The sequence below is a fragment of the Thamnophis sirtalis genome, unplaced genomic scaffold (genome assembly GCF_051295495.1).
Source record: "Thamnophis sirtalis isolate CommonGarterSnake01/CBP01778 unplaced genomic scaffold, rThaSir2_p1.2 scaffold_2, whole genome shotgun sequence".
NCBI lineage: Eukaryota > Metazoa > Chordata > Lepidosauria > Squamata > Natricidae > Thamnophis > Thamnophis sirtalis.
The window spans coordinates 22,350,400-22,480,286 of record NW_028261382.1 but is presented as its reverse complement, the minus strand read 5'-3'; the positions used below and the strand labels follow the sequence as shown (position 1 = coordinate 22,480,286).

Genomic DNA, 129,887 nt, shown 5'->3' with positions numbered 1-129,887 from the left:
TTGAGGTTTTCGGCTCAGCTGCCTCTCCAATCTTGGGATTCCTAAGGGGAGCACCCGAACTCGGAACCCTTCTTGGACCTGGCTGGCTTGATACCTCCTAAGGGCTTGCACCTTTTCCCACTTCACAAACAATAACAATTCAGCAAGAACATAACATGCACTCTCTTTTAATTCATTCAGCTGGTCTGCCTCTGCCTTATGTCTGTTTTGGCTTTCTGCTGGCTTGCATCAGTTGGCCTCTTTATTGTCAAAGGAGTTAGGAGGTCTGCTCTGGGCTGCTGGCTTCTTCCTTACTCAAATTTCGTTTGCATGGAGATTTTTCCATGAGGCATTTACTATACAAATAACTTCTTTTTTTTTGTTAGCTTTGGGAATGAAAAGGGGGGTTGCTTTACCATGCAAATCCTGATTTCCCTTTAACACACTCTCTCAATTGCAACAAAGTCCTTCACCTCAGGAGAGATAATCGGCCTTTGCTGAAATGGGTTGTTTCTCTTTGCTCCAAAAAGGGCGGGAAATCCTGGCAGCTTTTCTCAGTCAAATGCAAACGGAGGTTTGTTTGTTTGTTTTTTTTCTACTTGAGGGGAATAACTTCAAAGCCTTTTCACTCTGAGGAGGTTGAAGGATTTCTACTGTCTTTTACTTCGGAGCTCAGAGAGGACGACAAAGGAGGTTAAAGGAGTTTTAACTGTCTTTTTCCTCTGAGGAGGTTAAAGGAGTTTTAACTGTCTTTTTACTCTGAGGAGGTTGATGGAGGTTAATGTCTTTTTACTGTTCTGCTCCGGGCAATGAGGTTCTGCTCGGGCAGCCAGTTAACTCCACGCTTGGGAATATTTTTCAGATCAAGTTTATTGTCAGGAATCCTTAATAACAAAACTTACAGTTCAGTAATGAGGTTCTTCTGACTTTCCCTGATCTGTCCCTTCACGTAGTGTAAAAAGACATTAATTCCTCTAACCCATGCTGCTGGTGCAAAGCTGCTTCTGCTAGTGCTGACAGGGATTCAGTGAGTGTGAAGTAATAAACAATTTCCCGGGCAAAATACCCACTGCCCAATCAGGGAGCCCAGATATGGTCACATGTTATGGGACTACATTTCCCACAAGGTAGTTGCATTTCCCTTGAGATAGTTGTTTAAAGGAGACAGCTTCTAATCTTTAAATTAGCTGTATACTGTTGGGACAGCACACTGGCTATGATCCATTGTGCTGTAGCCACTTCTGAAGCTTACTTGCTCCTTTGGCTGTGCACCATGTTCTCAACATTCTTTTTGCTATTATCTTGTATTTTTTTTGTATTTGTATTTTATTATTTGTATGCCACCCTTCTCCGGGAGGACTCAGGGTGGCGAACAATTCAAGGGGGAAAAAGGGGAACATAAAAAGACAAAATACAAATAATAAAAGTAGACAACAGTCGCACAACCATACATGTTGAGAGGGGGGGGAACTCATCACCCCCAGGCCTGCCAGCAAAGCCAGGTTTTGACGGCTTTTCGGAAGGCCTGGAGAGAGGTGAGGGTCCGAATCCCTGCGGGGAGTTCATTCCAGAGGGCCGGAGCTGCCACAGAGAAGGCCCTCCCCCGGGTAATAGCCAGGTGGCATTGGCTGGTAGATGGCACTCGGAGGCGGCCAACCCTGTGAGATCTAATGGGTCTGTAGGAGGTAATTGGCAGCAGGCGGTCTCTCAAGTGAATCTTGGTGAAAACCATGTAGATAACTGAGATTTATTGGGCAATAGTTCTTTAAATCATCCCTACCCTTCTTTATCTGCTATATTCATAAGCCAGTATCACCCAGTTTGTTCCAAATTTCATTACTGACAGCAGCAGAATACCTTGAATATAAAGGTAGCCAGAGTGCCGTCAGATTATCCTCTTGGCCCATCATGTTTGTATCACTTAGGAATAAAGTTTGAATCAGAAGGGAGGTTTGACCACAAATTGCTGCTGCAAACTAGCATAAAAGTAAGAGCTGTGTAAGTAGCTGAAAACTCTTGATCAGGTTTTAGATGGTGCCAGTCTTATTTTATTATTTTGCGTTATTATTGACACATGAATATGTGGAAGGTGAAAGTTTTCCGTTACTTTTTTTTTCACCAAAAGACTCTTTCCTGCCTAACTGAATTCAAGGGGAAAACACAGTAAAAATACAGGCAAAAGGAGAGATTGCCTACAAAAAATGGTTGCTTTTTTCCTCCCTTGCCATTACAAAACGGAGATTGGAGAAAGATCTCAAAAAAGATCTGAAGAGATTAAGCTGTTTGCTCTTCTGTAGTACACAAAAAGCAGTGCTAGCAGCAGGAAAGGCTCAAGGAGATTGCCTACATTAATTGCATGTGTGTGTGTGTGTGTGTGTGTGTGTGTGTGTGTGTGTGTGTAGGGGGGAGAGAGAGAGAGAGAGAGAGAGAGAGAGAGAGAGAGAGAGAGAGAGAGAGAGAATACTGCAATTTGTGTATTGCACTCATGACTCCCAGCTCCAGGTTACCAGTGCAATTGTATTCTTTTTAATGTGTAGAAGAGCAAACAGCTGCCTCTCTGTGCAATCCCTTTCTCTCCAATATCTTTGCTTTGGGGGTGGGGGTCTTGCAATGGGGAGACAGCCTTCCGAATTTGCTTTTTTTCTCTTCCTTTTCACCCAACCCCCAGAGTAGTTTGGAGAGAGATTTCAAGAAAGTAAGCTGCTTGAATAGTATGCCTATAGGTCCCTGTCTGGGCTGTGGTGCAATTGCATTACTTTTTTATGTGTACAAGAGATTAAGCAGGCGCTTAAACCTTCCAAAGCAGGTGGAAGTGGTTAGGAGGCAAATTTGGTGTTGCTGAAATAATTTTGGTGTTTCTTATGCAAGCCTACATCTTTCTTTTTTATCTCTTAGTACTGGAATAGGCAAAAAAATCCTCTTTATGATTTTAGCTTTAAGTTCATAAGTTCCTGCTGTCATTTAATGTTGCTGACCTCTTTTATGCCGATATTAACTACTCCTTAGTATATTTCTCTAGTGATTTCACCCATATTTTATTTCATATAACATGCCCCTTTTGCTTTATAGCTTAGTCAAAACCATCAGCACTAATAATGGTTAACCAAGTTGACCTCCCCTTTTCTTCCCATTGAACAGTGTATAATTGTACTTATTTTTGAGAAGTTCCCCTCCCTCCCCATTCTTCCTTTATGGATTTCTGTCCATGACATCCCACTATTACTTTCCTCATCTTTTGGAAACTGTCTCCGAGAAATCTACATACTCCAATTTAGTTTTTTGACATATTTTAAACCAGGGCCCCTCAAACTTGGCAACTTTAAGACTTGTGGACTTCAACTCTCAGAATTCTCCAGCCAGCATAGCTGGCTGGGTAGCTGACTAGGATTAGGGTTAGGGAGTTGAAGTCCACAAGTCTTAAAGATGCAAAATTTGATCTAAATGGAGAGACTGCAGAAGAAGGGATTACAAGAGAGTAAATTATGCTGGCTGGGGAATTCTGGGAGTTGAAGTCCACAAGTCTTAAAAGTTGTCAAGTTTGAAGACCTCCGTTTTAAACGCGACCATGATATATTTTATCCCAGCTCTCTCTTGCTTTTGTTTCTTCAACCAGTTCTTCCTTATTGGCCAGGATCAGATCTAGAAGAGCCCATCTCTTGGCCCCTTTTCTCCTTTCTGGAAAACGACCCAATGGACAAGACCAGGGAGAAGTGGATGAGATCTCCAGGTGAAGTTTCCTATGATGACCATATACGCCCTGGCCTCTTGCAGGCAAATGGCTTTGCAGCCACCAACAAATGGCCACATTTTACTGCGCTTGTGACTGGTGCAAACAATTGATTTAATGCATGGCCTATCACTCATAGACATGCAATATGTAACAATATTTTGCCTAGATTAAGAAATACAATATAGACTTCCGGGGGCGGAGTCTGTCGCCGAAGGGGGCTCAACGGAGCTCCTCTCAGAGATCTGGTCTGTATATCTAAATAAGATCAAAGATATCACCCCTTTTTGGCAAGAAAGGGGCAGGGAGAAGCTCAGTGGCTAGGGTCTATTCGTAGTTCACAGCCTTCTTCTTTTTTTTTGGCTGTGGACGGAGATTAGATCCAGCGTTAGCTGAGCTCTTATCTCCAGCCAGTTCTTCTCAGCTGCCTTTTTTGCAGCTCCAGACAGGAGACTCCCCCCTCAGGACAAAGCAAAGTTGTTTGAAGTTATTTATGATTAATACGAGCGGGTCCCACCCCTGAGAGGTTTTACTTTTATTACTATCTTAAACACCAGCCTCGTTTGTCCTAGAGGCTTCTTTGTTCAAACGTGTTACAAAATGGCGATTTTTCTCCGTTGGTGACTGATAGGGGATGTACTTAGCCGGCTCTACCTTCCTGGAGACTATTCCTCATTAACTACCCAAAATCTATAAACAAATTTTTTGGGGGGAAATTGAGGGGAGCGAGAACGCTGTTTATTTGTTTATCTTTAGCTTTTACTTATAATGGCTCCCAGGTCAAAGCCGAAGTGTCTTTCTACGAATGTGTTTAAAGAATCTGCTACAAAATCGCTGCCCTTGTCTCCTACGCCCTCTACTGGAGATTTTTTAACACAGGAATTTCTTTCTCAAATGCTTAATGACTTTAAACAGGAAATTAAAGAATTTGTATTGGAGTTATATGATAATCTAGAGATTAAGATTGCTCAAATGAAGGCGGATACGTTTGAAGCCATGTCTGCTCTGACAGATTACACCGCTGAAATGGAGAATAAATTGGAAAGCTTGGAGGAGGATAACTCTAATTTGACTACTAACATTCAAACATTACAACAAAAAATTAGAGATACTCAAGAACAGCTCGTTATGATAAATTTTAACAGGAAGGCATTTGCAATAAGAGTCAGAGGATTGCGCGAAAAGGAGCGAGAGAATTTGAAACAGACTTTTTTTTTATATAAATTATTTTTATTTTTTATTACATAGACAACAATGGGAAAGGGAGAGGATGGAGAGAAAAAAAAGGGGGGGGAGGGAAAACCCATCTTCACATACAATATGTCGTTTAATCACAGGTGCATCCCTACTAAGTTTATACATCCCGTATCTCTCTATTGTATATTTAATAAGCACCACAATAAGCTAGGGTTTAAAAAACAAAAAACAACAAAATAAAACAAGGGAGAGAGGAAGAAAAAAAAAGGGTGGGGGAAGGGGGGGAGGCCAAAAAAGACAAAAAAAAAGTTCAAGAAGGAAAGGGGGGAAAAAAGGTGGGGGGAGGGGGGAAAGGCCAAAAAGGACAAAAAAGGTCCAAAAAGGAAGGGGGAAAAAAACAAAACAAAAACAAAAACAAAAAAGAAAAAAACCATCATCACATGCAGCATGTCGTTTGATTACGGTTGTTTTAACATCTACATCTTCAAATAATGTTTACCATCTCAGATATTTCCTCTAATGTAACTAAAGGTCTCATTTTCCTTCTACCATATATATTCAGTTAACATTAGCATTGTTTTCCCCCAGAGAATATACTTCTATTCGTTGTTAATCTTGCATTTCATACCTTCAAACAGAGATCTTATTCCTTCATTGTTCAACAAGGCATCGCTGCCTATATATACCAGTTTTCATTTGTTCCCCTACTAGAATTGCCTTATCAGCAGCGAAATATCATTATAATAAATTCTTAACTTTATACATTATATCACCAGACCTTATATTAGTACTTCCTAATATCATTGTTGAATTATTTCACAGCATAATTATATCATCATTTACTTTTTCCAATTAAGACATAAGTATATCATTTTTCATTTCCAAAATTTTGTTCTTTTTCCCTTAGCCATTGATAAAACAAGTCCCATATCTTATAAAATTGTTCATCCTCTTGCTCTCTAATTTCAAATGTCAATTTACTCATTTCGGCACAGTCCATTATTTTTCGAATGATTTCTTCCTCTTTTTTTATTGTTTCATTTTTCCAGTTTTTTGCAAATACAATTCTGGCTGCTGTTACAACATTTACAATCAAATATTTTAAGTCTTTGTTGTAGGTTTCTGGTAAAATTCCCAATAAAAAGACCTCTGGTTTAAAGTCTATTTGTTTATGTATCATTTTCTCCAACCACATGTGGATTTTAGTCCAGTATCTTTTGGCTTCAGTGCAAGTCCACCACATGTGGTAGTATGAGCCAGGTATCTGGTGACATTTCCAACACTTTTCTGATTTGTTCTTAAACATTCTTGCGATTCTGGAATTTGAAACAGACTTTTGTTGAGGCCTTCAGCCATGCGGTGGGAAGCCCGGGATTTAATTTTGATTGGCAGATTCGAAAAATCTATCGCCAGAATTCGTTGGTAGCAGAACAGCGACAGCTCCCGAGGGACATAATCATATATTTCTCCACAAAAGAATCCAGAAATGCGATCATACAAAAGTTTTACAATAATAGGTTGCGAGTTGATGGGCAGGATTTGATTGTTTTCAAAGAAATACCATCCCAGATGTTAAAAGCAAGAAGAGACTATACTTTCCTAACTGAAGAGCTTAGAAACCACCAGATACAGTATAAATGGGACGCGCCAGCTGGCATCACGGTCACATTCGAGAATCAAAGATTTCGTCTCAATTCTGTTTCGGAAGCTCGAGATTTCTACTATAAGACTTTGAAGGCGGGACTTCCTGACCCACTCGGAAAGGAGGAAAGACAAGGAGAAGGAGAAGGCAAGCAGCAGACCACATGGTTGCAAGACGGAGGGTGTAGCTCTCCCCCTTCCGGAGAAGCAGAAGAGCGGAGATCGAGGATTTAGCTATATCTTTAAAATATTTGTCTGGTTTAAGATATGGTAATCCTGTCTAGACCCAACAATTTGCAAGACATTCAGTCTCTAGACTACGATGTTTTCCTACTAGACATTCCAAAATATTTGTCAAAGTTGTGGATTGAATCGGGGTTTGCGGTCTCTCTCCGGTAGAAAAAGTGGAATTGGATATTGGTGGTGTGATATTGGGACTGAACTGCGTGGAGCGGATGCTGAACACATATTTCACGGGACTTATATGTTTGAACTTTAATTTAAATTGTCCAGGACTTTAAAATGAAGAGAGTGGAGATGGTAACTTCACTGAACTTTGGTTTGGGAGGAAGGGAGTTGGGTGACGCGGGGTAGGTGGAGAGGTAGCGAAAGCCTGATCAGATTATTTCGAGTTAAAAGGCAAACTGACTCTTGTGTAAATTATTATCCGAAAATAAGGTTAAGAAAGATTATTTGGAGTGACTACAGGAAGTAGTGGTAAATATCAGAGAAGCAAGGGACGAGGGTAAAATCCACGCGGAATGATCTACATTGTTTAAACTCTATTAGAAGGGAAAGCTTGGTGAGATTATTTTGAGACAGAATGCAAATTGATTCTTGTTTAAATTACTATTTGAATATGTGGAATGATCCACACTGCTTAAATCCTACTAGAAGGGAAAGTTTGGTGAGATTATTTTGAGCTAGATCGTAAACTGATCTCTGTATAAATCTGCATAAATTTTTATTTGAACATAAGGTTAAGGAAGATGAATTGGAGAGTCTACAGGAAGATGGGGTAAATAACAAAGAAGCAAGAGACGAGAATAAAATACATATAGAATGATTTATACTGTTTAAACATTAATAAAGATGGGGGGGCTGAGCTTAATACAAAGAGTTTTTTCTTTTTTCTTTTTTCTTTTTTTTTTCTTTTCTTTTCCTTTTTATAATTTGTAATTTCTTTTTATTTAGCTTTTTCTCATATTACTTTTATTTTTAATCCATAGGATCATAAGATACTTCAGAAGGGGTTTGACAGAGGGCCGTGCCAGGTGTGGGCCCTGGGAAGTCGGGGGGGGGGGGAATAGGGAGGGGGACCTATTGGGGGTGGGTGGGTGGGTGGTAATATAGTTTCAATAAGAAGAAGAATGCACTTGTATACAGTTGTCTCTTCTTTTTTTTCTTTCTTTATATTTTTTTCCTTGGGTTTTTTTTAATCATATTTTGTTTCCTATTTTCTATCATCATAGCTCAATATTAATAAATAAGAGTTGAATAAAGGAATACACCAAGGGGAGAGGTAGAGGGAAAGAAGAGGGAGGAGCAAGGAGGGAGCAAGAGGGGAATGTAAGGAGGGTGTAAGGGGAATGCTAGGGTGAGGAAGGGGAGAAAGGAAGGTTTGAGGGGAAAGGGAAGTAGGAAAGGGGAGTGTTAGAGGGAGGAAAGGAAAGTTGGAGGGGGAAGATGGGGTGTATGGAGGATGGAAGTGTCAGGTGGGGTTTTGTTTTATGCTGAATGATGATGAGTTGGGTTTTGTTTTTTATTTTATTTTATTTCTTTTCTTATAGCAAAGTATATAAGTGACTGTAAAAAATTGAATGTGAAAATGAATAAAAACATATTTGAATAGAAAAAGAAAAAAGAAAAGAAAAACAAGAAAAACAAGAAATACAATATAAATGTTCAAATGCCAATGTCTTTCTAGACCATTGAAGCGCAGCATTGTTTATATTTTAAATATTATAATATAATAAATATAATATCGGATTCTGGCCCCTCTTCGCCATTCCCCGAGGAGCGTCTTCTGCTCGGATGAGGCTCAGCAAGGGAGCCCGTTTTCCCCAGCCCCTGCCTTTCTCCCGGCCGAGGCCGGCCTGAGCTGATCCTCAGACGGGGAAGCTGCTGCTGCTGCCCCCGGGGCTTCGGGGCTGCTCAGGCCACCTGGGGCTCCGCTTTCCTGAAGCTGGGCTGGCCCCGTTCCGCTGCCTCCCCCTCCTCTGCGACGGGCACTGGGCCCTCAGCGGCCCAAGAAGCGCCTGTCCGGAGCGAGGCGGGTTTCCTCGGCCGACCAGCCCCCTCTTCCCCCCCCCCGCCCAGCCGAGGGCCGGAGCAGCTCTGGGGAGCAGCGGGGCCTTGGCGGCGTGGCTGTGCCGAGGTCGGGCGGCCAGAGGGGGCAGCAGACCTTCCGCCAGGCCGGGGCCGCCCAAACCCGTCCCGGCCGCCCCGCCGGAGCGTCTCTGCCCGCATGGCGGCTTTCACCCGGCGGCGGCCATGAACGGCGACCGCAGCCCCGCAGGAAGGGAGCCTCCCGCCGCCGCCCCTCGGCTCCCGACTTCCCTCCGGAGGCGCCACCAGGCCGGCCGCAGGTGCTCCGCTGCCCCCATCCCCACCCTCGGATCCCCTCCAGCCGCCGCCCTGGCAGCCCGCCTGCCCCCTGCGCCAGCCCCGGTGGGTCGGTGGGCGGATGGAGGGGGGGCGCCGCTTCCCGGACAGAAGCGCGGCGGTTGCAGCCCAGCTTGCGGGGCTGCCCGGGTCTGAATGCCGGCGAGCTGGGCCGTCCCCGCGGGCACGACGGCCTCCGAGCCCCCCGGGATCAGCTGCCTTCGCCGCGCCGCCTGGGCGACCCTGCGCCGCTCTCCCCGCGCCCCGATCGGTAGGCAGGAATCCTCCCTGGCGGCCTTCGCGACCCGCCTTCCCCGCGGGCTTTGCGGAGGGGTTTCTCCACGTTTTGCGCTGGGTTTTCTGCAGCTCCGCCACTTTCCAGGGCTGCGGACTGCAAGTCGCAGGATCCGGGATGCGTCGCCCGCTGGCTGGGAATCCCGGGAGTTGCTAAACTCCGAGGCGGCTTCCTTCCCACGAGCCCCGGACCCCGAATATCCCCGGCCTCCCCTCCCCTCCCCAGCCCTTCCCCCTTGACCCGTGCACGAGGGTCCGGGAGGATTCAAAGGTTTGAAAGTTTTGGCTCTCCGGTTGGTCGCCTCTTTGGTGGAGTTTCGCATTCCTTCCTTTCCTCGGATCATCCCTCCGTCTGCTCCGGTCCCTGTCATCGGTCCCATCCTCCTCCCTCCCGGCGTTTTAAGGCACGCAGGATGCCAGCGAAGCGAAGCAGGCGGAAGATTTAACAGATGAGTTGGAGGGGACCTTAGAGGTCATCTAGCCCAAGCAGGAGACCCTCCACCATTTCTGACAAATGACAGTTCAGCCTCTTCTTGAAAGTTTCCAGTGATTTATGATGTCTGAAAAGGCCCAGCCACGCTCCTTTTTTTTAAACCATCTTAGGTTAGACATCCTGGATTTAAAGTCCTGATAGTGGGCTAATTGGGGGAAGGAATCAGCCCCCCCCCCGTCCTTAGAAAAACCAGACAATATTAAAAGAAGCATGATTTTGAGCCACTTTTTGAGGCAAAGAGGGGTCTTGACTTAATGGATTCCCCCCTCCCCTCCCCAAGATCCTCGTGGCATCTTGGGTCAGTCAGGGGTGTCACAGACTATGGTTAAAATGAAATCAAGATAAGGCTATTTTGACGGGATGCGCATAAGAACAGCTGGAGCTTTGGTCACATCCCCATGGGTGCTGTCTGACCATTTTTTTAACCCTGCCGAAACTGCTGAGAACAGGTGAGTCTGTGGGGGCCAAAGGTTTGTGACCTGCATTCCGGGATGCACCAATACAGGACAAGTTGCAGTTCACACGGAACAACTGAATTATTGGCCAAGTGGTCTGGAGCCTCCTGCCACCTTCAACAGGGGGTGGGGGGGTAGAAAGATACCTTTTCCTCGGTTTGTGTCTGTGTGTGTTGGTTGGTCTAACTTTCAGTGCATCCACTGCTTTCCCGCTTTCACCCCCAGGCACGGAGCAATCCTCAAGGATGACGTTTGCAGGGATTCCTGCTTCCATTTTGACTTGTGGTTTTATTTCACTCTGCAAAACTGGGTCCTGGACTTTGGCCGGCCCATCGCCATGGTGAGTACCTGGGGATGAGGTTGATTGGCATGAAGGGTTCAGAGGAGGTAGAGGAGCTGCAGGCGAAGATGCACCGGGACAGAAAAATGAAGGTTCCTTCCCAAATACAGGCACTCCTGTACTTATAGCAGTTCATTTAGTCACCATTCAAAGGTTACAACAACATGTGGCTTATGTCTTTTGACTGTTGTGTGGTCAAAATTCAGATGCTTAGCAGCTGCTTCATATTTATGACGGTTGCCATGTCCGGTGTGTGTGTGTGTGTGTGTGTGTGTGATGTGATCAGTTTTCGCAACCTTCTGACAAGCAAAGTCATAATCCCAATGGGGAACTTGGATTCACATAATAACTGTGTTACTAATTTAACAACTGCAACAATTCACTTAACAACTGTGGTAAAACAGGTCGTAAAATGGGACAAAATTAACTTAATAAATGTCTCGCTGAGCAACATACATTTTGGGCTCAATTGTTGCTGTAGGCTGATGTCTGCCTGTATCCTGGCTTTAGCATTTGGGGTTCAGGTAGCCTTGTGCACTCTTGGCTGTCTAGGGTTCCATGGTGATTCCCCCATCGAGAATTTTGAATTCGGCTTGCAGGATAACTGGCCACTGAAGTGAACTGTAGCTGACCACAAACTCCTCAGCCCCTCCCCAAAGGGGCTGACTGCTCGCCGCCTGTGTGGCCCCCTTTTTTCCTCCCGTCGCCCAGAGGTGCCCTTCACCTCCCACTTGCTCGTGAAACCTGAGGTTTCATTGACTTTTGCTCCTGCTCCTTGAAATAGCGTTTCGCCCTCATTCTGCCATGCTCCAAATTGCATCAAATCCGTTCAGTTCTGTCATCTATTACCCGGGAGGGAAAACAAGGCGCTGCAGCAGATTGGCTGGCTGGCTGGGGAGCCCGGTTCATTCTGGGAGGGGTTTCTGCTGAGCCCAAGGTGGTTGGTGGGCACTTCAGTTGAGCAGAGGGAAAAGGCGAACGCTGTTGAATGCCCAGGCGGGCCGCTTGCTCTGTTCTCCTTTTAAAATGTTTAAAAATTGTTTTAATAAAAGGGATGGTAACATGCTCCAAAACTTCCAGAATCATCTTTGTTTTCAGGAAACCCTGGAAGTAGATCAAGAATTATTCACTTTCAGTCTGATCTCTTTATCCTCATCTGACATCCTAGTTCACAGGAATGTAAATCGTACAGCCCTTGAATACGCATTGAGTGTGAGATCAGAATTGTGTGTTATATACTGTTCTACAAACATGTCAACATGTCTCTTGGTTGATATGCATGTAAGGATGGTGGTGCTTTAATTTTTCAGTGTCAGCTGTTTGTCGCTGGCAAATCCTCCTCCCTATCCTGCATGCATTTGCAAAGAAGATTTGGGATTAGGATGTTTGCATTGCTCCGAGATTAATTTTCCTGGGCATTGGCTTTTGATATTGCCTCCCTCCTTCTGTCAGTCTCAGCCACACAAACACACAGAGGAAAATATCAGCAAGCAAAGGTGGCCTTTATAACCAAGCTCAACAAAAATCTGCATCAGAAAGCCCATCAATAATTAAAGGATGGCACAGTCTCCCCTATTTTGCTTTTGTGTGTGTCTCTCTCTGCAGATCGTGCTTCCACTGGAATGGTTTCCCCTGAACAGGCCGAGTGTTGGGGATTATTTTCACATGGCCTATAATGTCATCACACCCTTTATTCTGCTGAAGGTAAAATACTTCTTGGATCTTTGGTTTCTTCTTGCACAAAACCATCTAGATCAGTATTCTTCAATCTTGGGAACTTTAAGATGTCAACTTGCCTCACTATTTGTGGAACTGTGGGATTTGAAGTCCACACATCTTAAAATTGTCAAGGTTGAGGAACACTGATCTAGATAAGGGTCAGTGGGGCCGCCCTGGAAACAGTGAAGGACCAGCCCATGGTGCCTCTGCCAACAAAAATAGGCTCCCAAGCTCCGTTTTCACTGGCAGAAGATTGCAGGAGGCTGTGGCAGCCAAAAACGGGGCTTGGAAGCCCATTTTTGCTGGCAGAGCGCTCAGGTGACCATGACACGAATGATGTTAAGATGGCCACGCCCTACCTGGCCATGCCTACCTGGAGATCAAACACAACCCTGATGCATCCCTCAATGAAATCAAGTTTGACATTCCTGATCTAGATAAACACATCATGCCTCAACTTTTTGTTATCAGACTCTTAAATTCTGGTGCTGGGAGGAGAGAAGAAGCCAACTTGGGGGGAGGGGTCAGATCCAAATGTGAATTTGCACAGTATGATTCCTTGCCTGGAAATCATACATTGTGATGAGCTGGTTACAGTTTGCAAGATAGTTGTGCTTACTATGAGTTTTGCCACAAGCTTTTGAAAAAAATGGGTAAGATTGAAGTATCTGAAGCTGCTGATTGATGATAGATGTTCCACTAAAGATGGTCATCTCCCTGTGTTGGAATCAGGGATAGAAGTGCTCATAAGCAGAACCTTTGGGAGGTGCCTCCTTGCAGACCAGACTGTCCGTATGTCTGTGAATAGCTTAAGCTACAAACTCCTCCTCCTCCTCCTCCTCCTCCTCCTCCTCCTCCTCCTCCTCCTCCTCCCCCCAATGGCTGAGACTGATTGATGTTGTTGCTCGCTGGTCTTCCAAGGAGATCCAGCCAGGAGAGGCTGCAGGAGGAGAAAGACCTTTCCAAGTCTAGATTTCAGTGGTCAGGAAAGGAAAGGGTTAAGCAGCTTCAAATCCTTGATTGACTTAGGACTTTTATAAACCATCCCCTGCCCAAGTCCACAGGGCAGTGATGGCGAACCTTTTCAGCACTGAGTGCCCAACCAGAATGCCAGCGCATGTGCGCATGCCGGAGCACCTGAAACTGAAGACCAGCTGGCTGGTGCACATGCCAGTTTTTTTGGCCTGGAAAACAGCCTGAAAACAGCCTAGAGAAAATTGCCCCCAAATGGCCTTCTTTTTGGCAGTTTTTTGGGCCATTTTCCTGTGCTCTGGTGCCTGCAAAGAGCAACTGGTTTTGGCGCCCGTGCCCACAGAGAGGTCTCTGTGTGCCACCTCTGGCACGCGTGCCATTGGTTCGCCATCACAGCCATAGGGGAATTCACCACAACAGATAAGTTTTACTTTATATGTTCAAATTCAAGGTAATGAAGACCCAAACTTGGCATACACCTGTTGCAAACCGTGAAATAAAGTTGAGACAGGTGAGCCAACCCCCCCCCCCTTGAAGATGCCAAAGAGCTCAGAATGCTTTGTAGTTTAAAAACTTGGGGCGGGGGGGTTACTGCCATCAGGTCCTCCTCCAAGCTTGACTCAAAGTGGGGGGCTGGGAGGGGGCAACCTCATTTGATGAAACTGGCAGGCACCATGTCTTTGCCTTGGAGTGGATACTGGTCCCACCATCACGGGGCCCATCTTTTAGGGAGGGCTCTGCTGTTGCATCCCGGGGGCCTCAAAGGGTTCTCCAAGCCAGATTGCCTTTTTAAACACAGGCAGGCAGGCGCTGGTCCTCAGGAAGGGAACAGCTGCTGTCACATGTTTCTTCCAGGGGTGAAATGCTTCTGCTTCGGCCCAGTTCACCCAAACTGGTAGTAAAAAATACTTTAAAAGTTTTTTAAAAACCCATTCCGACAATTGCACAGCTGAGCTTCAGAACTTTTTTTTTTTTTTAACTTTTAAAACATCTTTTTTACAGGTTCTCTGGAAACAAGGGGGTGGGTCGGTTTTTGCTCCCAGCAGGCTTCCCTGAAGCTTGCTAGATCAAAAACAGAGGGTGGGGGGTTGCTAAGGAAGGAAGGAAGGAAGGAAGGAAGGAAGGAAGGAAGGAAGGAAGGAAGGAAGGAAGGAAGGAAGGAAGGAAGGAAGGAAGGAAGGAAGGAAGGAAGGAAAAAGGGAGGGAGGGAAAAAGGAGAGGAAGGAAGGACTACAAACCAGGCACTAGACGCAGCTTCGGAGGATAATCCAGGGCTGGAAGGGACCTGGAGGTCATCTAATCCAACCTTCTCCAGCAGGACATTATTAAAGTGAGTTTCTGTCTTTTGATCCCCCAGTCACATGACTACATAGCCACACCCACCCAGTCACATGACACCCACACACACACACACACACCAAGCCATGCCCACATAATAGGTAGTAAAACAATTTAGATTTCACCACTGGTTTCTTCCCAAATGTTTGGAAAATGAGGGATGTTGGATTAGGTTAGGAGACACATCTGTGGGTGGGATTGCTTTCCTTTTCCTTCCCCAGTGTGAACTCTAGGAACTGTTATGCTTTTACTTTGTACTTTGCCCTATAACTTGGGGGCCACACTTCCCTTTTCATAAAAATACCAGAGGGGTTGCAAGATTTGCTGCTGGGAGCAAGGGCCACGTAGCTCAGCCAGGCTCCTTCTTCCTCATGACTAATCCAAGATGGTTGAGTGAGTCATGGAATAAGACCTAGGGGAGAGGAGGTTGCCATTTAGACCTCTGTCCCTCACTCCTCATGATGGGACCTGTGGCCCTTCTGTTGACAAAAGCCAAAGAGAGCAGAGTGTCAACTCTCTGTTGACTTTCCATGCAGAGCATCGGCGGAGCCGGATCTCAGATTACAGTAGCTGGGTTGAGATGAATGAAGCTATTGGATAACGTGATTTATGACAGACTGAAGGGAGGACAGAAACACGGGCAAAGTTTAAAAACAGATAAAGAAAGCAAAAAAGATGGTTGTGAATAAGAAATGCCTAAGGAAGAATGCCTAAGGAAGCTGTTAATAAATCACTGCTTTTTGTATTACAAGATCAGGTTGCTTATTACGAAGCAGGCATCGTTAGGGTACTTTACACAGAGGGGCTGAATGGGGCTGGTGTGATCTCTAGGGCAGCCCTGGGTCAGCAGCTTCTCCATCGCATCCCCCTTAAACTGGGTTGTCACACCAGTCTAAGAGGAAAAGGGGCCACCGAGAGCTTCCTCCATTCTGCAGTGGGGGCGGGGAGGGGGGATACTGCTATTCCAAGGAGGGGATTTAGGGCGAGGCATTCACAGTTCTACAGAGGCTGTTTTTGTGGGAGTGGGATTCCTCTTGGGAAAAGCGGGGGGAGGTTTCCCGCTTTTACTTGATGGAGGGGCTGAAGGGGCCAACTTTGCTCCCCAGCCTCAGACTGGTTGTTTTGCTTGCAGCTGATGGAGCGCTCCCCCAAGGCTCTTCCCCGCTCCATGGTGTATCTCTGCATCATCATCTTCGTCATGGGGGCCAGTATCCACCTGGTGGGGGACTCTGTCAATCACCGGCTGATCTTCAGCGGCTACCAACTCCACCTGTCCGTCCGAGAGAATCCAATCATCAGAAATCTCAAGCCGGAGACCCTGGTGAGAAAGGCTGAATCACTCTGTTTGTGACTCCTGACACTCTTGTCTGTCTCTGTCTGTCTGTCTGTCTGTCCATATCTATCTATCTATCCATCCATCCATCCATCCATCCATCCTATATCTATCCTTCTTTCTTTCTTTCATCATCTATTTATTTATTACATCAAATAATTTAATATGGTACCTCATTTCTCCCAAGCGACAGCTCTGGGCAATTTATGGGAGTAAAAACAAATGGGACCCAATCAACACTTAACTGCAAATAGTCCTCAACGTATGACTGATCTCTTAACAACTCTTGGAAGTTAGAATTTTTTTAAAAAGCTACCGATGAACTGCAGCATCCGTGGTCGCATGACTGCAATTTGCGACTTGTTTGCTCTTTTGCAGGAGAAAATGGCAAAACAAAAACGGCCATTGGAGAGGCTGGATTCAGTTACGACCACCTGATTCGTTTAACAATGGCAGGGGCCCTGCTTTATGGCCATCATAACAATTATCGTAAAATTGGGTTGGGTCACGTGGTGCCTTGATTTATAACCCCAATAAATTACTACTGGGCTCTACTTCGGTCATAAGTTGAGGACTCTCTGTCACAAACGGCCATGCTAGCAGAGCTCTTTGCTGCCTGTCAGCTGGGCCCCTTCGCTCCCTGGACTCTTCCATTTCCTTCCTTTCCAGATCGATTCCTTTGAACTGCTGTACTATTACGATGAGCACCTGGGCCATTCAATGTGGTGAGTCTGGGCTGGGTGTGTAACGGGCTCCCTTTCCCTGTTGCTGCAGGAGACCTGTGGCCTCATCTGTGGTCTGAGAAGGCCCGGGAGACGGGCGGTTGGGCGTCATGAGGGAGGCCGGCATTTGCTGGGGGTGGGCAGGTCAGGTGCCTCCCTTGGAGTCCACGTGGGGCTTTGCCACTCATCGTGTTAGACCCCCTTTAGGGTTACTTTATCTCGTTTCCTTCTTAAAAGATTTCGCAGCCATCCTTCAGGGCAAAATATTCAGCCCCTTCCCAAGAACAAAAATGCACAATTAAATCTACTCTGAAACAAAGAGGAGAACTGGCCAAAAAAAGATCAACCATTCCTGAGCCTAAAGTCTTGGAATTTAATCTGGGATCCTTTTCTTCACAGCCTGAAATATTGGTCTGTTTGGCTGCCTTGTTTCCATGCATTTGGTTTGTTGTAATATTTGTTTGTTGTCTGAGGGTTTTGTGCCACCTGATGCTGCCCTGCTTTCCTTGGGTAGATTGGAGGTACAGTTAATAAATGCATTCATATAAATAAGTAAATAATGACCAAGAATTAGAATAATAATAGAGTTGGAAGGGATCTTGGAGGTCTTCTAGCCCTCTTCTCAAGCGTCAGGAGGAATCTGTTAGTACAATGTTTCTCAACCGTGGTAGCTTGAAGCCGTGTGTCAAGCTTAGCCCATTTAGGTCCCTAGGTTAGAGAGACCCTCAACTTCACTTGATTGAAGTGATAGGTTCTTTTACTAAGGATTAGTGGTTGGCAAATAAAGGAAGGCTAGAACTAAAGTTCCCACGTGAAATGTTACAGCATTTCCCCTTTCTCCCTGGCCCTCCCCCACACACACCTTGGACTGGTCTGTCTTCGTCCAATGGCATTCCGTATAGGTGTTTTGAGAACCGCTTGAATATGTGATGTCACTGGGTACAATTCACATTCCTTTCCCAAGCTCCGCAGCCTTGAAGGCTGGAATCAGCCAGTTCTCACCTCCCCCTTCCTCACTTCTACCTTCTATACACCCATTGCTTACTTCCCATCCCCCCTTTCCCTAACAACTTATGGCAGGATGCCAGCAAGGCATTAAGCTGAAGATGGCAGGTCTGACAATGTGTGGATTTCAACTTCAAGAATTCCCCATTCAGCTCTGCTGGCTAGAGGATTCTGAGAGTTGAAGTCAACATCTTCAAGCTGATAAGATTGACAAATATTGTGCTAGCGCCTTTTCTGACCAGCAAATTTCATCAAAGCCATCCATATGTCTTGGACTATAAACGAGGTTGCTCAGAAAAGGCTCCCCCTACCCTCCTCCAGGTTATTTTTTTCCCCCAAAGATGAAAGGGGGCTCTCTTCTTACAAGTGAGAAGAGGTTTATGGTTACTGTAGGCTGGCAGGATTCCTGTTCTGGCTCACATGTCCAGTCAAAGTGGCTGGGTACTTCTGAGGGGTAAAGATGGTGAAGGGGAAAAGATTGGGCTCTCTCACAGCTTGGTTACACTGTGAAGAACACGAGGTACTCAAGGATGTAGACACTGAGGAACCAAGTAGTATTTTTATTAGGTCAAAAGAGGGTGAGGGCTTCCAGGCTCTCTAAAATGTCTCTCCAGGCCATTAAGCAGCTACTTTGCCCACTTGCCAAGCCAGAAGAACTGAAAGGAGCTCTTAAAACAGCAGGAGGCCCTTTTCCACCTTGTCCCTCACAACCTCTTGCAATGTTGTTCTTTTCACAGGTACATCCCCTTCTTTCTCATTCTGTGCATATATTTTTCTGGCTGCTTCATACCTTGCAAAGAACAACAGCCGAGAATCCCTGTGGCTGCTTTACTCCTCATTGGGCCCAGCAGCCTCTATTACTGGTAAGTGAGCCCAGGTGGCACCAGAAGGCAACCAAACCTAGCCGGGTGGATCTGCTTGGGAGGCAGTTGGTACCTTAGGGGCCAGACAGTTGGGATCTGCAATATCCCAAGTGGAACATAGAATAACAGGGCTGGAAGGGGCCTTGGAGGTCTTCTAGTCCAATTGCCGGCTCAAGCAGGAGACCTTAGACCCGTGATGGTGAACCTATGGCATCCGTGCCACAGGTGGCAAGCGGAGCCATATCTGCTGGCACGCACTCAAGCCGTCAGCTTCAGCGCGCATGCGCTCACCGGCCAGCTGATTTTCGGCCTTCCGGCGGGCCGGGGGAGGCTGTTTTCGCCCTCCCCAAGCTTCAGGAAAGCCTCTGGAGTCGGGGGAGGGTGAAAAACTGGCCCAATGGGCCCACTGGAAGTTTGGAAATGATCTGTTTCTGGCTGCTGGAGGACCTCCCGGGGGCTGGGGGAAGCCTTTTCCACCCTCCCAGGCTCCTGGGGCTTTCCTGGAGCCTGGGGAGAGCGAAAACAGCCTCCCCCAGAGGAAAAATCAAGCTCAGTTTGGAGGCGCATAGTGCGGCGCGCATGGTGTGTGTGTGTACCAACCTCCCTCTCTCTTGCAGGTACCTGGTGACAGAGGGCCAGATCTTCACCCTCTTCATCTTCACCACCTTCGCCCTGGTAGCCCTCGTGATGCACCAGAAGCGGAAGGGGCTGGTCATGGACAGCAACGGGCGCTTCCTCTTCTACTCCTTCATCCTCACGCTGGGGCTGGTGGCCCTCTGGATTGGTTGGCTCTGGAACGACCAGATCCTCCGGAAGAAATATCCTGGCATCATCTATGTTCCTGAGCCCTGGGCCTTTTACACCTTGCACTTGAGGAATCTGCCCTCCACGGAGGCAGAGAGCTTTTGAGGCGGTGGCTTCCTTCATTTTGGGGGCACGGGGTCCTTTGGGCAAGCCAGCAGGGTTTGGGTAGTGCCCAAGGATGGGAGGCTTGGCCTTCCTCCCATTCGTGGCGCTTGTATCCAGGGGAGCCTGATTCTGTGTGGATTCATTTGGAAGCAGGTTCTCCCAAACTGGGGCCTCCTCCCAAATCAATCTTCACAGGGAGCCTGAGGCTAGAAAAGGGGATGTGGCTGCGGGGAGAATACACAGGACCCAAATGAGACTACCCAGTCTGCTGATCCGACATTCCTTATGCACCGGGGTTTGCATTTTTCCATGGTTTACGTCCTGTGTGATTGAAAAGATGTCTACGTAGAGTTTGTCAGAACGTTGAATGGAGAAGAGGGTCTAGGAGGCCCCATGTGACTTCTGATGTTCAGCCTGTCTCCTCCTTTTGCATTTTCCACCCTACGTTGGGTTGAAATCTATGCAGAGATGATGAACTGCTTCCTTTGTGCAGCTCAGTCTTGCTACGTCTCGGCATTCAGTTCTCAGCCAGGACTTTGGTAGCTAGTTTGATTGTTTACTCCTCAGATTCATGGTGCAAGTAGATAATATTAAATTTAGCGAATTTTGAAATGAGAAAAAAGCACTGAAAACTTTGACTTCCAGCCTCTACGAATTCCTGGTTTTTGCACTCACTAACATGGACAAGTGGCAGATACGACTGGAAAAGAGAGAGAGGTTCGGTCAGGGGTGCAAAAAGCATTGCATTAGGTATTGCAAACATGAGATTAGGAGTAGCAAACCCACAAGAGGGAAAACAAAGAGGCTGCAAAGGGAGGTCAAGGAGCAGCCGCCACGTGGAAAGAGGCCGTCCAGCCCTGTACAGGTAGTCCTCGATTTGCAACAGTTCAAAATTACAACAGCCCTAAAGAAGTTACTTATGACCATTTTTCACACTTAACAACCATTGCAGCATACCTGATCAAAATTCAGATGGCAACTGACTCATATTTATGACAATTGCCGTGTCCAGAAGTCATGTGATCCCCTTTTGCGACCTTCTGACAAGTGAAGCCGATGGGGAAGCCAGTTACAGTCAACAACTGTGTTGCTAACTTAACAATTGCAGTGATTCCCTTAACAACTGTGGCAAGAAAGGTCATAAAACGGGGGCAAAATTCACTTAACAGATGTCTCAAAAAACAAACAGAAATTTTGGATTCCATTGTGGCCATAAGTCAAGGACTACCTGTAGATAGTTTATTGTCCCCCATCGGGAATGGCTTTGATGATGATGACACCCTATTAGCAAATTATCTCTTCCCAGTAGGGAATAAGAATTGGAGTCCTAAAGAGGCCCAGCCAGCGCTAGCTATATACAGTAGATGGTTTTCCATTGATGAAGCCCACCAACCTCTTAAGCAGTTGGATTATCAATAACTCGCAGCATCTTTTAAAACCTTAAGCCAGGGATGTCCAAACCTGGGAACTTTTAAGACTTGTGGACTTCAACTCCCATAATTCCCCAGCCAGCATAGCTGGAGAAGTCCACAAGTCTTCAAGTTCCCAAGTTTGGTCCCCCCTGCCTTAAGCAAAAGGACTGATGGTTAGAAGGAGCTACTGAAGGACCATCTTCTGTGCCTTTTCTCTTGAAGAACGGGGTCCTGGCCAGGACTAAACTGGGGGCAACCCGCTTTGTCTGTTTAGCAGGAGTCTGGGTGTTTTCTGGAGTTTTTAGGGGTTGGCCGTATAACACGGAAACACTCCAAAACGAGGAATTTTTGGACTTCTTCTGGGATCTAGTGAGAGATCACTTGGCAAGAAGGTGAGGAAGTTGTGGGATGTGAACAAAGGATGAGGAGAGCTTGTGCAAACTACTAACAACATCTATTTCTTTGAAGACTTGCCAGGTTGTAGTAGCAGCTACTCTAGGTGCAGATGCTACCTCCAGGATGTAGTGGTGGCAGCTATAAAGATAAGAAGCAAATTTGATTATGGGAACAGTTGAATGAAATGCATTTCACAAGCGGAATGTCAACAGATTTATTGGCCTTCAATATGACGCAGGGCTGTAGTCTGGGGGAGACAAATGTATAATTGAAGGTGTGGCTGTTCCTTGTCTGCAACTTTAGAACAAGCCCCCCCTCCCCGCCCTGCTACTCTGGCTGCCCCAAACAATGAACTAAATCAAAAAGGAAGATTGTTTTAAGAAATGATCTTAAAAACAAGAGGTTTTCTCATATTACTGAAGATTGGGACAGAAAATTATTTTGGGGGGAGAGAGGGCTGATCAGATTCAAACTAGCAGGTCCCTGATCTTTCTGCAGCATTTGGAGGCCAATTAAATCTATGGCCACCACCTCTGGAAGACAACCACTTCAAAAGAAAAAGGATCAACCCGATCTTTCTAAAATTCCTTCCTGTTGGGATTATGGGCTGCCCTTTGGTCTGCTCCAGCCACCTCCTGCTTGGTGCCCTCCGGATGTTTTGGAGATCAATATTCATCCCCTACAGCCAACATGGGGAGATGTTAGCCTATCATCTGGAGTTGGGGGGGGGAAGCGATGGAAGCCCAAACTGTAGCCCATCCTGCCAGGAGGAAGAAGCAGGCTCTCAAACTGGACGGGGCTGTGTTGGTCACAGGAACTGTGGTTCAAAGGCATTTCAACACTTCAGATGCTGCTGTGACCAGAAACATCTGTGCTCTCCTGCTTTTTATTTTTCCAGCACACCTGCCTGTCTCCTGGCCTTTCTGGGGTTTCTCCTTCCCTCTCTTTGAATACTCAGGGTGGGAAACTCCACACCTAAGAAATGCGCAGACGCATCCTTTAAAGTTCAGAAGTTCTCCACTGGAGCACCTATGGGGGGATGTGCACAGGGAAGGACAAAAAAGGTACGGGGACTCTGAGCCCAGTCAAAGCCCTGGTCTACGAAGGCACTGAATTAAGTGAGGCCCCCAACCCTCGGTTTCAGTCCCACTCTCTTACTCCCTTTCAGATGCTGCTGCTGTTCTTGCATTTTGGAAGCCTAGAGAAGGTCCTTGGTAGTCCAGAAAGGCGTTCCTAATTCTAGCCATTGGGAAGTCAGTGGGAGACCAGGCCCCGATGGTTGCTAAGAAGAACATGGGCATTTCTGCAAAGTTGGCAAGAGCAGAGCTCGGCTAGGAAGAGTCTCTTCCTTTTAATAGTGAATTGTCTCTGTTTAGAAGCACAAAGTTTCCCAGCTTGCGAGGGACCAGTTTTGGCATTCTGGAGGGTGGTAGTCACTCATCCACATTTATCAGTGACAGGAAACCTCTTAGGAAATTTTTGTGCAGAAATTGAAAAGAGAAGCCTAATTTTTTTAATTTATGGTTTTGATGTTTAGCTATGATAGATGATAGAAAGAAGAGTATTGTGGTGTAAGTGTAGAGAGAGGTTAAAATGTAGTTGTATTGATAACCGGTGAAGAATATCAGAGGTCACTGCTGTGTTTTTCTTTTCTATTTAACTTTTTTCTTTTGTTGCATTTTTTTTGCTTTCTCTTTGCTTTCTTTCATTTTCTCTTCTTTATATATGTTGCATTAGTTTATATTTAAAAAAACTCTAATAAAATTATATGAGGGGAAAGGGGAATTCTGGAAGATGCTAAGTTTGAGGAGACTGTGCTAGCATAGGATGCTCTGAGGGAGATAATCTGAGTGGCCATAATGATGCCACTAGATTTGGGGGACGGGGTAGAGAGAGAGAGAGAGATGCTGCCTAGAGAACAATCTGACCAGCGATGGCAGAACTTACAGCTGCAGAAGGACAGGGAGAGAGACTCAGAAAGGGCCCCTCCCTCACTTCTGTAGTGTTAAAGAACCCGAGAGATTTGTATTATCAGACTTGCAAGAATCTGTTCATCTAGTTTTATAATAAAAGAATAGAATTAACTTTTCTGGTTGTGTTTTCTGCCTGGTTTATCTGGGAAGGCTGACAGCTGTTTGAACAATCCTATCCAATGAATGTACATCAGTAGCCCTACATCTGGCTGCAAGGTTGTGTCACAGGGATTACTAATAAAAGAGAATATTTATAGCTCAGGGTGGAGCTGTGAAGTCCTTAGTGCTCTCTGAGCTTGGCTATATTCTTGCAGATGTTTCATTACCCACCTAGGTATTCTCTTCAGTCCACAACCCAGCTCAAAAAGTACCAAGGACCATACATGGAGTACAATAGGGCTCCCTATTAGGTGCTATGCTGTTCAACATAAATGAGTTTGGATGATGATCAGAAAATAACACCGTTTACGTAAAACAAGCAGATAACAATCAGCTTAGCCAACAGTATCAAGATTCAGGAGAATCCCATGACGAGTAAAAATAATAAGCAAAACTCAGGAAGATGGATTTCAACATGGACAAATGCCAAGCATGGAAAATACATTTGGGTAGAGCAAATTAAAGGCATGACTCCAGAATGGAGGAGACCAGTGGACCACACATGAAAAGAATCTGGGTGTCTTGGTGGTCACAACAGAACATGAACCAAGAGTGTGATTGGTGTGAACCCCCCCCCCCCCGCCCAATGAATCTAAGGCTGCATCGACAGAAGTTTAGTATCACAATCAAGGGAAGCCCTCATTTCTCCTCTGTAGATGTTGGACTGGGAGTCAATATATTTTTTACTTCTGGGGACTGTAAAGATGCTGAAGAACTGGAAAGAGTCCTGTGCAAAAAAGAACAACAGACATCGTGAGGGGCTTGTAGACAAGACCCGGATATGTTTTGTCTAAAAAAGGGAGGCCTAATAGCCATCTTCTAATACTTGAAAGGTCCCAGAGAAGAAGAAATGAATTCATCACTATCCTTTGTATTATCTGAGAATAGGACAAGAACCAGTGAGATCCCATTGAAAACGAGGAATTTCATGAAAATGAGAGCTGCTCAGCCTCCTGGAGGGGTGGGCCCTCAGGGATCTCATTATTCAATGCCTTTAATAAAACATGTTGCACTGAAAAGGTGCTACTGGCCTCCTTTGATGTTTGGCTACTATAGGCTAACCTGGTTCTCCTACAAGGAAGATGTCAACTCATAAAGCATTTGTATGTCTGTTATCACATTGCCATGGTGAGGAAAGGGGAGAAGCCCATTCCACACAGACCTTCATCTAGAGTCGAATCTCAGATTACTACAGCAGGTCTGTAAGGGGTGCACCTCATTGGAGAATGTGATTTATGACACAGACTGAGGGGAGGGAAGAAACGGGCAAAGTTCAGCCATAATTTAAATGAGATCAGATCTAACTGCAAAGGGGTATTGCCGAAAAGGTGTTCCTAATAAATGACTGGTTTTCTTTTGAAACTTGGCTCGAGGCTCATGAATTAATTAGGGCATCTTTCGGAAATCTGACAGAAGGTTAATATAAATTCTTGAGCAATGACACCAACTGTCTCAGGAGGTGGTGGACTTTCCTTTGCTCCAAATGTTTCAACAGAAACTGGATGGTCATCACTCGGGATTGCTGTAGTCCAGAGGTCTTCAAACTTGGCAACTTTAAGACTTAGGTTTCTGGGAGTTGAAGTCCACAAATCTTAAGTTGCCAAGTTTGGGGATCCCTGCTGTAGTCGTTGGTTCCTGCAATGGGCAGGGAATTAGACTAGATGATCTCCAAAATCCCTTTCAACCCTCAAATTTATGAATCTAAGAGTTACTTACTGCTGAACTGATTATATTTATTGGTTGTCCTTGATACACAAGCTTGTAGGCAGCCCATGAACCAGCCCAGGCCACCATTGACCAGAAGCCCAATATTGTGGCAATTTCCTCTCATTAATAAGGGAGATACTTAGCCTCTGTGCTTAGCCTCTCTTCACCTGTGTGCCACAGAAGTCAATATAGATTCTTGTATTGCTGTTAGTAATTGTACTCAAAATGTCTCCTGCAAAAAAAGAAATGAAATTTTAGATAGATCATTCTAAATATTCAGCCATTTTGCCCTTTCAGCCTGTTCCAATGCCTAGAAAGCAAGCTTGTAATGGGGTGACTTCTTTTTGTGTTAAGCAACATGTTGGGCTTTGCAAATGAGCACACTGTCAGGCCTGCAGCCATATTTCTCTTGGATCTTTGGCCTGCCACACTTTATATTATTCTATTATGCCTTTTCTATAGTGGGGAAATGGGTCGGGGGGGGGGGATTGTACTGAGTTAGATGCTATGTAGCCAAAACAAAATTCTTTCTAGAAAGCCAAGGTCATCCTTTGTCTCTGCACCTCTGCAACTGACCAGAACTGGATGGGTGTAACTGCCAGCATGGCAGTGGGAGATTGGACCATGTGATGGACTGGTGGGTGCGGGGGGGGGAATCTTGACCATTCAACTGGGTGGGGAAAACTGAGCAGCTTTCAGATTCAGGTTTTCCCAGGTGTGCCATTATGGTTCTCTTAATAAATTGGAACTTTGAGCAATACTTTGCCTTGGACTCTGATTTAAATTTGGATGCTATTTGGAACACACTTGGGTTGAACCCTACAAGTCTTGAAGGAGGCTGGAGACTATGAAGCCAGGCATGCAAGTGAATACTTGAAGTCTTCGGGAAGATGGTGTTCTTATTTGCTCTACGCAGTAAAAAATTCAAGTCCTTGTCAAGAAGAGGGAGCTGAAAAATAATTCCCGCAAACACAGAACGGTCCCCGATCTGGTTGCTGTTGCTTAGCTAACAGCTATCACTTCAGCTGAAATTTGACCCGCAACCTGGATTGTGTCCATGACAACAACAGGTATTTATTACACCTGCTACCACTCTCTGGGATGAGCGGACTTCGCCCCTTCGTGAACGAGGAAGCTGGGGGTGGAAGGCAGGCAGGGCAGCCGAGGAAGAACCAGCATCCGCACCCCAAAACCTTCCAATGGTGACTGGGGACAATTTGGCCAGTACTGTGGGTGACTGAGTGGAGAAACTTTATTTGGTAGAGCAGAATGACGTCTTTTCATCGTTGTTTTTCCTTTCTGTCTTGCAGGCAAAGTTTCTAACTCAGGATCAGATCAATGGTACGTATCTTTCTCATTTCAAAGGGCAGCTTCCCACCCTTCTCTCTTATGACTTGTTGAGTCCTGGTCTTCCTTGAGAACACTTCACTCCAGCTTTCTGGGAGGGCAGGACTGGCCCCTTTCCACTTCCCTCTGAAAGACTCTGTAAGACCAGGAGGGGCACATCATGTGATCATTCAGCTGGTTTCCATTTGGGGTGGTTTTACATTTCTTGCCCATTGAAGTGTCAACTTCATTATCTCAAAAACATGTGATGGAAAATATTTTTAATGAAAGTTTTATTATTATTTTTAATACAAATGACATGAACAAAGTATTGTCCAGGTTTTTCTCTTTTGCATCCTCTTTTATACATAATCCATGTTACATCATAATTCTATTTCCAATTTCAGCTTATTCTCCTTCCATATTTTCCATCGTGAACTTATTTTTTTCTTATTGCATAAACAGTATCACTAATTGTCCCTTCAAAGTTATACCAAATTATCATTTTGTGATTCCTCTTTTCATCTTTTTTTAGTTTATTTTTCTTCTTTTCTTGTTCTTCAATTAAGCCCTCTTTTACTCTCTTCTCTTTCCTGGTCTGGGTGCTCCATCTACATTTCTAGCTTCTCCATGCCATCTAAAGTTTCACAGACATTTTTTAACATCTCAAATAGTTCATTGTACATCCATGATACCAATTTAACTAAGTTAACAGTGATGGAAAATATTTTTTGTACAACTTCATCTATGAAACTTGCAACTGATCCCTAGGTAAAAAGTTCCTGCCCATTGAAGATTGTCAGTCACACTCTTTGCATTCTTTAAAAATGCCACAATCCTTGGCTTGCTTTTCAGGGCTACATTAGCATGCCGATGACCTCTTGCTGTATTGTCCTTTCCAAGAGTTGCTAGATAGCAACTATATTGATTGTGGGCGGGGGAGTATAAATGCTGGGAGAGAAGAGATCTGGCTGGGTTTATGGAAGAAGAACAAGCTGTCCTTATGGGTGGGGGCACTTTCAAGGCCAAGGGGGCACCAGCCGTCAGCTAAGATAAGAGGGCCAGAAGTCACCTACATTTGGGGCTTTGTATACCTCACTGGCTAACCTAATAAGTGCAATGTCAGGGTTCCAGGTAATACATCCACAGCAAACATCTCTGAGGCAGGTAAATTCCTCAAAGAATAGGTTTATTGCATAATATCATATTGGCACAGTTCTGATGAAAACCGACTCTGAAGGTTCCCATGGTTTTCACCTAATTAAAAGTAAAAGTTTTCCCCTTTTCCAAAACAATCAGTCACATGGTCCAATCAAGGTGCCGTCCGATTGCCTGGTAATGCCACTCCTCTTCTCTCCAACCAGGTATGAGAATGTCCTTGGTTCTCAGGAGAAAGTCCTTTGTTTTGGTCACAAAACCCCAGCTATCTCTGTTCCCCCCTCCCTCTCCCTCAGCTCCAGTATGGCAGCACTGAAGCTCCCAGGTGGCTTCGGTCAGGTCAGCTTCAGGATTGACATGCAGGGGTGAAGGTATTGGGCAGGACCATAGAAACTCAGATTCAAGTCCATTATCAGCCATGGAAGCTCAGGACTTAGACTAACTACAGGTAAGTCCTTGACTTATGACCAGCTGCTTAGCAACTCTTCAGAGTTATGACAGACCCCCCGCCCCCCACAAAAAAGGTACTCCTAACCTGGTTCCATAGTTCTGATGATAGTTATGTGGCCACATTTTCGAGACACAGCAACCAGCCTGCATTTATGGCCATTTGCATTTTTTGCCAAAACCCAGAAAGAAGCTTTAGGCTTTATCCTCCCTCCTGTGGAGAGTTGAACCCAGAGCTCAGCTTCACGGAAGGAGAGGAGGACATTCCTTGCCTCCCAGCCTCAGTGATCACCCCGTGGCCCTTCTCCTTTTCTCCTGAACAGAATTCAAGGAATGTTTTTCCCTGTATGACAAAAGGCAGAAAGGCAGAATCCAGGCCAGCGATCTGATCATTGTCATGCGCAGTTTGGGCACCAGCCCAACTCTTGGAGAGGTGACCAGGCACCTTCAGGTCCACAAAATTGGTAAGTGTCAGGAAATTTCCCTCCCTCCCTGCCTTTCGTTTGCTGTCTCCCCCCACCCTGAGTAACATTTGGGGATCAGCCAAATGTGCATGTATTCCCAATGTTGTTGTCATGTATTGTTCTACTGTAGAAAAAGAGTGTGCCAGTGGCCCCGGTTGGAAAGATTTCAGGGAATGCAGCTACATATGCATGGTGCAAAACATGGCTGGCTGGGGAATTCTGGGAATTGTAGTCCAGAAATCTTAATCGAACCTGGAAAATGTATGATCATTCAAGCTGAGCACATTTTTCTAGTATGACGCTGATACCAGAGGCTGATTTCCTTTTACCTTTAAAATATATGTGTGAAATCAAGTAGGAACTGCCTTGGGCTCTCTACAAATAGATGCTATTCTATTCCAACGGTAAATGTATTAATTCGTCTTAAAAGCTAAGCAGATGAGAAAAGGGAAAGGTCTACATTAAAAGTAAAGATTCCCCTTGCACATATGTGCTAGTCGTTCCCAACTCTAGGGGGCGGTGCTCATCTCGATTTCAAAGCTGAAGAGCCAGCGCTTTCCTAAGACATCTCCGTGGTCATGTGGCCGACATGACTAAACACTGAAGGCGCACGGAATGCTGTTCCCTTCCCACCAAAGGTGGTCCCTATTTTTCTACTTGCATTTTTTATGTGGTTTCGAACTGCTAGGTTGGCAGAAGCTGGGACAAGTCACGGGAGCTCACTCCATTACGTGGCGCTACTGATTCGAACTGCTGAACTGCCGAACTGCCAAAAAGCTCAGCGTCGTAGCCGCTGAGCCACCACATCCCTCTGAGGTCTAAATTAAGGATCCTTAATAAAGGGACTGAAATAACATAGAATAACAGAGTTGGAAGCGACCTTGGAGGTCATCTAGTGCTTGAGCAGGAGAGTCTTTACATGTGATGGCGAATCTATGGCACGCGTGTCAGAAGTGGCACACAGAGCCGTCTCTGCAGGCACACAAGCCATCGCCCAGCTCAGTTCCGCCAGCCAGCTAGCTTTCAGGTCTCTGCCGTGAATGCTTGGGGGAGGGGAGTGCATGCAAGAGACACATGTGCGGGGGCAGGGGTGGGGCACATGCATGGGGGTCTCATGCATGCATGGGGGTTGCATGCACATGTGGGGGCGCGGGGGCATGCACATTGCATGATGTGTGTGTGCACACACGCTTTTGCGTGCGCACTTCTGGCACTCGGCACCAAAAAGGTTAGCCATCCCTGGTCTATACCATTTCAGACCAATGATTGTCCAGTCTCTTCTTAAAAGCCTCCAGTGATGGACTCCCCCACAACTTCTGAAGTTAAGTCGTTTCACTGATTAATTGTTCTCACTGTCAATACATTTCTGCTTAGTTCTAGGTTGCTGCTCTCCTTGATTAGTTTCCATCCACTGCATCTTGTTCTGCCTTCAGGTGCTTTGGAGAGTAGATTGTCCCCCTCTTCTTTGTGGCAGCCCCACAAATACCGCAACACTGCTATCATATCACCCCTAATCCTTCTTTTCACTAGACTAGAGATACGCAATTCCTGCAACCGTTCCTCATGTGTTTTAGCCTCCAGCCCCCTCTAATCTTCTTGGCTGGTCTTCTCTGCACTCTTTCCAGAGTCTCCACATCTTTTTTATATTGTGGTGACCAAAACTAGATGAAGTATTCCGAGAGTAACCTTCCTAAGGCATTATAAACCAGCACTGACACTTCACATGGTCTTGATTCTATCCCTCTATTATACTATGAATTTAAATTTGATCATAATCTAAACATAACAATATTTCACGGATAAATGAGCCATCAATCCTGGCCCATCAGTCCATTTTGCCATCATCATGCCACTTAAAGTTGGAAATAAATCCATTTTCTTAGCATGATTTTTCCATATCTTTCCAAATTAAAAGTAAAGTATGTTAAATTTCCACTGTGTTTAATAGTTATTTTGCCTTTATTTGTTTATTGAATGTACATCTTACATATGTGACTCACACAATTAAAATAGCAACAGCCAAAACTGTAAAATAGTTAAATAATACCAGAGAAGGAAAAACAAGCCAAAACCAGCATGGTTCCATAAAGAGTTCTGACAAATTGAGAGAAAAAAAGGTCAAGAGAGAAAAATTCAACTTCACATCTTTTTTTAAAAGAAGAATCTACCTTCATAAAACTTGCCCATGAAAGCTCAGAGATTAAAGATCCTGAGCTGATCAGATGGAAAATTGACAGCCCAGGTTCAAGACCCAAGTGCCATAAAGCAGAGTGAGCTCCCATTACTTGCCTCCTGCCAACCTATCCGTTTGAAAGGATTGAAAATGTGAATAGATAAATAGGTACCACTCCGGTGGGGAAAGAACAGTGTTCCGTGCACTTTTGGTGTACAGTCATGCTGGCCACATGACCACGGTAACATCTTCAGACAACGCTGGCTCCCTCAGCTAAGAAACAGAGATGAGCACAACCCCTAAGCCGGACACAACTAGACAGGGGAAACCTTTATTTTGATTTCAAGCTTGCCATCTCAGCTCTGTTCATAATATTCTGCATAGTTCACCAGTTTTGAAATAATAGTTCTGTGTCCAAATTTGTGGTACTATAACCCCATGCAGTCTTTACAACAGTGCAGCATTTGCTCTGTCAACATCCTGCTCTTCATATCCGTTTGTTCTCTGTTTGGTTCTTGGTGTTCTCTGAATTGGGTTGTTTTTCTGCAGTAAATTTCATTACTCGTCTAAGTAACATCAGCGCATACACTGGTAACAAAACATCTGCAAGAATGTTCAACGGCAGCTTTCTGGCTCCAGGGACCGGTTTCAGGAACAAAATCGTTTTGCATAGGAATGGTTTTGCACAAGCAACCTAGATCCTGTGCATCCACAGGTGAAGCTTCCCTCACTGGCCCATTGCTTGTGCAGTCTGGTTTGCAACAAGTCACAGATGGGGGTTTGAGGGCTGCTATTCTACAATCCAGCTCACAGAATACCAAGAATGCACAGTTCAGCCTGCAGCTGTATATATTCTCTATTGCCTGGTTTGTTATCTTTCTAAAGAAAATAAACCCTTTTGAAAATAATCTTACAGTCTTGCCTTATGACATTTTTACCCTCCTAAGGTTATTTTCTAAATGGGAACACGGTAAGCTTTTGAAATGCAAATTTCAGCAATTTTTGTTCCACAGATTTATTCAGTTTAAATGAATTGGGAGCTTTTTTCGGACTTCGGCTTGAATGTCGTCACTATTGGCAAATAAAGTCACTATTGGCAAAGGAACTCTTTAGAACTCTTGTCAGCATCTACAATTGTTGAATTTGAAGAGCTTGCTTCAAGTCATCATTGAACTGGTTCTGCAAATTTTTCTTTTTATTCTGGTATTCTAGAAATAAAATGAAAACAATTCTACACTTTAAGGAAAGATCAGCTGAAATATCAAATATCATTCATATTCAAGGATATGAACTATTCTTCTGTGATGATACAGGAGAAAAGATGATTGGGAGAGTTTGAGGAAATCTTCAGAGCTTCAAATTACTTATCTTTCAGACGTCCTTTAAAAAAATTAAGCATCTAGTCCAGTGTTTCTCAACCTTGGCAACTTGAAGATGTCTGGACTTCAACTCCCAGAATTTCCCAGCCAGCGCTTGCCAAGGTTGAGAAACACTGATCTAGTCATTATGGAAAACTAGGATGTTAGCCTGGAGCAGAAATGATTCACCTTTTGGTATCTGGGCCCATGCTTGACCGTTGGGAGTGGAGCAAGGTCTGTAAACCTACCCCAAAGGTGCTTTTTCAAAAGTCAACTGGACTGCCTCTGTTGTTTTTTTTCTTGAAGATGTTTAGCTTCTCACCCAAGAACCTTCTTCAACCTTCTGAAGAACCAAAGAAGCTTCTTGGATGAGAAGTGAAATGTTTTCAAGGAAAAACCAAGAAAATCCAATTACCTCTTGAAAAAGCATCATGGGACAACCTGGATGACTGAGAATCTCCAAAGACATCTGTAAAGCCAGAGCTATTTCACTCACGGGAAAGCAGGCAGGGCTAGGACATTTCACTCCTGGCAGAATTTGGGGATATCAGGAACTTTCTATCATACTCCTTATTTTAAAATGTATTTGTGCATTTCCTTACTCCAAAGTGGGAGAAAGCCATGATCCTGACATGGGGTTCTAGGTTCCATACCAGCTGAGGATGACAAACAGGCTACCCTGATTTACATGGAGAGACGTGCTAGGCTCCAATAGTATCTTCTTATACAGAGCTGACCTTGCACCTTCCTTCCCACTTACAGATGTCAATGAAGAGCTGGATTTTTCAACTTTCCTGACCATGATGCATAGACAAATACAGCAGGAAGATCCAAGGAATGAAATCTTTCTGGCCATGTCAATGGTAGACCAGCAAAAGACCGGATTCATCTCCGTGGCTGAATTGCAGGCAAAGCTCATGAACCTTGGAGAAAAGCTATCCAAGGAAGAGGGTGAGTCTCATGGAAAGACCCCTGTGCCTTGACCCCTGGAATGAGGCTTCTTTCAAATGCAGTGGGGCCTTTCAGGGCTTGGCGTTAATTCATTCTGGGAGCTGTGATGGGTACTAAAAAGGATGAGTCCCAAACAAAGCAGGTGAGTTACCACGTGACCCTTTGTTTCGGCTGGGAAGAACTTTCTGCCTGTCTCTTTTTTCTGTGTGGGTGACCTTCCCAGGAAGGCCTTCCTGTCTGCCCTCTGTGGCTGACCCCCCTCCTTTTGAGCAACCTTCCCAGCATGGTTGACTTCCTGCTCATTCCCAGTAGTGGTTCCCCTCTTCCCATAGCAGCACGTGGAATACAAAGGCCAAGTACTGGGATGACGTTTTCATGTCAAAATGCATCCAGAACCAAATCCGATGAGTTTGAAGCAGTTGAGTACTGAGGTACCACTGCAAAGGAAGATGTAGGGGAAGAGGGAGTGATCAATGGTTGTTACATACCTGCGTTTCCCCTAAAATAAGACCGTGTCTTACATTATTTTTTGCTCCAAGACGCATTAGGGCTTATTTTCCTGGTAGGTCTTATTTTCAGGGAAATACGGTACTAAATGCACCTGCCTGGCTGACAGTCTTAACTGGGGCTTATTTTTGGGATAGGGCTTATATTATGAGCATCCTGAAAAATCGTGCTAGGGCTTATTTTCTGGTTGAGTCTTATTTTCAGGAAAACAGGGTATCCTTGTTAATTAACTATATTAATTTGTGTGCCTGAGTCTTCCCCACCTGATGTCCTCTTGATCAGGGCTAGGCGATTAATTTTCCCAAGAGTCACATGAGAAACGGGGAAAGTTGTGGAGGGCCAAACCAACAGGGCTGTGAAGCTGCAAAGGCATGAATGCAGACATATGTAAATTAAAAAGAAAATAGCAGTCACCTTCAAAATAAAAAGCAGTGCAGTTTTATTGTGTGCATGGCACTTACTTATTTACATTTGATTTCTGATTTCCGATTGTCCTCATGCAGACTGGACAGAGACAGCCAAAGGGCTGAATGTGCTCAGGGGCTGTAAAATGCCCAGGTCTGTTGTAGATGTACCAGACTCCCATGGCATCGTTTTCAATCCACTGGTCAAAAGCCAGCAGCCAGAAAGAGAACAGGTGTGTAACAATCTTCCCAGCTGCTGGGAATAAGTCATCCAATTGTGTTGGGATCTCCCAGAGTATCAGTATAAATATTGCAGTCCAGAAAACCATAATGATAAAGCTGGAGTTCACAGAACATCATTTTTCCTATAGATTTCCCTCCACTTCATAATGTTTCTATTCAGCATAGTAGATATGGTAATTTGGTCCAGGATCCTGTCAATTGGTAGAGTATGTTAAAAATCAAGCATCTAGTCTCTGCTAAGAAGAACCTAAAAATCTTCTGTAATGGCTCCTCTCCTAACTTGAGAAAGTAAAGACTCTTGAAACGGATTATTTCAAAAGGAACCTTTAATCAAACAGGATGAAAACCATTAGAAGCAAAGCAGCATCTGAAAACCTTTAGGCCATGCAAATGGGATTAAGCTGATAATGACCCCTCCCCTTTGTCCAAAATGCAGATTCTGACCAATACACAAGTGTGAAGATGCTTCCTTAACTCTTCTGCCCTGGGAGTCAATAAAGCACACGTTCCCATGGCTATCTCTAGTTATATATCCCACATGGCTACCATAAACATCCCTCCAGAGATGTTGGGACCTTCAGTCTCCCGGTGACAGGAAACCAGTTATAAAGTTGTAAAACTCAATTTTTTCAGGTGGAGGGCCAGTTTCCAAAAAAATAAGCACTCAGGATAAAAACTAATAGTGATTTTATTTAAATTCAAAATAAACCAATTAAGACACATTTCCTGATTATTTTTTCTATTTTTAAGAGCTTTGTAGTTTCAGATTCTGTACTAGGAGAAATCAACAAGAAGGCTAAGAGAGCTCCATCAAAACCATGGAAGGTGTATGAAATAACCAATGCTAGAGATGAAGAAAAATGTGTTTTGTGGCTGGGAGCAACCAAGAAGCTCTTGGTTAATCAATATTTCTCCTCCTCCGTGGATATCTTCTTTATAATAATCACTTTCCAGGTTCAGACATTTGACTCATCTAGGTGGCTCTCTAGTTTGTTCCTAGCTTTAAGAACACTGAGCCCTGGTGGCCTTGTGGTTAGAATGTAGTATTGCATGCAAACTCTGCACAGCCAGGAGTTTGATCCTGAATGGGCTCAAGGTTGACTCAGCCTTCCATCCTTCCAAGGTCGGTAAATTGAAAACTCAGGTTGTTGGGACAAAATGCTGACTTTGTAAACTGCTCAGAGTTCTGTAAAGCACTATAGAATGATATATAAGTGTTATGGCTATTGATCTATAATGTACTTGGAGGTATTTGAGTTAGTCTTATCCCAGACTTCAACCTGCTTCAAACCAAGTTCCTACATCATGCGCCTTTGTGATGTGGGAACCACCTATTCCAACAATTGTTTCCTTTAGCTGTTGCATTATCATCATTTCATCTCCCACCCATCCACAATTTGACATCCTAATTAAAGATCTGAAATAAATAGTCTAGATATCTGTAACCTGAAGTGGTTCAATTATTCTGCCATTGCTTACAGTGGACACCCTTTTGAAGAATGCCAGAGCTGGACACAACGGACTGGTGAAGTATGAAGACTTAATTCAATCAATCACGCTTCCAGTTGATGATTATTGAATTGCAAAAAGATACTTGGCTGAAGGCAACCATGCAGCCTTCATCGATTCTTCCTGGAACCTGGGCTCTGCTTGCCTTTTTGTCTTTAAAAATAACTGCTTTGTGGCAAACAAAAATAAATATGTTAAACAATTAATAAAAAGCAGAAATGTTGGCTCTTTCTTGTGTGAAATCTATTGGGCTTATTTTCCGTTTCAGCTAAGTTTCTTTGATTTTTTTTAAGTAGTCAAAAAGAAGGTGCTCATGAACTGGAAATACTTTTCAGTATCATGCAATCTATAAAGTTTGATTTTGTGAGGTGGCACATTGTAAAGAATCTGTATGATTCAGCTGTGTTGTGATCACTGAACTCGATGTGAGGAACGCATCAGAAGCAGCTACTGGAACCAGAGATTCTCACGGGGTTTTAAGAAGAATCTGGTAACAAGGGGCTGAGCAGTCATCCCACTCGCACGACGACGTACCCAGATACTCATAAAGTGTTGTACAGACTCTAGATTGGCAGCTCTTGGTTTCAAAGGCAGCCAGAAATAGCAAGCTACAACTAAGGTCCTTTCAATTTGCACTGGTTTTTTGAACAGTATTTTCATTACAAAATTACCAAGAATTTATCTCTTACAAAGTCAGTCTATATTGCGCCTACACAGCAAGATATTCCACAAGAGAGAACATAATAATGTTTTTATTACATCTAAAGATGTTTTACATAAACAAGTAACATTCAATAGGGTAAACCATTTCTCTTCCAATGCATGTAATAAATATTTTCACTTGGTACTTTTATACAAACTGACATTGGTCTACTATACATTTTTAAAAGCCACTTTTTAAAACTTGTTTGGCATGCTGTATGGAAACTTAGGAGAAAGTTTAAGGCAATGAATCACAGATCTGCGTTTATGGAATCACTTTTTCTGTTTTTCACTTTATATACACAGGTTCTTCCCTTTTGTTAATCAGAACAATTAACAGCAGCACACATGGGGCCTCTGGCAGTTTTAGTTCAATAGAAATCAAAGCTCTTACTGAAGAAAAATAAAATAAGAAACCATAATTTCAAATTATGAAAAAAGCTATGAAATGTTTAATATAATGGGAAAGCTTAGCCAAAGTACAGCAGAATCACTAGTAAGAATCAGCTTCAGGTTGATACGTTAGTTCTGTTTCAGTAGAAGAAGAAACGTGGGAATGCAGTTAAAAATACTGTGAATTTTGCTTGCAATTTTGGTTTTGCATTCAGGTTTTTAACCAGGAAAATGATGCATCTAGTTAATGCCCACAAAAGTGATTCAAAATCACTTTTATTATAGAAGACTCTTGCATCTGTGTGTATACACACAGAGCACAATGTACACAAAGTACACAATGTACAAACAAGACATACAAGTAATAAGCACACCCACACACTCTCCTCTCTGTGGGGAAAAATGATAAGCCGCCTCCCCCACAAAAGCAAATATACAAAATGAAATATGTAGATCTTGCCCTGTCAAATTAAGCAAAACAGACCCTTTTGCTTCCCAGAAAAATTCTACAATTGTCAAAAATTAGTTTGGCAAGGAATCTTCCTACAGAAGAAAATTCGGTAGTCAAAATATGTTGTAACTCCCAAAGTCTGATGCATGGTCTGACTTAATTAACTGCCCAGGTCTCATTTAGGTTGAAAAGACTTAGAGGAGAAGAACCGGCATTCACTCCCTCCGGCTTCTCTTTGGGATGTTACTGAATACCTCACATTCAAACGACCAGGTGCTGCTGGTGGCAATTACTGGAATACCAACAGGAGGCACCTTCCTTTCATAATTATCAAGTCAATTTAACATGGAGGAAGTCCTATGTTTCCAGCAATGTCTAATTCTTCATCAGACTGGGAGCCGGATCAAAATTCTTCTGACGGACCTCAAGCTTAGAATGCACCTCAGTCAAACACCCCACCCCCAAAAAGCTCAACACCCTCTCCACAAACCCACTCAAAGCAGTGCATGGATTCAGCTTCCTAAGGTAGATGCAGCAGGGGAGCCAGTACACATGCAGATCACAGTACGTACGATTCACAGTCAGTGCAAACAAACTTCACACGGCTACTTAGCCTGATGCATTTACTGTACATGCACTGATTCTCCATCACAAGTAAACAGAGCATGACTGCAGCTCGCTTTTACGCACGCTGTGCCCACACTCTCTAGCTTAACAACCTGGAAAGCGCACATCTTACAATGTGCTATGGTGTGTTGTTCAAACACATATTTTAAGTATTTAACAAAAACAATTATTTGGACTTATGCAAAAATGTCAGATCGAAGGCCACAGACTTTCAAGAGAATGGTGCCAATTCGAGTCTAAAGCCATCCATCTGGCTATTCCCAATCTTCACTTGGAACACAGAGAGGATTAATTTTAAACGTTAGGTATAATTCTTAAGCCACTATTAGTCTTAATGCCCCAAGCTATAGTGAATTTAGAAAATATTACTGTTTTCTACATGTTTCTTTAACTTTTACTGCCACTTAATAAATTAGAAACTAGCAAGGAAACATATTGGCCAAACATTAAGAGAATACATGCATGGAACAGAATACACACCCTCGCTCTCACACGCACATATCTATAAATACATATATACACACACATATACATATAAACAAACATTCCTAAAATGCAAATCAAAATGTAAATGGCAAATGGGATGTATTTCAGAAAATCCAATGTAACATTTCTGAGCTCTATATAAAAAAAATCACAAGATTAAAAATTGGTAGCTTGTTACTGATTTAAGTTTCACTAAAAGACAGCCTTGAAAATCGTCATCATTTGCAGACATGGTTAAAAGGACCAGCTAATGTGCTTCCTGATTAAGACAAAACAAAAAGGCCAGCCTTGTTTCAACACTTTGCTTCCTCCTGCTGAAATCTGCATCATTTTTAAACCTTGGTTTTAAAGGTGACATAAAATCTTTTAATCTCAACACAGATTTTGGCATGCAGCAAATTTCACTTGCATTCCCTGTCATTTTCTTTTTAAAAACCTCCTTCCAATTTCCATGTTTTGTTATTTAATTGGGGAGAAAAATGCTTCTTAAAAAATCAACCAACTTGGAAAAAAAATTCTAACTAAACAGTCATCCCTAGGTATGGAATTTACAAATGCTAAAAGGGTAGGAGGGCCCACATTTTCCTTCAGAAGGATTTAACAGATAAGAAAAGGTGAACTCATTTAACACATTGTGAAGGAGAGGGATGATAATCTTGTAGATTTTTATTTTCCAATAAGATGCAATACAAAATAAAGGACTTTTAGTCATAATTTAATGGGCCACTCTCTTTAGCCCAATCCTAGGGATTGTTTACTTAAATGTTAGTTTTGCTAAATCCTACTTAATTCAATAGGGCACATTTTCCCAAGTCCCCCAAAAAAACTTTTCTAGGATTGGACCTTGATGCATATGATGGCCAATGACATTGTCAGCTGCACAATAAACTCACTGAAATTACATTATTCCTCTTAAACGTTGATGGGTTGGCTCTATTTAGTAAACATGTTCTAAGAATTCCACCAATTTCTTTGTCTTTAGCACTCCAGACATAACCTTTTAATTGCCAGGGTAATGCCAAGGAACTATTTCAACCAAGTGTGCCCTCACTGGCACCCAGATTTTAAGAAGCCGTTTCGTCTCATCCAACGGAGCAGAATAACCCTTTATGGCAAAGAGTTAGCAAAGAGGAGAACTGTGAAATCTGAGTTATGAGCAAACCAAGGCAGAGTTAGCTAATCTAAACAATCCAAAGAAGAAATATGGGTCCACATCAGAACAAACAGCCAAAAGACTTTCCAAAAACCTACATCCAGCGGACACTCGAGAGAAAACGCTATGGGGCTTTGGTAACTCAAAACAGCCTCTGTCCTACTTCAGGATAAACAAAGAAGAGCAGAAAAGCAGGAAGTTCAATTGCAAACGTTGAATTAGTTTCAAAGCAAATGTGCAGGCAAACTTTCCCAATGGAGCCTGCCCTAAAGAAGGAGGCATTCTCTCCAATTCTTGTGGATGCTGTCTGTTTCCTCAAGAATCAGAAGTCCTCTATAATGTTCAGTGTTTCAAGCGCACCATTTTCCCCATTAGCACGGCTGTGAATAAACAAAAAGTTACGTGGTTCAGAATCAAAGCTTCAAAACAAGCCCACCAGCGCACAGATCAACCGGGAGGTGAAAAGCCTTCCATAGCCCAAGCAATTAGGTTGGGAGCCTTTGTAATATTTTTTTTGTTTGTTTTTCACCAGTTAAATTATCTTAGGTTTATATACAAAAGTACAACTGAAAATATAGTTTTGTTCTCTGTACACATCTTTTGTTTTTTCCCTACAAAAAAGGAAAAATCTTATCTGCATTTCTAAACAAAAATAAGGTGAAACAAAATCACAAATCTCTTCACCCACAAGTCCAGGGACACCTCAACCGAGCTCAGTCCAAAGAAATAATGTCTGGGATGACGCCGAAGAGAGACGCGGGGTCTGTGCTACCTCTGCTGGCCACGGGGTGGCTGTGGGCCTCCCGAATACTGGTGGAGGATACGAGGCTGCTGTTGCTGCCGCTGTTGCTGCCATTCGTGGCGGGGAGTGTGGTGCCCCCTCCGGTGTTCAGCTGGTCCAGGAACATCTGCGACGAAGTGTAGGGGAAAAACCGGGAGTGCAAGAGTTCTTGATCATCGGAAGTGGAGACAGCGGCGGCAGCAGCTGCCAAAATGGAACTGCTGTAATGCTGGGGAGAAGATAAAAGGCTGCTGAAACCAGGAAGGGTCAAGGACACCCCGGCACTTCCGACTGCCAGCCCAAACATGCCTACAATTTGGCACTTCGAATCTCACCCGGCTCAAGGCTGACTTCCAAGATGGGTAAAATGAGGAGCCAGATTGTTGGGAGTAAAAGGGTGACTCTGTAAACCCCTTAGAGTGGGCTGTGAAGCCCTGTGGAGCGATATATAAGTCTAAGTGCTATTGCTCTCATTGGAATGAGAGCTAGAGGCTTCCCAAGCACAGGCCACGAAGAGGCCCTGCGAAATCTCAGATCTGGAGTTGGGGCACCAGGGTGCGTTTCAATGTTCAGCTGCCACAGAGGAAGGCTGGAATATCCGTGACGGCCTCTGAATGAAGGCCGAGGCATCTTGGGAAGAGCCAAGGTGGCGCAGTGGTTAAATGCAGCACTGCAGGCTACTGCTAGATCAGCAGGTCAGCGGTTCAAATCTCACCGGCTCAGGGTTGACTCAGCCTTCCATCCTTCCGAGGTGGTAAAATGAGGACCCAGATTGTTGGGGGCAATATGCTGACTCTCTGTAAACCGCTTAGAGAGGCCTGAAAGGCCTATGAAGCGGTATATAAGTCTACTGCTATTGCTATTGGGAACCCATGAAATGACAAAAGGGAAGAGAACGGGAAGGTCTCCTTTCGGAGGCGCAATTTTACACCACTTGTCACGCACTGGATGGCTGCACCAAATTAGGGCATTTTAGTACACCAAGGTATTTATTGCCTTTCAAAAATGAATTTGGCAATCAATTTGTCAAATTCTCTCAGTAACTAGAGGAACATTTTAACCTGTACCTTTAACCATAAAGATGAGTGGATAATTAGGGATATTATATTATGTATTGTTTTAAGTGTACTTCTACGCTCCAAAATGCTGGGATCTTTTGGAGATTCTGGAAATATATGAATACGTGAATAAATTAACACACAACATACCTGATTGTCTCCTGGTAAGAAGGAAAAGAAGTCCAAACCTGTGGAGAACAAAACGAAGATATTCACTTAATCCTTCAGGGAAAGATTGAAGGCAAATGAGGTCCAGGGAGAAGAAGAACATCAGGGCTTCAAAATCTAAGGGACCAGTTTGGACAAAACTCAACAGCACTTTTTTTTTGCGGCTGTTGATAAAAATAGGATCAGCAACTGGATTGCCAACATCTGATGAAGAAGAAGATACGTATATAATGCTTGGAGAAGCCATCCAGATGCACAAGGTGAGGTGGCATCGGTGTGCTAACCATGCCATTTTAAACCTGGCACAGATAGAGAGAGAGATGCAGTGGAGGCTCTCCATGAAGACCACCTGAACGTTTGAGCTGATGCAAGATGTAGCCTTCTGGGTAGTAACTGATGCAGCACCTGAACAACATCCCCACTGCAATAGCACAATTACCTTCTGGCTCCAATTTAAAGGGTTGCTGGTCAGCTTTAAAGTTGGGGACCTCTGGGCACACCTACTGCAGGTTGGATCTACCTGTCCAGTGAGCTCTGGACCAGAAGGGCTGCTCAGGGTCCCCTCTGCTTCATGGACTGCAATGTCCCTCTCCGTGCACACAGTGTGCCCCCAAATATTTGACTACCAATACGGTAGAATATTAATTGTAGTAATATATAAACAAAATAAAATATTTCTCTTTTCTGACAACTCTCCTCTGTGTATATGACAACAGGACTCTGACCCATAAAACCCCTATCAATATATGTGTGATTGTCTTCACACAACTTTAACAGATTAACAGAGTTGGAAGGGAGTTTGTAGGTCATCCAGTCCAATCCCCCAGAGCCCAAGCAGGAGACTTTGCTCCATATCTGACAGACGGCACTCCAGTTTCTTCTTGAAAGCCTCCAGGGACGAAGCTTCTGAAGGCAACATCTGTTCCAGTGGCCGATTACTCTCACTGTCTTGGTTGTTTCTGTTCCAAAAAGACTGATCTGAAAATGATCCAGCGATCCTGGCCTCATCCATCCCTCAGACTGTAGGCCCAGGGCTTTTATTAAACATAAAAGCAAACTAACAGAATGCTTTGTTGGGGGGGACAGAGAGGATAGAATTCAGCCTAAGATGTAGTCGTTTCAACATCTTTTATTCCACAGAAAGGGCCCCAAAGTTAAGACCGGTCATTCCCCAGAGGAGTCTGGCCTCACTCCCCAGCCAACTTCTCAAGGGTCAGCAGCCTACCTTGGAGGTCGTAAGGCATGGGAGTCATATGAAACGGGTGCCTGTAGTCCTGCAGAAGTGATGTGTTGATGTAGCTTGTGTCAACAGCTGGAAGGCTGGGAGTTCTGGAAACAGGAGAGACTTGGTGGGGCAGACTTAAAAGGCTAGAAAAGAAAAGAAAAGAAAAGGTGGAAGTCAAAGGCAGCTGTGGGCTCCTCCCACAGCCCTCCTCCCACAGCCCCTGAGATTCAGAAGTAGGTGTTTGTATTGCTCACCCTGCCAAATGACAAGGGTTTCCTTTGTCATTAAACAAGCGATGATTCTTTACTTCCCTTCCATGGCCTTTTTTTAAAATTAAGTCTTGTGCATTGGGCTGTTACCTATCAGCATTTCCGCAGCACACAGAGAGGTTTCACCCATTGATTTCTCCTCTGTTATCTCCAAAGGCCACTAGCCGTGGGACTCTTTCCAGGGGTGAAATTCAGCAGTTTCTGACAGGTTCTGGAGAACCAGTAGCAGAAATTTTGAGTAGTTCAGAGAACGGGTAAATACCACCTCTGACTGGCCCCAGAATGGGAGGGAATGGAGATTTTGCAGTATCCCTCCCCCGTCACGCCCACTAAGCCCCCAGAGAACTGGTAGTAAAAAAAATTGGATTTCACCACTGACTCTTTCCTTCCCATGGGAAAGGGTAAGTGGAATTCCCTGTAGGATTTCTGCAGCACAGTCTTGTCAGGACATAAAGCCGATTGGATCATTCATTTTCCCCCTCAGAATACGGGGCTGGGAAAGGCTGCCAGAGTGATCTGCAGATATGCCACCTACTTGTGGAAGCTTCTGTTTATCGGTTGTTTTCACAGAATATGAAAGAAACCCCCAAACCAGGCTTCAGTGGATGTGATTTGGAGAAATAAAAGATCCCAAAATGAAACTCCGTCTGCACACCCTACATGGAACCACAAATTGCCAAACAGGTAATATCAACTGACAATGTTATGGAACCTGCCTGTTATGGTTGTAAGTCGTACTGGTTGCAAAGTGGGGCATTACACAACTGGACACAATGGAATGACTTTTTTTGTGGTAGTTTCATGCACCTGCTGTGATCATAACGCAACCTTCTTGGTCATTAAGTGAACCCACTGTTTGATATGGGTTGGTTTTGCTGAAAAATTGAGCTAAACATCAGGTTCTAGCAATCACATCGTAAATTGTGGTCATGTGGCTGGGGACACTGCCAATGACTGTAAATGTGGGGCTAGTTGCTGAATGCCCAAATTACGGTCATGTGACCGTGGGGGGAGGGGGGGGCTGGCTGCTGTAACTTCAGAACTGGGTCCCAAGTACCTTTTGGGGGGTGGGGTCTGTGGTGACTTTGAAGGTAAGTCGAGAACTACCTGTCTCCCTCAAACTTTGGTCCCCATCTCTCACCTCTTGCTGTTAATGGATGACACAGGAGACAGTGACGGACATCTCCTCTTGATAGGTGGTTCCTCTTCCTCTTCATCTGATGAACTGTCAAGGGTTAAGTCGATGACCTCAACCTTCTTGTTTTTGTTGGACTGATGAGAAGACACCTGATGATCCACAGAAGAACTTAAGCAGCCTAGGAACAGTCAAATGTCGAAGTCAGCGTAAGTTGAAGCCATGTGTCACGTAAGGAACAATTGTGAGTCACACACAAAGCAACAAAGAGGCAAAATGTTTAAAGAGGCAGACAAGTTATCGCGAAGCTCACCTTCGACGCCATTATAAGATGTTGTCACTTCTTGGGCCTCTTTTTTTGATCTCATAGGAGCCCATGACCCATCTTCCTTAAACTGAATTTCATCACAATCTGTGCAGTATTTCAGAATTTCCATAAACAACCTATAAAATAGAAGCTTTCTTTAAAATCATCCTGAATATACAGGAAGGCATATCTAATAAGCTATGTTCAACCTCTGAGACCTAATGTGGAAAGGCAGCATCAAAGCACAACTTAATACCTTAGACCAGGGTTTCTCAACCTTGGCAGCTTGAAGATGTGTGAACTTCAGTTCCAAGAATTCCCTCACCAGTTAGAATTCTGAGACTTGAAGTCCATCCATCTTCAAGCTGCCAAGGCTGAGAAATGCTGCCTTGGACATTTTGAGGTCTCTAGAACAGCTGATTCCCAACTCTTCCCAGCTTCTGAAAGGTACTCACCCATCGATTATTAGATGTTCATAGGGTGCTTTCTTGTCACAGACAGGACACACCCAAGTGGGTTTCTTTTCATTCATCTGAATGTACAAGGTGGCATCAAAACACTGAAGGTGCGAGCAAGTCAAAGACCTGCAAGGTATTGCTAGTCGCATTTTGCCAAGCTTTTGAGAGAGGAAAAAAAGTGAATTGAATAATTAAGTCTGACATACAAACAACAGTTGGCTTAACAAAAGAAGTCCTTTTTGGCCAAATAAAAGTCTCTACCAAGGTAAAGCAAAAAGGTGTACAGGAGTTTTGAAGGCAAACTCTGCATAAATAAATTCATTCACCTTCTCCCACAGAGAATGACTCACCTTCCCACTGCGGCATTCTGGCCAGAGACGGTGAATTAACTTTCAAAATGACATTGGGTAGTAGATACAGGGAGTCCCTGACTTACAACAATTCATTTAGCGACCGTTCAAAGTTACAACGGCACTGAAGAGACTTATGACCATTTTTCACAGTTACGACCTTTGCAGCATCCCCATGATCACGTGATCAAAATTCAGAGGCTTGGCAACTAGTTCATACATATGACCATTGCTGTGTCCCAAAGTCATGTGATTCCCCTTTTGTGACCTCCTGACAAGCAAAATCAATGGGGAAGCCAGATTCACTTAACAACCTTATCAACTTCAGTGATTCACTTAAGAACTGACCCCAAAAAACTCACAGATGTCTCACTTAACAGCAGAAATGTGGGCTTAATTGTATTCATAAATCAAGAGCTACCTGCACTCAGTGCAACAAGGAAAGAATTTTAGGGAAAAAATGCACTTACTGGGCATAGAAGAGAAACTCTTAAACTAGTTGTTGCTATCTCGCTGTCAGGATCTGCTGTTAGCTTCTCTTTGACTGTCAAGAACAGAAAACAAAACAAAACTGAAACTTTCATCAGAAGGCGTGTAACAACCAAATGAAATGGGGGAATGCATTTGATGAGTTAAAGTCAGAAACAGGTCTTCAGGTCTCCAGATGAGCTAACCAGTTGAAGAACCGACAGTAAAATCCTCCATGGGATGCTGAAAGCAAGACAGCGGAGGGAAAAAAGGGGGACAAACCGCGTGAATGGAACTCAGAGCCAGGCAGAATCAGTCCTCAACTCAGCTGTCTTGAGGATTAAAAAAAAGCAGGGATTGGAGAGAGCAAGCCAATCCAGCAGGCCCCTTGAGGCAGTCGCTACAGTTCAGAAAGGTCTATTTTGTAAGGTGTCCTTACTCACCTGAGGAAACAAACTTGACTGGCCCAGAAAATAGACTCTCTGACTGCAGGAAGGGCACAGCTCAGACACCTTGAGAATCATAAGAAGCTAGCCCAAGTTCCAGCATTTCCAATTCATTCATTCATTCATCCATTCATTTTCTTGGTCAATGACTCTGGGCAGCTTACAATTCAAAAACGAATTACAATTAAGACACTTAAAACAATTTAGAGCAATAAAACAACAATAAGGGGGAGCATTATTGCAGTGTCCTTCTTCTGAAATTATTCTATACTTGCAGTTTGCACGTAGTGGACGTACTTAGCGCTCTTGAATGGTCGGGGTTTCTTATGCCTTTTATTCGTAACCTCTGTAGCAACACGGACGAGGAGAGCTGCTTGACAAGGTAGACGGCCATTGAATAAGACTGCAGGGAAACACAAGGAAGAACCAGTCAGTCTAAATATCAGGAATGCATTTGATGATTTCCAAATCCCCATGAAGTTAGGAATTAGAAGCAACATTCAAGGGCTTTGGGGAGATGTAGTAAATAATAGAAGTTATTTTTATTGTTTGCACTTAGAAGAAATATAGAGGATTAGGCTGTAGGAGGTTGTCATTTAACACATCCTTGTGCAACATCCAGCAGCTTCCCAGGAAAAATATATGAAATTACCTTATCTAGGAAGGATAGGTTGATGTGGTTCAAATTTCATTTTATTGAAAGTACTAGAAGAATATTCATTACACATTTTCTTCTTTAACAAATGCCAACATCTAGCTGATAGATTTTATGTTTTGTATGTTTCATCAAAACAATACAATCAAATCACTTTAGAAGTTGCCACATTTGTTTTGAATGTATGATGCATTCATCAGGGATTGGTCAGAAGGAATATAAAACTATTTTTTGCATTTTCTGTTGTTTGTTTGGTATGTGGATTTAACTTGTGATTATGTACAATAAGTACATAAAAATTGATTTGACTTGATTTAATTTCAAAAAATTAGTGCGAAGACTAAAAGCCTAGTTTTCCTAATTCCAAATACCTCAAGATAAAAGTTTCTTTAAAAGTGCCTGGATTTGATTCTGACACCATTTTAGTCCAGTTTCATTATTCTACAATAAACACCATAACTTACATACAACTTAAGAGCTGAAAGAAGGAATTCATCAAACCTAAGATAGTTGAGAGATGCAGAACTCCTATTCAAAACTATATAAAGTCCTGATAGTCTCAAAATAGTCTCAGAAGGGGTAGCAATAATTACCTTTATACCAACTTCACCTATTTTATTATTTACAATTATCTCGATATTATCAACCCATATATTAAAAGCAAAATAACAGTTCTATGAACTATGGAACAAAATACAATGTTTACTTGCTTCTAGTTCAACTTATTTCAACTTATTTGTGATTCTTTGGGGGCAAAGTAGAGGGGTACCATAACTCACCCATGTCTGTATCTGCATGGATGCATGCATGTATGCACACATACAAATGCATACACACACACACCATTTCCCCCCTTTTCTTTTTCTAAATTGAACGTTGTTTATTAAGCTGCCACAATTTGTACAATATCTAACTTACACAAGAGCTCTATCACACATCCCTTTAATGGTTCAATTTGGCAAAGAGCCAAAATGATCAAATAACATACTGCCAGCATAACGCTTAAAGAAGCAACTTGCCTCAGCGGCTTTACAGAAATCCGATAAACAACAGAGAAAGCAGGACATCAAGTTTATCCCTTTGCTTGGGTTGAAAAGCCAATGTTTGGAAATCCAAGCCCTGCATGATGAACCTTTATAAAGGAATAAAGGAATCTGACAGATTCCAGAAACATTGCTAGGTTAGCAGCGAGGAGCAAACCCTGAAGTCATAGAATCACAGGGTTGGAAAGAAACACACACACACACACACACACAGACACACACACACATACGTGTCAACTGTGAAACTAGTCTGAGCGAGACCCTTTTGGAGGCTTCAGTGCTGCCATGCTGGAGTTGAGGGATAGGGAGGGGAGAATAGAGATACTGTATTTTTTGGAGTATAAGATGCACCAAGGTTTTGAAGAGGCAAATTAAAAAAAAAGTTTTTGCACCCTGCAAACCTCCCAAAAACAGTCCGTTTTTCACGAAAACGGGCCTGTTCCCCCCCCCCCCCAAGTAGGCATGGATAGCCTTTAGGAAGCTTATAGAGTGCTCCTGGGGCCTGGGGTAAAATTGAGCAAAAAATGGCCTGTTTTTTGCTCATTTCTGCCCTCCCCAGCCCCTAAGAGCTCTCTAAAAGCTTCCTAGAGGCTATCCATGCCCTGCACGGCCATTTTGGTGAAGGGGGTGGGGTGTCGAGAGGCATAAAATGCTGTATTCCGTGTATAAGACTCACCCAGATTTTCAGCCTCTTTTTTGAGGGAAAAGGGTGCCTCTTATACTCCGAAAAATATGGTAGCTGAGGTTTTGTAGCCAAAACAAAAGTTTCCCCTGAGAACCAAGAACATTCCCACAGATGGCTGAAGAGAGGAGGAGTGAAGTTTCCAAGAAACTGGACAGCACCTTGATTGGACCATGTGGCTGATTGTTTGGGAAAGGGGGGGCGGGACTTTTACTTTTAATTAAGTGAAAACCGTGAGAACCTTTAGAGTCGGTTTTCACCAGCCTGTGCCAATATGATATATCCAGTAAACGTGTTCTTGGAGGAAACTGCTTGCCTCGGAGTTCTGTTTGCTATGGGTGTATTACTTGGAACCCTGACACCCAGGTGTTGAAATCCAGACTTAAAACATCTCCAAAAGATACATGTCCAGCCTCTTTGACTACACAGAGTAAATTGTTCATCCTCTCCTCTCTTGATAATCAGTTCCACTCTTACACCAAAACATCTGAAAAAGGGTGTTCTTAAAATGACCAGATCTGCACCAGAAGGCTCAGGTGGTTTCCTTAGTCCTGCTATTTTCAATCTGAGTAGCAAGGAGTGGTTTTCATTTACTCTCAAGACCTCGCTGCTTCTGGCAACTAGGCAAATAATTAAATAGTACTTTTTAAGGGTTGTCTCTTCTTTTGCTTATACATGCAATTGGAATTGTTTGGCTGCTCAGTTTTCATTTAGCCCAATTATCTATGCCTCCCTCAGTAACATCCATCTCCTCCAACTGATGCCAAGATATACTAAGATGTAGCCAATCTACAAAAAGCCCCAGAAATATTTCTTGAAATCATTAAGTTCAGACAAAGCTACTCTGATTCACTGACTATATGTAACAATCCCTTCTGCCAATAATTTTGCTTTGTAGCGAAACATTACTTACTCTTCCTATTTCTGCAGTCCAAGACACGACGATTGTGTTTGGTACTGTTGTGGATAGTCGTACCAGTGAAGTAATGTTGATTGGTCTGCTTGGTCGCTTTGGTTCAACCCCATTTTTAGTTGGAGGAAGATAGCCCTGAAACACCAGAACTCAAATTACCATTATGAAAATTACCATGTAAAGCAGGGCCCGCGAACTAGATTTGGCCTGCAATGTGATTGGAAACGGCCTGTGGGGCCGTCCTGGAAAACGTAAGGCGGCGGCCCGCGTGGCTTCGGCCCGGTCTACCCAATGCGAAAAGAAACATGCCAGCAGTTTGGGGAGCAATGTCAAGCTAGTCATGCCCACACAGTTGACCACGGCCAGTGAATGGTGTCAAGGTGGCCATGCTCGCCCAGTCAGTCCCCCCCCCCCGAGGTCAATTGCAGCCCTGATGCAGCCCTCAATGAAATTGAGTTTGACCCCCCTGATGTAAAAGCAATGTCTTCCTTTTCATGACCTTGCTCAAACCCACGTCAATATTTGAAGTAGATCGTTATGTCCCTTTTGTTGGTAGGGAATTAAGATGAGACCCATATACCCCTCAGTTCCCTTTATGAGATAGGTTGATAGAGATTAGCAGATAACTATAACTAGTCAAAGGTCAGAAAGTTCATTTCATACTACAAAGAAACCAAAGAAGAAGAGAAGAAAGTCAATTCACAGGCCCCATTGAATAGAATATGTTTTTTGAGAAAAACCAAGTTTTTGTGTTTTTGGTTAATTTTTTAAAATCCCACAATATATGGAGAGGACTTGAAACAGAGGAGCTAAGCCACCTTGCCTAGTTCCAAAGCTAAACAAGATCAGGCTTCACAGGTACTTATTTGCAAAGAAAGATTCAATGAACATGTCCACAAAGTCACCAGGAGGTGAGCACTAACTCATGGGAGGCCAATTTGTGTGGAATGAGAGACCAATAGGTCACCCCAGGGCAATAGGCTAAGCTGGGAAGTAAAACTAAAGAATCCTAAAAAAAGGGAATAGTAACCATTTCCATCCTGTTGACTAAAAAGGTTGTCAACTAGTCATGTTTGTAATAATCCCCAGAAATTGAACTTGACTCCCACGAGATTTTGCCCCAAAAGAACTGTAAGCAGAAGAGACGGAATAACTCAAGTGGCTTCTGCACGTCAACAAATGCAAAGATCACTTTAAGGACGGTTATGCCACAAACCATCCACATAGCTGCCACATGAATTATTTTATGGAAAAGAAGACTATGGAATCAAATTTGGGGAGATACTCACAGGGAGGCTGCATGGTTTTCCATTAACTTTCACACAAAGATTCGGCGGGAAGTGGTCTTCTTGTGGGCAACTGGTTTCAGATAAGCAAAACCTAAAGATATGACCAAGTTCAGTTATATGTTATTTTATATTTTATTTATTTTCATCCACCAAAAATAACTAAACTAAAACAAACTAATATTCTTTCCTCCCCTATTTGCCCCCCAACAATCATCCTGTGATTATAGATATACATGTTTGTATAGGTATGCATATAATGAATGACATTTAGTAATAGAGCCGAGGTGGCGCAGTGGTTAAGGTGCAGTACTGCAGGCCACTTTAGCTGACTCTGATCTGCAGTTCAGCGGTTCAAATCTCACCGGCTCAAGGTCGACTCAGCCTTCCATCCTTCCGAGGTGGGTGAAATGAGGACCCGGATGGTGAAGGCAAGTTGCTGACTCAATTTGCTAAAAAAAATTGTAAACCGCTTAGAGAGGGCTGAAAGCCCTATGAAGCGGTATATAAGTCTAATAAATAAATAAATAAATAAATATTGTGTGCAAAGATTTCAGTATTTAAGAGAGAGAAATCTTTAGTATGCCTCATAATCTCCTGAGTCACGGTACAGGGAGTCCTTAACTTATGACAATGGAGCCCAAACTTTCTGTTGCTAAGTAAAACATTTGTTGTGAGTTTAGCCCCATTTTACAACCTTTCTTGCCACAGTTCTTAAGTGAATCACTGTAGTTGTTAAGTTAGTACCACAGTTGTTATGGGAATCTGACTTTCCCGTTGATTTTGCTCGTCAGAAGGTTGTAAAATGGGATCATGTGACCCTGGGAGGCTGCCACCATCATAAATATGAACCAGGAATCAGTTGCCAAGCATGTGTGTTTTGATCATGTGACCATGGGGATGCTGCAATTGTTGTAAGTGTCACTTTTCAGTCCCGTTGTAATTTCAAAAGGTCAGCAAATGAACCGTTATAAGTCGAGGACTACCTGTATTATCCTATCATATCAAGATTGGGGGGTAGCATATAACATTAGATTGGCAACCTTAAGCCAACCCCTTCCTCTTAATTAGATCTGAAGCCCACAACCCTCTAGGTTCCATGCTCCCTCCGTCTTTTGCTTTGTGACTGCACATAAAAAACAGGAAAGTTATTGAGGGTATGACCAGTACTGCCAAGAAACACATATGCCAGTGTTTCTCAATCTTGGCAAGTTGAAGACATCTGGACTTCAAATCCATATATCCTATGCTGCGTGGGGAATTCTGGGAGTTGAAGTCCAGACATCTCTAAAACTTGCCAAGGTTGAGAAACACTGACCTAGACCCCATACTCTCACAACTCCAAACATGCCTAGTGATCAAAATGCTGGAGAATCCTGGCTTGGGTCTCTTGTTAAGTTGTTGATGGATGCCATCTTGGTTTTCTTAGATAACAGTGAGGCACGTAAAAATGCCACAGAACCCAACAGAACCCTTGTGGGTAGATGGGTGAGATTACTCCAGGTGCACTCCTGCCATCAACCAATCACTGGGTCAAGGAGAAATGGTGCCTTCATCAGGCAGTTTGCAGAAAGCTGCTGTCCAAGTTCTGAGTCATACCAAGGACGCCTGCACACAATTCCAGCAACTACTGCTAAGGATAGAGCTAAACACTGTGTGCCTCTTCCCCCGAAGCCAAATTTTATAGATAAGGGAACGTCAAACGCCTTTCACATTTTTTGGGAATTTCTGCTGCTACATCAGTTCTTCTTTAAGTGAGATTCTGCAGCTTAGAGTGTAGCTCCACTCGACTTACAAGTGGTTTTTCTTGTCAAAGCTTATTCTGAAACACAGCCTGAGCTACGGTCTCCTTGAGGGTCTGAGGGGGTGCCAATCCAAGATGTTGGCAGAACAAGAGCCAGGTCTCAAGGGACATCATTCTGCCAGCAGAGTTCATGGGGCAGCAGGCTTCTCGCTTCTCACAAATATTACTTAAGAGAGAACAAGTCGTTGCAAATTAGGTACGGGTGCTTTCTCATTTAGTGGCCACAGTTGAGACCGGCAACTTGGTTGTTAAATGAAGTGGTCATTATGTGAGACTGCAACCGTTATGATCTTATTTGAATTTTCTTTTGTTTTACAGACCTGCAAAGGTTTTCATCATTGTTGTAACTGTGAACAGTCACTAAATAGTCAGTCGCTAAACAAAGGCTACCTGTACTTAATTATAACCCAATAAATAAGCAGGCTTATTTATTTATAATCAAGGGAAGAAAGGTGAGTTACGCTTAGATCTTCACGTAACAATCTTCTTTTGGGCAGAGCTTGAAACTTCAGCATGGATTTAAACATAAAAATTGCTATGCAAATTATTAAGAATAAAACCACTTACAGAAAAAAACCCATCGCTAACAACTGCAATTTAAAATTAGCCATTGAACTGCATCAAGCATTGTCCATGGCTCCTCCATCCTCTTCTTGGAGGTAGAGACGGCCTATGGAGGAACAAGACTATTGTATTGTATTGTAAGACCTCCAGCAGCAGATTAATGAGGGGAAAACCCAGTCTCTCTGCTGGATCTGTGGGAAAGCAACGGGTGAAGGAATGGGGCTTCTGTTTCTATTACGCACTTTGTTATCTGTTAGATCCACTGGATTAAATAACCCAACTAGAATAGGCAGAATATGTAGACTGAAGATGATTAGACAGTCCTGAATAACTAGATAGGATAAAGTGTGGGATGACTGGCTCAGACAATAGGACGTAGGGGAACATTTATATGCATACTCGCTATCAGTTTGCATAATTTAAGCTGGTTGTAGACACAATATATGGCACAGAATGTGAAGGAGAAGGGAAATACCATATTGCAATTGGAGTATAGGAAAAGCAATTACCTTAACTGGACCTGCACAGTGAAATCACATTTTGTTCCAGAAATATCCCTAACAAAGACATTAAACAGGGATTAAATACAGTTCGTTAAAATAATCCATTACATAATTTAAGCATATAAAGCTTTAAACAGAATATGCCAACACCAAACTATGTTGAAATGCCCTGCAAATGGCACATTTTATCAGGTCTAGGCTGCATCCTCCTTCTTCAAGCCCCTTCCCATTTTCTGAACAGAATACATTGACAAGTAGCATTTATTTGGTTCTGGCATCATTTTAAATTAGGCACATACTCTGAACATGGGAGTCAGGGCACTCATGTGCCTCCCACGTAGCAGCAGAGTGTGGGCAACAGTACATTGACTGGCAAACAGCCTGCATAGAACCGCCTGACCACCCTTGGGGTATAAAATAGAGCTTTGATTGTGGCATAAGTGGCCCAGACTTGTGAACTACTAGATAACTAAGAGGAAAGGTTACAAAAATTAAGGGCAGAGATCCCAGGAGTGGCAAAGCAAATGCAAAAATGCCACTCAGACAGCAAAGGCTTTTTTGTCTGGTATCAGACCTTGGCAAGCATCTACAAGGAAAAAAGATGAGGCAGCATGAGGCAATGTGCCCCCCTACATTGTATCTTCAAATGGCAGGTTGGGAAGGATGGGTCTACCCTATTTATGAAAACCACTGGATTATGGAAACACAGAGACTCTGTAGATATGCGGAACATGCAGAACCAGAAGACCGTGCGCGTATCTCTAGATATAGCTATAGTAGCTGTGTGCTTGTGCATAGCAAGACTTGGACAAAATTAAAGAGAATTTACCACGAAAAGAATATGGGTTCTACTGTGCATCTATGGAAAGAATGCGCTCTTTAAGAATGCAAGAGTCTCATATCACATGAGCCAAAAACTTGATCTGAGGAGGCTACTTAAAAATAATGACATGAATTGCCAGATGAAGTTACAGTTGCTTTCCTTTTGCTGTGTCTGCTCTAACATTTTAATGTACTAAAATCAGATCCAAAATCCACGAGCAGGAATCTCACATGGGAACAGAGACATGAACTGAGCAAACAGAAACCTTGATTTTGAAATCTTAAGAGAAACCTTGTTTACTCTGCAAAAGCAGATCAGAAACATTTTATCCACCAAGAATCAAAAACTGTACAGTGGCTTGGAGATGCAAACAGTGGCATAACTAACCATCTCTCTCTCCCACTCTCTCTCTCATGAGAAATGGGCAGTCCAGGAAAAGCCTTGAGAAGATGGTGGAGCCCACAGAGTGGGAAATGACTGCATCCTCAGAAAAAGAAGGGGAGAATTCTTACGGAGAGTCATCAAGGATGCTGGCAAGAATTCAGTTTACTTGGATAGAGAAGCAACTGCTCCAAAGTTTAAAAATAAAGATTTCTTTGTTGATCTTGACAGAAGCTACAAAGGGCAGGGTGGCGTGTCAAGGAAGTCTGTGATGAGTCTAATAAAAGAAGCAATGGCGTTGCATGTTAAGAATGTACTGTACTCACCAGATTTGGATTCTAATTTACTACATGTTCCTTGTGTAGCCCTCAAGGGACAACCGAGTGGGATTTGTTGATGGGGGCTGTCCAGTAATAAGTAAGATGGGGGATTCATTGTTGAAAGGATCAAAGTTTGAACCTAGATTTTTCAGACAGCATTCTCCAAGGATTGGGAAATTTTCTGAAAAACCAACTGAGCTTATAAAGTTCAATGCAAATAGAGGAGCTGCACTGAATTCTGGCACAGGTACTGGACCACTGAAATACACAGCAAACCAGACCAAAGCACAGAGAAGAGTGGGCCATACAATTCAAAACGGCCAATCAATGAAAATCGGCCAATCAATGCTGCTTTATGTGTTTATGTTGAAATAACCTCAAAAATGACATTCAAAATATGTAACCAGCATGGAAAATCTAGAAAATGAAGCATAGCAGCGAGATAAGTGGCTAAGAAAATCTATAATGCTCTCTGATACACTGATCACTGAGACAAATGGAGAAAACAAGTGTCTGTAATTTCTTGGTTGAAGAATGCTACAGTATTTTTGCCATTTCTATCTGATGAAGCACTGGGGGAAGAGAATTTCAGACAATTTGTTGCTTGTGTAAGAAAGAAAGAAATCTGAAAAAAGCCATTTTTTGATCATGGATGAAAATGTATAAAGACCAGATCTATGATTATTTGAAAGAACAATGAGGTTATTGATAAGAAACATATTCCCTTTATAACAAAAAATATATATAAATAAGAATTGTTGATTGTTAGACATGTGTTTGAACTATGCAGAATGATTCAAGCATCAAAGGGATGGAGAGAAACTATTTCAACAGCTAATGACATGCAAAACAGATTACCCACCATTTTAAACTGTGGTTCAAATGAAAACGCAATATAAATCACATTAATATGCTTTGATCGAAAACAGATCAAACATGCTGGTTGGGAAATTCTGGGAACAGAAGTCCATACATTTTCAAGTGACCAATAATGACCTAAAGAATAAGCTTACATCCTCAAAGCAAAATGTAAGAAGCTGCACTGTAGAACAGAAGAGGGCATCTTGACTGGAGATGCAACTAGCATAAAGGACTATAGAAGCCTGGACCATCCACAGGAAAGATGAAACTGTAGTTTACTCTGATGACAGTAAATTGTCCAACTAAGGCCAGCTGGAGTAAAGAGTCAGGATCTGAACGAGCAGTTGCCATCCCTTCCACAGTACAGTAGTCCTCGACCTACGACCACAATTGAGCCCACAATTTCTGTGGTTAAGTGAGACATTTGTTAAATGAGTCGTCATCCGCCCGTCCCCCGCCCCCGCCCCAGGCTTACTCCAATACTGGAAATTTTGAAGAAGATACTAGGCAGTCGCTGGTCTGAAATGGTATAGGGTTTCCTGCCTGAGCAGGAGGTTGGACTAGAAGACCTCCAATGGAACAATTTTTCAGTATTCTTCAGCTTATGTTCAGGAACACACTCTCAGAAAGGGCTCCTGTTAACTTCAAATTTCCAACAATTCAGAACCAGAGTCTTCAAATTAACTTATTCTCCAAATTCCCGTCATATCAGAATGATCCCTCTGCATATTCTATTTAAAATCCCCCCCCCACCTAGCTCCATCTCCAAATCTCTTAATTCCTTTGCTCATTCCACGAAGCCACATTAAACATTAAAGCTTTACTTTGCCCTTCTATCATACCCCAAGGCCAGCTCTCATCCTCTTTAGAAATGCTAAAAACTAAAAAAAAGTCCTGCCCCACAATTATAAACACACCTCTTAAAAAGTTCACCACATTTTGGAAATCAGAAGCATTGCACTAAAAGGGTGAGGTGACCACTTACATGGAGCTGCTGATCTGCTGCACTTGCTGTGGAGTCAGGGCAAATGCAAAGCAGGTTTCCCGAAATCTCTGGCTATTGTCTGATGCTAAAGAGAAGTCAAGAGGAGATTAAGTGAACATGAAAATGATGGTTTTTCTGTATACAGACAATTCTGCCATCATTTTAGGAAGCTTAGTACCAACCCAACCTTAGATTACCATATTTTTGGAGTATAAGACGCACTGGAGTATAAGACGCACCATAATTTTGAAGAGGTAATTTTTTTAAAAAAAGTTTTTGCACTCTGCAGGCCTTCCAAACCCTCTGTACGCCTCATTTTTTGCAATTTAAAAAAAGGGCGTGCAGAGCTTTGGGAGGCTTGTAGAGTGCTCCTGGGGGCTGGGGGAGCAAAAACAGCTCTGTTTTTTGCTCATTTTTGCCCTCTTCAGCCCTCAGGAGCACTTAGCAAGCCTCCCAAACCCTCTGCACATCCATTTTTGCAAAGGGGGTGGGGTTTCAGTAGGCCAAAAATGCTGTACTTAGTGTATAAGACGCACCCAGATTTTCACCCTCTTTTTTGATGAAAAAGGTGCGTCTTATACTCCGAAAAATACGGTATCTTCTAGGGTAGCGTTTCCAACCATGGCAGCTTTAAGACTGAGTTGGGAAACACTGTCTTCTCACAGGATATAGACTTACCTTGGAAAAGGACCAGAAGTTGATTTCAAAAATTACTGTAGAAATAGAAAATACAACGGGACTAAAACCTGACACACTGAGCCATTAAAAAAAAAAGACTGATGGAGGACTCAAAGTAAAATGTTCTGATTGACAATAGGGTTCGGAGTCATTGTGAGGGAGAATCCGTATTTTAAGCATTCAGCTTCAACTTGTGTGGCATATTATTGCACTCTCTGCATTCCCTGCATGACTGAGAGTGCAGAAACTCATTCACAAAGATCTGATTTACATCCTGAAGTCTCAAGTCATTTGATTAAAAGTGAGTCATTAAATACAAATTATCTCTTCTCATAACATAAAACAAATGCTTGTAGAACAAAACAAGGAAGAATTAGCAAAGCCAAAGGGGATTATGTTCTACCAACTAATAAGAGGATATTTTAATTGAAATGCAATAAAGCGGAGCTCAGCAAATACTTTCTCTTGCTCCGATAGCTTCAACGGAGGTGGATAGAAAGGGGCCTCTTCTAGGATTTGCAAAACTCATCATGTTTCTAAGCCCAGCGTACAACTTGTGAGGCAGCACAATTTCAGCCAAGCTAGGTTAACCAGCTGCGTTATTCAAAAGAAACAAAAAAAAAAGTATTCTGACTTTAATAGGAAAAGGAAAGTAAGACAAATGTATTACTAAAAATTATTATAGGTCAAATATGGAAGCTAGTCAGGACTCTGCTACTGAACTGTCTTTGAAAAATGCATGAGAAATCCTTTGGTGGGGAGGGGTGGAGACGACATTATTCTTTAACACTGCAGATTATTTGGGAAGTTTCTACCTTTAGAGGAAGTAAGCATGCTGAATTGTTGGGAGACAAGTTAAATCTAATAAAAGAGAAAGAATGTCTGTTCATAATTATCCTGTAAGGCAGGGGTCTCCAACCATGACATCTTTAAGCCTGGTGAACTTCAATTCCCAGAATTCCCCAGCCAGCTTTGCTGGGTTAAAGTTTTCTCCAGACTGAAGGTTGTCAAGGTTGGCGATCCCTGCTGTAAGATACATATGACTGAAAATCTGCACCTTTGCCTGAAGACCAGTCTGAAAACGTTAACCTCTCTCTGGTGGTGGCCCAACACCCGTTAGGCCAGGTCTGTCCAAACTTTTGACTTGCCTGGACCACCTTAAAAAATGAAGAAGAATGGTCTTGGGCCGCATATGAAACATATAATATAGTTAATGTATATAATTAAATTCCTTTATTTTGGGGGTTCTTATGGGGCTGCATTACTAGCTTCCAGGTCACAGATTGAGGATGCCTATTGTGGGCTCTGCTTTTGGAGGCATTAAAACAGGCTCTTGTGATAAAGACAAATATATATGTCTCCTGTATTTATGAGGCAAGTGGGTATTTTTATAAAACATGTAGAGTTACGATTAGAGCAGTTTATGATTAAGAAATGCAATTAAAACTATACAGAGCAATATTTGAAAACTGAATATAATATAAACTTTGAGAGCAAATAACCCAAGTATCCTCTTTCAGTAATTTACAGATATTATATTAACAATTCTGTTACCTTCAGTTAAAACAAGCATTTAACGACCCATCCTTCCACCACCACCCTCCTGCCCCTCAGCTGTAGCCAGAAGCTAAACATATCACCAAAATTCTCCCCCTCTGGTAACCCCTTCCTTTCTGAATTGGAAAAAGAAACCCAGTTAACCATTCAGAAATGTCCTCATGTCGTCCTGGGTGAACATGCAGTGTTCTACCCCAAGCAAGCTCCCCAACTCAGTTCTCCAGGGCTCTTGTTTATTCACTGGGAGAACTTTCCATCTTTCCTTGCAAATTGGCCATTGCTAAATAATTAAGAGCTTATTGCAATAACTCAAGATAAATTGTATCGCAAAATTGCTATTTGCTGGAGTATTTTGCGGTACAATAAAAAGAGGAAGCATTTTTGCTTTATACAGTTACATTATGGGACATTTATTAACGTAAGAGATATTGTATTAATCCAGGAAAGCACCACTGTATCTTACCATAATTTTCTAACACTGCTTGATCTCAATCTATGCTGCACTCTATTAACTAAATATTCACAGTTTGTGGAATACTACCAGTACTGCTAAATTATGACCACTAGTAAGAGCTAATAACACTTGCTAGCTTTATCAGACTTATAATACTCGGCAAGGAGAGCATTCTGTTAACTTTTACTTCTACAAAAGCAAGTGAAGTTTGTTAATTTCCATTTGTCCCTCATACCCACATCAATAGTCTAGGAAGACAAAGATTCTCTATTTAGATGTTGTCTGCCCTTGTGATTGCAATGAAGTTGAGCACCGTCATGGAAAAATGCAGGCATATGGAAGTTTCTTAATTTCCCCCAAACTATAGTATTTTTGCAAGTTTTTTGGCCACTCAATTCCTTCTCACCCAAGGACAGAGGACTTGCTCCTGCAGAATGGATGCGGGATTTAGGAACACTTGGAAAACACATGGTTACTGGCAAAATCTCACAGCCTTAAGGACAATTTCAAAAGTATTTTTTATGGCCAAGTAAATTTCTGTATTTTAAGTACCTATCATAAAGCCTTGGCCACTCCTTTCTGGCTGGTTCCCTTTTGACCTGTGATGGCGAGCCTGTGGCACGCGTGCCGGAAGTGGCACACAGAGCCATCTCTCCAGGCATGTGAGCCATCGCCCGTTGCACTTCCAGGTTCCAGTGCGCCAGTCAGCTGGTCTTTACATGCATGGGAGCAACAGAAACTGGAAGAGCAGCCGCCCGGTGCGCATGCCGGGAAGATGATCTTCCTGTTTCTAGTGGTCATGAGCACATGGATGCCACAAACTGGAAGACCAGGTGGCTGGTGCACTTGCGCACGCCAGAAACAGGAAGATCATCTTCTTGCCACGCATATGTGCACCAGGCGGCTGCTCTTTCAGTTTCCGGCATGCACGCATGCATGCACGCTCCTGTTTCGGCTCTCAGTGCTGAAAAGGTTCGCCAACACTGCTTTAGAATGTTCTTAGATGAATTAGGAGAGAAGTAGCAGAGAAACTGGGGGGAGGGGGGGGAGGAGGAATAGAAAAAAAATCTATCCAGTTCCCTACAAGAAAGGATAAATAATCTCAAGAACAAAAGAAAGTGAAAACCCTCTGCCAGAGTGTAAAATACAAGCTTAAGTCTAATTTATAGAATTTTAGAACTAAAATTCAAGTTATTGAACTCTAGACAGGCCCCATGCAAACAAGTGACTCTACCATTACTATATTTCTGGAGCTCCATATTTCAGAGAAGCAAGCAGCAAGTCCTTTCAATTAAATTTTTACATTCCTGAAAATTCCACCTTTGAAAATGTTTTTTTTTTAAATTCTCCTAATAAATTGCTACATTGGTTAAGGAAAGCTACAATTTGCTTACTAATACATTAAATTAAAGCAGATGTTTGCCAATTGTTTATAGTTAATAAAAGTAATCATTTTTTGCATTTCAAAGAACAGGTCACAGGTTTTAGGGGGTCTCAAAGCATGGATTCGCTAGAGAAAACAATATGTCTACTTAGAACAGGACTGAATCCTGTCAGAAGGATTCCATTCCTTTCACCCTGCAGCAGTGGCCCCCAACCTTTTGGGCAACAGGGACCAGTTCCGTGGAGAGAGGTTTACCATGGAATGGAAGGGGTGTGGTTTTGTGTGCTGCCTGCATCCTGTGGATGGAGCTTCACTAGTTTGTGTGGCCAGATTTCTGGCATGCCAGGGGTTGGGGGCTCCTGCCCTAAGTCCCACCCCAGCAGCGTTTGGAGCTGAAGGCCTCTTAAAGGTATTTCCAGCAGTTCTTCAGAACCTGTAGCCTTCAGCTTGAATCCTTCAGTTCCAAGTAATTCAGACTTCTGAGAAATGGGGATTTCTCATTCCCAGGAGGTGGCTGTGTGAAGAAAAACAGGGGTGGGGGAGACTGGGGGGGAGGTTATTGAATGAAATGCAGCTCGGCTCCCCCCCCCCAAAAAAAAACGGCTAGGAGATTTATATATCTGTAGTATCAACAATCCACTTCTGTCCTACAATTGTATTTCAGGCCATCCCTGGTAAGCTTTCTTATAACAATGTTTTTTTCTGATTTGAATCTGGATTTTTCATTCCAAAACATATTCAACTGCAAAGAACGGGACGCAAAAATTTTTCGATCTTGGGAGACAAGAGCTGAGCCACGGTAACCAAACTTGACTCAAGACCATGTGTCTCGTTAGTTTTCTAATCTTACATGAAATATTCTTTTGAGCTTCAAAAAATTATTTGTGTATTCATCAATCCAGCTGACCTGGTTTTGTGTGTGTGTGTGTGTGTGTGTGTGTGTGTGTTTGTACACACATATAATGAATGGCATTTTTATAGTTACTTTGGTCTCTCAAATCCAAACATTTGAATTTGGTGCATAAAGTTTCACAGAATCACAGAAGGTACATAAAAGAAAAAAGAAAGAAAGAATAGAATAGAAAAGAAATATACAGTAGTAAAGAAAAGAAATATATAAAGAAATGTCTTTCCCCCAATCACAAGAAGTATAAACTATTTTAATAACTTAATATCTTCTCTTAAAATGCTACGTCTTCTTCCTTTTTCCTGCCTCTTATCTATAAACAAATACTTCAAATCTCCTCATTTCAGTCCCTATGTCAGCCAAAGTCTATTGAGGGATTCCAGAGAAAACAACATACTGTATTTTTCAGACTTTAAGGCGCTCTGGACGATAAGATGCACCTAGCTTTGGAGAGGAAAGCAAGGAAAAAATCTGCCTCTGCCTCCCAGCAATTTGCCTCCTTGTAGAAAACAGCAAACAGCCTGCTTAGCTTCAGCACAGCCTGATTTAGCATGAGCAGCTGATTGACGGTTGAATCGGCTTCCTGGAATACCGATGATCAGCTGTTCCAGGCTGGAGCTGTTCCTCCACGTGTCCCGTTTTCAGACCATTCCAGGTGGCAGGGATTAGCAGCAGAGGCAATCCCTGCCGTCTGGAACAGGCCGAAAACAGGACGTGCAGAGGCTGAAAACAGGACATGTGGAGGCCAAAAATGGGGTGCCTGGCAGCAATAGGCGTCAGTGATCCCCGCGGGCTGGAACAGCTGATCATTGATATTCTGGGAGGCCAATCCAACTGCCAATCAGGTGCTCCTGCTAAATCAGGCTGTGCTGAAGTTGACCAGCTGTTTGCTGCAAGGAGGCAAATTGCTGGGAGGCAGAGGCTGGTGGGTGGGGGCCAGCGAGTGGGCGTGGCTTCAGCAACATTCAATCTATAAGACGCACAGACATTTCCATCTACTTTTTTTGAGGGGGGAGTGAATCTTATAGTCTAAAATATACAGTATTTGTTTTAACCTTGATAAAATATGTATATATTATATGCTGCCCATGTCACAAAATAAAGCATCTTTATATTCCTTCATTGTGATCCTCCCTTCAAATAATATCTTAGAATTTGATTTCTTTTCAGTTTTCATTTCTGGCTGGCCCAGTGGGGGCCAGAAGACAATTTGATGCTGGAAATTATTATAGATAAAATCTGAATCCAGGATTAGCAGGGAATTAACCTCATGTCATTTTATAATACTAAAAGATAAAATGGTCCATTTTTAAAATTCATAAATCATTCTTGTTTCAATATTGAGAGGCATCAAAAACTGCAGAAGAATTGGCTCGATATTTAAAATTAAAATAAAAGTGTTCCCACTGAACATTTCCTTTCTAAGCTAACAATTTATTCAAAATTATCAGCCAAAAACATAAACTAAACTTGTTCCTCGTGATTTTAAAAGACGCTGACAAAATTATTTTTGCTGATCTTAAAAAAACATTTAAAGTCCTCAAATCATTAACAATTGCAACCGTATAGTTTCAGAGAAAAATTCTTGTCCGTGAATTTATTTCCATCGACAGAAGAACGTCTGTATCTCAGGAGTAACAGCAAGAGGACATCTACTTCTCAAGGGGCAGAAAGCCACTTCTGGTTCTTTTCAACAAGCCCTCAAAATGATAGCAATACTGCAAATGTGGAAACCCAAATGTCTATTAGGGGCCCTGAAGAGAGGAAAGAAAAAAGCCAGAGACTCAGCAGGGCTGGCTGTAATCCAAACAGGAAGAGTCACAACTAACTGGAATTTGCATCAGCCCTTCAGAGTTTGAACAAACATTTAAAAAAAAATGTAAGCAAACTCCAAACACAAAAGAGACTTCAGCAGATGCTTTTGAGTTAATCTAATACATTAACAGGATTTAACAATTAGCCTTGAACAATTAACTATGGTACCACTGCATTTTAACATACCCCAAGGCATGTTAATTCTCAAAAACATTTTATCTGCACTTCTGTTTTTTCAGAAACATCATTTCAAGTGCTGGTAAGTAATCTCTTTCAAGAAAGCCATTAAAGGCTGTGTTAGGACTTTGGAAAGTTCTCTTGGACAGGAATTATTTGGGCTTTGCAATATTACATTACCACCTTACTCTGTGTTTCTGACCAGAATTCATTAGGGATTGAAAAGCTCAATTTATCCCCTCTTCCTAATTGAAAAGGAAATAGTGAGAGAGCTGAATATTACATAAATATACATGAAATCGGCTAATGATTTGCAACATTGGAGAGACCGATTCTTTTAGGATCTGAAAAGCTTCACATCAATATAATCCTCCTGAAACACCCAGAAAGCCACAGGACGATGGATAGGTCAGCTGGACTCCTTCATATAAGGCAGGTGGCTCTCAGACATTTCAAAACATGAATCATGTATAATAATAACAAATGTCCCACCCTAATTTCATCCCTCCCAAAGCTTATACTATATATCTTACTTCTTCTGTTAGACTCCTGAAATGTTGCCCGACAGCTACATTTGGTTCTGCAGCTAAGAGATTCTGCCCTCAGTTCACATTTGGCACATCGGACCAGCTATAAGATTTTTAGCATCTTCTAGATGGCCAATTGTCTCATTTTGCAACCTTTTTAATGATCAAACATCTCTTTTTTATGTTTACAGCTAAAATACGTATGCCTAAATTGCTCTCAACTGTAACTAACATTTCATTTTATTTTATGGCTGTACTTGATAAATAATTTTATTTGATTTTAGGCCCTAACCAGTAATATATTTTAGTTAGCTTCTGTATTCCTCACACTCTCTAGTTTGATTATTTGTAGTTTATTTTATTTGTTACATTGTCTACGTAGTGTTTTTGTACTGTTTGTCATATATCTGCTCACTGACTACCATAATCAACAAATAAAGTATTCATCATTTCTCAGTCTTGTGGTTCTGGACACACTGGACTACAATCCCTATAGTTTCCAACCAAATTTTAGTCTAATGCATTTAGGAAAAATTAATAGAAATCTTGTATTTTAGCATCTTTATATATTAGTTCAAAATTAAGAGAAAATACATTAAGGAAAATAGTCTTAAAAATTAGTAAAGTCTATTAACAGATTTTCCTTCCTTTCTGAGCCCAAAAGATTTTTGGAAACTATAAGTTAGCCCAAATTTTGTTTGTATGTAACAATATGGCTAATAAAACATTCTGGTGAACTGATAATTCCCATGGTGCAAAATAAATTAAACTTTAAGCTTTCAACTTTTTCAAAATTTTGTCATTTTGATTGCTTACGTTAGCAAAAAAAAAGTGCCACATTGTTAACCAAAAATTTCTGGAATTCCAAAGTACATGTTTAAAATTTGTAGGTTGGGTCTTAAACTTTTTTTATTAGTAAGAAGCATTCTGCAATGATGGTCCAATGACTTATTTAATAAAATAAACTCTAGTAAGATTGTTTTCTACTGAAGAATAATTCGACAGTTTACAATTACATATTCTGGCCATATTTATTTGTATCCATACCATGTTCACTCCACCTAAATTTCTTTCAATAACTGTAAATATAGCACCCACAACTCAGTCCATCTTTAAAAGTCAAGAAATCGCTTCCATTCAAACTGGAGGTAAGAAGCTTTCAATCTGTAAGTTGAGAGTTGTCAAGGAAGAAAAGTATGAAATCCTTAAATGTATTACTTACATCCTCATGCATATAACGAATGCATTCATAAAAGTGACAATATTGTTCCCTTACCTAGACTGGTTGGTTTTATCAGTTCATCCAACAAGTCATAAAATGGCAACTTCTGAAGCTTTATGTCTGGATGGACTGGGTGGAGTGCTGAGGTCAGATGGGGCAGGTCCAGTTCATGTTTAGGTCCCAGGAGAGAAACAGGAAGTAACGGCGAGGTTGCCGGGTGGCCATCGAAAGCAAGTTGTGGAATGGTAGAGGAGGACAAAGGACTTGACATGGACGTTGAGTGGACGCTTGGGATGGACAAGTCTGCAGAGGTTATTATTTTTTGCGGGAACCGCCTCCTGTAAAGTTCTTTGATTTTCATTTGGACAGCAGGACTGCAGCCAGCCTTGAGCAAATGAAGTGCTTTGGTAAGGAGTTCGTGTTTGCGGCCGTGCTTATTTCTTCCTGCGTAACCCAAAAGCACCTGCAGCTCAGAGACTCGGAGGCTCATCACCATTTGCTTGAAGACAAACAAAAAGGCAAGACAACAGTTATTCAATCAGAGCTGTCTGTGAACATGAGAGAGTAGTTAACCCTAGAGAGACAATCAAGCAAAGCATAACTTTGCTCCACCGAACATACATTCATCACCATCTTATCATCATCATTATTATTGATGTTGTTGTTCTGCATTGGGGGGGGGAAACCCTTCTCAATCATGAGTTCAGAACTTAATTAAGGAGCATGTTTTCTCTCATCTCATAATACATTTCAGAAATAATACATATTATGGGCAATGTCTGAGGAGGGTCCTTTTAACATCAAATGAGTGGTATGCCTGCAACTCTGCCAAAACCACTGACGATAATATTGTATGTGTGGGGAAAATTATAGAATAAAAATAAGTAAAAACCCCCGATGCTTCTCTTACACAAACAAGCAATATGTTATTCAGTCTGGAACAAAAACATATGAAGTAAGAGCCTAAGAATCTGGTAATAAATTACTTCATCCCAAATCATGTCATTTCTAGAGTATATAGGGCAGAATAAGAAAATATTTAATATCCTCTTGGGATATCCTCTGTGAAAGTTAACAAAATTATTTAAATTAAAGACCTACTAGAAAAAGCAAGAAAGTGGTAATCAGATACAAGTAATGATCTTACAACCGGTCGCTTAACAAGTGTCTGAAATTACAAGGAACCTGAAAATGAGACTTATGAGCCAAATGAGAAGTGCTGATGTCTACCCCGCTCCTGTGGTCACATGACCACATTCTGGGTGCTCAGCCACCACACTGAGTGTATGGCTGTTTGCAGAACCCTGCAGTCACGTGACCACAATTTATGATATTTCTGCTAGAAATTGATGTTTACTTCCAGGTTCCAGCAAAAATCACCCCAAAATGAACAATGAGTTAGCTTAATACCCATGGCGTTTGCTTTACAATTGCCACAAAAAAGTTGTAAAATTGTGTGCAGTCACATGATAACCCACTTTAGAACTGTTGCAATTTAAGACTAAAATTCTGTGCTCAATTACAGTCATAAATTGAGGATTACCTGTTGTTAAATGATACTAGAAGACAAAAATGTAGTCTCTGCAGTAAGATAGAAATGTGAAAGTGATTGATGTAGTGTTTAAGGCAGCAGGCTAGAAACTGTGAGACTGTGACTTGTAGTCCTGCCTTAGGCAGGAAACTAGTTGAGTGACCTTGGGCCAGTCCCTCTCTCTCAGCCCTATAAAGCAAGCAATGGCTAGCACTTCTGGAAGACCTTGCCAGGAGAACTTCAGGGATTCAACCAGGAGTCAAAAATTCACTTGAAAGTTACACACACGAAAAGGAGAAACTAAGTAAGGAAATGAAATGAAATTATCTACTGCAATTCCACTGTTTACCATATCATATGTCATTAAATAATTTATAATGTCGCTTTGTTTTCTCTTCAGATTGCCTGCTGTATCCTGTCTATACCGCCCATCCGAAAAAGAGGAAGCTGCAGCAGAGATGAGTGCTGAGCGATGCTCTTCCCTAAAGAGTCACTCACCAAATTGAGAGATTAGCAGCATTTCATCTGCTTGAACTCAGATCTTTGCTTACAATGCTGAGGAATCTGAACACCTGAATCAATTTTATGGACGGATAATTTATAGAAGTTTCTTTTTACTTTTTTCATACTATTTTATTTAAATTTTTCAAAAAACATAAGCCTACTTTTCCCCCCTAGAACTACAGAAAAATTAACCTGTTCCCAAGCCTGTTCTCTTTAAAATGGCTAAAAATCTGTTGCGTTTATTGAAATATGAATGCTGTAAAAATGAACCTTATTTGATTAACCTTATTTTGTGATTTAAAAGCTATTGAGGTAATGACACCTTGATTAACTTCAAAGTGTCATTACTTTTATAACTTTTGAATTGTTTTAAGCAGATTAATAAAATGTTAAGAAATTGTTCTGGAAATCTCTAGATTTCCCTCACCCAAATTACAGTCAGCATATTATGAAATATTTTTTTTAGTTTTATCACTAAGTGAAATCACTTTTGACTTCCAACTTCTTTGCAGAAAGAAAAAAATCAACACTAAGGACACAATTAGAAAGTGATTGTGCAACTCCCTGGATCTCACAATTGAGGTCTCTGGAAGATATTCATTCTGCTGTAATATCAGCACAGAAGGCTCCAAAACATAGATCAGTTCAACCCTTAAAAAACTGACCCCATGGGACAATCTCTGAAAATAGTAGGTAAACTTTGGGGGTAAGTAGGATTATTGTCCTTTTAATCATCTATTGACAATCATGTTTTTAAGCCATTTTACTTAATGTTAAACAATCTGGGTTACCTAAAATGGAGAAATGGTAGCATATTCCATTAAAATATCTTGTGTTTTCACATATTTAGTCTAGATGCTTTAGTGATCTCTAAAACTTTTGCATTGCAGACCATCTTCAACTTATGACCTGTCTTTTAATGACCATTACAATGGCCTCCGAAAGGGTACTTAATAGCCCATAAAGCATTCTGGCTGTCAAAAAATTTCCTGCCCTCCTAGTCACATGATCACAATCTGGATGCTTGGCAACGTGTTTCAACTTACAACTTCTTGCCAAACGCCCGGTGATTATGCAATCTTCTCCAGCAGCTTCTCCAAAAAGTAAATTGGAAAGCCAGCAGGAAAGCTGCAAGTGGCAACCCTCCCCTCCCTGAAAAAGGCTGCCTGTCTGGTGTATGTGTGTGTGAGAGGAGGGGGAGGGAGAGAGGGAGAGGGGAGAGAACGAGAGAGAGAGGGGGGGAGAGGGAGAGAGAGGGAGAGAGAGAGAACTCCTTTGGTGGGATAATAATCCTGATTATTTGAGCACCTGGCAAAGGAAGTCCCTTGTGCACAACAAAGGAGTGCTGACATCCTGCCATGGGGTGCAGAAACGGAACCCAGACCCTGATGCTCTCAGCTTTATTCCTGCATCCTGCCAAAGGAATTCCCTTCTGCGAACGGAGGGGAGTCCTCCAGGTAGCTTTTTTTATAAGCCCCTAAAGACCACAAATAATCAAACTGAGCACCATGCCACATCTTACCTAACAACTGTGATTCTGGACTCAATTATGGTTTTAAATTGAGAACTATTCCTACTGTCAGGAGTGAAATGTTTGTGGATGTCATCCACACTAAAATGCCCTGCTTAAGCAAATCTTAGCTATTTGCAAGAACACAATCATGGAAGAATCACATATTATGCATATCAAAGAGAGACATTTCCTTTCACATATACGGGACACCTCAGGAAATGTTTTTCAAAGAGCAGCCATAGTAGTCTAAAGGTGAAGATGCTTGCCTCCCACTCGAAAGGTGGAGAGTTCAATCCTAGGTAGGTATTTTTCTTCTAGGGCGCAAAGAGAGAACTCCCTGCAGCGTCAGGGAGGGCATCCGGCCAGTAAACGCTCAGCTCCATCTAGTTCCCCTCTCCTGACTACACCGAAATAAGGGATTACAGGGTCATCGAAAAAAAGAGAGACAATGCTTTTAAAAGGTTGACTGTCTATATTTCATTATCTAAAGAAGTTCTGTGAATCAGTTTAAACTGGCAGTGCATACATATAATAAATAAAAGGAAAAGGGGAGAAACCAATATGACTAATAATTTGGAGAAAATGAAACTCAAACTCTTCTACAACAAATTGGCAACAGAGTGCTGGAGCTAGACAAGCTTAAAGCCTCAATTTCCATCTGTCCAACGCAGCCTGCTGAAAGAACTACCCACAGTTCAAACACAACCCCAAAAACACAAATGCCAATCTATAGCAGTGATTTACTATGAACAGTCCACGTTAAAGATAGTTATTGTTCAAAATGCAACATTCACCTTAGGAAATTAAAAAGCCTCTATGCACTTTTTTCAGGCACTAAAGATAATGTACACTGCAAACTGAAAGGAAAAAAATCCCTTCATGTTAACTGCCCAAGACAGAAATTGCAAATTATATCAAATTGCTACCCTTAAATATCACCATTGGGAATTCTTTATATTTTGCATATATAGAATACAAAATAACAGATTCATATGATTTATAGCTTCTTCGACAGTTTCCCTGTAAATAAGACCTCCCTGGATAATAAGCCCAATCAGGCTTTTGAGCGCATGCACCAAAATAAGCCCTCCCCCAAAATAAGCCCTCTCTGGAAATATTGCAACACAGCAGTAGCCCTGAAGTGACCACACTCGCTGCTTCCTGCACCTCAAAAATAATAAGACCTCCCCGAAAATAAGGCCAAGTGCTTATTTCATGGGTCAAAAGAAAATAATACCCTGTCTTATTTTGGGGGAAATACGGTATTTTCCTCATTATTTATAGTGAAAACTGTGTTTGAATCATAAAATCATAGAACTGGAGCTTGGATCTTCCTCTGTAAAACTCCCTACCTAAGGATTCTCAGCCTGCTCTACTCAATAAAGGAAGTATAAGTAGCTTCCAAGACTTCACCCTCTTTCCTGCTCTCCTCTTGATTCTTTCTCGTTTCTCAGCATCCTTCTTGTATGGTGGCAATCAAAACTGGACACTGTATTCCGCATGAAATCTAACCAGTGCAGCACAGAGCAAAACTATCCTTTTTCGTAAGTTCAACATTAAACCTCTGTTGATACAGTCCACGACTTGACAACTGTAATACACTGCTGGCTTATGCTTAATCTTGGTATAGATACCCAAGTCTTCTCACAAGTACTCCTGCTGAGCCAGGCATCACCTACCTTGTACCTGTATATCTAATTTTTCCTACCTAAGAACATCAGTCTGGAATGCATGGTAGACATCAATCACTTTTTCAAAAAATATTATGTAAATGAACTTGGATAATAAATCCAGGATGATTGTACACATATAATACAAATATTTTCCTTAAACCAAAGATGTCTTTTTCTCATGAAAAGTCAGAAAAAAATGCCTGCTATAAGGAGCCACAGACTTCTGCCTAATTGTATGCTCCAAAGTTGAATTTGAAGCACTGCCCAATTCTAGGCTCCAGTTCTTAGCGAAAATGTCAACTTTCACTCCCATCTGAGATTTAACTCTAGGCATTTTATTTATTTACTTACTTACTTACTTACTTACTTACTTACTTACTTACTTACTTACTTACTTACTTACTTACTTACTTACTTACTTACTTACTTACTTACTTACTTACCTATCTATCTATCTATCTATCTATCTATCTATCTATCTATCTATCTATCTATCTATCTATCTATCTATCTATCTATCTATCTTGTATGCCGCCCACTCCTGGAGGACTCCGGGCGGCTCACAAAAGACAAGGGAAGGGGGGAACGAGACAAAGACAACATATTAAAAACAAAACCAACATTCACAATTTCCGTGAAGGTAGATGCTTCTCAGCTCCCCCCAGCCTGCTGGAACAGCCAGGACTTTGCGGAAGGCCGGGAGGGTAGTAAGGGTCTGGATCTCAACAGGGAGCTCATTCCAGAGGGCTGGAGCTGCAACAGAGAAGGCTCTCCCCCGGGGAGTCGCCAGCCGACATTGGCTGGCAGATGGAATCCGGAGGAGACCTAACCTGTGCGATCTAATTGGTCTGAGAGAGGTAATCGGCAGGAGGCGGTCTCTCAGGTACCCAGGTCCGATGCCATGTAAGGCTTTATAGGTAGTGACCAGCACCTTGAAGCGGATTCGGAGACTGATAGGTAGCCAGTGCAGCTCGCGGAGGATAGGTGTAACGTGGGTGTACCTTGGTGCACCCACAATCGCTCGCGTGGCTGCATTCTGGACTAATTGGAGTCTTCGAACACTCTTCAAGGGCAGCCCCATGTAGAGCGCATTACAGTAATCCAGTCTTGAGGTCACAAGGGCGTGAGTGACTGTCTGAAGGGCTTCCTGATCCAGGTAGGGTCGCAATTGGTGCACCAGGTGGACCTGGGCAAAGGTCCCCCTGGTCACAGCTGACAGATGGTGTTCTAGAGTCAGCTGTGGGTCCAGGAGGACTCCCAAATTGTGAACCCTCTCTGAGGGGCGTATAATTTCGCCCCCCAGCCTGAGAGATGGAACAGTTAGACAATCTTTGGGAGGGAACATCAGAAGCCACTCGGTCTTGTCTGGATTGAGTGCCAATTTGTTTACTCCCATCCAGACTCTAACAGCCTCCAGGCACTGGCACATCACTTCTACTGCTTCGCTGAGTTGGCACGGGGCAGACAGATACAGCTGCGTATCGTCTGCATATTGGTGATACTTAATCCCGTGCCGGCGTAGGATCTCACCCAGCGGCTTCATGTAAATGTTAAATAGGAGGGGGGACAGGACCGAACCCTGTGGCACCCCATACTTGAGGGGCCTTGGGGTCGATCTCTGCCCTCCGACCAACACTGACTGTGACCTGTCCGAGAGGTAGGAGGAGAACCACCGCAAAACGGTGCCTCCCACCGCCACCTCTCGCAACCGTCGCAGAAGGATACCATGGTCGATGGTATTGAAGGCCGCTGAGAGGTCAAGAAGCACAAGGATAGAGGGGTGACCCCTATCCCTGGCCCTCCAGAGATCATCGATCAGCACGACCAAAGCAGTTTCCGTGCTGTAACCAGGCCTGAAACCCGACTGAAGAGAGTCTAGATTTTTCCAATCATGTCCCACCTATCAGGACATCACTGATTATGAATGGGAATCTCCACGGTTAGCAAAGTTGTTGTTTTTAAGGAGACTCATTTTATTCAATGAGTCATAAGAAAATGTTTTGTATACTGAAGCAAACAAATTGGAGGGAAGCAAGAAAGAAGGCAGACTATTAAAACTGTCAGTTATATTAACTAACCCTTTCAGCTAGTTGCAATATTACTTGTTGCATGCTGTCAGCACCTTTTAAAGTAAAAATTATCCAGTAAGCATTTCCTGTTTAGCTGCAATATGCAATTCCGCGTTGGACTAATTGCATTATTCAGCTGCAGAGTCACCTCACGTCTTTATCTGTTCTGGACAAGTTTCACCTTCTTAGCAGATGAAGCCAAATGGAGATGGCGGCAAAGTATCTGATGATTTCCATCTGCTTCATTTTTTATTTTTCGGCCTTCAAGTCTCAACTCCCAATGACTGCCTAGATTCATTCCCACAGTTTTCTTGGCAAGTTTTCAGATATGCTTTGCCATGGCCTCCTTCCTCAGGCTGAAAATGACTGGCCCAAGGTCACCCAGCTGTCTTAGCGCCAAAGCAGAACTAGAACTCGGTCTCTGTTTCTAGCCTGGTGTCCTTAACCACTGCCTCAAACTGGTTCAATCTGCTTTGTTTAGTTCTCTCATTTATTTATTTAAAATATACTGTATTTTTCGAAGTATAAGACGCACCTTTTTTCCTCAAGAGGCTGAAAATCTGGGTGCGTCTTATACAGTGAATACAGCATTTTTTGCCTCCTGAAGCCCCAGCACTTCACCAAAATGGCCGTGCATAGCCTTTAGGAGGCTTCCAGAGTGTTCCTGGGGGCTGGAGAGGACAGAAACGGGCAACGGGCCAATTCCCCCCCCCCCCCGGCAGCACTCTAAAAGCCTTCATAAGGCTAGGCATGCAATTTTTTTGACAAAAAACAGGCCCGTTTTTGGGGTGTTTGCAGAGTGCAAAAACTTTTTTTTTCCTTTTGGAAAGCTTTTTAACTGGTTGATGATAATTATATTGATCAAGTGCTGTGCCAGAAGAAACACCTATCTACCTACTGTATTTTGCTCTCTATTTCTCTCTCTCTATCCCTCTACCTACCTACACACACACTCTCTCCCTACTTACTGTATTTTCTTCTCTCTCTATTTCTCCCTCTCTCTATCCCTTTATCTATCTACCTACCTACCTACTCTCTCTCTCTCCCTACCTAATTTCTCTCTCTCTTTCTTTCCCTACCTACCTACCTACTCTCTCTCCCTACCTATCTACTGTATTTCTCTCTATCACTCTCCCTACCTACCTACCTACACACACTCTCTCTCTCCCTACCTACTGTATTTATCTCTTTCTATTTCTCTCTCTCTATCCCTCTACCTATCTACCTGCCTACACATACACACTCTCTCTCTATTTCTCTCTCTCTATCCCTTTATCTACCTACCTATCTATTCTCTCTCTCCCTACCTACCTACTGTATTTCTCTCTTTCTCTCCCTCTCTATCCCTCTATCTACCTACCTACTTTTTTAAAAAAATTACCTCTTCAAAACCTTGGTGCGCCTTACACTCCGGTGCGTCTTATACTCCAAAAATACGGTATATACTGCTTACTTCTCTAATACAGATACAGATTAACAGAGTTGGAAGGGACCTGGTAGGTCATCTACTCCAACCCCCCCCCCTCCTGCCCAAGCAGGAGACCCTACACCACAGTCTCTTCTTAAAGCCTCCGGTGATGAAGTTCCCACAACCTCTGCAGGCCGGGTGCCTTGGAAAACAGCTTGATCCCCTTCTCTCTGTGGCAGCCCCTCAAATATTGGAAGACTACTATCCTGTCTTCCCTGTCCTTCTCTTCCCTACACTAGCCATGTCCATTTACTGCAACCGTTCATCGTATGTTTTAGCCTCCAGTCCCCAAATCATCCTGGTTGCTCTTCTCTGCACTCTAGAAAGAATCTCAACATCCTTTTTATAGCGTGGTGACCAAAATCTGTTTCTGCTCTTTTAGCACCAATCCCTAGTCTATCCAATACCTTCCACACTGAATTTCCACTTCCTGATAAGGTCTTTTACACAACATGTGCAGATTCTGTAAACCGCTTACAGCAGGGGTGTCAAACTCAAGGCCCAAAGGCAGGATCCGGCCCACAGGGTACTTAGAACTGGCCTACGGGACTGCCCTGGAAACAGCAAAGGACCGGCCCGCAGTGCTTCTGCCAATGCAACTCACGAGCTCCATTTTCACTGGCAGAGGGTTGCAGGACGCCGTAGCAGCCAAAAGCTGTTTTCACTGGCAGAGCACTCGGGCCACCACAGTCGCCCCTGACAGGAGTGACGTCAAGTTGGCCACGCCCCCCCCCCGGCTCCCCCAAGTTCAAACACAACCCTGATGTGGCCCTCAATGAAATTGAGTTTGACACCCCTGGCTTAGAATGTTCTGTAAAGCACTATGAAGCAATATATAAGTCTAAGTGCTATTACTATACAATGCTGTGAAATTCTGTTATTTAATATCAAGTAGCCAGCAAACTGCCCCTAAGACTGATTGCTACATATACTTATTTGTTGTTTATGTATTTGTCTTTTTTCCCCTGTCATCTGCTAGCTAAAGGCTGTAATAAAATTAAATTGAATTGAAAATTAAGTTAAAAATTTGGACCGTTTATGTGGCCATCCTACTCAGAAAAAGATTACATTGGGTAGCATATAAAATCTTTAAATAAAAATACAAAAGAAAAACAGCACGTATCATTAAAGCAAACTAAAACAATTAAACGTTGTTTGCAACTAAAATATAATTACCTTTCAGCAAATGGAAATTCTACTCAACCCAAACAACCCAGGAAGTGTTCCATAAAACAGTGAAGAACTAATCAGAATCAAGCAAATAAAAGTGGGGACCTTATAAGGTACATCAGATCAGAAATATCAAACCGCAGCAACTACCTGGGTCCTGTAACCATATTTTGAGGTTCTCGAACTAGTTTAGAATATAAAACACAACCCCCCACATGCTACTGTATGTGTCAAGTATGGACACATTACAGTAGCACTGGGGTTGGAGGGGCTGCAATAGGAAGAAAATACCTTTCCATCACAAGGACTCCATGGTCCATGTCCCACAGGACAATGGAATAGAACACAGAATACAGAACATAGAGTAAGAGAGTTGGAAGGGACCTTACAGGGCTTCTAGTCCAAGCCCCTGCTAGACCGTTTCAAACAAATGGCTATCCAATCTGTTCCTAAAAACCTCCAGTGTTGCAGCACCCACAACTTCTGGAGGCAACTTGTTCCACTGGTTAATTGTTCTCACTGTCAGGAAATTTCTCCTTAGTTTAGGAGGTGCTTTTCTCCTTGATTAGTTTCCATTCCCTGTTTCTTGTCTTGCCTCCTGGTGCTTTGGAAAACAGGTTGACCTCGTCTTTGTTGTAGCCCCTCAAATATTGGAACACTCCTATCATGTCTCCCCTAGTCCTTCTTTTCATTAAACTAGACATACCCAATTCCTGCAACTGTTCTTCATTAATGTTAGCCTCCAGCCCCCCTATCTTTTTTATATTGTATTGACCAAAATTGGAAGCAGTATTACAAGTGTAGAATGCTCAGGCTTTGTAAAGTACTAATACTTCACATGATTTTGATTCTATCCCTTCTTTAATGCAACTTAGGATTGCATTTGCTTTTCTGGCTGCTGCCGCACACAGCTGACTCATGTTTTAAGTGATCGTCCACTAGGACTCCAAAGTCCCACTCACAGTGACTGTTTAGGAGTCAGGTTTCACCTAATCTGTACTTGTACATTTGGTTTTTCCTGCCTAAGAATAAAAACCTTACTTTTCTCTACATTACATTTATTTTGTTGGGTAAGGCCCAGTGTTCAAGTCTGTCAAGATTTTTTTCAATCCTAAACTTATTTTCTGGGGTGTTGGCTCTTCTTGCCAGCTTAGTGTCATCTGCAAGTTTGATGAGTTCCCCTTCTATTCCTTCATCTAAGTCATTTATAAAGATACTGAAGAGAGCAGAGTCTAAAACGGAACCCCGGGATACCCCATTGCCCACCTCTCCCCATGTGGATTAGCTCCAGTAAGGATTACCAATTGAGTACAGTTTGTCAGCTAGTTACAAATTCATCTAGCTGTGCTCTCCAGCTAGGCTGGAGGGAGGGGCCAAGAGGGACTCAAATTTTGAATCTAAAGTACTGTGTGCAGGAAGCAACACATGCTGGATGTTGCCCAGAATCTTTGAAGCCTTATCTTTCTATTCCCAAAGGAATGCAGGAAGTCTGGTGTGGTTCTTGACAAGCAATAAAACTACAGTTCAGACTCTCCAGGAGTGGTTCTGGTTGCTTCTGCCTCACAGACAAGAAGCAAAACGGATTCCTAAAATCAGACAACCCCACAAAGTTTATGTTTTTAAAGATAATAATGTTCCTTTAGTTTTTACTCAAGTCCCCTTTTCAGGAAAATCTTATTAAGCTATTATAATTATTTATAATGTTAATGTTTTGTCATATTGCTTTTATTTTGTTTTCTATATGTGTCTATAGAGAGAGAATATATATTCCCATGCTCCCTTTACTGTTTTTTATTGCAAACCTCCTTCTAAAATTCCATTGTATTTTATTCTTGCTCATGCTTTATTTTTTAGGCAAATCTCCCAGAGAATGCTGTAAAGGTTAGATAGCCTCTCCATTCAAACAATGCAATTCCAGGGCCCTTGTGGACTCCTGACTCCTGCTTGAGAAGTAGGTAGCACTCGTGGCTCAGGGGGCCTTTGCACAACTTTGAGTTGTGTGCTGGCTACATCCATATGGATCAAGAGGCTGCTCAGGAGACTCATGTCCTGACCGCCTCCCAAATGAAGCCTTACAAGAGGACATCTCTTTCTGTTCACAACTCCCTCACCCATCAGGTCCAGTGGGAAGGGCCCATGCTAAGGAGCTCCATCTAATGAGTCCCAGGAGGTGAGCCTTTTGTGTCATGCCACCTTCCTTTGAAACATCACCCCCCCACCCCCACCCCAGATGAGATTACAGTAGATTTGACCATATTGGCTTTCAGAGAGATTGTAAAACATGCTTTTTCCAACAGGCCTGGGGATCTCCTGAGACCAGGAAGAACACAAGATGGCTCTACGTTGTTTCTCTCCTGGGTTATATGCATGTGTCTTCTTTTTTATTGTTATTTTGAAATCTATTTTTATTGTTTGGCTTTAACCATATACCACCCAGAGTCACATTCATGAGGTAGGTGATAAAAAGCTGATATAGAAATGCCAGCCTAATAATAATGTTTCGTGCAGAATGGGCTGAACTGCACTAAGATGCAAGCAGATGGTTGCTCTTATAAGCCTCTCCAGCATCCTTCTATTCAAACTGAATCAACCTTGTTGTTGCCCAGAAGAGGATAACAATTTAAACATAGAAAATACTATTACATAGTACGGCATGTGATAAAGCATGGTTAGTTGAAGCAAAATACCTACAGGAAAAACGCTGCCTAAAAGCACAGCACTGAAATCAATCAGAAACTGGAGGTCAGAACAAATAAATACAGATGCATTTTCCCAAAATGATGGAGTCACGGAAGAACGTTCCATGGGGCAAATGCAGGGAAGCCCTTGGCCTCCAATACTTGCCATCTAAGCAGTCTTACAGAATATGTAGGCAAAATCTTAAAGGGTCTGTTAAAACTGTAGTAAACTCATATGGTAAAAGTTTTTCACTTCTTCCCATGATCTGAAGAATCTCTTCCAGGATTTAGACTGCTCGTATGACACTTTTGAGGCTGCCACAGGAAATAAAGGAGAGCTGAAAACTGAAACAAGGAAGAGGCCTCTTTCTCTAACAGACACTTCGCTTCCACTTTCAGCTCAAATGGATCAAGAGGTCCATCTCTCCTTTAGCAGCTTTTCACACTTATCTATGGAATCCCAGGTCACTTAAATACAAGAGTTACCATAACAACCTTCATGTAAAATGTATTAGAAAGAACGTCATTGGCACAGTTAATCATGAAATATTGGTCATGCAGCAACTGGATTTCTCTGCCTTCTCCTAAAAACAAACTAAAACAAACTTAAAAAAAAGAGGAACTGAAACAAATAATAATTGAGCAATCCAGAACAGCATAAAAATAACCCAGTTGCCTGCATTGAAGCTTGTTTCAAAGAAACAGCTAGCACAAATATTAAAAATGCCAATGCTGTAGTATTAAATATAATACCAACTCACTGCAAGAAAGAAACCAACTGGTGAATAGCACGGCTGCACTTACAACTAAATATGCCTGATCCAAAATCAATGAACAAGAAAAAAAGTCAAACAATGCACTACCAAAATGAAAAAACAGGTTAGAAAATAAGATCAGCATCCTAAGACTAGATACAAACAAATCAGAAGACATGAAAAAAATGAGGAGGAGCCTACGTCGCTACGAAATGGTTGCCCAATCTCGATGCTCCGAGATCGCCAATACTTTTATCATTGGGTGGTCCAATCAGACCTAAACCGTCCCGTAGAGACGGTGAACAGGAAGACTACGTTCTGCTGATCACAGGGACATTGCAAAGTCCCTGATTGATGCAGGAGGAAGTCTCTCAGCTGGCGTTAAAAGCTCAGCCCTCAGGCTGATGAAGTAGGGACCGCTCCAAAATGGAAGGAAACAGAAGAGAAAGTGTTTACTTTCTGTGAGGAATTTTTATCCGTTTTAAAAGAGCCTGGCTATAAAAAACTTAAAGCTAATTTAAATATAAGAATAAAAGAAATGAAAGAAGGCGGGGCTTAGCAGTGAGAAGATGGACTTTCAGGCACTTCCTGAATGACCACCTATACCGGAGTCTTTTTTGGAGGATTCTCTTGAATCTAAGCTGTCCCGAAGAGACGGTGACGTGGCAGGAACTCCATGGTCCCAGAGGTATCCGCAAAATCTCTGGGAACCTAAGGAAAGCCTTCCTAATCCAGTGGCTTCCGGATCGGCTAAACAATGCCGACTATAACTGCGAAGACCCAGAGAGAGAGCAGAATATGAGCAGGTCGTTTGATGTGAGTCTTAAATCTTTTTTTTTGTTGGAAAGAGAGCACCCTAAATTTGGAAACTTAGTTTAAAATAAGGCTGAGAAGTGAGAAAAGCGGCGGAGATAAATGTTTGCCATTTGGAAGTTTATTTTTCTGTTCCTTTTTTCTAATTCCTAAGCCGGGCTGGACTTTCTTGTAATTTGAATCGGCTTTTTGCATTCCTTCTCTTTGTTGTCGACACCTTTAACTTTGAATTTATTGGGGCACTAAATCTTAAACTTAAAGTGCTTTGAAGATTGGTTTTTTTTTCTTTGGCTTGCTTTTCCTCGTTGCCTTTTAGCCCTTTTGAGGTTTGTCTTTTTTTTTTTACAATTAGTAATTAACAAACGGAATGGACTAAAACAAGCTGTAAATTACAAACTACAAGCCAACACTGCCATCTTGTGGACTTGAACTTTGTTATTAAAATCCCCCCTGTAATGCACTTGATTTACGTGTTTACGCAGCTGGCAAACTGAGATAAAACAGCAAAGCTGACCGTGACCTTGAAGAGACTCTTATCATAGGGGGGGGAAAAAAGAGTCCGGGAAAAATCATTTGTTTTAGCTTGTTGGCATCCTCTCATCTCCCAACACCATTCTCATATTACCAGCTGTGGAGATATCGACACCAAGTTTTTCTTTTTTGATCATCACCATCGACCTTTTGATCTTTTACATATTTTTTTTTTCTCTTCTCTGTTTTGATTTTTTTTTTTAACTTCTGGATCACCTCTTGACTATCTACATTTTTTCTGCTTCTCTCTTTTCTCACTTGTAACTGAAACACCCCTCCTCCCCTTTTTGGAGGGGGGGTATCTTCCTTTTTTTTATTATTACTATTTCATACTCTCTTATATATATATATTTTACTGCACTCTACTGTATTTCATCCTTGAAACAAAAAAAAAAACCTTCCTCTTCTTTCCTTCCTTTTCTTTACCTTTTTTCTTTTCCTTCCTTTTTTCCCTCCCCCCTTATCTTATCTCCCCCACCTCTCCTCTGTGTACTTTACGTACTTAATCCACCATACTTATAACCCCCCACCCTCTAATACTAATTGGCTATGAGTAGAAAAGCAGCTGCCTCTGGCTTTACATCAACCCCTGCCCCCTCACCTGCGGGAGGCCAGAGGACAACACAGATGACGTCTCATCAGGAAAAAGAGAAGGAAGCCAACTTTGAAACACTTATACAAATGATGCAGAAAATGCAAGCAGGAAACGATACCCTTGTAAAAAAAATGGAGGCAATGGAACAACAAAATCTAAGTATTGTTCAAAAGGTTGATAATATGGAAGGAAAAGTAGAAAGTATACACAACTGGATGCTGAAATATGAAAATAGGATTCAAAAAATTGAAAATAAGATTCAAGAAGGAGAGAAGAAAACTGAAAAGCTAGAGATTAGACTAAGTGATGTAGAAAGAGAGAGCAGTGGAATATTAAGATGGGAGATGGACAGGTCTGAATTTTTTTTAAGATTCCAAAACATAGAAGAAGAAAAAGGAGAGGACTTAGTCCAGATAATTTCAAATATTTTGATAGATGTTCTGGGGATGTCCCAGGACCAAATAAAAGAAACAATTGATGAGACTTTTAGAGTATACACAAGGTATGCAATGAGAAATGCTCTTCCAAGGGAAGTGCATGTAAGATTTACTAAGAAAACAATTAAATCACAAATCCTACAGAAAATGAGAGACAGAAAATTAGAATATAAAGGAAAGGAGATTGTAGTACTTAAACAAATCCCAAGAGAGGTGAGAGAGAGGAGAAGAGAATATCAATTTCTGACCAAAGTATTGATAAAAAAAGGTGTTAACTACAGATGGCTCATACCGGAAGGTTTATTATGTACTTGGCAAGGACAAAGACACAGGATAGATACAATTGAGAAGGCAGAAGCTTTCTACGAAGAATACTTCAGAGAAACGGCGGAGAAAGCTGGGAAAGACGATGCAGTGATACAAATACTGGAACCACCTGTAACCGCGACCGAAAAAATAGAAGGAGCAGTAGGTGGAAGTGAGAAAGAAGGGGAGATAGGGAATGGGAGCTGCAAAGAAAAACGAGAACCTAGATCCACTAGAGCAATAAACCCTGTATATAAAGTATAAACATGGAAGAAAGAAAAATGATTACAATTAACATTAATGGACTCAATTCGGTAGCTAAAAGGAAGAAAGTATTTCATAAATTAGAGAAGTTACAACTTGACATAATTTGTCTGCAAGAAGTACATATCCAAAAGAAATATGAACATTTATTAACTCAACCAAAGCTTGGGAAAATGTTTTCATCATTGGCAAATTGCAAGAAAAGAGGAGTGGTCTTCTATATTAAAGGCAACATCACAACAAAAGTAGTATACGCAGAGGAAGAGGGAAGAATTTTGATGGTGGAAATTATGGACACCAAAAAGACACTCCTAATTGGAATCTACGCCCCTAATGAAAAACAAGATGAATTCTACAAAAAACTACACAAAAAAGTTTTGGAACTAGACTATGCTGATATTTGTATGATGGGAGACTTTAATGGCATTGTGAATCCAAATATGGACTATAAAACACATAAAACAAAAAAATTAAACAGGAAGCCTCTGCCAAAATCCTTTTTTAGGATGACAGATGAACTAAATTTAAAAGATATATGGAGAGAAAGAAACGTTAAAAAAGAACAATATACCTTCTACTCAAATAGACATTCTTCACTCTCCAGAATAGATATGATATGGGTTTCAGCGGACCTGAGCTCCAACATAAAAGAAATTGAGATCGAAGCTAGCACCTGGGCGGACCATAATCCAATTTTAATTAAATGGAAAGGACAAAGGGTAAGATCTAGATGGACACTAAATAACACTATATTGAAAGAAAAAGAGTTTGTACAAAAAATGGAAAAAGAGTTAGTCCTTTTTTTTAAAGAAAATAGGAAAGAAGATACGTCGTTGCAGAATCTCTGGGACACAATGAAGGCTGTTATTAGAGGTTTGACAATAGACTACACAAGGAAGAGAAACTCCAAAAAAAGACAAATGCATAAAGCTTTAGACAATGACTATAAAATACTTGAAAGAGATCTACAGAGAGCACCACAAAAAAAAGATGTTAAAATAAAGATGGACATAATTAAACACAAAATGGACTTATTAGAAAAGGAAGAACTGGCACAAAAAATTAGAGGTGCCAAACAGAATTATTTTGAAAATGCGAACAAACCAGGCAGGTGGTTAGCATATAAGATGAAAAAAGAGAGAGAAACAAAGAAAATACTACAACTAAGAGACAAACAAGGAGAAATTCAATATGGAAATACCGAAAAGAAAAAAATTATACATGATTACTACGTTAAACTTTATGAACAAGAGAAGGTGGAGGAGGGACGAGTCAAAAAGTATCTACAAGATGCCAATCTCCCCCAGGTACCAGATGAAACTAGAACAATGTTAGAAAGTAAAATAACAATGATGGAGCTAACAGAGGCACTTAAAAAACAAAATAATGGGAGAGCCCCAGGACCAGATGGTCTACCCGTGGAATTCTACAGAACATTTGAAGAAATATTGACCCTCCCACTCCTACAAGTCATGAATGAAGTGATGACTGAGAACCAAATACCGAAGTCATGGTCAGAAGCGTATATCACATTACTACCCAAGGAAGAGACTGATTTAACACAAATCAAGAATTATAGACCAATCTCTTTATTAAACTCAGACTACAAGCTATTTGCATCTATACTAGCTGAGAGACTTAAAAAATACTTAAATGGCTTCATCCATTCAGATCAAAATGGCTTTTTACCTAAAAGACAAATCAAAGACAATATGAGAATAATTTTGAATACTTTGGAATACTATGAGGCCCATCCAGAAAAACAATTGGCACTGATGTTCCTCGATGCGCAGAAGGCCTTTGATAATGTGAATTGGCAGTTTATGTTTTTGCAACTGGAGCAGATGAACTTTGGCAAGAAATTCACTCAAAGTATACGAACGATATACCAGAAACAAGCAGCAAAGATAATGGTAAATGGAGAACTAACAGAACCGATTGAAATAAAGAGAGGTACAAGACAAGGCTGCCCACTATCTCCGCTACTTTTTGTCCTAACACTAGAGGTCTTAAACAGAAAGATTAGAGAAGAAGAAGAAATAAGAGGAATGAAAATTAAGAGAGAAGAGTATAAACTGCAAGCGTTCGCAGACGACTTAGTTTTCATTCTTGAAGACCCATTAGAAACTGCACCCAAATTGTTAGAAAGAATAGAGGAATATGGAGAAGTAGCAGGCTTGAAAATAAACAAAGATAAAACAAAGATCATGACAAAGAATATCCCAGCTACACAAAAGGTTCAGTTGTCAGAAATGTTGCAGATTCAAAACACAAGTAAAATTAAATATTTGGGGATACATTTATCACCTAGATGTAGTACTCTTAAAGAGGATAATTATACCAGATTAAAACGACAAATAGCAATCGATTTGGAGAAATGGGGAAACTTGCATTTATCAATGATGGGAAGAATTTCTACAATTAAAATGAACATTTTACCTAGAATTTTATATCTGTTTCAGACAATCCCAATTAGACTGGGTAAGGATTTTTTTCTAGACTTAAATAAAATAGTTTTGAAATTTATATGGCAAGGGAAAAAAGCTAGAATAAAGCTTAAATTACTACAAGATGTTAGATCAAGAGGAGGTTTTGCTTTACCCGATTGGGAGCTATACTATCAGGCAGCAAACCTGATGTGGATTAAGGAGTGGATATCATTAAAAAACTCTAGATTATTGAACGTAGAAGGTCATGATTTGCTGTTGGGATGGCATGCCTTCTTATGGTATAAGGGAACTAAACCGCATGGTTACTTTAGAAGACATTATATAAGGGAGGCATTGTTGTTAAATTGGGAAAAGATTAAAAAATTACATTATTTAAAAATTCCAGTCTGGACATCAACAATTGAAGCATTCTCGTATCCGATAATACATAAAAAGGAACAAACAGTTAGATATATAGAATTATTGAATGCAGAGGGTGAGCTCAAATCTAGTCAAGAGTTGAAGCAAGAAGGGATGGAAATGAACTGGTATTCATATGTACAGATACAATCTAGATATAATGAAGATAGAAAAACTAAAGGTCTATATAATAAAATGACTGAGCTAGATAAAATTCTAACAGGTACCGATGAAAAAGTAATTAAAAAACTATAAGAATAAAAGAAATAAGCAGCGGAATTAAGCTTTGGATGGTTTTGGTCAGTGTGTTATCTTAATTTTTAAACGTTATTTTCATGGATGCAATTTATGCAAACCGTTTGAAATGAATGGATCAAGTTTTCTTCTCCTATAATTTTTACTATTATTTTCGCAACTTACGGACTAAACTTCTCCTTATTCATCACTACATGTGTCTGTTACTCTTCTCTATTTCATGTAAGAATTTGACTTTTTTAAACTTGGAATATTAAAAGATACAAAAAGAACATAGAGAATTGCAACAATTGTAACAACAAATGGAGAGATAACACTGCTACTCGAAGACTGGGAACTTGAGTACTAAAAAAAATACTTTTACTTTCACTACTGATTATCCTGGTCTGGAACTTTAAAGTCTCACAGTTTGTTTATAGAAAGTGATAAGAAGTAAAGCACCATTTGTTTATACAAATGTTCCTTTGAAATATATCCTTAACCAGAGATCTCATGGTGAACCTAGGTGTAACCTTATAAAAATCCTCCAAGTCAGAGCAGCAGTGTTTTAACAGCTGGAAACAATGGCTTATTTCCAACAACAGAGAGAAACTGTCAGCTTGCAAGAGATAATATTTGCAATACAGAAACTATCAAATACATTTGAGAAAATGTTTGAAAAATTAGAGCACCTAACAGAAAATTATGATGAAAAGGATGGAGATGCTTATCAAATGGGAAAAATGGAGGGTAGAGTCCCAAGCAATAAAGAGAAAAATGATTACAATCAAATCTGCTGACATTTATGCAGACGCCCCATTGCCCCCACCGTCATGGTCACGGAACTCCTAGTAAAACAGGCTGTAATGCCCACGGGGCCGGACGACCAGCTGCCCCGTAATGGCCTGACGCAGCCAACGGCCAATGGTGGCCGAGGACACCCCAGCACCAAACGTTCCCGGCTGGAACGAAACAAACCAGCCTTCCAACCTATGGACCCCCTCGGTCTGCTGGAGGTAAATCCGTAGAGTGTGGCGCATGTCCAACCGATGCCAGAGCCCCCCCCCCCCCAATCATTGGAATGGGCCCGGGCAAGGTCGGGCAGGACAAACCCCTGAGCCTTATGAAAGGGAGTGTTCACCTTCGGGAAGAAGGTAAAATCAAGGTGAAGCACCGCCCTGTCCTGGAGAAGATGGCAAAGGTCGACCTCGGAAGACAGGGCGCCCAACTCCAAAATACGCCGGGCGGAGGGAACCGCCACCAAAAAAAACCACCTCCAAAGACCAGAAACACAGAGGAACAGACCGAAGAGGTCCGAATGGGGCCCCCATCAAGCCCTGAGAACAAGGGGAAGATCTCACGTGGGGAACTCGTGGACGGAGGAAGGCCTGACATTAGCCGCCCTACAGAAAAAGCCTGATCAGGGGAACCTGAGAAAGGGAAGAAGACCCCACCCCCCAGGCCCGAAGACAAAGCCGCCACCTGGTGGTACAACACCCATGAAAGCCCGTCGTCAAGGCCTTTCTGCATGGAATCTGAGACGTGAGGAAAAGAGACCCTGTCGGAAGAAATGCCAGGAGGAGAACACCACCGGACAAGACCGCCCAGGTGGAATTGCAGCCGCGGGTCATAGAAGGGCGCCGAGGCGCCTCGAGGCACGGACCCCAGCGGACAGGCCAGCCCCCCCCCCCAGCAGCCGCCGTTCAAGAGCCAGGCGGTCAGATGGAACCACTGAGCCCCAGGTGAAGCAGGACCCTCTGCTGCCAGACAACCTCCTCTCGTGGGATCCTCCGTGAAGGGGCCACAGACAGCTGGACGAGGTCCGCGAACCTAGGGCCCTGTGCCATAAGAGGCCACCACAATGACCAGAGTCCTCTACGCTATAACCTTCCGGATGGACCCCAGAACGCGAGGGACGGGAGGAAATGCATACAGAAGGCCCGCAGGCCACCTGCTCCTGAGGGCGCCCGTGCTCTCCGCAGACCAGGACAGGAAACAGGTGAAAAACCGGGGAAGTGGCGAGTTTGCGGGCGAGGCGAATAGATCCACTAGAGGAGTGCCAAACCTCTGACAGATCCCCCCAAAACAACGACGGATGGAGTTGTCACTCGCCCTTGACCAGAGTCGCCCACTCAGCCAATCCATCGGGACGTAGGAGAGCCCGGAGATGCGTTCCGAACCCAAGGACAACCAGTGCCTCTCCACCCAGGCGCCCAGTCTCAGAGCTTCCAGCCAGAGAGCCCAAGAGTGGGTCCCCCGCCCCCCGATGATGGATGTGGGCCTTGGTGGCCACATTGTCCATCAGGAGGAGCACGTGACGCCCCACCACCGAGGCCTGAAGGTGTTGCAGAGCCTGGCGGGCCGCCTCCAGCTCCAAGCTATTGATATTGTGGCAAAGGTCTGAAAAACGACCACCTGCCCTGAGCCATCCGAGAGCTCACCAGGGCCCCCCACCCGAACAGGCTCGCGTCTGTGGTGATGCTCTCTCTGTCTGGCTCCCCGAAGCAGCAGTCCCGCTGAATGGCCGGGGGCAGCCACCACCCCAGCGAGACTCGGACCCCCATCGGGAGGAGGAGGATTCGAAGAGAAGTGCTCAATCGCCCCCTCTGACAAGGAACAAGTTTCCCCAGAAGAGGCCAAAAAAGCCTGGCCCATGGGACTATCCCGACGCAAGAAACCATCTTGCCCACTAATCCCCACTAAGGATTGAAACAAACCGACTTCTGCGAACGCCTTCTGCCAGTTGACACAGGCCGCTGTGGTGCTCCTGGGACAGACGCACCCCCCCCCGACACGGAGACTATGACTGTCGCCAGGTGAAGAATGCACGTGGAAGGGGAGAGGTGGCTCTTGGGGAAGTCCACCGAGAAACCTAGGCTCTGAAGCCTGCGGAAGGGGAGCTGAAGTTCCGAAAAGGCTTGAGGAAGAGACCCCACCTGAACCAAGATATTGTCTAAAGAACATTGGAGTCCCACTGGGATGGAGTGCAGATGAGCTGCCCCGGGCCGCCAGAAACCTCGTGAAGGCCCGGGGAGCGGAGGCCAGCCCGAAGGGAAGATTTATTTATTTATTTATTTAATATATTTATATGCCACCCAATCCCGAAGGACTCCGGGCGGCTTACAAAGAATATAAGAAAAAACACATAACGATAAAAGAAAACAATTTAAAAACAACAAACACCCTCATACATTCATTCTAGTTGGGGCTGGACCTCAACAGTGAGGTCAACAGCCCCAGGCCTGCAAGAACAGCCAAGTTTTTACAGCTTTCCTGAAGAGCCCTGTATTGGTAGTGACTGCTCCCGTGGGAGAACCCCAGGAACCTGCGATGACTGGCCAGAATTGGGATGCAAAGATAGGCCTCCGTGAGAACCACTGAGGCCAAGAAGTCCCCTTGTTCGATGCCCAGAAGGACAGAAATGAGGGAAGACTATCGCATCGCTTGTGTACCAGAAAACAATTCAGACGTTTGAGGTCCTGAAAAACCCTCCAGCCACCCGTTTGGAACCACAAACAGGTGGGAGAAGTGGTCCAGGCCCCGTTCCTCTAGAGGAACTGCCTCCACCGCCTGAATGTCAAGGAGGGCGATGGTCTGATCCATCAGGCGGCGGCACTCCAGGCTCCGGGACAGAGGGAATGCCCTGAAGAGAGTCGGAGGGGTGGAGAGAAATTCCAACCTGAGACAGTGATGAACCGTGGCTCGGACCCATTGATCCGCATAGAGGGAAGAAGGCCGCCGATGGGATGACTCGAGTTCGAGTCACTTCCCTCTGCGGTAGGGACGGCCGCCCCCTCCGCGAAGGGGCCACCTGGACTGGTGTTGGAAGCCATTCCCGTCCCGAAAGGACGACCTGGGGAACTGCCTGACAGAGTGGAAAAAAAGAGAAACGCTGGTTATAGACACAATCTGAAGCCCTATACTGTGGCACACGACAAGAATGATACTTAGACTCGGGCTTCACAGCTTAAGATGGACGAACTTTCCCTTGCCTCCATTCTCAGAATGGGGTCGAGGGCCCCCCCAAAAGGATTAGGCCCCTTAAATGAAACGGCCGCCAAGTTCCACTAGGTCTAGTTGGCCATCTGCCAGTGACGCTGCCACAGGAGCCTGTGAGATGTGACAGAAGTGGCCAGAGCACTGGACGCAAACTTGAGCGAGTCCAGGGTCGCATCAGCGGAAAACTGGCAGGCCACCCCGATCTAGATGAGATCCTGGCGGAGCCGCTCGTCCTGGATGGGAATGCGCTCCTGGAGCTGCCTAAGCCACATGACCGCGGCCTGGCTAAAAACAGGAGGCCAAGGTTGTGGATTTGATAGCTCACGCAGTGGCAATAAAGTGCTCCCTTAAGATAAGCTCAGCACGCCTATTCTCCGGCTTCAACTAATCTGCCGCATCGCCTGATGCCACCCGAAAGGAGGATACCAGGGCATCCACCGAAGAGGCGACGGTCGGCAACTGAACAGCCTGGGCAAGGGTTTGTTCCACTCTATAGTGCCAGCGGCCAATGCTCCCAGGACACAAGAAGACGGGGGGATGCGCCCATTGGTTGGTCAGGGCCTCCATAAACAAGTGAGGAGCCGGAATCTCCTCCCTGTTCGTGGCCGTGGCAGAAAAACATGACCATGTCAGGATCCCTAGGTGGAGGTACTGAAGGCCAGTTCCCACCTAGGTGTGTTCCGTGCCTTGGCCAAGAGAATTTCGAACATGTCTGGGGCAAAGAAGCCCAAAGAAGCGGGCTCATCCAATGGGGGCCGCACCCACGTCCTCCGAGAAACCCAAATCTTGGAGATTCACCTCCCCCATGACCGAAGCCTCGCTAACCATGGAAGGGGATGTAGCCCAATACTGGGCGCGGCCCAGACCTCCATGCCTGCAAAGGAAGCAGCATCTATCTCGCCGGGCAATGCCCCGCAAAAGGCAGGGGGGAAAAAAACACTTAAGACCCTCAGGGAGCTGATCCAAATCCTCTATATCATCATAGGCAGAACCAGGCCCCGGGGAGCCAACCTGCACGAGGGGTAGGATCTCCTAGAAGAACCCTCCAAGAACCCCTGAGCGGGAGGGAGAGGGGGACCTCCCTCCACCCAGAAAAGGAGTGAAACCAGTCTGGGAGGCCTAGGACAAAGAAGGACTAAACCCTTAGGAGCGGATCGGGCTGAAAAGGGCCTGAAGGGAGACCAGGACCTGTCCCTGGCAGAGGCCCCATTTAACCGGCCTTTCTCCCCGCCCTGGCAGACATTACCTCGATGCCTCTGTGCCTACCGGCTTCCTCCCTCGTGGAGGATCAAGATGGGCGTTGGGCAGAGGAAAAACTTGGAGGGGGAACACCTGACTCCACCCCCGGCATTGGGCCTCCTCACCTCTCACCAGGCCTGCCACCTGGCCCTGGGGAATATCCGAGCCCTCCTCCATTACCCCATTTACGCGTCCAGCCAGAAGGAATGGAGGATTTCAAGCCGCTATAGGCCCCACCGGGACCTGGGCCTGCTGTTCCAGTCGTCTGCTATGCCAAGGGAGAGCCACCGCACCAGACTTAATGGCCGTAGGCCGAAGCGCGATCCTCGCGCACGTGGCGACCAAACCAAAATGGCCATGCTGATCCAGCATCTCTGCCGGGTGTCCAAAGGCCCGCGCTGATGCAGCCAAGGTCGCGGCATCCAGGCACACACCCCCTCCCCCAGGAACACTCATAGCGGCTAGAGCCAAAAGAGGAATGCAGCAGCTGGCCGAATCAAGCGGCGGCTTCGCAAGTGGCTCGTATGCGCCTGGTGGTGTCGCTGCCGCTTCTCCCGGCCGTTTAAACAAGAAAGCTGCCGCTCCAGCAGCTGGATTAAGAGCTGGCACCCCCGCAATCCCAGGGATAGGCCTGAGGCTCTGGGCCCGCGGGGGGGGAGGCAGCATGCCCCACAGGGCCCTCCCCAACCACCCGGGCAGAAAACTGTCCCTTGGGCCGCAGCAGAATTTAGCAATTTAGAAAACCTTTTTAAAATGCCCAATTAAACCAAATGAGACCAAATTGGAATAAATAGAAATCCTACCATGGGATAATTCTCAAACAGTTCTTGGACCGTAAAAGACTGAGAGGAAACTAGGATAGGACTGGAAGGCACCAGTATTTAAGAGTTTGCTCTCAGTCTTTGGACCAATCGGGCTTTGAGAATACCCTCATGTGACCACTCCCTCCCTTCCTCTGGAAAACAATGTATATATAGGTATGGGTACAACATGGGGAAATTGGATGTAAATTGTAAACAGTGATTTGGAAAGGAAGATTAGAAACCTTTGTTACTAAATGTTATTGATGTTTAGCTAGAATAGGCCATAAGGAATAGTGTTATTGGGATACTAGAAATAGTAAATGAGATGCCAGTATGTGGTTATGTTTTGAGTTTTGGTATGTTTTATGATGAAGGACATTTAAACAATTATAGTCAAACCAGAATGGGGGTAGGATATGGTAATATGTACAAATATATTTGATTTAAAATACTAAAATTAATATGAATCATGGGTGACTGTGAAAGAAACGCACAAATTTTTTTGTAACCAACTGATACACTTTCTACAGTATGTAAAGAAAGAGGATTTTTGTGTTGTGTCTGTTTTGAAAAATAAAAATAAAAAAACTTTTAATAAAAAAAGACATGAAAAAAATGTAGCTGAAGAACAAGAAGACCAAAGAATACCTGATAAAAAATATCACCTTGAAACAAGGAATATCAAGGAAGCCCTGGAAATAAGGCAGCAAATAACAGCTGTAGCCAAGATCAGCAGATATGAAGCAAAAATTGCACACTACAGGCAGAACTTCCAATTTCAGTCAAATCAGAAATGTTTCTACCAATCCATCAGAAAGGTTGCAATAAGCCAGCCAACACTGATGAAAAATAATAGAATAGAATAGAATAGAATTCTTTATGTGATTGGACACAAAAGGAATTTGTCTCCAGTTATAGCTATAGGGCAACCCAATAGAGATTCTCAGTCATCCAGAATTGAACAAGCTTCTTGGATGAGAAACAAAACAGCTTCAAGGAAAAACAAAATCCAGTTGCCTTTTGAAAAAGCACCTTTGGGACAACCCAAAGAAATACAAGAAGAATGCAGCTTAGATAAAGGAGGTAGATAAGAATAAAAAAGAAGATGAAATGAAAGATGCGAAATTGAATTTGGGTCAAACACACAGGCACCTGCCACATAACATACCAGATGTAACAATTGTTGACAAAAAAGAAAAAAAAAGTCTGGATAATGGATTTTGTATCTCGAAATAGCAGAATAGAAAAGAATGAACTGGAGAAAATTACAAAATACAAAGGCCTGCAAATAGAACAACCATGGCAAAAGAAAGCAAAGATAACATGTGTTTTGGAGGCAGCATTAAAATATTTGGAACACCATCAACATTGACAAAATCATCATCAGTCAATTACACAAGGCAACTTTATTTGTAACAGCTTATAAGAATATCTTTGTTACCCTCAAACATCTGTCTATTCCAGATCCTTGGGAAGAATTCAACAGGTGAATAAAAATGTTTGCAACCAATCATAATATTAACAGGACCAAAATGTTACATTCTATTTAATAATATCATTTAGAACTACATTCAGTCTTATCTTCAATTCCATTTCCAAATTAATAATGTTGGTCAGTGTTTCTCAACCTTGTAAGACCTGTGGAAATCAAGCCCCAGAATTGGCTGGGAAATTCTGAGAGTTGAGCTCCACAGGTTTTAAAGTGGCCAAGGTTGAAAAACACTGTTGTAGGTGATTATTTGCACAGCTTCATCTTTTGTGCCAGCTATACCTGTTCCTGGATCAGGTACAGGAGGCCCTTCAGTTGGTCCCTCATGACTTATTCACATCACAGCTGGATTGTTGCAATGGTTCTACATGGGGCTGCTGTTCAAAGACCTTTTGGAAGCTGCAGGAGAATGGGCAGTAATGGTCATGCCTCAGAATGCCTATCTGTCACTACTGCTCAACGAGCTGTGCTGGTACCAGGGAGCTTCCAGATGCAATTGAAAGTGGTTGTTATAATTTATGGCACCGGGCCTAGTTATTTGACAGATTATCTTCCATGGTTTCTGTTTATCTGTAAGATTAGACAAAGCTGATGAATTGCAGTCCCATCTATTAAACAATGCCACCTACTGGGACTCAGGAAGTGTGCCTTCTCTATCACAATATGCTCCAGAAATCTGTTTAGCTCCTACCTTAACAGTGTTCCACAAATGCTTTAAAATGTGGCTTTCTCCTTGCTTTGACTTAGTCACTGGTGAAATATTCTGTACAATACATAGAGTTTGGTTTGTGCTGATAATCGTGATTTCTTTTGTCTACTGTTGTTTCTTTTGCAGTGTAACGCCCCCAGAATTACTCTGAAGTTGAGTGGCCTTAAATCAATCAATAAGTAAGTAAATGTTATTACAAACAGACTATAAAATCTTGAAAAGTGGTAAAGCAAAGCATTCACGGACATCTGAATTCATGCTAGGCAAATGTTAATCTTTATTTGCCTTATGTTTTTGAAGTGCCAAGAGTCTGAAAGTTGGTATGGAGAAGGTAAAGAAAATCCATTTTCTTTTGGGACAGTTAGCTGAAGAAAAGAACAAGGCTGCTCCTTTTAGATTATCAAAAGCATAAAAGATTCAGGTAAGGAATATGTTGTCTTTCCAAAAGTACCTTCTGCAGTGTTTTCTATAGAATATTAATTCCAAGAGGATGCTTCAGAGCATTTGGGGCACAAATGTAGCACCTGCTTACAACTATTTAAAGTTTTGCATCTTTTTCTGGAAATCACAAGGAAAAGAATGATGATACTCTTTTATCCCCATGTGCTCCAAAGCAGTTTTGCCAAATTATTTCCTAAGTGCTACAAAGCTTACTATCTTCCCACATCCAATTAAGTCTTGAGGTGTGCTCCTAATTACAAAACTGGAACAAAATGGATCACAGTCTAGTGAGTGTTGTGGTTGGTTGTTTTCCTTCTAGCTTGTATACAGAAGACACTGGTTGGATTATGAAAATAACATTTTAAGAACACAAGATGCATTCTACCAACATGCAGAGATCTAAAACTGAAGACTAAGAAGTGACACGTTCGGTTCATCAAATGAACTCTTAGGATCCTTAAATTGTATGCAGGATATGATGATTTACAGATACTATCAATAGCAAATGCAACCTACCTGAGCTTTCCTAACAACATAGCCCATACCTGTAATGACAATCTAGACAGGTTTCAGATATCAAGCCTACAATACCTACAGAATTTCAATTTCAAAATAACTGTTGAGGGTTCTAAGCTAAAAATAAAACAAATTGTTCCATCCTACCTCTTCTAGCAGCTTCTTTCTCTTTCACCTGAAAAACAAAGACAACTTTCCTTGATGATGTAGTTCAAAATTCAGGGATGGGAAAGAGAGGGGGAGAAAAAGCTTTATTAAAAGCACCCCATGCTTATAGTCATTGTTCTCCTTTGTATATAGTGGCTTGGTTTAGACACAATGCTAATCTGTAGGAAATGCATTCTCACATCACATTAAATAAACCAAAAACCAAAAACAGAGTGATGCCGTAATTTATATCAGCCATCTTAATTTATATCTATGTGGCAGTGTCTCGGCTGATGTCATCTTTGAGAGATGCTAGGGTCAAAAGGCTATTCCATTATGCCTATCTGGTGTTCCTTGGATTCTCCAAATTCAATGTGCCAGATGATTTTTTCTGTGTGCCTCCAGAGCAAACCATTCTTTTTTGCAACAATTCAACTTGGCTTTAAGCTTCATTTAAAATTAAGAGAATAGCTGAGTTCCAGCATTACTGCTTTTCATTTCAATGGGACTGTGTCCAGAATACTCTCCCTGTGCCTCTGAAATGTAAGGATGAATGCCTATATTGAGTTGCAAGTGAAGATTAATTTACTGTCTGAATTTTATGGTTATCTTTGATATTAAACAAGGTTGTAGAATGTAAGAGTCTTCAGTTTAACGGTAGAAAAATCAAGTCAATTCTGCTAGCATTTTCAATCTTTACTACCCCCATCAAATTTTGCCATGCAGATGGAAGCTGTTTTACTTTGGGAATAGTAATTGCAGAAAAATACATTACTGTTAAGACATAGGCCTGGCAAGTACCATATTTTTCGGGGTATAAGATGCACCGGAGTATAACATGAGCCAAGGTTTTGAAGAGGCAAATTTTAAAAAAAGTTTTTGCATTCTGCAGACCTCGCAAAAACAGCCCGTTTTTTGCAAAAATGGGCCTTTTTTCCAAAAAAAGAGGCATGAATAACCTTTAGGGGGCTTGTAGAGTGCTCCTGGGGGTGCCCCCCAAAACGAGCAAAAAACAGACTGTTTTTTGTGAAAATGTGCCCGATTTTTGTCAAAGAAATTGCATGCAGAGCCTGTAGGAGACTTATAGAGTGCTCCTGGGGGCCAGTGGGGCAAAATTGAGCAAAATTGCCCCATTATTTACTCATTTCTTTCCTCCCCAGCCACCAGGAACATTCTGAAAGCTTCCTAAAGGCGATGCACAGCCATTTTGGTGAAGGGGCGGGGTTTCGGGAGGCAAAAGATGCTGTATTCAGTGTATAAGACGCACCCAGATTTTCAGCCTCTTTGTTTGAGGGGAAAAGTTGCATCTTATACTCCAAAAAATACGGTACCTGGCAATTGATTCATATTTATGATGGTTGCAGTGTCCAGGGGTTATGTGATTTTCCCCCTTTACGACTTTCTGAAAAGCAATGTCAACGGGAAAGCCAGATTCACTTAACAATCATGTTACTAACAGTTGCAGCGATTCACTTAACAACTGTGGCAAGAAAATTAAATTTACAGAGAATTTAAATATTCAGGACAAAAGACTAAAACAAAGAGAAAGGAGAGTCACATTATTTCTTTTCTGTTACTTAAATATTCAATTTCCCTCTCCCCCAGCCCCTGAGAGAGGGAATAGTGCCATTAGTTAAGAAGCCTTCATTTGCATCTATTGGTGTGCCAATCATTTATTTATTTATTAAACTATATTGGCCACCCAATTTCAATTGTCCCTGGAAACTGTAGTTCTATCCACCACTGTTGTTTCTGTCCTTAATAATTACTATAGGTGATGCAGCATATTAATAGCATTTTCTCTGTATCCAAATATACCCAAAAGATGGGTTTAGCATTTTATGGCCAGTTCTCTGTTGTCCACAACTGTTGGGTACTAAAAAATGGACTTATTCAATTCGCTTCCATTTGCCAAGGGGAAGAGCTCTAAGAAGAAAAAAACATGATTTTTTAAAGTATTTAAGAGATAAAAAGATGTGCTGGGAGTGCGTCTGGAAGTTATATTAAAGAAAAGAACCGAAACTGATGCTACACAGCTGTAGCAGGGGAGTACCTTTTGGCTGCTAACTGTGGACAAAGAGGCACTACAACCTCTTAAAAGTAAAAACAAAAAAGGCAAAAGAAAAGTAACAGCTTTTACTGGAGGAGAAAAGTGCCACAGGACAAGCACATCCATTTTGCTCTTTCAAACAAGAGAAGCAGGGAATCAACTGCCAGACTGCAAGCACAGGTAGTCTTTGATTTACAACAGTTCATTTAGCGACTGCTCAAAGTTACAATAAAATGACAGTTGGCTTACCTGAATGGTCATTCTCTAGGCGCTGCGGGAGTGTCCAAGCATGGGCTAACTTCAGCTTGCTGCCCAAGAACTGAGCTCAAAGTTTGTGTAGCCATGCCTCTTGCTCCTCTCAGAGGCTCAATTTAAAAAATGAAGAATAAGTCCCAAAATGAAGATATATATGAATGTTCTATGCCCTCAAAGTTGGTACACACACGCTGTCAGCCTCTGCTTTGCTGCTGCTTCGGCTGCCGTTGAAACGGGGGGGGGGCATGGTATTTGATGTGCTGGAGGAAGTTTCTAGACGCTAAACTGACCACCTTACTGCACATGTGGAGGAGGGGTGTTTCCCGCCAAGGCCAACGGTCCAGCATTCCATCCTGGTGATGCCTTTCGAAGTTATCTCACACCTAACATTTGGGGGAAATATGATTGGACTGTGCACGGGGATGCCAAGGGGAGGGGAATGAATTATACATTATATTATTAGCTTTCGCGCCTAATTAACCAGACTCAGCTTAGCTTTGCAACTGTTCATTTATAATTAGTAAAAGTACACTTGATTTCAATACAAATGGAGTCCAGTGGGTTTCTTTCCTGATTACTGAATGAAGTGATGCTGACACACGCACCCGCGGGCGACCCCAGGGTGGGGTTGGACACTCCCGCAGCGCCTAGAGAACGACCATTCAGGTAAGCCAGCGGTCACTCTCCTAGGCCTGGGATGGCGAATCTATCGCACGTGTGCCACAGGTGGCACCCAGAGACATTTGCAGGGCATGCAAGGCGCTGCTTTGTCAGCTGGCCAGCGCGTATGCGCACCCTGGCCAACTGAGTTCACCCTTTTTTAAAGCCATTTTTTGCCCTCTCTAGGCTCCAGAGGCTTTATAGGAGCCTGGGGAGAGCGAAAAGAGCCTCCCCCGCCCTCCCCACCCCAGAGGCCCTCCAGAAGCTTCAGGAGCTTCCCTGAAGCCTCCAGAGCGCAAAAAAACAGCCCTATGGGCAAACCGGAGGTTCGGGAACAGACTTCCAATTTGCTCAAAGGGTTGTTTTAAGTGCCCCAGAGGCTTCAGGGAAGCCTCCTGAAGGACCCTAAAGCCTCCGGACAGCCTCCGGGGAAAGGCTTTTTTTGCCCTCCCCAGGCTCCTATAAAACCTCTGGAGCCTGGGGAAGATGAAAAAAGGATGCAAAAAAATGGAGGGTCGCACCTGTAATGCACGCATGCGCACTGGGGGGGGTCATGCATTGCATTATGGGTGCAGCACACCCGCGCATAGCCCCCCTGCGCTCCCCCCTTATGCATGTGAGCCAAAAAAGGTTCACCATCGCTGTCCTAGGCGCTGCTTGGAGTGTCCAAGCATGGGACATACTCAAGCTATGTAGTCCCAGAGTGGGAAGAAGAACTGTCCAAGCCCATGGGAGTCGTGATGACTCATTGTAAAACTCTTCTCCCGAAGGAAGCCTCCGCAGATACAAAGGCATCCAGTCTGTAGCTCCTCACGAAAGGAGGTGGCGATGACCACGTTGCAGCTCTGCATATTTCCTCTATGGCCGCTTGCATGGCCCACACGGCCGAGGTCACGGCACTCCTCATTGAGTGTGCTATAATGCAAGGAGGAACCGGTCTAGCTTGTTGCTCATAGGCTAGCTTGATACATGCCCGTATCCAGCGTCCTATGGTGGAAGAGGAAACTTTCCTGCCCATTGAAACGGGCTGAAAAGAGACAAAGAATGATTCCGACCTGCGAAAGGAAGCAGATCTTTTCTTGTATATGCGCACAGCACAGCGAACATCAAATTTATGCCACATGTGGTCCCTTGGATGTCTGGGTCACGGACAAAAATCAGGAAGAATCACCTCATGTGTCCTGTGGAAGACACTATTAACTTTCGGCACAAAAGCTGGATGCTTTTTGTTATGACCACGCGCTCCGGTTCCTTGAATAAGGATCCCCGTAGCAGGGCTGCCACCACCTGAGGGATTGAACCACCCTTGAAGGGAGGCACACCACCCTCCTGGAGTTGTTGGCCTTGCGTCTCTGGATCGGTAGGAGGAACCATTGGAGCTCTCGCGCATACAGACGCGCCCAAGGAACCACTGAGATGCAAGAGATTAGTTTTCCTAGCAACTGGGGGAGAGAGAGAGAGACAATGGACGCTGACCCTGCCACTTGGATACGTCTTACCAGAGATCTGATGCTGTCCACCTGCTCCTGTATAAGAAAGACTCTGCAGCTCCTGGAGTCGATCACCGTGCCGGGATGCTGGATTCTGGATGTTGGAATCAGGTAACTCTTGTCGAGTGACTGAGAACCCATGGCATTGGGGAACGCGGATGATGATGTCGAGATCTCTTTGGGCCTGCCCCCTGGACAACGAGTGAATGAGAATGTCGTCCAGGTAGCATTCTAGTCTCACTGGGAGAGATCGGAGATGTGCTGCGATGGCGGCCAGAAGCTTGGTGAATGTCCTTGGAGCCGACGAGAGGACGAAGGGGAGGGCTCTGTATTGGTAGTGCTGGTTTGCAAACTGGAACCTCAGGAACCTGCGGTGCGCTGGATGAATGGGAACATGCAGGTACGCCTCCTTCAATTCGATGGAAGTTAGGAGGTCACCCTGCCTGATGCAACCCAGTATGGTCTGAAGAGACTGCATCCTGAAGTGCTTGTACACTAGATGGATGTTGAATTTCTTGAGTATTGTCCTTACTCCCCCTGAAGACTTTGGGACCAGGAAGAGAATCGAGTAGAACCCCCTGCCCTCCTGACCCCTGGGGACCTTCTCTATGGCCGCTATCTCCAGCAAATGTCCTATCTCCACCGGCATCAGCTGGTGCTTGTGGGCAGACTTGGGAATGGGACAATGGACAAAGGTCCATGGGGGAATTGAGAGGAATTCCAGGGCCAAGCAGTGACGGACCGTATTCAGAATCCAAGTGTCCGTCGTTGTCTCCTCCCATTGAGCGGAGCATAGTTGGAGACGACCGCCTATGGGAGGGGACCAGTGACGGTCACTTCGACTTCCGAAAGGAAAGGTTGGAATACCCCCCTCGGAAGGGCCTGTAGTCGCCCTGTTGCCTGTTCTTGTCCTTGTAAGATGACCTGTCTTGGACACGATCCTGAGATTGGGAGTATGACTGGTTAAATCCGTCAGAGGAGGCAGGGGGTCTGCGTTCCGAAAAGGTTGCCTACGAACGTACTGACTCTTGCGGTCTGACTTTTTGGTGACTGCTGGCAGGATTTTACGTTTATCCTTGGATTCAATGAAGACCGAATCCAAGGCCTCCCCCCAAAACTTTCCTCCCTTAAAGGGAGCAGAAGCGAGCTTCCACTTCACCTTCATGTCCACCTGCCAGTGGCGAAGCCACAGCAAACGGTGCGAGGTGACATTTGAGGGAAATTTTGGAGGGAAATTTTGTGGCATTAAGCGAGGCGTCGGCAGAGTACTCAACAGTCACTATGATTTTATTCACATCCTGGCACATTTTAGTGTTCCCCGTTGGCAGGCTGGACAGCAGTTTGCGGAGCCAAAACAGTGCTGCCCTGCTAAAGTAAGAAGAGGAAGAAGATGCTCTCATGGCCCATGCAGGGACCAGGTGAGAGGCCTTCTCTGCCCTCTTGTACTCAGCCTTTAAGCCTTCCAGAAGGTCGGCTGGAAGCACTGAATTGGAAGTTAGCGCTACAATGGGATCATCCACCTGTGGAAGCTTTAAGAGATCCTCAAGGCTACTATCCATGGTATACAGCTTCTTATCTACCCCACTGGGACTAGCCATCAAACCCGGTTGGGCCCATTCGCGCTGGATAACATCCAGGAACAGCTGGGTGGCTGGAACCAGATCCTGAGTAGGAGTGGTCCCCTTGAAGAGTCCCGCAACAGGATCCTGGGGCCCAATAGTATCTTTATTGCCCTGATCAGTGGAAGGCTTGTCTGCCTGAGTTGGTAGACCCATTTGGGGGGTGGAAGCCCTGGCCTTGGTAAGGATAGCTCCTTGGTAAGGATGGTCTTCAGGAGGGCATAAGGCCTGGGTCCGGCCTCAGGTGGAGGCAAGGATTCCTCCTCAATAATAGAGCAGGCCTCATTCATGGACTCCTCAGGTAGAGATGGACAGGGAGACCCGGGAGAAGTCCTAGAGGGATTAGGTGAAAAACCAAAGTCCTCTTCCCCTGCCAGGGATGGGGACCTATTCCGCTGGGGAGTGGGAAGGGAAGGACCTGCAATCTCCTCCATGGGTGGAGAGGGATCCCTTGCAGGTCTCTGGGCTGACTGAGCCCTTTGGAATTGCTTTTCAAGGGCCCTTTGGCCCTTACTTTCAAGGGCCCTTTGGCCCTTAGCCATCTTCTCTGCAGCCTTGGACGCCTTCCTGGGTTCGGGCTGCTTCCCCTTAGATGGGCCCCCGGCCCCCTCACCCTTAGCAGCAGGGTTGATCTTGCTGTGTTTACTGGTGGTAGGTGTCAGCCTCTGCTTTGCTGCTGCTTCGGCTGCCAATGAAACTGGGAGGGAGGGCATGGTATTTGGGAGGGGTTACTAATTGTGCTGGAGGAAGATTCTGGAGTTCTGCTGCCTGTTGGACTACGCATGCGGAGGAGGTTCCCGCCAAGACTAACGGCACCGACATTCCATCTTGGTGATGCCTTTCGAAGTTATCTCACACCTGACACTTAGGAGAATTATGATTGGACTGTAACTGGGATGCCAAGGGGTGGGGAATGGGTTATTTTATATATCAATCGCTTTCGCGCCTAAATAATCAGTCTTCGCTTTGCTACGCTTCTAATCATTCATAATTAGCAAAAGTACACTTGATTTCTACCTATGGAGTCTCGTGGTCTTCTTTCCTAATTACTCAATGAAGAGGTGCTGACAGTAGGTCCCTCCTGGGAATTGGATTCAGCATCTGTGGTGTTAGCCATGGTATCAGGCACTGAGGCAGAACTGGCTTACTGAGCCGAAGAAACGAGGCTTTAGGACAGAAGATGGGAGCTGAATGTCCTCAGAAACAGTCAATGTCCCAAGTGTTGAAGAAAAGGCAGGACAAAATGGCGCCTGTCAGAATGTGTTCAGGGTGCTCGCAGATCGCACTAGACTTAAATACCAGGGGATGGCCAAGCAATAGCCAAAATCCCTGCAGCCGCCCAGTTGGAAGTCCTGGAGAGGGAGAGGCCTGTCTGGAGACACGAGTGAGGCCAGATAATTAGAACCCCTCCTGGCGGCGATCTGCAAAGGAACAGGCGGCAGCAGCTTGAACTGGCTCAGAATAAACGTGTGAAGATTCTTCCTTTTCAAAATGGCCGCCGCATGCCTGAAGCGGCACCGGGGAAGCTGTCGGCTATTCGGAAGGCTCAGGAGAGCCTCTGGCTATCAAGAAGTTCTCCAACAGTGTTTTAGGGGGTACCTAGCTGTCTACCTGCCCCCGAAGCTCGCCAGAAGCCGCTAACAAGCCGTTCCACAGGGTAACTTCAATCGCGGCAGCGTGGAAGCCAGCCACACTCCAGGCAGCCTGTTCCACACATCAGACGTTGAGACAGGCAATCCACACTTTTGACTGAGAGGAAACAATAAGGAGCTAAAGAAACCTAATCTAACTATGTACAAAAATAATAAAGGCTACACTACACTGACTTGGAGAGTCCAACTTGCTGCTGGAATTCCTCAAAATATGTCCTTTTAGGGCGACTGAGTTTTTTAAACTGAGCCTCTGAGGGGAGCTACACAAACTTTGAACTCAGTCCTTGGGCAGCAAGCTGAAGTTAACTCATGCTTGGACACTCCAAGCAGCGCCTAGGAGAAAAGTGACTTATGCCCATTTTTCACATGACCGTTGCAGCATCCCCAAGAGGTCACGTGGTCAAAATTCAGATACTTGGCAACTGGTTGCAGTGTCTCGGGGTCATGTAATCCCCCCTTTGATCATGTGATTATTAAGTGAATCTGTCTCTCCCATTGACTTTGCTTCTGACATCATGTTACTAACTTAACAGTTGCAGAGATTCACTTAACAATCATGGCAAGAAAAGTCGCAAAATGGGGCAAAACTCACTTAACAAATGTCTCACTTAGCAACAGAAATTATGGGCTCAGTTGTAATCATAAATTGAGGACTCCCTGCTGTTTTGATTTGCAGGGAAGGGAAGGAAGAAGCAGAGGGAGCTTCCACCCGCAACAGACGGCCTGAAGACCAACTTCCACCAACAGCACTCAGAGCTTCCCTGAACAGAGCAGACAAAGCAACAGAAGATGCAAAATTATGGTTTAAAAGGGCAGATGGATCTCCAAGAAAAGGGTGGAATAAGAGGATTAGATCTGCACACAGTAAAATCAAAGCATGGGTAGAATAAATCTAAGAAGATGGATAGAGGCACCCAAAACATTTTAGAGCAGGCTGTAATTTTGTGAAGGAAAGGAAAACACAAACCACTGAAAAGAAATAATGCCATTGAATACTAAGGTTCGGACCTGCAGAATTTGCTTTCAGCCACTCAAAGTAACAATATTATTAAAAATTTTGTTTAACATGATACAAAATGATCACATTTATCATGTGGAGAGTTTATTAGAGCCCTGGTGGTGCAGTGGTTGAATGCAGTATTGCAGGCTAACTTTGCTGACTGTGAGGAGTTCGATCCTGTCCGGCTCAAGGTTGACTCAGCCTTCCATCCTTCCGAGGTCAATAAAATGAGGACCCAGATTGATGGGGGCAAAGATGCTGACTCTGTAAACCGCTCAGACAGACCAGTAAAACACAATGAAGCAGTATATGTCTAAGTGCTATTGCTATATTCTACAGGTGATCCTCAATGCCCAACCAGTCACTGACTGTATAAAGTTAAGACTGAATAAGGGGCACCTATGAGAGATCCTCAAAGTTGTGGCCACTGCAGTGTCCCTGGGTCATGGAATCGTGATTCAGATACTTGGCAACCAGTTCACAATTACAACGTCCCATAGTCACATGACTATGCAGAGTCAGTGGGAACTTTTAAATAACAATCGCCTGACTGTAGGACACCTAACAATGGCAACTGGGATTGCTGCAATTGCCATAATGTCAGTGACATTACACTCTACGACTACAGCACTCAGCGAGGGAGACGTCAGTCCCAAACAACCAGAGTTAAGCAAAGACTACATGTACTGCCAAAACTGAGATTCACAACTCTTCACCTCATGGGATTTGGGCTTCAGGATGACATGGAAGAAACATGACTTTGTTTTGTGAAGAAGCTAATCTGGGATTTGGCAGCTCAAATGCAAGAAAAGCAACCAGAAAATAAGAACCACAAGGCTGGATCAGATCAAAGACCGACTCTAGTCGAAGGGTCTCTTATTCAGTGGCATCGACTACCCTGGAGAAAGCATAGAACCTGAAACCCAAGAATTCCCCACATGGATACCCCAGTAATACTACACAGAAAAAAGATTCTCCGCATTCTTTCTTTACCAATGAATACATAGCCACATCTTTCCTTTTCCCCGTCCTTGCTTTTCTATAGAAAAAAAATCCAAAACATGACCTTAGAGAGCTCCTCCTGCCTTCAGGAGGATTCTTTTTTCTAGCATTCAAAATTTCTCATCTGCTATTTTGCAGTCATTAAATCTATTCAGAAACCCTATTTTACAGCTTTTCATAGACTACTTAGTTTTCACAACTCATATTTTGATTTTTCTAGGAACCGATTCCCCTCTCAGCTTCTTCCTTAAAGGCCACAGCAAACAATACCAGCCAGCTCTTTCACAACCCCTCTGTTTAATGCCTTCCATCCATAGCAAGAACTATTTGTACACCTGCCTCTATTCTTCCAACTGTCAGTTTACACAGAGGTTTTTGGGGGAGGGATGTTGCTCAAATCCAAATAAACAGTATCATTTATCTACATATCACTGATGTTATTTTTGAAAATTCCAAATGTTTAAAAACATACCTGCTATTTTTTATTCAGCAATATGTTTTCCATATGTTTAAATCTCAAGTTTTCTTAATATATTTTACCAAGTTGCTTGGAAAATTAATTTATGGTATCAAATGGATAGTTTCTGGTGTTACATTAATCTGAAAAGTTCTGGATTAAAAGAAGATGTAAGGACCAGGTGTTTATTTTTTAAAGTACATATCACATATTCTCTTTGTATTTGCACCAAGAAATAATTGTCAATTAAAAAACTATTATCACTTATCATCACAGTCTTCTCCCCTGAATGGCAACTCCAGGCCTTGGAGCTGACAATTTGGTTTCTATACAGTCATGTGAAAAAGTAAGTACATCCCATATAAAGTTCTGTTTTGTTTGTTTGTTTATATTATATGTCGCTCATCTGACAAAATATGACCAGGCGATGTATATGGAAACATACCATATTTTTCAGCGTATAAGACACACCGGAGTATAAGACACACCAAAATTTGGAAGAGGCAAATTTTTTTTAAAAAGTTTTTGCACTCTGCAAACCTCCCAAAAACGGGCCCATTTTTTTTTTAAGGGCATGAATGGAGGGTTGTAGAGTGTTCCGGGGGAGGGGGGGAATGAGCAAAAAACGGCCTGTTTTTTGTCCAAAAAAAGGTATTTTGTCCAAAAAGGAAGCTTATAGAGTGCTCCTGGGGGCTGGGGCAAAATTGAGCAAAAAAACCAGGTGTTTTTTGCTCATTTCTGCCCTCCTCAGTGCCCAGGAGCTCTCTGAAAGCCTCCTAAAGGCTATGCACAGCCATTTTGGTGAAGGGGGTGGGGTTTGGGGAGGCAAAAAATGCTGTATTCAGTGTATAAGACGCACCCAGATTTTCAGCCTCTTTTTGAGGGGAAAAAGGTACCGTATTTATCGACGTATAACACGCAGTTTTAAAACTAAAATTGCAAGCTTAAACCCTGCCTGCGTGTTATACGCCGATACTGCGTGTTATACGCCGATAAATACGGTATTTTGTACGCCGGGTCCACTGTTCCCTCTAAGGTGCGCGGCCGCGCGGCCGCGCACATGGCAAGAAACCCCCGCGCAGAGGTTTCTAACTCCCGCGCAGAGGTTTCTTTCAAAGCAAACGTGGGGAAGTCCTTTGCAGGCAGCTAGAACTGGCTGGCTGCAAAGGACCTCCCCAAACTTGTTTCAGCGGCAGCTCTCAGCCTGGCGGCAGCGTCACACAGACTGTGGAAGGAGGGGGAGGAGGAGGGAACCAAAGAGAGCTTTTACCGAGTCTGCGCCCCACAGCCAGGACCGTCCTGGCGCCTCCAGCCGCGTTTCTTCCCCGCAAAGCCCTTCGGGCAACCCGAGAGTTCCGCTTGACGCCAGAAGGGCTTTGCAGGAAGAAACGCGGCGTTTCTTCCTGCAAAGCCCTTCTGGCGTCAAGCGGAACTCTCGGGTTGCCCGAAGGGCTTTGCGGGGAAGAAACGCGGCTTGAGGGGCGCAAGGACGGTCCTGGCTGTGGGGCGCAGACTCGGTAAAAGCTCTCTTTGGTTCCCTCCTCCTCCTCCTTCTTTCTGGAGCCCCTTCCTCAAAGATTTGGTACCAAAGCAATGGCGGTGAGGAAGTTGTGTCTTTTGGATTTTGCACTGTTGTCTTTTCAATGGTTCTCAGACTGGTTGAACCTTTAGCAGCTGGGGTGATATTCTTTACTGTTAAGGTTACAATTGGATGTGTTGGACAAATCTTAAAAGATGAAACTTTTATTAAAACGTTTGACTTAACTAAAAACGTCTTCCTTTTTCTTCTTCTTCTTAAATATGATTTATTTATTTATTTTTACTTCAGAAGTTTGATGACCGTTGTACAAACTAATCCAACCTAAATGTAGAGGAGGAGAAGAAGGGGGGGGATTTAAAAAGAGCAGAGGAAAAAGAAAAGAAAGCATGAAGAAAACATAAAGAAAGGGATGGGAGGGAGGGAAGGAAGGAAGGCACTTTATGTTGAAACAGAAAATATTATATAAGGAAGAAAATGGAAATAACTTTTTGCTCAAAGAGGTGTTTTTTCATTTCATATTTGCCTTTTAAGAGGAGTTAATGTTATAATTCATTTTCTAATGTTATAAATTTTAATCCAACATTAAGTTCCGAGCTTCCAAGTCATTTATTTTTAATGAAAAAAAATTTTACTCAAATTTTTGTGTTAAAATGGGGGATGCGTGTTATACGCCGGTGCGTGTTATACGCCGATAAATACGGTATGTTTTATACTCTGAAAAATACAGTAAATATGGTCTTTATTCAAATAATATATACTGTAAAAATGATATAATTGAACAAAAATGGTTTTGTAATCATTTAGTCAACAAAAACAGATATGTCCTTCCTTCTGTGAAAAAATGGCCTGGCTGGGCAATTTGGCAGTTCTTTGAAATCTTCTTCACTTATAACAGATCTTCAGAACAGTAGAATGACTGATGGGCAATGATTTGGCAATCTTTTAAAATATGCTTGGCTTTACTGCTTGTTATTGCCCTCTCAATAACAACAGACATTTTTTATAATGGTCTAATAGTGACATCAACCGGGAGGGTTCTCACCCCATGCAGAATTCTTTTCTCTCCATGATGTTGATGGGGTTTCTTGCAGCACAGCACATTTAAAATCATTCTGCAGCATCTCAATGGGGTTTAGAGCTGGGCTTTGAGTTGGCTATTCCAGAATCTTCCTTTTTCCCCAGCCATTCTTGGTTGAAGGATGCTGTCACTTTATCCTCAAGCCCCTCTGGATGGAGAATTCATACGGATTTCTATGATGAGCAGACCTGCACCATAACATTCTACCACCATGCTTTGCAGCTGCCATGAGGTTCTTCTGATGAAAGGCTGCATTTGGGTTTTGCCTGACATGACTTCTGATGCTATGACAAAATAACCAACTTTATCTCTTCTGTCCAGAGCACATTGTTCCAAACATCCTGATCCTCGTGTAGGTGTTTATCTGCAAACTTTATTCTTGACCTCATGTTCTTTCTGGACAGCAAAGGTTTCCTCCTGGCACACCTCCCATCTAGATTTCATTTGTGCAACTTCTTTCTAATGGTAGTTTGACGGACTCTGACATTAATGGTGGTGAGAGCTATCTGTAAGTCATGTGATAAAATTCTGGGATTCTTGGATAATTCTTTCACTATCTTGCATTCTGTTCTCAGGATGAACTTACTCAGACGGCCTGGCTGGGCAATTTGGCAGTTCTTTGAAATCTTCTTCACTTGTAACATATCTTCAGAACAGTAGAATGACCGATGGGCAATGATTTGGCAATCTTTTAAAATCCCTAACCCTTCTCAGATTCATAGACTTCTATAATGTTCTTTCTGAAGATCTCAGATAACTCTTTTCAGCTAGGCATGATGGTATCATGCACTTCAACAAGAAAAAGCAAATCAAACGAAATGTTTAAGGTTTCAGTAAGACATGTTTCTCCCAGATCATCTGTAATAATGTCCTGAACTCGGTATATAAGCGGTAGATAAGTCTGAGTGCTATTGCTATTGCTAAACATTTTCATCTAATCTGGTGCCCCTGATTCTAATTTTAGATATCTGTATTAATGGTAAATGTAGGGGTACGTTTAGTATTTCTACATGAAAAATTGGTATTTGTTTCTTTAATTATACAATGGACTGAAAAGGGGAAATGATACATGATATTCATTATATCTATCAGTGCTGTTGAAATAGCAATAGCACTTAGACTTAAATACTGCTTTACAGCCCTCTCTAAGTGGGTTTACAGAGTCAGCATATTGTCCTCAACAATCTGGGTCCTCATTTTACCAACCTCAGAAAGATGGAAGGCTGAGTCAACCTAGAGCCTGGTGAGATTCAAACTGCCAAATGGCAAGCAGCTGGCAGTCAACAGAAGAAGCCTGCAGTACTGCACTCTAACCACTGGGCCACCACGGCTCATTTGAAATGAAGATCAAATATCTATCCTGTATATTGAAATATATTGAAAAGACAAAAATTTTAGTGGAGTGTACTTTTTCATGATTGTACTTTTTTTTTTTTTGCAATCCTATCCATTTTTTAGTGTAAAGGTATGACCATATCCTTGATCTTTTTACCCTGAACTTTAAAATGTTGCACAATTTTCCATATTTTTGACATTTTCAAGCTTTAGATTTTCTTGACAGTTCTTGACAATTTGTGAAATGTTCTTTTTATACTCTTTGTGAGGTTCCTTGAATCTGCACATTAGCAGGACAGAACTGCTACTTGATTTTTGTATAGCTTTCACGGTAGATAAATATATTTTTCATAATTTTATAATTTGAAATATTCAGGGTATTCTGCTGTATATATTAAATTTTATGCTGCTTATAGTCAATGTTCCAATGAGATTCTGGGTGCTATGCAGAGCTTCCTTCTGGCTGTCCAAGAGTTCCAAGCCTTTTTGCAGAAATATTTTGTTAAAACTTGAATAAGTTGCCATGTCAATGCCAGGGAAGCCATTTTACAGCCCCTTTCCCCAGGCTTCCTTTGGCTTCTGTCCTTACATCAACACAATTTCCATAGAGAGCTTCAATGATAGACTGTAGAATATAAAAAACCTCATATCAATAACAAAACTAATTGTAATAATATGCTGTTCACTACATTATTAAACAACTAAGCAACTAAGAAAATGCATACTGGTCAATTAATGCTTGAAAGATAGTAAATTTATTTGTGCTCAAAGCATGCTCAAATTAGTGTTAAGTTTCTTTCAGTTCTTTTAAATACACTGGGTACAGAAAGTCTACGCACCCATTAAATGCTCAGAAGGTTTCTGAGATGTAAAAAAAGTCAAGATAAATCACTTCAGAATTCTTTCCACCTTTATTATAACATATCAGCTGTAGAATTCAACTGAAAAACAAACTGAAATTTTGGGGGGGAGATAATAAAAACTTACAATAACATGGCATTATAAGTGTTCACACCTTGGTGTGGCTGTGTCCAAAATTAACCAATCATATTCAAAATGATAGAAACAGTAGTTAGAGCACGTCTGCCATCAATTAAAGTAACTCTGTTATAAAGTTCAGCTGTTCTAGGATTTTTCTGACTTTCACTCAGTTGCCTCTTACAACAAAAAACGTGGTCTGCAAAGAGTTTACAAAGCATCAAAGGAATTTCATTGCGGGAAGAGTCATCAGTCTCATCAGTCAGGAGAACAGTACAAAAAATTTTTCTAAGGCATTAGAGATACTATTGGACATGAAGGCAATCATCAACAAATGGAGAAAATATGGCACACTGACATTACCAAGAACTAGACGTTCCTAGATGTTCCTCCAAAATTGATTAAGAAACAAAAAAGCAAGAAGAAAACTGGTCTAAGAGACTGCCAAGCAACGTGAAAGAATTTCTGGCAAGTACTGGTTGTGTGCTCTATGTAACAACAATCTCCCGTATTCTTCCTCGGTCTGGGCTATGGGATAGGATGGCAAGATGGAAGCTTTTGCTTACAAAGAAAAAATATCCAAGCCTGGCTACAGTCAAGATGGAAGAAAATATGAACAGTTCCAGATATCGGTCAATTTTGACACAAAATTTCAGGCCTCTGCTAAAATGCTGAAGTTGAAGTTCACCTTTCACGTGACACTGGCCCAAGGTATGCCTCCAAATCCACAAAAGAACGGCTTCATCAGAAGATGATGGAAGTTTTGGAATGGCCCAGCCAGAACCTGAATCCAGATGAAAGTCTGTGGGGTGAACAGGAGAGGCAATCTGACAGATCTGGAGCACATCTGCAAGGAAGAGTGGGCAGAGGTCCTGAGGCAAAGTGTGCCATGCTGATAGGCTCCTACCCCAAGACTGAATAACATTAAAAGGCCCTTCAATGAAGTATTAGTTTAAGAGTATGAATCTTTATGCAACTATATTATAAGTTTTATTAAAAGTATAAAGAATTCTCAAATGATTTATCTTTTTTTATATCTCAAAATTTTTTAACAGGAGAATGCAACTTTCTATATACACTGTAGGTATAAATGTTGTTTTTTACTATTTACCCCATTTCATCAAAAAGGAGCTAATATACTTTATGCATAATATTTAAAGAACATTTATGTATGCCTTCTTGAATTTTGTGTAAATAGTTCAATTATTTTTGGTTACTGTTAAAACAATAAATATCTAAAAATGGTAAAATTAAAACTGCATATATTTTAATTTTGTTTAACTGAAGTACAACAAATCTATAGTGCTCTGGTAGTGTAAAATATTTTCAGAAAATTCATTAGGGTCTAATCTTAAACTGTTTTCCTATTCAACTATTTTGTGCAGACTAAGATCAGTGGATGAGTTTCCTATTTGATTTATTTTCTTTAACAGGACTCTTATGTCCTCTATGAAGCATAGAACATACAGTACAGGCTTTCATTTGGAATAATAGTTAAGTTATTCCCTAGCAATTGTTAGAGAAAAATCTTTTGATAGAGTAATATTCATCTGAATTAGTAATTATGCCAACTATAAGTTGTAAAAATAAAAAGCAATTTTAAAGTAGGAACCTTAGAAAGATGGCAGAATTCAGAAACATTCAGAAAATTATGGGAATAAAATTTGAATCAAAACCATAAATACTTTGCTAGATATGATCCCAAAGGATATAAATGAAAGGCACCATAATTTATCAGGCTGTATGCTCTCAGCAACAAGAATCAATGTGACACAATACAGAAAAAAAGGAACCTTGCCATCTCTACTGAATTGGGAGACTTTTTTCTAAATTAAAGAAGTGAATGCAAAAGCTATAAGGAAGTTGCTCTTTTATCAGCTTTTACAGGTTGACAGATTGAAGGCCACATGGCTATCAAAGAGAACCAGCCCTCTTGCATAAACCAAGCTTAATGTAATGTCCATGTGCCTTATAAGTCCAACTCTCTTCCCAGCCTTCTAGCTTTACTTTCTTATTAAAATCACCAGTTTCACTTATCTGTCTTAACCACCTTATACAACCAGGTCTGCGTATGTTGGGGTAATGATAAGTTTTTTAGCATTTGGCCTCTGTGCACTGCCACTGACCTTGAAATGGACCACCCAAGTATGAGCAAAGTGAAATCTTTCAGCTTTAATTCAGGGGGTTTGACAAAAGTGTGGCATTAACCATTGAGGTCTCCGCGGCAGTGGATCCAGGAGGGCTCCTTGGTTTACTGAGGAACTCCGGGAGATGAAGCGCCAAAAGAGACTCCCAGAGCGACGCTGGAGGGCTAGTAACTCCGAATCCGACCGAACACTGCTAAGAGCCTTTATTAGGATTTATCTCGTGGCGATACAGGCGGCAAAATATGTGCATTTTTCCGCTCTTATTGCGTCCGCAGAATCTCGCCCAGCCGCCCTGTTTAGGATAACCCGTTCCCTCCTGAATGGGGGGGGGAAGGGGGATGCCTTGCAGGGACGAGCTGAGGAGTTTGTTCAGTTTCTGTCGGACAAAATCGCTCAGATTCGGACAGACCTAGACTCCATTTGGACAGAACCAGCCGAGTTACCGAGGGAGGGTGTTGCTCAGACTTTCTGGAATGAGTTCCAGCTTGTCATCCCTGATAAAGTGGACAAGGCCATGGGAGCGATGAGTGCCTCCACCTGTTTACTGGATCCGTGCCCCTCCTGGCTGGTCTTGACCAGCAGGGAGGTAACACGAGGCTGGCTCCAGAGAATTACGAACGCCTCCTTGATGGAGGGATCCTTTCCACGGCCTCTTAAGGCGGTGGTGGTGAGACCCCTCCTCAAGAAGCCCTCTCTGGACCCAGCTATTTTTAAAAACTATCGCCCAGTCTCCAACCTCCCGTTCTTAGGGAAGGTTGTTGAGAAGGTGGTGGTCCTCCAACTCCGACGGACCTTGGATGAAGCAGATTATCTAGACCCTTTTCAGTCTGGTTTCAGGCCTGGTTACTCCACCGAAACTGCTTTGGTCGCACTGACCAATGATCTCTGGCGGGCCAGGGACAGAGGGCATTTCTCTGTCCTTGTGCTCCTTGACCTCTCAGCGGCCTTCGATACCATCGACCATGGTATCCTTCTGCGACGGCTGGAAGAGGTGGGAGTGGGAGGCACCGTCTTACGGTGGTTCTCCTCTTACCTCTCCGACATGTCGCAGTCGGTGTTGGTCGGAGGACACAGGTCGACTCCTAGGCCCCTCAATTATGGGATGCCGCATTGGTCGGTCCTGTCCCCTCTCCTATTTAACATCTACATGAAGCCACTGGGCGAGATCATCCGCCAGCACGAGATTAAATACCATCAGTATGCGGACGATACTCAGTTGTATCTGTCCGCCCCATGCCAACTCAGTGAAGCGGTGGAAGTGATGCGCCAGTGCCTGGAAGCTGTTAGGGTCTGCATGGGAGTGAACAAACTGGCACTCAATGCTGACAAGACCGAATGGCTGTGGATGTTGCTCCCTAAGGACAGTCCATCCAGTCCGTCCTTAACCCTGGGGGGAGAAAAATTGCCCCTCTCATAGAGTGTTCGCAATTTGGGGGTCCTCCTGGACCCTCAGCTGACCTTGGAACACCACCTGTCGGCTGTGACCAGGGGGCCTTTGCCCAGGTTCGCCTGGTGCACCAATTGCGGCCCTATTTGGACCAGGAGGCACTTCAGACAGTCACTCATGCCCTCGTCATCTCAAGACTGGATTACTGTAATGCGCTCTACTTGGGGCTGCCCCTGAAAAGTGTTCAGAGACTACAATTAGTCCATAATGCAGCTGCGCGAGTGATACTGGGTGTGCCAAGGTACACCCATACCACACCTATCCTCCGCGAGCTGCACTGGCTGCCCATTGGTCTCCGAGCACGATTCAAGGTGCTGGTTGTCACCTTTAAAGCCCTACATGGCCTAGGACCCGGGTATCTGCGAGACCGTCTTCTGCCACATACCTTCCTTAGACCAATAAGATCGCACAGGATGGGCCTTCTCCGGGTGCTGTCAGCGGGACAATGCCAGCTGGCAACGCCTAGGAGTAGGGCCTTCTCTGTTGCCGTTCTGGCCCTGTGGAATGAGCTGCCCCCTGAGATCCGGGCCCTACCCACTCTCATGGCCTTTTGCAAAGCCATTAAAACCTGGCTTTTCCGGCAGGCTTGGGACTGTTGACCCCTTGATTGAGGTCCAGCCCCCTCCTGATTGAATGTTTGTTGTGTTCCCTTTTTAACTTGTTGTGTCCCATTGTTTTTAATAATTCTTTTTATTATTATTTTTTCATTTCTGTAAGCCGCCCGGAGTCCTCCGGGATTGGGCGGCATAGAAATTTAATAAATGAAAATGAAATGAATGAAATTTGTTTTGTTCCATTTTACAACCACTTGCCACAGTTAAATGAATCACTGCAACTGTTAAATTAGTAACACGGTTGTTAAGTGAACCTTGCTTTCCCATTGACTTTCCTTGTCAGAAGATCGCAAAAGGGGATCATATGACCTTGGGACACTGCAACTGTCATAAATATGAACCAGTTTTCTTTATGTGACCATGGGGATGCTGCAAGTCGTAAATGTGAAAAAAGATCATGCCCTTTTTTCATTGAGGTTGTAACTTTGAATGGTCACTAAATGAACTCTTGTGATTTGACGACTGATGGTTAGAATCTTCAGAACCTTAAGATTACATTTGTTTGGTCCTTGAAATTTAAACTCATTTGTCCTTACAGTGTTTCTATTAATCTCAAATTTCAGTCCTGCTCCTCTAAGTTTCCTGATGGAACAAATTATTATTTTTAAACTGAAAATCAGTATCTCTAGGGTGAAAGTCAGTTCCCATAGCTCCAGTTTTGTCACCAAACTGTCCGTTTTATTTTGCATTCTAGCCATTTTGGTGTCACTTTATTTAAATTTCCAGAATTAATGGCTTGAAATGGAAAATTAACATGCACCCCATAACATTTTGAAATAGTCTAATAATGTGAATTCCCTTCCTCACTGCATTGACAGCTTTCATATGGCTTGTGGTTTTCAGCTTCTTCTGACTTCCTGCCATCTACTTCTAGAATAGCCTTTTTTCATGATTAAAACTCTAATGGTCTTGAACTTGACATATCAGGTTTGGATATTAAAACGATACAGCCAAAGTTAAATTAGTGTGAATTTAACATATTTAAATACATGTTTTTATATTTACTATTAATGTAAACATCCCTCAAATTAAATTCTCAGTTACATGACATTAGTTATATGATACCCACCCCAAATATATTATAAGGTTTACACACCAATTAAAACTGGTATTATTCTTTTTCTTTATACAAATCTTTATAAATCTGGTATCACAAAACTTTGGATTTGTTTTCCAGCTGTAAAATAATTGCTAATGACAAAAACACAAAATACCAGAGTCACTTACATATACCATCTAATAACTGCTTTAATATTTAGCAAAATAAGACAACATTTTAAAAAGCATGCCAAAGAGTACAGAATTCCCATGATTCTCAAAAACACAACGGAGCAACTAAAGCAGTTTCCTCACCAACAGAAGATACAATTAGATGGGTTTTTTTCTTTTCCATCTGAAGCACAGTACCAAAGTTTACAAAATTTAAAAACAATCTGGAGACAGTGTAGTAACTGAAAACTGATGTTTACTAAGACAACATATAGTAAACCAGAAATACCAGAAATATAATTAGTGGCTTTAGAGATTGTATGAAATACAGTGGGTTGAATCTAGAGCACATTATTTTGAGAAATCCATAGAACCCAGACATAACCCAAGTCTTGTTGATTTAAATTCATTGCACCTTTGCCTGGATACATCTCAAAATAAATCTGATATGTGGGTACCAAATGGGAAAGCATGGACAATACTCTAAAAAAGTCAGTTATTTTATTTTTATGCCTTTATTGATGTGAAAAGGATAAAGAGTTGTCATTGATACTGCTTGCAAACCTAAAGTGGGAAATTGTGTACCTTACAAGCAGCAGTTTCCATGGGTCATGGAAAGTCGTAGGAGATGAAAAAATGCAGCTGTTCATTCCAGCTTACTTCCTTTGGGAACTGCATGCAACTGCAATCACAGTAACATTATGGGGTCAGAATCGGAAGGAGCCAGAGTCCAATTGCCTGCTTAGTGCAGAAATGCAAATTACAACCTAATGAATGTGTACTCCAAAATGTCCTAATGGTGAGAGCAATCAACCAATGGAATGCCTTCGGAAGCTGTGGGTGCTCCATTACTGTAGTCTTTCAGAAAGAGACTGGACATCCGCTTGTCTGGAATGGTACAGGCTCTCCTGTTTGAGCAGGGACTTGGACAAGAAGATCTCCAAGCTCCCTTCCAAGCCTATTATACTGTATTCTGTAAATTAAAACTCTTATTAAAATTTGAAAGTCATACATAATTATCTCCAAGGTCCCTTCCAATGCTGTTATTCTATGTTCTAGCCAGAAAAGAGCAGCACTTTCCTAAGCCTCTTTCTCAATCTGCTCTTGCAACAGGAAGTTTTTTTTAACCTCAGCTAAAATCTTCCTTCCGGTAATTTAAATATATTACAGTATATATTGTCCTAAATTACAAAGAACAGGTTTTTGCTTTCTTTGTGTGACAACCCTTAAGGTATTTGAAGAGGGTGGTTATGATTGCATTATGACTTTTTGTCACAAAGTTAAACATACCCCATTTCCACAAGCTTTTCTTATTAGAGTCCAATTCTCTGACAATCCACAATTAGGGCATATACCGTACTTTACTTGAGGTGGCATCTGACTGGTGCAGACTAGAACATAATTTTATAAGGAAAATAATACCAATATTTGATGCAATCTAAATTTGATTTTGCCCCTTGGAACATGTAACTATTTGCCATTCCTTAAGACAATGTTTGCCTTCCCCCTTTCGAAAAGGATTTCTCAGACCCCTATCTGTAACTTTAGCATTCAAGAAGTGCTATCTATCTCTGAACTGTAATATTAATTCAAACTATACACAATATGCAAAGACATATAGGACGTTTTAAAAAACTTCCAACCATGCAACAGATATTTTCCCTGCAGATTGGAAACAGGCTTGATTGTCCATTTAAAAACAATCCCAAATATAAACAAAAGTAGCTCATCTTGAATTTAAATTACCTTCCCAAATTAAAAAAGGGGAGGGAATATTTTCCCATCTGCTCATCCTGTTAAGCCTGACCAGTTTTATCCCTCCAGCAGAAAAGTCAAAACTGAAAACAGTGTGCAATTTCACAGGAATGCATACAGTAATTTAAGGACTCCTGGCTACCACCTTGTTCTTGGATGCTCCAATAACAAGCCTTGGAAGACTTTCCTTTAAAAACAGATACTTACTTAGAAAACTCAACACAACTTGGATATAGAATATCTAAATAACCTTCCCACATAATATCATCATTATTTTTATCCTACCTTTTTAAAATATATGTTTTGGTTATCTCAAGATTGTGACCCTATCTAATACGTCTGCCTATTTTCCCCACAACGATCCTGCGAAGGGGGCCGAGTTGAGAAAGAATGACGGGCCCAAAGTTACGCAGTTTTCATGCCTAAAGAAGCCCAAAAATCTCCCAATCTTCTCGTTTCTAGACCAGTATTTTAAATACTACATCAAAGTGGCTCTTAATTTTTAAAAACAGTTTATATTCTTTATTGTTTGTATAAATGTACCTTCAGAAATCGTGAGCACTCCATCACTGGAGGTTTTTAAGAAGAGACTAGAGTCTAGATCAGTGGTTCTCAACCTTCCCAATGCCGCGACCCTTTAATACAGTTCATGTTGTGATGACCCCCAACCATAAAATTGGTGTCTCAGTTCCTAAGACCATCGAAAATATGTGTTTTCCGATGGTCTTAGGCAGCCCCTGTGAAAGGGTCATTCGACCCCCAAAGGGGTCCTGACCCACAGGTTGAGAACCACTGGTCTAGATAGTCACTTAGAAGAGGAGGTCAAATTTTTCTCCAAAGCACCAGAAAGCAAGACAAGAAACAATGGTTGGAAACTAATCAAGGAGAGAAGCAACTTGGAATTAAGGAGAAAATTTCCAACAGTGAGGACAATTAACCAGTGGAACAGCTTGCCTCCAGAAGTCTTGGGCACTCCATCACTGGAGGTTTTTAAGAAGAGTCTCTAGACAGTCACTTATCTGAAATAGTACATGTTCCTCTGCTTGAGCAGGGGGCTGGACTAGAAGACCTCCGAGGTCCCTTCCAGCTCTATTCTATTCTAAATGTAAATGTAAACATAAACATGTGCATATAAAAGATTTGTAGTAAAATATTTTGCGATCTTTGTAAGATTCTTTTCCTACCTCAAAACAGTCAAGTCTGATAGAAACAGAGGGTCAGGCTATTTGGAGCTATTTGCCCACAGAAGTATTACCACCAGATCAGACTTTCTCCGTCATTTACATAGTCCATATCCATATTCTGTAGATTGCCTTGAGTTTGTGTTAAATGTTAAAAAACAATCTCATGTTTTAAACTTTATGTTAATACCAAAGAAAGTGATAAAAATCAAAGTCAGAGACAGATGCTACAGAGAGAACAGAACACCTAATGTTGGCAAATGAGCAGGAGAAAAGATAGATAGTAGGGAAGGCGGGGAAAATTTCAGGTCTTAAAAAGTGCTTTCAACGTTATTATTTTGAGTAATTTTCTCATGCTTACAGAAGGAAAAAAATGTATAGCCCTCACATATAAATTTGCTTTCTCCACAGGACCTTGAAGAGAGAGAAAAGGAGGAATGTTTTGCCATCTAAAACAGCCAGGTTTTAAAACCATTCCCTAATAAGCCCATCATCTCAGCCAATCAGAGACAAGATTAACGAAGCAGTTCAAAGCGTGAATGAAAACAGATAAATGTTTTTATGCTTTACAACAGTTGGCTACAACAATGTTTTTTTAAAAAAATACTCTTATTTCCAGACCAGCAAAATTCCACTCTGCTCTTCAAAGCACAAAAGGCAAGAGGGAGGTAATAAACAGGATCCATTCAAAGAAAACAGCCATCACTCTGTATACAAACTCCTGAAGGATCAAAGCACAGTTGAAGAGTCCAAATGAAAAAAGATCTTTATAGATACCTAGAGGCCCTCTGGCACTGGTACATCAAAAATCTCAATAAGTCTCAGCAAGCACAATAGGTTTTCAACACATTATAATTGTTAATTATTAGATACCTGTTATCCATCTCACAACTATCCTGTCTTCCCTTGCAGCCTCATCCCAATTTAAACCTACATCAAGCATCTAATGTAGCATGCTTCAGCTATTGCTGTTTGGAAAGCTTTTACATTACCTCTGACTGACTGCTGATGTACAAATTTGACTTACCTTGTGGCTTATAAAGACTGAAACTCTGTACAAGAAAATAAAAGCCTTTCATCTGCACTAAAGACTTTTTAAATTAAGCATTTACTTTGCACTTAAGGCATTGGCTGTATTTCATGCAAACTAGCTAGCTTTGTAATAAATGAAAATATTAAGCACTACAACTGAATATATCCACCCCAAAATCCTTTTATCACCATCAAACATATGAATAATTAAGGAAAGGAAATTAATATTATTGCAAAACCCTTCAATGCAATCCCAACAGGAAATTGAAACGCTAAGAATGCTATACCTACATCAAACATTCTTTAGACCAAAGGGATATTATTGCTTTAAAGAGAAACTTCTTGAGATGCTGCTAAACACCCAGAGACATTGAAACTATTTTCTCTCACGGGTGTCCCCATCCTTCCTCCAGCTGTCATTCCTTGGGCCCTTCAGAAGGAGCCTCGGGAGGAAAAAGGAGGCGGTGAGATTCCCCACTTTTGGTTTCTTTCTTCTCGAGGAGGGAACCCAGTTTCCTTCCGCCCCCGCTCGCCTCCCAGGGAGCTCGGGAAACCTTCAACTTCAAGCGGAGGGAGAAGAGCCAGGAAATGCGCCCAAGTCCGGAGAGGGAGAAGCCCAGGAAGGCCCGCTTTCTCCGCGCTTACTTTCTGGCAACTCCGACCCCAACTCAACGCCGCTCGCCCGTCCCCCGGCCCGTTTGATTGCGCCCCTCGCCGCGTTCACACGACCCCAATTGGCGTCCCGGGCACACGCATCTTTCGAGGGAGTAGGAAGGAAATCTTTTGCCTCCCCCAGGCCCGCCAAAGGGAAAGGGAAGCCGTGGGACAAGAAGGCGCCGATGAGCTTGGGGAGGGGGGTTAACTCCGTCCCTCCGCTTCCGCCAAGCAGCCCCCCGTCCCGAGCCCGAGCGCCCGACAGACTTTCCCAGCCTTTCCCGTGGCAAAACCGGCACTGTTCCCCAGGGGGGGGGGGGGCAGGCGGGCTCGGGCTCCCCGCATCTGAGGCAGGAGTTGGGCCCCGGGAATGGGGAGAACCGGAGCAGGAAAGAAGTCCCGAGCTCGCTCCGCTCTCCGCCGGGGGACGGTCGCGGGGAGCCTCCATCCTGCCCGGAGGAGACCAGCCCGGCTCTCCGTGGGGGAGGAAGTGACAGTCCCGCAGCGAGGTGAAGGCGGCCGGGGGAGGCGAGGCGGCGGCAGAGGCGCCCCCGGGGGTCTTTTCTCCAGGCAGCCGGGGAGGAGGGCGCCCTCCTCAGTCCTCCTTGCCCCTCTCCCCTCCTCCGCGCTCGTGCCGATCCCGCCGCCTCAGAGGCGCCCCCACCGCCGCCCCCCGAAACGGCCCGGGGCGGGGGCGGAGAGTGGCCGCGGAGGGAGGCGGGGGGGCTCCCAACTGCGCCTTTACCTTTAGTTCCGCACTGTCCGCCATCTTGAATCGCGGGGCGCAAGCGCAGTGAACCCCGCCGGGAGACCGCCTTCCCCGCCCCCGCCCCGCGCCCGGCGTTTGAATCCGCGGCGCGCGCGCGGCAGCCATTTTGTCCGTCCCCTCTCAGGGCGGGACGGCGGTGCCCGGGAAGGGGGAGCTCCCTCCTCGTGGGCGAGGCGGCATGAGGGGCGCTGCTTGGGGCTGACGGCCGGGTGGGGCGAGGTGAAACCCACCATCGCTCACCTGCCCTTTTTGGAGATGACGCTCTTTCGCGATCCGCTTCTTTACCGCGGGGGCGTTCACTTGAAAGGATGGCGGGTTCCGTGGCGTCACGGCAGCTCAGCCAATGGCCGCAGAGGGATGCTGTGAGCCACCTGGAGACTCTGGGCAGCCTCTGATGAATTAAGGGGCTCGACTGAATGACCACAGGGACACATCAACGACCCCGCCCCCAAGTAGGACAAGCTATGCATCTGAATGCAGCCATCTTCTGCCAGGCTTCCCCTCCTAGAGGGAGAAAGAGTCAAGAGAACTGCAGGAAACTGGAGCAAGAAATGAAGAGAAGGACCAGGGGAGACACCATAGCACTCTTCCAATACTTGAGGGGCTGCCAGAGAGAGGAGGGGATCAAGCTGTTTTCCAAGGCACCCGAAGGCGGGACAAAGAATAATGGATGGAAACTAACCAAGAAGAGATTCAAGCTGGAAATAAGGAGAAATTTTCTGACAATGAGAGCAATCAACCCATGGAACAGAAGTTGCCTTCGGAAGTTATGGGAGCTTCATCACTGGAAGTTTTCAAGAAGAGACTGGACTGCCATCAGCCAGAAATGGTATAGAGTCTCCTGCTTGGGCAGCGGGGGAGGGGGGTTGCACTAGATGACCTACAAGGTCCCTTCCAACTATTTCATTCTATATTCAATGGAACAGAAGTTGTTTTCAGAAGTTGTGGGAGGTTCATCACTGGAAGCTTTTAAGAAGAGACTGGACTGCCTTCTGTTAGAAATGGTGTAGGGTCTCCTGCTTGGGCAGGGGTGGGGGTGGACTAGATGACCTACAAACTGCCTTCTAACTCTTGTTAATCTGTTAAAGAAACAGGTTGAGCTGAGTTGGCAGACCTTTTGGGGGGGCCTCATCTCCCCAACAGTGCTGTGGCCAGGAAGAAAAGGAGCAGAGGACTTTCCTTCGGTATCTCAGGTAAATTATTTTAGTCCAAAGCTGTGTCAAATTTTAATTCTGTCTTCTTGTGTTCTCATTTCTCCATGCAAATAGAATTTCTATGTAATTGCAGCATTGAATTTTAATTCACTTTTTTTGATCAGAAATCTAAAATTGAAATGGGAACTCTCTCCTTGTTCATCAATTGAACTACTACCATCTTCTGGCCTGCCAAGAATATTGCAAATTGGGCTTCTTAATTCCTTGCCTTTTTTTTTTTAATAAAGTTTGGTTTTTTAAAAATCTCTTGATGTGATTTTTCTCCAAATGTGGGGAAAGGGGACTGAATCACACCATTATACACTACTGGGCCAAGAAGTTGCGTTTTAAAAAATAATATTTAAACAGGTAAGCATAAACAGATAAACCCTTTTGAGTACTTATCATAAATCAGGTTTAGAGAGCAGCTACTGGAGGGGAACTGCCTGGAAGATAACCTCTTGAAGCAATAAGTATTAAATAGCTAGATGACATCAAGGAAGTGGGACTAGGGTTCCTTTGGAGAGACGGGATTTGAGGCCATATATCCTGATGGCGAACCTATGCCACGTGTGAACTGCCAGCTGCTTTTCGGGTCTCTGCCATGTATATGCGGGGGGCAGTGCACATGCATGTGCGGAGGCAGGGAGCACATGCAAGGGGTTACGCATGCATGCACAGGTGGGGTTGTATGTGCTGGGGGGCACACGCATTGCATTGGTTTGCGGATTTGCGTTCCCGTGTGCTTTCAGCACTCGGCGCCAAAAAGATCACTGCCATATATAGAACGGCCCCAAGATTTCCTAGGGAGCTTTGACAATTCTCCCTAATTTCTGACTTCGGGACCTCAAGTAGGGTTGGCCAGGAGCTACTGATGCAGGAGGGGGTGCACAGGTAAACCCACCAGTGGCTGGCCAGGTTAGGTGGTCTTAATAGAATGGACCTTATAAATTCATATTAGCTTGATCTTTAGCTTGAGTGAACTTTCTAACTTTGACTTTTAGCTTCCAACTCTGAATTCCTCATAAGTATTAAAAATAGTGCTGAACAGTGTGGCAAGACGCTGTAAAGGAGGGGCACAGGAAGCCAGGCGTGGGTGAGAGATAGAACAGAGATGAAACAGCTAACATTTCAAAATGAATTTCTCCTTTTCAAAATGTCATGTTTGTCTCGTGTATGGAAACACCTTGAGAATGCACAGTGTGGAACACAGCATAAAAGTAGCATCCTGGGCAGAGCCCAGGCAGTTCAGATTTTGGTGTGTGAGCACGCTGAACTCGATGCATCAAATAAACCTGTTTCTCTTGCACCTTCGTGGTCTCGAGTCCTGGTCTTTCATAAGTAGATTGCAAACCTCGATCTGCTGCAACACTACTATCAATTGGGATCTAGGATAATCTCTGCTATTTACCAGTAGAAGAAAATTTGTAGGGTTAAGCTGTGGATCCTTGTTGCTTTCTGAGCTTGATGGTTTTCTTACAGACATTTTCTTGCTAAAGTAGGTAACATCATCAATGCATCTGAGCTTGGTTTTTCTTGCAGATGTTTCATTACCAAACTAGATAACATCATCAGTGCAGTTTGTTATTAATAAATGTGATAAAATACCACATTTGTATTTTATTGTAATAGGAACATAGAAATTTGTGTCATGCTATTGTATCTGTAATGTTGGACTCCAGCAGACAGACTATGCATACATCTCTAAAGTTGAAGAATTGTTTGTGCACCACTTTGTCTAAGGGGGAAATCTGAGAGCCAGTTTGGTCTAGTGATTTAAGGAAACTGGCTAGACATCAGGACACTGAATTCTAGTCCCACTTAGATATAAAAGCCAACTGAGTGTCTTTGGGTTACCCACTCTCCCTCAGCCCAACTAACCACATAGGATTGTGTTATGGAGAAAAATAGGAAGAGGAAAAAATATTAGTTATGTTTGGCACCTTGACTTATTTATAAAAATAAAAGTGTATGTCCTCAGAATGTATTGGCGAGTTTACATACTATGTATGCCCTGTGTTAAAATGGTAAAGACAATATATTTTATAGCGATTCACCTGATAATGTCAGGCTGTTTCATTACTTCGTTGGGAATGAGATGACAGGAACATCAGGGTGCCAAAAAGGGAAGTGATATTGGTAGACCACTTGTCCTGTGATCAAGTATAAATGAGGACCATAGCAAGAAAAACCAAAAAGAGATCTTCAAACCTTAAGGATTTGTAATCTGCAAGGAAAACCGATATATAGAAAAACAGAAATTTGCATAATTTGAATATACAATGCAACCAGATGATGTGCTAAAAACAGGTGTTGTTGGATAGGAGCAAAAGAGTCATGGCCTCTCTGCCCACATGATCAGAGTGTCAGCCTGGCCGTCATCCCTTTCCTTCAAGCTTGCTGCCAGCTGCCATGGAAACGGGAAGGAAGGGAGCAATGGGCATTTGGGAGGGGAAGCGTGCAGGAGGTCTGAGAGTGGAATTGCTGAGAATCGACAGGGAGGCTTGGACTCGAGAGGCCAGCCTGGGTTGTTTAACATCTTCAAGGCCAACCGTCCCGGGAATGGCATGCACAAGGCAGCACAGAGCACCTGGACTGGACTAGAGATATTCCCAAAACATCTTCCTGGCCAATGATTGGACTCTGTCTGCCTGACTACTGGGGGTGTGGGCTCTGCAGTTATTTTCACCTTGCCTGACTTTTTCTGCATTCACTTTTTTCTTAGTAAAGGTACATTTTCCCTGAATCTATGGAATCAAGGGTTTTCTTTCCTAAGAGTTGATCAGAAGCCTGATATCCACCCCTTTTTACATGCATGATTACATGGCTGCCACCTTGACTTTATTTTGCCCACGTGGGCTTTTTATCCTCAACTAGAAAAGATTTTTGTCCTTTGAGTATTGAACAAATTAATGGCAAGAAAAAACAACAGGTAAGGTGGTGGGGGGACTCAAAGAGATTATTAGAATGTCCTTATAAAAGTTACATATCATTACTAAAGTTTTTGAACATTTGTCATCAAGAATCAGACCCAACTTGATGGTATCTCATTCATTCACTCGAATACCAGCTGACAGTGTGACACTCTGACTCTGTGCTTTTCAATCTATACACGAGGACCTAAAAGTCATGTAACTATTAGCCATTTATATACAATTAGATTACTGAATTAACATGTTGCTCTAAATCATAATATGGCTTGATTTTGGCCTAGCATGCTATAATGGAGCCTTGTACTTCTTTTTTAACTGGTCACAATTCAGCAAAACATGACTTGTAATTTGATCCCAACCAGAGTACCAGGAACTGTATAACATTGTCCTGCAACAGCCATATTATATAACTACCTAATAATTTTTAGTTTCGTTTCAAATCAAATTGAGCTCTAATGAAGATTGCTGATTTTCAGTGGATTTTCAGTTCAATGGACAGAACTATTTAAATCAACATTAAAGTATAGAAGAATGCCAAGAGTAGGATTTTTTTAAGGCTGCTATGGGCAGAGCTCCTTTGGATTGTCAATTTTCTACAAACAGTTTGCGTAAAATACATAATTGTTCTAGGAACACTGCTCCAAGCATTGATAGATTGGACAAAAATAATTTATAAATTATCAAAAAGCATTGCATAACTTCAGTTGTAATATATATTTGTTGTTAGACTATGACTAACAATGCTACTGTCCTATAGTTTCAGGAAATTTATTTTTAATTTTTGGAGATCGATCTAGAAGACATGTATAGGTAGTTGGTGACTTAAGCAACCTTTTGTTTAGTGACCAAAGTTACAGGGACACTGAAAAAAGTGGTTTAAGGAGCATTTATCACTCTTACCATTGTAGCATCCCTAGAGTCACACGATCAAAATTCAGAGCCTTGGCAACTATGGCATGATGGTTGTGTCCTAGGATCTTCATTCGATCACATTTTGGGACCTTCTGACAAGCGAAGTCAAATTCACTCAACCACCGTTTTACTAACTTAACCACTGCAGTGATTCACCTGACAACTATGGCAAGAAAGGCCATAAAGCAGGTCCAGCTGTCTTCATCAGCAATGGAAAGTTTGTGATGAGTCAAGAACTACCTCTATGTCTCTAGGTAGGGTTATAACATCTTGGTAGCCATCACTAAGGGCCCAATAGAAAAGGGTCCATGAAAAGAAGGCAAAACTTACACCATAAGGCCATTAGCAACACCATCACCTTTCTTGAAGGAGGCTTGTAAATAAAAATACCATAGATATGATTTCAAAAGAATTGCTTAATCTACATGAGGTGTGTCCAACCTTTTGGCTTCCCTGGGATACATTGAGTAAAGAGGAATTGTCTTGGTCTTGGGCCACATATAAAATATGTAATGTAGTTAATGTATTAAAATATAACGAAAGGCAGACTAGATATTTGTAGTAGATATCATTTTTATTAAATATTAATTCTACTTTTAAATTTTGCTTCTAAAACATCTGTCATTATTATCAGAAATCATCCTAACCATATCTATGTGAAGTTATGAGCCACTCTAACATTTATATGCTTCATAATCTCAGGATCTGGTTCTCTAAGAGCTATAGCAATAGCACTTATAGACTTATATACCGCTCCACAGTGCTTTACAGCCCTCCCTAAGCAGTTTTACAGAGTCAGCATTTTGCCCCCAACAATTTGGGTCTTCATTTTATTGACCTCAGAAGGATGGAAGGCTGAGTCAACTCTAAAAGCATAAGACCACAAATTACCTACTTAACTAGGACTGCAACGCACTGAATCAACGTAGGTGTTGAAGAAAATATGTTTACCACTTTTTGCAATATGTAGGTTTGTATTGTGGCCTTGTAGTTTTCAGTTCAAAGTAGTTCTCCTGTGGCTAGCACAATCCTAGGGGACAGATCCACAGTTGCTTTCACATTTTTAATAAGTGTTGTAGCCAGTTAGACTTTGGGAAATAATAGTGATGAGTAAATATGTTTTCTTACATATTTTTTTTCTTTCTGTTAATTAAAGCTTGGGATATGAATGTCATTTGTATAGTAAATACTAATTACTGTGATGCATTTAATTGTCACAGGCATTATATGTGTTAATCTTCTTGTGTGGCCTTTCATCTTGACAGCTTAAGCTAGGAGATGACAAGTGAAAAAAGGAACAATTTAACTGAAACCTCCCTTCCCAGAGACTAGAAATATGAGCTTGCAAGAATATTAAAAACAAAAGAAAAGCATTGAGATTTTATAGCAAAAAAAAATGCAAGGCAGCTTAAAAAACGAATTGTAAAAAATAAGCTATCTAGTCACTTTTTAATTGTAATCCCATGCAAGCAAAACATCTCCAAAGGTTTATTAAGAAAGTCAACAACTAGTCACTGACCATAAACCTCTTTGTTTTATTAGGATACAATACACTAATCAATCAACGTATGCTAACATTTATAGCTTCTCTTCCCCATCCCTGTTTGGCAATGTTATTAATATAATATGAATCTCTATCCCTTAAGAGATGGGGAAAATATTAATTTACACATTTTCTTCAAAACAATTCAATGGATAACTGTAATACAGGAATTTAACCTAATATGATTGGTTGATATTTTATGCTTCTCCAGTAATAACATTAAAAGTAAGTACAATTTTCATCCTATATTTACTTGGAAGTAAATCCCTCTTCTCTCCTGAAGTTGTTACTCCCTCCAGAAGGATAGCTTCGTTGCCCTTAATGAAGTTTTCATGAAATAAAATTCCTCCATCTGGACTACAACATACAGCTGGAAAGAAGGGTAAGAACTCCTCCCTCTATGTAAATTATAATTGTGCTCCAAGGATGCAAGAATGTCATGCATCTCATATTAGTTTAAGCATGCTGGGGAAGGAGATAGCCACTGCAGGTGGTAAGTTGTTGCATGAGCCATCATGTAAATGTGTCCACAGAGTGTGAATGTCTGTGTGAAGAGGCCACAGTGGCAGGTTGTCCATAGGAAATGGAGGGGGTCAAAAAAAAAAGTTAAGATAGCAGATGCAACCACATGTCCAAAGCCTTCCACCTTTTTATGTGCATCCTGCTGTTTGAATGTGACCGAGAAGAAGGAAGCCAGCTGGACCAGAGAGAATGGAAATTCAAGCCAGCAAGAGACTCTGGTCATAGAGACCTATTAAATTTCTCCTTTATATGTTCAATTTGATTAGCCATTGTGGGAAGCAGGATGCTGAGGTCAGATGAATGTGGCAATACTCTTCTAACATAACTGCATATATCCTGAAGTTGGGCTTGATTGACTCTGTTCACTGCGTGCAAACCTTCAAACATCAGAATAATTAAGAATAATCATTTGGCAATTAACTTTTTGTCACTTTCCCCAAGTTTAAAGATAACTTTGCATTCTCATATGTTTCCCGCCCACTCAGTCTGGATGGAGGTATGTTTTGCCATTTTGGAAAGAGAGTTTCACAATTGTTGTGTCGGGAAATGACTACAAACATGAACTTATTAAACCCGAATATTCCTGGTTCATGTTTCCTTTGAAATGCCAACAGAACAGCAAAACATCACAAGATCAGAAAACTGCCGAAGGGGGATTAGTGAAAGCAATTAATTGAACCATATAATTAAGGCTTCCTTTCAATGTGGCTAAGCTTTCTTTTTCCATAACATAAAAACTAGTCAGAGTCAAGTGTGAATTCATAACTCCTGTTGTTTATTTTGTGAGAGAATGGAGCAGATGAGATGAGTACAATGACAGACCTCCCTCTATCAGCTGCGACAGTGAACAGTGACCAATGGCAACTCTGGATTCAGGGAGGGAATCCAAAGAAAGTTCAAAATTAGTAGCGTCCACAATTGCACAAATATAATTTTCAGGTACCGTAATTGCCATATAATTAGCAGTGCTACCTTTTTCAATTTAGATTTTTTTTCTGTTACAGTTTTTATTGTGCTTTGATGCAGTATTATGCCTTGCAGAAACACAAGAATGTATATATTTGACAATTCTCAATGTTTGGGGACGTTATAAATCAAATCTCTGGGTCATTGTGTGCTGAATATGTGTTCTGTGACCAAGAGGAGAATCTCTGGCTTATACCCAGATACTCTGTGATATTAGTAACTAAAATAATGAAGGCTTAAAATAGATGTTTACAGTGCCATTTTGCTTGTCTAATCAGTTTTGCTGTAATCAGCTTCTGCTGCTTTAATGGCATCTCCGGCTTTTACGTGATAGATGGGTCAGCCACAGGACTCTGAGAAGAGGGGAGTCATAAGTGGATGTTTGTGTAATTAAATGTGAGACAAAGTAGCAAACTGATTAGTAGATTTAGAAGCTGCCTTATCAAGGAGCAGAGAGAAGCAGTTTCACACAATGTTGTAGGAGCATCAACAGGCTGGTTCCAAAAACTCAAGATGGCCAAAGCTTGCGATCAAACCTCCTTCCCTTTTCTACATGCATTACAAATCACATAAAAATGGGGTGGGGCTCTGATGTATGGCCAAGGCCGCCCTCTTGATTTTTCCCCAAAAGCAGCCTTCCTCTGGATGCTCCTGCTTTGGTATAAGTGAAGATTCAATTCAGGGTCTGAATTGTTCATCATGGATTGGCCTTGATGACCAGGGCCAATCCATTTAAAATCTCAAATGGGATTACATGGAATAGCCAAGATCCCCTCACAGACTGTATAGGGAGTTCCTATAGGGAAAGAGGGATAACCAAAGAGTGGGTAGCACCCCCATTTATCTGTGTGATAGAAAAGGCAAAATATGAATATGAATTATAACACAAGTAGCAGTTTTAACTTTTCTCCTTTCTCCTTCCTTTCTATATCTTACAAATCTTTCACTTTTGCATATATATATAGCGCATTTATATATATATATAAATAAATTATGAAGTACCAAAACCAGACAAGCAGGTTAACTGGGGTTGAATTCTCAATAGAAATGTATTCAGGCACCCGGAGCAACCAGATAATAAGCACAAATAATTAAAACAGAATTATTATTATTATTATACAATTGTATCACAGCGGCCAGTTGTTTCGCCGGATTTGGCATTGGTTACTAGTCGGGCCCCACCCAGGGGCCTAGGACGTCGTAACGTATTTTCGTAATATGCGTGCAGATCCAAGCAGTGCGGCTTTTTGCATTTGACTGATGGTGATTTTGTCAATTTTTAACTGTTTTAAATGTAATTCCAGTGCTTTTGGAATAGCACCCAGTGTGCCAATTACCACTGGAATTACCACTGCTGGTTTGTGC

At 42.8% G+C, this 129,887-nt stretch overlaps 3 protein-coding genes across 6 annotated transcripts; 2 read left to right on the top strand and 1 right to left on the bottom strand.

Moving 5' to 3' along the window:
* Positions 1-8,897: 8,897 nt before the first annotated feature.
* CLN6 (CLN6 transmembrane ER protein) lies at positions 8,898-23,483 on the top strand. 2 transcript variants are annotated; one of them, XM_087704394.1, is made up of 7 exons: positions 8,898-9,132; positions 10,616-10,730; positions 12,336-12,434; positions 15,892-16,080; positions 16,762-16,817; positions 18,557-18,682; positions 19,300-23,483. In XM_087704394.1, exons 1-7 carry the CDS (start codon positions 9,038-9,040, stop codon positions 19,589-19,591), a joined length of 972 nt encoding a protein of 323 aa, XP_087560520.1. In that variant the 5' UTR covers positions 8,898-9,037; the 3' UTR covers positions 19,592-23,483. The 2 variants fall into 2 exon arrangements, with proteins under 2 accessions (XP_087560520.1, XP_013911619.1); XM_014056144.2 differs by lacking the exon at positions 8,898-9,132 and adding an exon at positions 9,158-10,384.
* A 2,425-nt stretch (positions 23,484-25,908) lies between these two features.
* On the top strand, positions 25,909-36,003 carry CALML4 (calmodulin like 4). Its single transcript, XM_014056131.2, has 5 exons — positions 25,909-26,440; positions 26,549-26,579; positions 28,493-28,633; positions 32,927-33,115; positions 35,751-36,003. Exons 1-5 carry the CDS (start codon positions 26,438-26,440, stop codon positions 35,846-35,848), a joined length of 462 nt encoding a protein of 153 aa, XP_013911606.2. The 5' UTR covers positions 25,909-26,437; the 3' UTR covers positions 35,849-36,003.
* Positions 36,004-36,514: 511 nt separating this feature from the next.
* PIAS1 (protein inhibitor of activated STAT 1) lies at positions 36,515-120,558 on the bottom strand. Of its 3 annotated transcripts, XM_087704393.1 has the most exons (15): positions 120,430-120,503; positions 94,530-94,557; positions 65,851-66,295; positions 57,076-57,160; positions 53,712-53,759; positions 50,838-50,928; positions 49,549-49,683; positions 46,553-46,658; positions 45,812-45,885; positions 44,989-45,149; positions 44,540-44,670; positions 44,233-44,407; positions 42,823-42,965; positions 41,580-41,617; positions 36,515-40,600 (listed from the first exon to the last, which is right to left on the bottom strand). In XM_087704393.1, exons 3-15 carry the CDS (start codon positions 66,290-66,292, stop codon positions 40,304-40,306), a joined length of 1,926 nt encoding a protein of 641 aa, XP_087560519.1. In that variant the 5' UTR covers positions 66,293-66,295; positions 94,530-94,557; positions 120,430-120,503; the 3' UTR covers positions 36,515-40,303. The 3 variants fall into 3 exon arrangements, with proteins under 3 accessions (XP_087560519.1, XP_013911585.2, XP_013911593.1); XM_014056110.2 differs by lacking the exon at positions 94,530-94,557 and having other exon boundaries at positions 120,430-120,558; XM_014056118.2 differs by lacking the exons at positions 94,530-94,557; positions 120,430-120,503 and adding an exon at positions 119,322-120,001.
* Between the last annotated feature and the right edge of the window lie 9,329 nt (positions 120,559-129,887).

Excerpts from the sequence above, each read along its gene's own strand:
- PIAS1 (XM_014056110.2), bottom strand. The coding sequence starts at position 120,558 with ATGGCTGCCGCGCGCGCGCCGCGGATTCAAACGCCGGGCGCGGGGCGG. Across the intron at positions 41,618-42,822 it reads CATGCCTTACGACCTCCAAG|GTTTGGACTTCTTTTCCTTC; the intron begins GTAGGCTGCTGA and ends TGTTCTCCACAG. Across the intron at positions 40,601-41,579 it reads TCTTACCAGGAGACAATCAG|CATTACAGCAGTTCCATTTT; the intron begins GTATGTTGTGTG and ends TCTTCTCCCCAG.
- CLN6 (XM_087704394.1), top strand. The coding sequence starts at position 9,038 with ATGAACGGCGACCGCAGCCCCGCAGGAAGGGAGCCTCCCGCCGCCGCC. Across the intron at positions 9,133-10,615 it reads CGCCACCAGGCCGGCCGCAG|GCACGGAGCAATCCTCAAGG; the intron begins GTGCTCCGCTGC and ends TTTCACCCCCAG. Across the intron at positions 18,683-19,299 it reads CCCAGCAGCCTCTATTACTG|GTACCTGGTGACAGAGGGCC; the intron begins GTAAGTGAGCCC and ends TCTCTCTTGCAG.
- CALML4 (XM_014056131.2), top strand. Across the intron at positions 26,580-28,492 it reads AACTCAGGATCAGATCAATG|AATTCAAGGAATGTTTTTCC; the intron begins GTACGTATCTTT and ends TCTCCTGAACAG. Across the intron at positions 28,634-32,926 it reads CCTTCAGGTCCACAAAATTG|ATGTCAATGAAGAGCTGGAT; the intron begins GTAAGTGTCAGG and ends TCCCACTTACAG.